This window comes from Heteronotia binoei, chromosome 21, assembly GCF_032191835.1.
Source record: "Heteronotia binoei isolate CCM8104 ecotype False Entrance Well chromosome 21, APGP_CSIRO_Hbin_v1, whole genome shotgun sequence".
Lineage (NCBI taxonomy): Eukaryota > Metazoa > Chordata > Lepidosauria > Squamata > Gekkonidae > Heteronotia > Heteronotia binoei.
Window position 1 is genome coordinate 127,092,971 of NC_083243.1, and position 144,179 is coordinate 127,237,149.

The 144,179-nt window shown below is 43.9% G+C and overlaps 1 protein-coding gene across 1 annotated transcript; it reads left to right on the plus strand.

The window, feature by feature from the left end:
* Positions 1-29,443: 29,443 nt before the first annotated feature.
* Positions 29,444-104,771, plus strand: BBOX1 (gamma-butyrobetaine hydroxylase 1). Its single transcript, XM_060262508.1, is given in 8 exon segments — positions 29,444-29,943; positions 30,244-30,358; positions 68,265-68,402; positions 68,405-68,462; positions 89,065-89,170; positions 101,079-101,275; positions 101,741-101,907; positions 104,222-104,771. Coding segments are annotated over 8 exon segments (1,335 nt in total). The 5' UTR covers positions 29,444-29,550; the 3' UTR covers positions 104,383-104,771.
* The last annotated feature ends 39,408 nt before the right edge of the window (positions 104,772-144,179 follow it).

Consider the following 144,179-nt stretch of genomic DNA (forward strand, 5'->3'; position numbering starts at 1 on the left):
ATGGTAATATTCTCCATAATGAATTGATCCCACAGTTCACTGAACCATAACGACAAGAATGGAGCCTTTTGATTCTTCCACCTGGAAGCTATTGCTGTTGTAGCTGCTATTAACATGTCTATTAGTTCTTTATTTCTCAATGAACTTGAACTCAGTGGCCAGTAACTTAAGAGCAATGTTTCAGAACAAAGAGGAACTTTATTTTATTAGATTTATATCCCATCCTCCCAGCCAAGGCAGGCTCGGGGGAGCTTCACACCGTTATCTTTTCTTATGTGTGACCAGGGCTGTCTTAACACATGGGCCTGATGGGCACTTGCCCGTGGGCTCCACGAGCATAGGGCCCCATACTAATCTGGGTATGATGCGGTACTAATAACCATTTACATTTTTATTCCTGTGAGTAGTTGTCATAGGGGCCCAGTACACTGCTTTCCCCGGGGCCCATAGTGCTGTTAAGATGGCCCTGTGTGTGACAAGATTTTTTCCAAAACTGTTGTATCACTTCACACAACCACCAACAGTGGGCATATGTTCCAGTTTGTTTACAAGTTTTCCAACATTTTGGACTATATTTTGAGAATATATGAGTGGGTGTGAGTGGTGTTAGGTACCATCTCATCATGACTATAAGTGATTGAAGTCTGGTAGCTATTGTTGAAGACATTTGTGGTTTTGATTTCCATATCTGCATTCAGGTGTCCTCCTTTTGCCACTCTGTTTTAGTAACGGAATTTTTTGGTGCAGAATAGGAGTTTGTTTTTAGATTGTTAGACTGCAAAAACTGCCGAATTGGAGTTTGTTTTTATACTGTTATATTGCTTTTAGATTGTATATTGTTTTATTATATGTATCTGATTTTAACCTTGTATTATTGACTATTGTTACCCACTCAGAGCCCATTTGGGATAGGGCGGGCTATAAATTGAAAGTAATAATAAATAATAATATTAATGGTCCCTTTTATATTTGGACCAATTCCTTCAAATATTAGAATAAAGCTTTACATAATGCCTTGTTTGATGGGGGTTTTTTCTTTGCATCATCTAAATTAATAATAATAATAATAATAATAATAATAATAATAATAATAATAATAATAATATTTAATTTGTATCCTGCCCTCCCCGTCAAAGCAGGCTCAGGGTGACTCACATACCATAACATAAAATTCAAACATTACAATAATAAAAGCACACTGGTTACATAACAAAATTACATATTACAATTCACTTATATATATTATTACATCTCATTAAAACCATAAAATTCAATTCCAACAATTAGTTTGGTGCTACAGTCTCCGTGTTATATCCATAGCATGCCCATTCTGACAACTAGAGGCAGTGGGGAAGGAAGATAGCAGGCCAATGTTGAGACCTTTGCTTACTATTTTTCTAGTTTCCACTACACTCACCTTCTTTATCACCAAGATAACAAACAGTAGGGCCAGAAAATGAACTCCCTAGCTATCTGTCCAATACTGTCCAATACTGAGGAGTTGCATTCCTCAGACTGTAAAAAAAAAGTTGTTCAGGACGGCATTTTTAATAAAAATGATACAGCTATAACAGAATGTATTAGGAAAAGGAAGGAAACAGGTCTGTGGACTTTACTACTGTACATGATATGTGCTATCTATCACAGTATGAATTATCTTATTCTCAGTGCACTGTATTTTTACTTATGCAATGCCATTTATGCCTATTTAACATGTCACATTTAATACTTATGCTTTCTTCAGATTTCTGCAGTCTCAGTCCTATTGCACTGCTTATTAGATGTCCTATTGATTGAATTTACACTGTAATCCACTTTCTGTCTCAGTGAGAAAGGCAGACTATAAATAATGTAAATAAAAGTACCTTATCTAAAACTGTGTGAAAAATCAATAAATGTGATGAATCCCATTCCAGTATCTTCTTTTATTCTCAGGATAGCTACAGGAATCACCAGAGGAACAAACTACTTCTGGTCATTCCTCATGATTTTGTTTATACTTCAAGGATCCAATGGCTTTTATTCTCCAAGATGAACCATGAACGTTGATGAGTGGATGGAGATGTGCTGCCCTTCTCCTTTTGCCAACATCCTCTTTCCCTATTTTAACATCTTTTCCACAGTTCCAAAGCATACCCAGTTTGAAAGATGACAGAAGATTGTGACAGGATCCCCTGCCATCCACCTGAGAAGTAGTCTCTTTTGGAAGAGACCACAAAAGAGCAAGAATGACTAAAGCATGTTCATAAATCAGTCATTGAATCTCCCCACACTATAAGCTGAATACATTAGTCAGAAGATGTTTGACTTTAAATATTGATTAGCTGCAACTTTCTGTAGCTAACAACATAGGTGAAGAGTTAGAGGCCTAAATGCATCTTAACTTTCCCAAAAATGTGCCTGTAACTTGCTCAGGTTGTTTTATAGAATACTTAAAGCATCCATAAGCTTTTGTTGAACTATTTGTGTGCTCATATCACCTATCTAAAAAACATATTTTTATTCTGCCTTTCCTCCAAGAAGCTCTGAGCTGCATACATAGTTTTCTCTTCCTCATTTTATCCTCATAACACCTCTATGGCTGCGATCACACACACTAAGTAATGCACTTTCAATCAACTTTCAGTCAACTGGATTTTACTGTGTGAACTGGCAAAATCCATTTAGAAAGTGCATTGAAAGTAGATTAAAAGTGCATTATTCAAGGCAGGGGTGTCAAATATGCAGTCTGGGGGCCAAATCAGGCCCCCGGAGGGCTCCTATCAGGTCCCCAAGCAACTGGCTGTCCTCTGCTTCCTTCTCCTTCTCTCTTGCTTCCTTCTGCATCACAGCTTGCTTTGCAAGGCTTGCTCAATTGCACAGGAGCTGCAGAGCAAAGCCTATATTTTCTCCATTGGCTGAGGCTTCTCCCTTGAGGAAGAGGGGGAGGGGAGGCAGAGCTTGCTTTGGCAGGCTCTCTCAATTGGACAGCAGAGCTACTGAGCCAAGCATCTCTTCCTTCTGTTGGCTGAGGCTTCTCTCACTCCTGGTTCCCTGGAGAAGGAAGGAAAGAGCCAGAGCTTCCTTTGCCCAGTTCCCTGGATCCCATGGGAGAAATACAAAGAAAGAACCTTTAAGACAAATGAGTACTAATATTTTAAGCATGTTTAAAGGTTTTGTTTAAAAAAAAATCTTTGTGTTTGTCTGTGTCCTTTAGAAAGTTTATATCTCTGCAGTGTTACCTAATCTTAAATAAGTACACACATGGCCCGGTCCAACATGGCCAGGCCGAACAAGGTCTCATTTGTGTCAGATTCAGCCCTCATAACAAAATGAGCCTGACACCCCTGGTTTAGAGTGTGTGATAGCAGCCTTGGAGAGAGGGCAGGGTGAAAAGGATTGATCCTAGGTCACCTAGCAAGTTCACCTAGCAAGTTCCACTCTGGGGATGACAGCCCCAGAGTGGAAAGATAATATTTAAGAATAGAATCAATGCTCTGAGACTAGAATGACTGCTCGAAGACCGAAATGACAGGTCCTAGGATTACAGCCAATGCTCTGCAACTGGGATTGCAAACTGTAGAGTGGAATTAAATACTTTTCCTTTCAAGTGAGTGAGAATTTCAGCCTGGGGGGAATGTACTAAAAGGAATGACAGGATTGCCCATTGGAAACAATGAGAGAGGCTTAAAAGTCCTTTGAAAATAATGGGAGACAGGAATGCCAATTGACTTGCATAGGCTGCATTGAAATAAATTACAGCACAAGAAGAGTTGCAAAGAAAATGCAGAATGGAGTTTTCATTAAGGTCTCTGGGCCCAGATAGACTAGCTGGAACTGGAATGACAGTTTCTGGCAGGTAGCAGAAGTGTTCTGGAACGGCAGTGTCAGACCCCAGTGTAGAATGACAGTCCCTAGGGGTAGCAGAAGCGCTCTGGGACTGGAATGACAGGCCCCAGAGTGGAATGACAGTTCCTAGAAGTGCCATGAATGTTCTGGAATTGGAATGACAGGCCCTAGAGTGGAATGACAGTCCTTGGAAGTAGCAGGAGTGTTCTGGGATTAGAATGACAAGCCCCAGAGTGGAATAAAAGTCCCTGGGGTGGCAATAGTGTTCTAGGGCTGGAATAACAGGTCCCAGAGTGGAATGAGAGTCCTTGAAGCAGCAGGAGGATTGGAATGACAGGTCCCAGAGTGGAATGACAGCCTTTGGAAGTAGCAGGAGTGTTCTGGGATTAGAATGATAGGCCCTAGAGTGGAATGACAGCCCTTGGAAGTAGCAGGAGTGTTCTGGGATTAGAATGACAAGCCCCAGAGTGGAATAAAAGTCCCTGGGGTGGCAATAGTGTTCTAGGGCTGGAATAACAGGTCCCAGAGTGGAATGAGAGTCCTTGAAGCAGCAGGAGTGTTCTGGGATTGGAATGACAGGTCCCAGAGTGGAATGACAGCCTTTGGAAGTAGTACAAGCATTCTCAGACTGGAATGAATGGTCTCAGAGTGGAATTATGGTTCCCAGTAATAGAATCTGTGCTCTGGAGTTGGGATGACAGCCCCAGAGTGGAAAGATAATATTTAAGAATAGAATCAATGCTCTGAGACTAGAATGACTGCTCGAAGACCGAAATGACAGGTCCTAGGATTAGAGCCAATGCTCTGCAACTGGGATTGCAAACTGTAGAGTGGAATTAAATACTTTCCCTTTCAAATGATATTTCTAAAGTGTGTAGCTATTGCCAAATCAGCTGCACTTCAATAATTATCCTGCCTGTCAGTTCCTCAGTTTCCTTACAATTTCATGAGGTTGATGTGAGCTGTTGTCATAGGATCATAAAATCATAGAATAAAACTGCTGGATGAGTCCATAGAGGCTGTAAGGTCCAACTCCCTGCTCAATGCAAGTTCAGCTGCTGTCAAAGTTTAAAAAAAAATTAAAATCTGGATTCTGGGACCTCTCATTCCAGTCCTACAACACTCCTGCTACCCCCAGGGCCTGTCATTCCAATCCCAGAACACTTCTGCTACCATAGGGTTGTCAGGTCCAACTCAGGAAATATCTGGGGATTTTGAGGGTAGAGCTGGGAGACATTCCCATTTCAAAGAAATAAATAAAATACAGCAGACTAGTTCCCCTGAATACAGTCTTCATTTCCTCATCTTATTTGCCTTTTTTGTTCTCCGGCAGCTGCACTCCCACTAAATGAAAGTGAACACACACACACTCACAAAGCAGCTAAAATAAATGCATGCCCACATTTTTTAATCTCCCTGGGGCAATGGAATAGATAGCTTTACTCACCAGAGTTCTGGGATGCTGAATGTAACAATCTGCTATGTTTCAATCAACCTGAGGAGAGAGAGGTCTATGGGGTGGAGTTTTCCAGTCCCAGAATACACCTGTTACCCCCAGTCCCAGAACACACCTGCTACCTCAGGGGCTGTCATTCCATCCAGTTCCAGAACACACCTGCTCTCATTCCACTCTGGGGCCTTTCATTCCAGTTCCAGAATACTCCCGCTACCTCCAGAGACTGTCATTCCATTCTGGGGCCTGTCATTCCAGTCCCAGAACACACCAGCTACCCCTAGGGACTGTCATACCATTCTGGGGCCTGTTACTCTGGTTCCATAACATGCCTACTATTCCTAGGGACTGTCATTCCACTCTGGGGCCTGTCATTCCTGTCCCAGAGTACTTCTGCTATCTGCAGAGAGTATCATTCCATGCAAGTCAATTGACATTCCTGTCTCCCCTTACTTCCAATGGGCCTTCAAGCCTCTTCCATTGTTTCCAATGGGCAATCCTGTCATTTCTTTTACTACATCCCAATCCTGGGTCTTTCTATAAATATACTCTAGCCGCCACAAAACTTGAACCAAAAAGGGAGTACAAAAAGGGCTATCATCTAGAAAATGGTGTGGAATTGTTTTATGTGGCCCTAGAAGGTAGGACCAGAACCAATGGGTTGAAATTAAATCAGAAGTTTCCAGCTCAACATTAGGAAGAACTACTTGACCGTTAGAGTGGTTCCTCAGTGGAAAAGGCTTCCTCAGGTGGTGGGCTCTCCTTCCTTGGAGGTTTTTAAACAGAGGCTAGATGGCCATCTGGCAGCAATGAAGATCCTGTGTATTTAGGGGGAGGGATTTGTGAGTTTCCTGCATTGTGCAGGGTGTTGGACTAGATGACCCTTGAGGTCCCTTCCAACTCTATGATTCTACAAGAAATATTGAACTTAATTAAAACTGATGCAAGTATTACACCGAAGTTACAAATATGGAAATGCCAACCTCAATTTAAGCCTTGTTCATGGGTCTGGGTAAAAGTCGGATCTACACGGATCTTCATGAATTCATATGATTTTTACATTGAAATGAAATCAAACCACTGTAATTCTATAGATCCTGTCTTAGACTATAGGTAGGACCACAAAAATCATGCCTCCACGAATTCATGGCGCCTCAGCAATGCAAAAACTGGCTTCCAAAGCACGGATCCTCATGAATTCATATGATTTTTATGGTGAAATGAAATCAAACCACCATCATGTTGTAGATACTCTCTTAGACTATAGGCAGCACCAGAAAAATCATGACTCCACAAATTTGTGGCGCCACACCACTGAAAAAACATGTTTCCAAACCACGGATCCTCATGATTTTTGCTTTGGGCCACGCCAAGATGACCAGCAAATCACATATCATGTCCATGGGCAGATGTTGCACCACAGAAATCGTGGATCCACGGCTTCGTGGCAGCGCCAGGGACCAAAAACTTGCTTTTGGACCATGGATTTTCATGGATCCACGTGATTTTTGCTTCGGATCCCTCCAAGCCCTCCATCCAGTCACATATCATGTCCATGAGCAGAGTGTGCAACACAGAAATCATGGATCCATGGCTTCGTGGCAGCACCAGGCACCAAAAACTAGATTTTGGACCATGGATCCTCATGGATCCACATGATTTCTGCTTCGGATCCCCCCAAGCCCTCAAACCAATCACATATCATGTCCATGAGCAGAGTCTGCACCACAGAAATCGGGGATCCACGTCTTCGTGGCAGCGCCAGGGACCAAAAACTTGATTTTGGCCCACGGATCCTCATGGTTCCATGTGATTTCTGCTTTGGATCCCCCCAAACACTCCATCCAGTCACTTATCATGTCCATAGGCAGTGTTTGCACCACAGAAAATGTGGATCCACAGCTTCGTGGCAGTGCCAGGGACCAAAAACTTGATTTTGGAGCACGGATCCTCATTGATCTGCATGATTTCTTCTTTGGATCCCTCCAAGCCCTCCATCCAGTCACATATCATGTCCATGGGCAGAGTTTGCACCACAGAAATTATGGATCCACGGCTTCGTGGCAGCGCTAGGGCCCAAAAACTTGATTTTGGACCACGGATCCTCATGGATCCACATGATTTCTGCTTTGGATCCCCCAAGCCCTCAAACCAATCACATATGATGTCCATGAGCAGAGTCAGCACCGCAGAAATCGTGGATCCACAGCTTCGTGGCAGCATCAGGGACCAAAATCTTGATTTTGGACCACGGATCCTCATGGATCCACATAATTTCTGTTTCGGATCCCTCAAACCCTCCATCCAGTCACTTATCATGTCCATGGGCAGTGTTTGCACCACAGAAATTGTGGATCCACAGCTTCGTGGCAGCGCCAGGGACCAAAAACTTGCTTTTGGACCACGGATCCTCATGGATCCACGTGATTTTTGCCTTGGATCCCCCCAAGCCTCCCATCCAGTCACATATCATGTCCATGAGCAGAGTCTGCACCACAGAAATCATGGATCTGCGGCTTCGTGGCAGCACCAGGGACCAAAAACTTGATTTTGGACCACGGATCCTCATGGATTCACATGATTTCTGCTTTGGATCCCCCAAGCCCTCAATCCAATCACATATCATGTCTATGAGCAGAATCTGCACCACAGAAATCGTAGATCCACGGCTTCGTGGCAGCGCCAGGGACCAAAAACTTGATTTTGGCCCACGGATCCTCATGGTTCCATGTGATTTCTGCTTCGGATCCCCCCAAACCCTGCATCCAGTCACTTATGATGTCCATAGGCAGTGTTTGCACCACAGAAAATGTGGATCCACAGCTTCGTGGCAGCGCCAGGGACCAAAAACTTGATTTTGGACCACGGATCCTCAATGATCCATGTGATTTCTGCTTTGGATCCCCCAAGCCCTCAAACCAATCACATATCATGTCCATGAGCAGAGTCTGCACCACAGAAATCGTGGATCCACAGCTTCGTGGCAGCACCAGGGACCAAAAACTTGATTTTGGACCATGGATCCTCATGGATCCACGTGATTTTTGCCTTGGATCCCCCCAAGCCCTCCATACAGTCACATGTCATGTCCATGGGCAGAGTTTCTACCACAGAAATTGTGGATCCACGGCTTCGTGGCAGTGCCAGGGACCAAAAACTTGGTTTTGGACTACGGATCCTCATGAATCCTCATGATTTTTACTTTGGGCCACCCCAAGCTCACTATTTAATCACATATCGTGTCCATGGGTAGAGCTTGCACCACAGAAATCAGATACACAGCTTCGTGGAAGCGCCAAAGAGCAAAAACTTGCTTTTGGACCACGGATCCTCATGGTTCCACATGATTTTTGCTTTGGATCCCCTCAAGCCATCCATCCAGTCACATATCATGTCCATGGGCAGAGTTTGCAGCACAGAAATCATGGATTCACAGCTTCGTGGCAGCGCCAGGGACCAAAAACTTAGTATTGGACCACGCATCCTCCAGAATCCTCATGAATTTTGCCTTGGATCCCCCCAACCTCACCATACAATCGCATATCATGTCCATAGGCAGAGCTTCTACCACAAAAATCATGGATCCACGGCTTCGTGGCAGCACCATGGAAGAAGAACTTGGTTTTGCACCAAAGATCCTCATGAGTTTACACCCCGGAAATCATGGATCCTTGGCATCGTGGCAACATCATGGAGCGAAAACATGGCTTTGGAGCACATATCCTCATGGATCCTCATGATATCTGCATTGGCTCATCCCAAGCTCACCATCCAATCTCATCTTGCGTCCATGGAAAGAGCTTGCTCCCCTGATATAATGGATCCATGGTTTCATGGGGGATCCGAAGCAAAAATCACGTGGATCCATGAGGATCCGTGGTCCAAAAGCAAGTTTTTGGTCCCTGGCGCTGCCACGAAGCCGTGGATCCACGATTTCTGTGGTGCAGATTCTGCCCATGGACATGTTATATGATTGGATTGAGGGCTTGGGGGGATCCGAAGCAAAAATCACATGGATCCATGAGGATCCGTGGTCCAAAAGCAAGTTTTTGGTCCCTGGCGCTGCCACGAAACCGTGGATCCATAATTTCTCTGGTGTAAACTGTGCCCATGGACATGATATGTAACTGTATGGTGGGCTTGGGGGGATGTGAAGCAAAAATGCTGTGGATCCATGAGGATCTGTGGTCCAAAAGCAGGTTTTTGGTCCCTGGCGCTGCCACGAAGCTGTGGATCCACGATTTCTGTGGTGCAGACTCTGCTCATGGACATGATAAGTGACTGGATGGAGGGCTTGGGGGATCCAAAGCAGAAATCATGCGGATCCATGAGGATCTGTGGTCCAAAATCTAGTTTTTGGTCCCTGGTGCTGCCACGAAGCCGTAGATCTACAATTTCTGTGGTGCAGACTCTGCTCATGGACATGATATGTGACTGGATGGAGGGCTTGGGGGATCCAAAGCAGAAATCATGCGGATCCATGAGGATCCGTGGTCCAAAATCAAGTTTTTGGTCCCTGGAGCTGCCACGAAGCCGTGGATCTATGATTTCTGTGGTGCAGACTCTGCTCATGGACATGATATGTGATTGGATTGAGGGCTTGGGGGGATCCGAAGCTGAAATCATGTGGATCCATGAGGATCCGTGGTCCAAAATCAAGTTTTTGGTCCCTAGTGCTACCACGAAGCTGAGGATCCACAATTTCTGTCGTGCGGACTCTGCTCATGGACATGATGTGTGACTGGATGGAGGGCTTGGGGGATCCAAAGCAGAAATCATGCGGATCCATGAGGATCCATGGTCCAAAAATCTAGTTTTTGGTCCCTGGTGCTGCCACGAAGCCGTAGATCTACGATTTCTGTGGTGCAGACTCTGCTCATGGACATGATATGTGATTGGATTGAGGGCTTGGGGGGATCCGAAGCAAAAATCATGTGGATCCATGAGGATCCGTGGTCCAAAATCAAGTTTTTGGTCCCTGGCGCTACCACGAAGCTGTGGATCCACGATTTCTGTGGTGCAGACTCTGCTCATGGACATGATATGTGACTGGATGGAGGGCTTGGGGGATCCAAAGCAGAAATCACGCGGATCCATGAGGATCCGTGGTCCAAAAGCAAGTTTTTGGTCCCTGGCGCTGCCACGAAGCCATGGATCCACGATTTCTGTGGTGCAACATCTGCCCATGGACATGATATGTGATTGGCTGGTTATCTTGGGGTGGCCCAAAGCAAAAATCATGAGGATCCATGAGGATCCGTGGTTTGGAAACATGTTTTTTCAGTGCTGTGGCGCCACAAATTCGTGGAGGCATGATTTTTTTTGGTGCTGCCTATAGTCTAAGAGAGGATCTACAACATGATGGTGGTTTGATTTCATTTCACCATAAAAATCATATGAATTCATGAGGATCTGTGCTTTGGAAGCCAGTTTTTGCATTGCTGAGGTGCCACGAATTCGTGGAGGCATGATTTTTGTGGTCCTGCCTATAGTCTAAGACAGGATCTATAGGATTAAAGTGGTTTGATTTCATTTCAATGTAAAAATCATATGAATTCATGAAGATCCGTGTAAATCCGACTTTTACTTTTTTCCCTTGTTCATATATGAAATGGCCTTCTTGATTCTGCCAACATTTAGACATAAACTAAGTCATCTATAGAAAGCTAGCTAGATCCTCATTACGTGTAAAATATTAATATTATGTGGAAAATATGTAATTCCCTTCAGCAGGCAGATATCCTGTACCAACAGTTTAAGAAAATACATTCATACATCCAGATGGCATTAAGGCTACACACTTGGGGTGGCTAAAACTAATTCTGCCCAAGGCCTAAATTAATATCGTGCAAGTATTTTAAAGTTGCCCTCTTTGCGTGTTACTAACAGAACCCACTTTCAAATGACCTGTGAAAGCCAGAGTGGGGCGGGGGGGAGAGGTAAGCTTCTCCTCCCGCCTTTACAAAGTCGCTTCCGCCCACCTTCCCTAACGACGCGCCCGCCTGGTCACTTCTCTTTCGGCCCCCAATGTCTGTGGGCGAGGCCTGCAGTCGACCTTTATCCTAGTCTGCCACTTCTTCCTGAGCCCGCCTGCGCGGTTTCCTAACCCGTGACGGCGGCACCCTTACCAGTTTTATTAAAGCTAAGGCCGGGAAGGTAAGAAGCTGCCCCCCTTCCCCGTTTAGGAATGTCTGTGGTTTCGACACTGCCTGTGGTTCTGAACACAGCTCTCGAGCGGCCAGAAAATCTTCGCTGGCAGCGCGTCCTCTTTTCTTTTCTTTTCCTTGGCAAGGCACGAGGAGGCGGGTCGTGCTCCTCAGGCTGAGCCTTGAAATGAGGTAGGGCGGGGAGAACCCACGGGAATCGTTTCCCTCCACCGCGTCGGTTTCGTGGCCAATGCGTCGTGGGCGGTAGACAACGAGGTAGCCTTTGAAAAAGTTCTTCTGGAAACAAGGTCTCCGAGCGCTTTCTGAATAGGGTTCTTAAAGTGGGAGGCGGGGCTGAAATCGAGGTGCATGGGTCTTGGAGACTGTACAATCCTCCTCCATATATAGGCGTAGCAACAAAAGACATGCTGGACTAGGGGAAAGCCAGTCATAGTGGATTGCGTGTGGCGACCGATATAGTGAAATATAGATGTTTGGTCATTTTCCAGAAAGACCCACATTAAAATCCCTGCAGTAAAATTACACTGTATCGTGCTAATATCTCAGCACATTCCACACTGATATACGTTAACTAATTTAGGTGTGCTTCTGTATTTTTAAAATTGGATTTGGATATCGTGGTTCATCCTGCACCAGACCTTTTTTGTGTTAATCCTATGTTGCCTATCAACAGTTGGGGGTGATCCTCATCCACTCTGCGTAGACTGTTTTGATTCAATACTGTTTTGAATGAGCTTCTGTTTGTACAAGCCATCTCTGGGGTTTCTGACAAACTAGGGCTCTTTGTCACTAAATAAACCATTTTCAAACCACCTTCAGCGTACTTTCCAACTGGATTTTTCTAGTTTACTCAGTAAAATCCAGTTGGAAAGTTCATCCCTGGGGTTTCTGACAAACTAGGACTGTGATCCCACACACTAAATAATGCACTTGCAGTGCACTTTCCAACTGGATTTTGCCAGTTTACACAATGGTAATCATGGCCTTAGAGGACTTTGAGGACTGCTTTTTAAAATGTCACTAGATTCCTCTTTTATTACTTAAATGTTTTGATCAAGTATGTTTTGTCCTGGAATTTGTGATTATTCAAGACAGGAAGCAAAAAAATAATTTTCAGACAATTTTAACACCCATTTTATAAATATATGCATTTGATAACGATAAAATCTTTCCTTCTGCTTTGCAGAATTTCCTTATGCCTTGGTTAAGACAGCTGAGCCTAGTCCAGTTTAAACATACGAGTTTGGATTACAGTATAGGGGAATGACAGCCTGTTTGCAGAAATTACTTTGGGTCAACCCTGAAACATATTAGGGAATAATGAATAAATGATCATTTTTGAGCATATATAAAGTTTTTCTTTCCTTCACTACTGAGTACCTCATTAGAGAATAAAGTTTTCAAGTTAAAGGATATGATTTCCAAGCAGGTTTAAGCGTCTGCTAAGGTTGTCAGCAGACCTGGAGAAAAATGTCCTATTTAACAAGGGCTTAATCATGCAGGGGTGTCAAACTCATTTGTTATGAGGGGCAGATCTGATATAAATGAGACTTTGTTGGGCCAGATCATGTTGGGCCAGGCCATGTGTATACCTATTTAAGATTAGATAGCAGAGATATAAACTTTATAATGGACACAGAAAAATACATTTTTTAAAAAACCTTTAAAACATGCTTAAAACGTTAGCACTGGTTGGTATTGAAGGTGCATTCTTTGTATCTCTCCCATGGGATCCAGGGAACTGAGCGAAGGAAGCTCTGGCTCTTTCCTTCCTTCCTTCCCCAGGAGACAAGGAGGGGGAAGGAAGAGAGGCTTGGTTTAGTAGCTCTGCTGTGTAATTGAGAGAGCCTGGCAAAACAAGCTATTGCTCCTCCCTTCCACCCCAAGGGAGGAGCCTCAGCCAATGGAGAAAATAGTGGCTTTGCTCTGTAGCTCTTGTGCGATTGAGCAAGCCTTGCAAAGAAAGCTGTGATGCAGAAGGAAGCAAGAGAGAGGGAGAAGGAAGCAGATGACAGCCAGTTGATCAGGGGCCTAATAGGAGCCCTCCAGGGGCCTGATTCGGCCCCCTGGCTATATGTTTGACAACCCTGGCTTAATGTGTAGAACTAGGCAGTTGATGCTCTTCATGGCATGGAAGTAAATAACATCTCATTAAACCTCACTTAAAATAACGGCATTTTTTTTCTCCAGGCAGTTAGCTTCTGCACCACTCATACTAAAAATTAAATTCAGAATTATGTATTCCTTCATTGAAGATCCTTATGTAAAAAGGTACCAATGAGACAACCCTGTTGCTGGTTCATCACAGAAACAAATTATGTTGTGACAATGCAAAAGTATGAGTTTGTGCTAGAAGCATCCAACATCATTTGTTAAAGAATATTGACAATCTGCAAAGCAATTAGCTGTAAAGTGGATAGGTGTATACTACTATGAGTCAAACCTTGGAATATCACCTAACAGTTTCCAGTAACCATGGAACTACCTACATTGAAGATGTATTTACTGCAAGTTATATTTTAAGAGGAAGGGACTTGTGCCCTTTGGTTTGAGTGTCTTCTTAGGACAAGAAACTGTATAAGGTAAATTGCTTGCAATCCAAGATTTAGGTACAAAATCATTTTATTTCAGAGTAGAACAAATGCTAGAAGTGTTCGAAGTAAAATTGGTGAGTTGGAATGTTTAGTGTTGGGGGAAAACATAGACACTGGGAATTTCAGAAACTTGGTTGAATGAGGAGAATCAGTGGGACACGGTGATTCCTGGATATAAGTTATATCGGAAGGATAGGGAGGGAAGAGTTGGAGGTGGGGTGGCTCTGTATGTCAGAAAGGGTATACAGTCCAGTAAGACTGAAGTCAGAGAATTAGATTCCCTTCTAGAAATGCTTTGGGTCGAAATAGAGGTCCCAAAAGGAAATTTAACTATGGGAGTTTGTTATCACCCACCAAATTAAAAGATAGATGATGATTATAATATGATGGAAGGATTAAAGATAGTGGCTAAAAGTAAAAACTATGTCATAATAGGTGATTTTAACTACCCGCAGATTGATTGGGTCGATATGTGTTCTGGTCGAGAGAAAGAGATTGAGTTTCTAGACACTCTCAATAACTGTGCTATGGAGCAGATGGTCACAGAACCTACCAGGGGTGGGGCGATTCTGGATTTGGTCCTAAGTAATGCCCAAGACCTGGTGAGAGATGTAAAAGTATTTTCACCGCTTGGGAGCAGTGACCATAACGTTCTTAATTTCACCATTTGTATAAATAGGAAGTTGCCCCAAAAGACCAGCACAACCACGTTTAACTTTAAAAGAGGTAAATTCTCTAAGATGAGGAGGCACATGAAGAGGAAACTGAAAGGAAAGGTAAATGCAGTCAAAAACCTTGTGGAAGCTTGGAGGCTATTTAAAACTACAATCCTAGAAGCTCAGATAAAATATATACCACAAGTTAGGAAAGGCACAAACAGGTATAAGAAAAGGCCTGCATGGTTAACAAACAAAATTATGGAAGCTGTAAAAGGTAAGAAGGATTCCTTTAAGCGGTGGAAAGTTAGTCCAAGTGAGATTGGGACTATGAGGAGCATATTGCAAAAAACATAAAGACCAACAATAAAAATTTCTTCAAATATATTAGAAGCAGGAAACCAGCCAGGGCCCTTGGATGACCAAGGGGTAAAAGGATTACTGAAGGAAGATATGGAAATGGCTGAGAACCTAAATGCATTTTTTGCCTCATTCACTGTGGAAGATGATAAGTGTTTGCCCGCTCCAGAACCGCTAATTTTGGAAGGGGTGTTGAAAGACCTGAGTCAGATTGAGGTGATAAGAGAGGAGGTCCTACAACTGATAGATGAATTAAAAACTAATAAGTCACCAGGTCCGGATGGCATACATTCAAGAGTTCTGAAAGAACTCAAAGGTAAACTTGTGGATTTCCTGACAAAAATATGTAATCTTTCATTGAAATCTGCCTCCGTTCCTGCAAACTGGAAGGTAGCAAATGTCACCCCCATCTTTAAAAAAGGTTCCAGAGAAGATCTGGGAAATTACAGGCCAGTCAGTCTTACTTCAATACTGGGAAAGTTGGTAGAAACCATTATCAAGGACAGAATGAGTAGGCACATTGATGAACACAAGTTATTGAGGAAGACTCAGCATGGGTTCTGTAAGGGAAGATCTTGCCTCACTAACCTGTTACAGTTCTTTGAGGGGGTGGGGCCCCAATAGATGTTGTTTACCTTGACTTCCAGAAAGCTTTTGATAAAGTTCCTCATCAAAGGCTCCTTAGTAAGCTCGAGAGTTATGGAGTAAAAGGACAAGTCCTCTTGTGGATCAAAAACTGGCTAAGCAGAGAGTGAGTATAAATGGGCAATCTTCGCAGTGGAAGATGGTAATAGTGGGGTGCCGAAGGGTTCAGTACTGGGTCCCATTAACTTGTTCATTAATGATTTGGAGTTGAGAGTAATCAGTGAAGTGCCTAAGTTTGGAGATGACACTAAATTGTTCAGGGTGGTAAGAACCAGAGGGGATTGTGAGGCACTCCAAAGGGATCCGTTGAGGCTGGACGAGTGGGCATCAATATGGCAGATGAGGTTCAATGTGGCCAAGTGCAAAGTAATGCACATTGGGGCCAAGAATCCCAGCTACAAATACAAGTTGATGAGGTGTGAACTGGCAGAGACTGACCAAGAGAGAGATCTTGGGGTCATTGTAGATAACTCACTGAAAATGTCAAGACAGTGTGCGATTGCAATAAAAAAGGCCAACGCCATGCTGGGAATTATTAGGAAGGGAATTGAAAACAAATCAGCCAGTATCATAATGCCCCTGTATAAATCGATGGTGCAGTCTCATTTGGAATACTGTGTAAAATTTTGGTCACCGCACCTCAAAAACAATATTATAGCATTGGAGAAAGTCCAGAAAAGGGCAACTGGAATGATTAAAGGTTTAGAACACTTTCCCTATGAAGAAAAGTTAAAAAACTTGGGGCTCTTTAGCTTGGAGAAATGTCGACCGCGGGGTGACATGATAGAGGTTTACAAGATTATGCATGGGATGGAGAAAGTAGAGAAAGAAGTACTTTTCTCTCTTTCTCACAATACAAGAACTCGTGAGCATTCAATGAAATTGCTGAGCAGTAGGGTTAGAATGGATAAAAGGAAGTACTTCTTCACCAAAAGGTGATTAACATGTGGAATTCACTGCCACGGTAGGTGGTGGCGGCTGCAAGCATAGCCAGCTTCAAGAGGGGTTTGGATAAAAATATGGAGCAGAGGTCCATCAGTGGCTATTATCCACATCATATTATTGGAACTGTCTGAGGCAGTGACGCTCTGTTTTCTTGATGCTTGGGGGGGGGGCAAAGTGGAAGGGCTTCTAGCCCCACTTGTGAACCTCCTTTTTTGGCCACTGTGTGACACAGAGTGTTGGACTGGATGGGCCATTGGCCTGATCCAACATGTATTCTTTTATGTTCTCATGTTCTTAACTGTTCAATGACAGGTTAAGAATTACTTTTAACTCTGTAAAATGTATAAACAGTGATTGGGATCACAGGATATGTAGTGCTCTGATCCTAAACAGCTTTAAACTGTTGGCAGTATGCACATTTGCAATCTATTTAAAGGCTATACTTGCCATGAAAAATGCATACAACACTGTCACTTACTTATGCACTCTAGTATGGAAACCAATGGTTCTATCATGGTAGTAAATGTGATTGGGATTGGGGTATGAGTGATCTCTACAGGACTGAATTTATTTTCATGTAAGCTTCCTTTATATACCCATTCTAAATGTGCTTGATTAGAAATACTATTTAAATCAGTAGGGCTTTTCACACAGTTGAGAGACTGCTCATGTATTTGTGATTGTTGCTTGGGAGAATATGAACTAAGTAGAAAGGCATTTGTACTATGTGAGGACATTTTCTTTGCTGACCCCAACAACAGTTGGCTTGTGCCAAAGAAATGTGAGATTCAATTTATTTATGTTCAACTACAGTATTACTAGCCATAAGGTAATTCATACCTATAACAAAACTTACGTTTAGCTGTTCTCTTGTTTATTTGTTTTTTTAAAACCTCCATGGTCAATTGAGTCTGGGCTGCCTCTGCATAACCAAGGCATAGGTGGTATCCCAGATCAGTATGGTTCTGATCTAAGGAGAGTAAGAAATTCTATTGCAGCCTGCGCTTGTCAAACAGAGCCTTGTAGAGGGCTTAGTTGTAAAGAAATGTATAGCTACTGCAGAAGGAATATTTAAAGCATATTCAAAGAGAACATTTAAAATCTCACCTCTTATATTTTGCATTCTCACTCACTTCAGTGGTCATATTTTGGCATCCTTTACCCATAACATTGTGTATTTTGAATTAAAGTTAATGTTTTTTCTGTGCAGGGCTGCCAGCACATGAAATATTTTAGTTGATTAATCACCTGGCTTTTAATTGATTGGGCTTGTATATAGTTGCATATTAGCAAGCTCATTTAGATACCTTGTTAAATATATCAAAGAAGGAAATTGTTTTTCTCAAGTGTGAGACAAACTAATCATACAAGTTACAAACGTATCAGGTTGTCAAAATGAGAAAGTGTTTTTCTTCAGTTTGAGCTTGTGGAATATACTATTAGCAAGCCAAAATGCTTCCAGAAATGACATGTTCAAATCCCATCTGACTTGTGGAAGATCCTCATTTAAAACACAGACTGACACTGATTTGAATTGAGCACTATTTGCTTAAGTAAACTGTAGTTCTGATGACTAGAAGGAATGGAATGGCGGTTCTACCCAAGAATGCTAAGTATCTCCCTGCTTTGGATTCACCAGGAACATCATTTTTTAAGGCTCTTTTTCATCATAATTGGTACTGGGAAAAGCACACTAATGCATGTGTGTAGGCTAATCAAGGGGGGCAACAGATTTGAAAATATTACTAAAACTTTTAACTAATTGCTAATCAAATTAACAAGCTCTTGTCATTCTAGAATACTCTTTTATTTTACAATATGGAATATACTGGAATAAATTGAGTATTATTTGATATTTATTATAACAAGTACTGTAAAGAGTCTAATAGCCATGTATCCATGTTTGACAGTGTGGAAGCCATTATAGCACAGCTCTTTCCAGCATTGCTTAGGTGATACAGGAAGCCCTGAGTTAAATGAGAAGAGCCAAAAAACAGATATGGGAAGGAACCATCATATCAACTTTTTCCACATAACCTTGTTATCTTATGTTACTCAAGTGGTATGGGAACTGTACTTCATAAACAGTAAATTGCCCTTCCCATCAGAGTCACTTGTGCTCTCTGAAATAGTTCCTCTCTGGGTCAATGAACCCTCAGGAACATCATGGAGATTAAAATGGAAGGAGACTACAGTGGAGGGGGCACTCAGCAAAAATAATCATCCCCTACTTCCACAAGTAGAAGTGCCGTCCATGTATAGAATTCAATCCATAGTTTAGAATACTGGCCAACTGATCATTTTTGTAAATGGAATTTAATGTATCTTGGAGAAGGCTACACTGATTTCCTAAACAGTTTTTTAAATGGTTTCTGAAATATTCTTAAAATATTCTTAAAAGAATGCAGCATATTCTTAAAAGAATGCAGAATACTAATTTTGTAAATGGTGAGTCCAGCACCTCTTAGAAAGATCACACTTACAGCTAGCAGTCCTTAGTAGATAAAAAATACTGAAATTTTGTTTAGGAAATGAAAATCTACCAAAAATTTAAATGTTAATCACCATCTCCATACCTTGCTGTTTAATTTGCACATCACACTCACAATGAATATGGCTCAGAATACAGTTGGAATGTTTTTCTAAGTAGGTTAAACTGGCTGTCCAGTAGCTGAAACAATTAACATTTAAAAAGATATAACAAAGAGTGGCCTCACTGACCTCCTGAATGAAAAATCAAAATGATATGGTTCTCTGCAGTTTCCATGCATGTGATACACAACTAGGATCAGAAATGTGGTGCATGTGGAAAAGGGCCCTCAGCCAATTTTCCTAGTCTGAAACTGTTGGTATAAAGTCCATAGTGCACAGCATGATTAGAGCTGGTGCATCTATCCTGACAGCTCTTGACAGGTCAGGCTGATGCAACCTTGGCAGAAAGCAGGTTGGAGCTGGATTGTGCCTGGAAAGCACCTGCTGTGAGTCAGCACATTTCATGGACTGATGTAATTGGCTGACCACATGTATATATGCTGAACAGTGCCAGACGAACTCTCTCTCTTACTTCAATGAGTTACTGGCGAAGCACTTTGATCCTCAGAGCTGTATATTTGTTTCACTGCACCACCTCTGTGAATGCCCTTGTATATAGTTGCATAATACACTATTTAACACAAGGTGCTGGTGTGTGGCTCATATTTTTACTCATGACGACCCGGTGGCTTTTCGCTGCTCTCTGCACTCTGTACATGCTCTACTGACAGAAACAACTCTAAAGGGTAAAATTGGGCCTGCTGGGAAATAGGGTTGTAAACCTCCAGGTGGTGGCTGGAGATCTTCTGGGTTTACAAGTGATCTCCAGTGACAGAGATCAGTGCACCTAGAGAAGATGCCACTTTGGAAGGTGGAATCTGTGGCATACCACATTAAAGTTCCTTCCTTCCCCAAACCCCACCTTTCTCAGGCACCACTCCCCAAATCTCCAGGTATTTCCAACCTGGATCTGGCAACCCTGTGGGGAAAACCACATGCATCTCAGGGAATCTGTGGGTTTCATCAAACAGCACCCTTAGTTTCAGATTGGGAAAATGGCACAGGAAGAAGGCTGAAGCCTCTTCACAGGCATTTTGGTTTTGATCCAAATTGGGTACTGCATGGGTAGTAACTGAAGAGTATTTTCAACTTTGATATGGTTGTATTACTTTTGACATAGAATGTTAACACCAGACACAGCTTATGTACTCTATAATGTGTGACATGAACCTTGCTCTCCAATTCAAAATGCAGTGCTCACCTAAGAAATACTAAAAAAGAACTGACTGCAACTAATACCAAAAAAGGATAAAAATGAAATGCTTAATTTGCAAGGATATACGGACAAGCTAAAAGGAACACACATTCAAAAATGCGTTACTTCTCTTGAAACTCCCTTTTTGCCTCCACCATCCTAATATCAGTAGCTGAGCTCGATTTACCTTTTCCTCTTGAATTCAGATTATATTAAAATGATTTAGCAGTTTCCCATCATAGAAGCACATGAACTCTACACCTAAGGTTATCTCACACATCTAGGGTTGCCTACTCTGGATTGGGCAGTTTCTGGAGGTTTTGGGGTAGAGCCTGAGAAGGGCAGGATATGGGGAGGAGAATGGCTTCAGCAGAGTACAATATAATAGAATCTTCCCCCGTCAGTCATTTTCTCCAGGAGAACTGATCTTGTAGTCTGGGGCTCAGTGGAAGAGTTTTTGCTTGGCATGCAGAAAACCCAAGTTCAATCCTTGGTGTCTTCAATTAAGGATCTGAAGGACCTCTGCATAAGACACTGAAGATCCTTTGCTGCCTGAGTAGACAGATAGCACTGGACCAATGTATAATGGACTATAATGTATAAGGCAGCTTCCTGTATGTGGGATTTCTCCCAGAACTGAATATAATCCACCATGTGGAGATCAGTAGTAATTCCAGCCTCATCTGGAAGCTGGGATCCCAAGAAGCATCTCCAATGGGGAAAGTATCTCTCTCTTCGGACATTATACAATGTACAAGGGGGAAACTCACAAGGACTTGCTGGGGCATCTCATTTTCCTCTCCCTGCTTTGTCCTTTTTCCCATTTTTGAAAGCCCCCATAGCCTCTCCCTTTTCCTGCTTCCTTCTTTCCCTCTAACAGCCGACCTAACTTAATCTTCTACACTGCCTCCAGTTTTCCTTCCTTCCCTCTCCCTGGTAATCTCTCCCAAGGAAAACTATGGCCCAATTGTGTGCTGCCAGCCATGCTGTGCCCATTTTACAGGGAGAACTTGAAACTACTTGGGGGCCCAAATTGAGTTCTGTATCACCTCCCCATACTATTTCCTCTTTCTTGCATACTAGCAACTCCAATACCCTTACCTTTCCCCTGCTTTCTTCTATCCTTTACATCCACCTACCAATCTACCTTTTATCTACCCCCATCTTATGTATTTCTTCCTTTCTCCATAGTGGGGACCCAGTATTGTTTACATCATTTTCCTCTCCTCCATTTTATTCTCATAGCAACCCAGTGAGGTGGGATAGGCTAAGAATGTATAACGGGCCCAAGGTCACCCAATGAGTTTCCACATCAGAATGGGAAGTTGAGGTCCCAGTCAGAAAATCTGCACTACACCCTACTGAATTTTGTTGAGGCGGGGGGTGGGGGCAGGCCTGGGTTGAGTCATGCAATTTGGGTGGTATCCAGTTGCCCAGTAGTTGCTGCCAAGCCTGGCCCTAGTGAGTCCTTCCTCAAAAGCCAATAAAGCCCTGGTTAGGGCCTGTCCCTTCCCCCTGTCTTTTAGTGACAAAAACCAAGCAGAAATAAAAATTAAATGCTGGCTAAACTTGTATTTACCTAGCAACAGCCACTAAGAGCATCCTTTATTAAATTTGTGTGTTTTCCTTTTATTGTTTTGGTTTCATTTTAACTATCCAGTGGATTTTTAAAAAAAGTTTCAGATTTTCCACAAACCTGAGACATTTTTCAGATTTGTGGAAAGATCCATCTTGCAAATTCACCGCTCCATTCTCTGGATGGAAATATCCTCAGATTGGACACACTTTGCTATTAGAATATACAGATAGGAACTACAAGGATTTGCAGGGGGGCATCTCATTTCCCCATCCCCCACTATTCTTTCCCTCCCTTGTGTTATTGAGAGGCGCTGCCTGATATAAATGGAATACCCCAGTGCAAATAAAGAGAGAGGGTCTCCTATTTCTGGTAAACAAAATGGAGTCCGATCAAAGACAGGCCAAGACAACACTCCATCTAAACAGGTGGAGTGGACCCAGTAGAGAGCCTGGTTTGGTTGGCGCCTGCAGTCTGTATCTCAGCACAATCTCATCCATTTTCCACTCCAGCATCCCTGCCCAAACGGGATGCCTAATAGCATGAGAACTGCGGGTAAGTACTACTCTCACTCTGATCTTCTGGAACTTGCCAGTTGTCTCTTCCTCCAGTCTATCACCTCTGCCTTGCTAAATTCAATCAAATGCATAACTTGATTGTTCCTACCTCTAAAGTCTTTGATCCCTTTTCCGAGTGTCAGACAAAACCCAGTAACAAATTATGCAGTCCCTCCAAGCTTATCATCCTAGCAAAATGTGCAAAGTTTCCCAACATAGCGATTCAGGATAGCCATCGATGGAACATCAAAGCCCCTTTGGTAACTACCGACCCCCATCCTCGTACCCCTATAAAGTGTGGGTCAAAAACCCACCTCTGTGTGCACCCTGTAGGGTGCCATTTGCAATCTATACCACCCGTTACTACTGTAATTGGATCTATAGGGCGCGTTACGCTGGTTGTTCGCATTCCTCTCCGTGCATTTTTTTCTTTGAACGGACGTCTACTCTTCTGGATCAGGTGAATATTACCCACTTCAACAAGCCTTGAATATCAATAACCTCTGTTTTTCTTAGACTCTTGTTTGATTGTATAAAGATACGTGTGTATGACTCCTCTTGCTACATTCTTTGAGTTAACACTATAAAGGATACAATTACTTGGTCTATTTCTTGGCTGAAAGCCTGAATTCCGTATTATTGAAAGCAAAGATCTTTGCTTCTAATTGCTCTACCAAGTCTCTTAGCTAATTTCCCCATTAAAATAAGAGACTTAAAAGCACTGCCTGTAGCACCTGGTTGCCCCTGCAGTATCTCCCCTTTTCCTGCTTCCTTCTCTCCTGGCCACCTAACAGCTAATATACATTTGAATGCCCCCCCCCCCTTCAGCTGCTCCTCACAACTTCAACCTAGAAAAACTATGGATCAGTTGTGTGCTGCCAGCTGCTGTGCCTATCCCACTTATATGATAGGAAATCCTCCAGGACTTGTGAGGGTCACATCACTTTCCCCTGTATCCTCCTCCCCACATTATTTCCTTTTGCCCTCCTTCTGGCAGCTCCCATATCCTCATCCATTTCCTTGTGTCATTCTCTCCTTCTCAGCCATTCACTAGACTCCCTTTTATCTGCCTCCCATCCTTAGCTATATGTATTTATTTTTCTTCATTTATGTCCTGCCTTTCTCCAGAGTGGGAACCAAAGCACTTTTCATCATTTTTCACTCCTCCTTTTTATCCTCACAACATCCCTGTGAGATAAGTTAGGCTGAAATTACATGACTGGCCCCACACCACTTAGTGAGCTTCCATAGCAGACTGCTGATTTGAACCTGAATCTCACAGACTCTAACAAGAAGTTCAGACTGCTACATCATGCTGGCTTTTATATGATAGCTGCTGCAGTTGCAGGCCTCAGTAAGTTAATGCAAGTCAGGTAGCAGCAGGTAGACTGGAGGATGCTGGCCCAATGAGTCTTCCAAGTTCCCTCAAAGGCCAAAGCAGCCCTTGAAAAGGCCCTGCCTTTTACTGACGGAAATCAAGTCTAGAATGCCGAGGCTGCCTAACTAGGGCCACTGAGGACTTCTGTTCTTTAAAGCTACAGGTGCTCTTTTTATCATTTTCATCATCATCATATATATTTATTGCTCACAGACCATTTGGTCATAAGCAAATGGCAATAGAATAAATTCATCAGTAATATAGATTTTATGGATTTTACAAAATAAACATTTAGAATCAGCAACGTGCACAACATAAAACATCATTTCCCATTTTCATAAAATCTTCCTCTTGTCTCTTAAATCTGAGCACTCTAAGAAGAAATTTTACAACTGAAACTGTGATCGTTAGATCAAAGCCACCAAGCAAAAGCTGGAGCTTATTTGCCACAGGCAGATCAATATCGGAAATCAGTGGATCATTTTAAATCATTTTTAAAACCTCTCAAGTTTTTTTTATGTTTCATTTTTTTTTCCTCTCCAAACCTGGGACATTTTTCAGGTTTGTAGAAAGCTCTGTCTTGTCTGTTCATGGCTTCAGTCACTGGGTTTAAATATTCTCAGATTTGGCCAGCTTGGCTATTAGAATATACAAGCAGGGACCCACAGGGAACTAGCAGGGAACAGATATCCTGTTTCCCTTGCCTTTAATTGTCTCCCCCACCACTTTTCTGATGGCAATCTCTTTCTTGCGTCCCCAGCCCCTGTCTTTCAGCCCCTTCTCTGTTGCCTGCTTGGCATGCGAGGGGCAGCAACAATTCTCACAGTCTCCCCACCCCCATCTTTGCCAGGATGCAACTACTGCTGTGCTCCTCCCAGCTTCTATCTTTGCCAGGTCAGCAGAGGGTTGAAACGACTCTTGCACTCACCCCACCTGCATCTCTGCCATCTTGGTCCAGAGGGGAAGTGATGATTCCCCTACCCTCAAGTGTTGTGAGCACAGGGGCAGCAACTCTTTCCCCACTCCATCTGAATCGTTGCCAGCTGGGTGGGAGGAGTGATGATTCACATGCATCACCCCTCCTTTCTTCTTCAGTTTTGCCACCTCAGTAGCAGTTTGTGGGTGGGTGAAAACAACTGCTTCTTCTCCTGCCCTCCTCCTTCTTGCATGGCAACCTGTGCTGTAGCAGTGATCCTGGGCCTAGCACAGCTCCTGGACTCTGCTGCTGGCATGGCATGGCCTAGAGCTGCACTCTGAGGCCATTGTGGCTGGACCCAGTCAGGACCAGAGCAGCTCTTGAAGGCCACTGCCACCACAGCTGGGCCAGGAGAGCCTCCTGGATTCCACCGATTCCAGGTCTGGAGCAGTTCCAGGCAGGGCTTTTTTGGCAGAAAAGCCCAACATGCACTCATTTGCATATCAGACCACACCTCCTGATGCCAAGCCAGCCAGAACTGTGTTCCTGTGCATTTCTCTTTTACAAAAAACAAACAACCCCCCCCCTTGCTTCCAGGAGAGAAAAGGCTATTATCTGTACATAAGCAGAGAATGCATGAGCAGACAGCTCCAACTTGGTTTGCAGAAATTCTCTTTGCTGTCAGCGTGGGTCCCATCCATAGGCTACCTACGAGCAGGGCTTTATTTGAGCAGGAACACAGATCCGGCTAGCTTGGTGACAGAGAGTGTGACCTAATATGCAAATTAGTTTCTGCTGGGCTTTTTATGTAAAAAGCCCTGTATGAAACAATGGTGATGTCAGGGGGTGTGGCCTAATATGCAAATGAGTTCCCACTTGGGCTTTTTCTGCAACAAAAGCTCTGCCTATGAGTAATAGTGATTACATTATTGGAGAGCTGACCAACCTGAAGTTTGACAAGTGGTAACCTGAGAAAGGACTTTCTCGATCATGGCACTGAAACTTTAATTGGAAGATTTGTCTGTATTCTTTTATCATTGTCTTCTAGCAGCAGATGAAGAAAAAGTTCTTGAAAACTCACACTCTGAAAATCTAGTTGCTCTACAGCAGTGGTCCCCAACCTTTGTGGTGCCAGGGACCGGCACCAGGGCCAGCCCACCCATCACGGCCTCTGGGCTGGCAGGGTGGGGGCAGCAAATTCGGCCCCGCCCCCCTGTGGCCGTGCAGCCTCCCTGCCCCCCGTGACTGTACAGCCTTCCTGCCCCCCCATGGCTGTGCAGGCTCCCCGCCACCCCCACCCCGCACCCCCCATGGCTGTGCAGCCTCCCTGCCCCGTCTCCTCATGGCACCTCCACCACCACCTTCCATTTCTACCATTTTAAGGCAGAAGAAGGGGTTGTGAAGCACTGCTTTCCCCGACTCCTTAAGGGCTGACCACCCCCCCCCCCCGGTGCCAATCTTGGTGGGAAAAACCTCCGTAGCAGTGGCTGGCAACCCGCTGAAGAAGCGGTGCCGCCCTTGTCTCCACCCCACTTCCTTCCCACACCCAGGAAGGAAGTGAAGAGGAGGCAAGGGCAGGGCCGCTTCTTCAGCAGGTTGCCGACTGCTGCTACGGAGGTTTTTCCCGCCAAGATAGGCACGGGGGGGGGGGTGTCAGCCCTTAAAGAGCCAGGAAAGGCAGCGCTTCACCACCCCTTCTTCTGCCTTAAAATGGTAGAAATGGAGGGTTGTGGAGGAGGCGCTGCGAGGAAGAGACGGGATGGTGAGGCTGCACAGTGCCATGGGGGGGGCAGGCTTCACGGCCCGGTTCCTGACAGGCGCAGGCTAGGGGTTGGGGACCTCTGCTCTACAGGACTAAAATCTAGCTATTCTACTGCAGACCAACATGGCTATCCTCTGAAATATTTAACAGTATTAACTTATGTTTCTTGTTATTATGGAAGAGTTGAGGGCCTGCACATGCAGGACAGCAAATGTGGAAATAATACCCCAGCAGCCATTTCTGATTGGGAAAATAGCTGAAGCCCCGTCTCCCCCATATGCACACTATGGTCCCAATTCAAATTGGGCCCTGCAGGGCTTTGAGAAATAAGTTTCTTGCAGCTGCCGTCAGGTTGTAGGGAATGTGAATCAAATTGGAATAACTGACTCATGGAGAATGTATTGTGGAATTTGCGCAAAACTGACTCTTGGCAGTGTTGGTTGCAGATTGCTTCTCCCGTTGTAGTATTGTGAGATTTCAGTGGTACAGAAGTGTGGGGTGCTTTATCCATGCTCTGTGTCCTCCTGGTTAAAAATTAGATAATGATAAGATAAAGACAGTACAATAATCTAATAATGCAGTATATGAAGGTAGAAGTGGGGTGGGGGGGGAGATAGCTGCATAACATTTTCACAGGCAGTTTAAAATTCCTTTTATTACTCTATTATTGCTTTTATAGAAAGTGTCATTCTGCATTCTTTTCTAAATTCTGCACACATAATTCACTTTTAAATTTCAGACAACACTAGATTACCTGTTATATTTCCACAGCTCATCTTCTGTGATTTTTATATTCAGAATGGGCAAAAAAGGGGTTGATTTTTGGGGTTTCATTAGAACTTCACAGCAGCCTACTGCTTTTTCATATGTGGCCTGAATAACTTTGTTCTTTCCTTAAGTAAATTATGCTACTCCAACATCTTCAAAATAACAAATTGTGAGATTGTAAGAAAACTGTATCTTACTATTTCAGAACATTACAGATACTTTATTAAAACATACAGTTCTTTCAAAGAAATAAAGTTGCTTTTTGCATTTCTTCTTTTTCATTAAGTAATAACTAAGAAACAGGAAGCAAACCTTGACAGGCCAAATTCACACGTCCCGCTTAAAATGCTTTTCAAAGCTCTTCTGTCACTGTTTGAGTGTACATGAGAAACAGGCAGTTTTAACTGCACTTGTGGATTTCTGAATCAATTGATGGCTAGGCAGAAAAACTGAATCCATTCTTCCTGCACTTTACAGTGTGCATGTGATTGGCATTTTAGACTTCTCAGTTATACTTGGTATGAGTCTCTTGGATTTTTGTTTTCATGCTATGACACATTTTGTAAACTTGAAGAATTGCTGTAAAGATATTTGTGTAGTGTTGTGAGGGGTAAGAGCAGGGCTAGTGCTAGGCTTTATGGTGCCCAAGGCAAGCCCCCCCCACCAGCCTCCCCCTTCGCTGACAGCCTGCCCAGCTGCCCTTTCTCCCCCTTCCTTGTTTGTTCCCCCTGCTGCCACTGCAATGGCCTCCTCTTTCGCCTTCTGAGGAGCTGGGGCAAAAGCTGGGAGGGTGGGATCACCCCCTCCCTCCTGGGCAATTTAAATCTTGCAGGAGGGCACCCAGGAGCAGCCACTGCCCTTCCTATGCCATTGAAAGGGCATGCCAAGCAGGTGATTGGTGGGGCTTTTATATTGTGTGGGAGGGCAGCGGCTGCTCCTGGGTGCCCTCCTGCGCAATATAAATTGCCTGGGAAGGAGGGGCGGACCCCACCCTCCCAGCTTTTGCCCCAGCCCCACAGAAAGAGGCGGCTATGGGAGTGCCCAATTTGGCACCCCCTCCCAAGGGCTGCTGCTGTAGGTGACCACCTAAGGTCACCTAATAGGTGTGCTGGCCCTGGTTAAGAGTATCTAAAGAGAAATTTGCAATATGAGGGTATGAATTCTCTAAACAGCAGTTTAACATGAAACAAGAGCTTGAAATTTCAGTATCTAGAGGCCTGTGAGATGGCAGGTCCCTAAAAATCCTGTTCAGTGTTAGGGACTGAATAGGATTCTGGACCAAGACTCCCCGGATACAACATTTTTTCTGGTACTATGTACTGAAAGGGGAAAGGGGTGATAAAGAAAGAGATCAGAGGCTACAGTCTTTCCTCAAATTTCATTGTGTGTCAACATTTTCTCTGACATGCTTTATTTCGCAGCTGCTGTTTAATGCATGCAATTGAAAATCATGGTTCTGTCAGCTGCCTCTAACTGGGGTCCAAGTTGATGTGCCTAGCACTCAACCTTTTTTAAAAAAAGGTTGGTCTAGACCAGGGGTGGCCAAACTGTGGCTCAGGAGCCACATGTGGCTCTTTCACACTTATTGTGAGGCTCTTGAAGCCCCTACCACCCCATCAGCTGGCTTGGAGAAGGCATTTCTCTTTAAATTGTTTCTCCAAGCCAAGCCACCCAGCAGCTTGGAGAATGCATTTAAAGTTAAAGTTGCTTTCTTTCTACTTCCCCCTCCCATCTTCCTTCCTTCCTTCCTTCCTTCCTTCCTTCCTTCCTTCCTTCCTTCCTTCCTTCCTTCCTTCCTTCCTTCCTTCCTTCCTTCCTTCCTTCCTTCCTTCCTTCCTTCCTTCCTTCCTTCCTTCCTTCTTGCAGCTCTCAAACATCTGACATTCACGTCTTGAGGCTCTCCAATATCTGACATTTATTCTATGCGGCTCTTATGTTAAGCAAGTTTGGCCACCCCTGGGACTCTAGACTCTGAAAACAATGTATGTCAGAACTTTTGTGCTAGAGGGAACAAAGGATGGAAAGCAAAGGAACACTGCTTTGAACACTGTCCTTTTCATTTCAACGCCATGCTTTGATCTTACAGAACCAAGCTGAAGAGAACATTTATGGTGCAAAGAACATTTATGTGCCAGAGATTAAAGAAGAGAAGGCAAAGATGTGGACTGCTCTAGCTAAATACTTGCTAAGGACCAAAGTCCATCAAGACTATCTTCATACTCTGCTGCAAGCACAGAAAGGCAAAAGCATTCATCAAAAGCATTTCTCTCTGAGTAGGAGGCCTTGGCAACATTCAGCTGGGACAGCACAGGCAATTCAGACTTTCAGTGCAAGTGCATCCATCCAGAAAGTTGAAGCTCTGGATAAGAACCAGTTTGTATGTGTTCATTGGGAAGACGGGAGTCAGAGCCTCTATCCTTCTGTGTGGCTTCGAGACAATTGCCAATGCCCTGACTGCTTTTTGCACTCTGCTAAGGCACGCAAATTACTGCTTGAAAACTTAGATGTCAATATTGAGGCAAAGGATGTCACTTCGACAGAACAAAAAAAGGTAATTTTCTATTTTATCAGAAAAATAAGATGATGTTTTCACATTATGAAATATGAAATGAAAAATGTACAATAATTTCATTGCGCTCATACTAATACCTAAGCATTCCTATTTCTTGCACAAATTGTCTTCAGATTTAAGAGACTATTAGTTAAAAAAAAGTAAGGCACTTTAGTGACATGAAGACTTTTTTGACTCTCCACCCTCTAAAACCATCAAAGCAAATACCATACCTGCCAGAATTTTTGATAAATAAGTTTACTTGAGGCTGTTTTCAGTGTATGTTTTTAATCAACTAAGGTATACATTATATGGCCAGACAACCACACCAGTGAATTTGAGACTGAATGGTTGAAGAAGAGATGTTTTTCTGAGCAAGCAAGAGCAAAAGTACAAGAAGAACTATTTCCTTCAGGTAAGAATTCATACTATTTCTATTAAAAAAATTATTAAAGCCAAAGTGTTCTTACTAAAACAGCATTTCACTAACAACATTAATAGCAGTATTATTGTTATTATTGATAGGTTATTTATTCATTTCTCACTGAGATTCAAGGCAGAATAAAACATTTTAAAAGCAAAAGAGGAATAAAACTGTATAACACATAAGATGAAATGGAAGGCTACTACCTATTTTTTTAAATTAAACTTCTAGCCTATTCCCTTTGTAAGAATGCCTCCTAAACAACTTGTTTTATATATTCTATGGAATGAAGAAAGTGTGGAAACTTTCCTGCCCTTGTGAAGCAGGCCATTCCACCAAGCCTTGGGTAGACTGGAAGGGGGGAAAATGCCCTGGGAAAATGGCCCAATCCCCCAAAGAATGGAGGGAATGCAGATCCAGGCCTTCAGCCCAACAGGACTTTTCCTGGTAGCTTTAACGACCAGTCTGCTCCTGCCACTACATGCTGTAAAGTATTGAGAGTTCAGTAAAAACTTTGATATCCTTCAATCATGAAACATGAGGGTTGGCAGTTAAATTTAAGTTTATTGTTAAATTTAAAGTTTTTATACTTATTATTGTATATGTATGAGATGTTGTTAGCCGCCCTGAGCCTGCCTAGGCGGGGAGGGCGGGATACAAATAAAATTTTACCTTACCTTTACCTTAATAAAAAATGTCATATACTCAAGCCTCTTGCTTTGCCCCACACCCTACCCAGAGGGATCTGCAGTAGAGTTACCAGGCTGAGCAAAAGGGCTGGGGGTGGGGACATGGGGGCATGTGACTTTGGCAACATCACTGATGCCACTGCGTCACCAACAGGTTTAATGCAGGTTGCGCTAGGAATCATTAAAATAATTCCAGGAATTCCTAGCACTACCCATTGTCACATCTGGGTTGTACCTGAAAGGGATGTACCAGAGCTAGGGTTGCCAGCTTCAGGCTGGGAAACTCCTGGAGATTTGGAGGTAGAGCCTGGGAGGACAGGGACTTCAGTGGGGTACAATGTCATAGAATCCACCCTCTAAACAATCCATTTTCTCCAGGGAAATGATCTCTCTAGTCTGGAGGTAGACTGTAATTCTAAGGGATCTCCAGGAGGCTGGCATCCTAACCAGTGCAGAGGTGGTGGCAATTTTTGCTTTATTTTTTTGACAACAGAGGAGATCAACAAGAGGCCTGGCAGCCCTAATTCACAGCAGCTCAACCTCACCATGGTTGCAAACCCCTCCCCACCCCCGAGTGATAGCTCCTAACCACGGAACCATCCTATACAGTATGCAAACAAGTGGGCTAGCTACCTGGGAAGCCTGCAGCTGAGCTGGCTCCCAACAGCACAATGCAGGCTGAAGGGAAAGAGGCACCTGAGGATGATGATGCTGGCAGCAGTGACTGTCAGAAGCCTGGCAATGGCTGAAGGTATAAAGCTGGCCACTCTAGAGGCAATAGTGGCATGCACATGCCCAAAGACACAGGGGTATCATTGCTGAGGGCGAGGAGATTGCCCTTTGGGTGATAATGTCTAACTAAATGTTTGGGATAATCAGGTTCTAGATAACAAAGATTTACTGTACTTTAATGTGACAGGCCTTTCCTACCTACTGAAGGGACTCACGCAGTCTCCTGTGATTTTGGGGAACCAAGTTTGTATTAAACTATAAACCTTCCCTTCACTTACCAGTGTTCTTAAGGTAATAAGTGTATAGGAATGGGTTCACTGCCATGAGGTAAGTTTTGTGACACGTAAGTAGAACATGAAGATCACTGAGGCAGGATTTTTATATAAACAATGCAGAAGATTTATTTATTTACGGGTTGGTTTCAAAGAATAGATCAGCAGCACAAGCCTCCAAGTGGACAAAGGAGAAACCTGGCTGAGGCACATACAATTAAATTAGTTATTATAGCTTCAAAACATGGTTTGGATTTTCTTTAATACTTTTTTGGACAAACAGACTTTTACTGACTAGTCACTACTAGAGGTGTGCAAAAAATTTTAACCAGTATTTCTCTGTTTAGGTCTATTGGATCCCCCAAAAATTTGGGATTTCTGAAAAATTCCAGATCCTAATAATGATACGGTATTCGGGATTTTTTTGGAAATCCTGGATTTTTTTTGGTCCAATAGACCTGAGAAGAAAATATTAAAGAAGATAGAAGGAGCTCCTATAGCTTTGAGCAATGGATTCACACTGTGGCTGTTGTTACAGAACTATGGTCTTGCAGGCTGGGTTTATGTGAGTAAAAGGCAGGGAAGGGAGAGCAGGGACATTTCCAGACCTATTTTGGCCTTTGTAGGAGGATTTATTGGGGCCAGGCCAACCTAGGATTACCAGCTCTGGATTGGAAAATAGCTGGAAATTGGAAAATATATGTGGTGAAGTCTGAGGGCAAGGTTTGGGGAGGGAAGAAGCTTCAGCTGAATATAATGCAATGGAGTCCAACCTACAAATCAGGCATTTTCTCCAGGGGGACACATCTCTGTCATTTGGTGTTCAGTTGTAATTCTGAGAGATTTCCAGGTCCCACCTGTAGGTTGGCAGCCTTACACCTTTCAGTCTCTTGCACGAGTTGGGTGATACCACCCAACTTGCACGAGTCAACTAGGCCTGGCTGCATCTTATTGTTCAACAGCAGCCACCCTATAAAAGCTAGTGTGGTGTAGAAGTTAGTGCTTCGGAGTACGGTCTGGGAGACCCAGGTTCAAACCCCCATATTGCTGGGACACTCACTGAGTGATTTTGGGCCAGTTACATACTTTCAACCTAATCTACATCATAGGGTTGTTGTAAGAAAAGAAGGAAGAGCGGAGAAGAATGTAAGCTTCTGTGGTTCCCAGTGTGAAGAATGGTGGGGTAGAAATATAAATAAAGAATAAATATAGCTGAAAATGAGAGACAGTTAAAAGTTAGGTTGGTGAATGACTGAGAGGGAGAGAATCAGGAAAGGAAAAAGGAGAGGATTGGGGGGTTACCAGGAGGGAAGGACAAAGGAAAATAGTGTGGGGAGGAGGATCCATGAGACAGTTAGGTTCCTCCCCACAAGTCTTTGAGTGTTCCATACCATGTAAATGGACCTGTCCCCAGTGTCTGGCGCCACAGAACTGGGTCACACTGTTCTAGGTAAAGGTTGCTGATGTGGGGGAAAGCTTAAGACAGGGAGATAAAGGTAGGTTGGTTGCTGGATAGAAAGGAGATAGGATTACCAATTCCAGGTTAGACAATTCCTAGAGATTTGGCAGATAGAGCCTGGGGAGTGGGGGGCAAGGAAAGGAGGGATCATAGATGAACTGGGATTATCAACCTTCCTGCTGGGTTGCGGATCACCCTGAATTTCAGCTGCTCTTCAGATGACAGAGATAATTTCCTTTGGAGAATATTAGCCAAATTGCCTTCAAAAAAGGTATGGGAGATTTAATTAGGTGGGCAAAAATTATATGGGAGCAATAACCTGTGTATACCGGAGTCAGTCTTTCCCAGGAGCCCTTTACATAACGAGGGGATTTTAAACTAAAAATAGAATTTTATTGGAAAACACTCAAGCATACAAGAAAAAACAAATTCTCATCACACATACAGGCCTAAGAAAAATAGGTAGGAAAATAAAATAGATGTTTGCATTAGCAGGATTGTTGCATTGAAGGGTAATACTAGTTCCTGTCCAAAGAGTAGAGAAGAGAGATTCCTCAGGGAAGGGAGGGGGAGCAAGAGACAATCAGCATCACCTTCAATAAGGGACCCAAACTGATCAGGAATGGAGGTGTCTCCAACAGCAAGGTAGGGGGTACCTTCAGAGTCACACCTGAGCAGCCAAAAAGCTGGCCTTAAATAGTCAGCTTCATATCCCGAGGCTGGATCTCCTGATATCCTGCCTAGTGATGGTTCCCAGGGGTTTTGACAGAAGAAACTGATGGGTGATTATAGTCTTCTGAGTGCAAACCATATACTACACAAAGAAAACTAGATTGGTCAGTCTGGAGTGTAATATTCACTATTGTAACACCTCGGGCAGAAATAATGGAAAGACAAAAGAGGGGAGATGGGTGTCAGGATGTGGCTGACAATGATGTTCTATTGTGGAAGAGATTTTCTTTGATGAGCAGCAGGAAGATTCCTTTGTCTTGAGACCAACGTTGCAACAGTCCTTTGCTAACAGCCAGGTATTTGTATCTGCATTTCCTGGGCTTTTTTGTAGCAGGAACTAATTTGCATATTGGGCCACACCCCCTGATGTAGTCAATCCTCCAAGAACTTACAGTGTTCTTAATACAGGGCCTACTGTAAGCTCCAGGAGGATTGACTATATCCGGGGTGTGGCCTAATATGCGAATGAGTTCCTGCTACAAAAAAAACCTTGTGCATTTCCAAAGCTTATGCAAGGCTCTGGAATGTAGTGTATGAGGAAGAAATCTTCTCCACACCTCAGGCACATGGCTTCTCTCAGGGCTGCTTCTGGTCCTGTCTTCTGGAGACAGGAGTGCAGTCGCTGGTCTGAAGGACTGGGCAGCTAATAGACGAAGCACTGTCTGAGGTCCATGTGGGCATAGGCTACCCACAAGATAGCAGGCCTAGGCAAGGAGCATGTTGTGCCTAGTCTGTCTTAATGCTGTATAGTCTATGATGGCCAAGTGCTCATAGCTGACCTGGCATAGGCGCCAGGTTGTTACAGTCCATAATAGTTCAGTGTGGTTGGAGGGGGTCTAGGGCTAACAAGAAAATGGCTGCTTTGGAGGGTGGGCTATACCCTGCTGATGTTGCTACCTTCCCCAAAAACTCACCCTTCCAAGGTTCCACCATCAAATCTCTAGGAATCTCTCAGCCCTGGAACTCGCAACCCTAAGGGAAAACTGATCTCTGTATTTGGGAAATCTCCAGGCCCCACCTAGAGGTCAGCAATCTAGAAGGAAGCAGAGAGAAGGAATAAATGGGCAGTTCCTACAATGATGACAGCCAGTTGCTTGGGGGCCTGATAGGAGCCCTCCAGGGGCCTGATTTGGCCCCCGGGCTGCATGTTTGACATCCCTGTTCTAGGGTTACCAGCCACCAAGGGAGGCCTGCAGATCTCCTGGAATCAAAACAGATCTCCGCTCTATTGTAGGAATTGCCCATTATTCTGCTCCATTGTAGGAATTGCCCATTTATTCCACTCCATTGTAGGAACTGCTCTGGAGGGCTCCTATCAGGCCTCCAAGTAACTGGCTGTCATCTACTTTCTTTTCCCTCTATCTTGCTTCCTTCTGCATCACATTGCATTGCCAAGCTTGCTCAATCGCATAGGAGCTAGAGACTAAAGCAGGGGTGTCAAACTCATTTCTTAGGAGGGCCGGATCTGACACAAATGGGACTTTGTGGGGTCGGGCCATGAGTGTCATAAAATATGCCAGGTAGTGGAGATATAAACTTTATAATGGACACAGACAAACCCAATTAAAGATATTTTTTAAAACGTAAAATACAAACATGCTTAGAACTCTTCCAATGGTTTAAGTTGGAAAGGTGGGGGACTAGTGGAATTTGGCAATGGAATTTTTAAAATAAAACACGAAAAAGCACAAGGCTCTGACTCTGTGGAAGCAATGAAATGACATTGTAAACTTCTCCCCACAAGTCTACTCAGATTGGCAAAGCCTTTCCAGTATAATATCCCCCTTTGGCTATGAGTTCCCACATTAGAGGACTAACTAGGTCCATTCAGGAGAGATAAGCTGGTTGAAAGCATCAACCCTTGTTTGCAAGGACACAACTCCAGGAAGCATGAGTTCCAGCTAGCTATAGGAAAGCTGAAAATGTAACCATCTCCACTCCATTTGAAACCATTGCAGAGTACAGACAAAGCTGCAAGTAAAATGTGGAATGGATCTTACAATCCACCCCACGTTTTCCTTGCAGCAGCCAGCAAAGAAAGGCAGGAAGAACCTGGGACTCAGAATGCAAGCTTCAAAGGGTGCTTCAAAGAGCCTTTGAAGCTCCCAGGCTGACATAGAAAGAGCCTCAGCCTGAAAGCTTCAAAGAGCCTGGGAGCTGTAAGTGCCTGGGAGCTTCAAAGGGTAAGGACAGGAGGGGGAGGAGGGGGGGGGGATGTCCTGGCAGTGGTGTCAAACTCATTTGTTATGAGGGCTGGATCTAACATAAATGAGACCTTGTTGGGCTGGGCATGTGTATTGTAAAACATAATGCCAGGTAGCAGAAATATAAGCTTTATAAAGGACACTTAAAAATAAATCATGTTTAAGCCATTAGCACTTGTTGATCTTAATGGTGCTTTCTTTGCATCTCTCCCAAGGGATCCAGGAAACTGGGCAAAGGAAGTTCTGGCTCTTTCCCTCCTTCCTCAGGGGACCAGGTGGACAAGGAGTCTCAGCCAATAGAAGGGAGGCTTGGCTCAGTAGCTCTGCTGTGCGATTGAGAGAGCCTAGCAAGCAAAGCAAGCTATCCTTTCCCTCTCCTCTCCAAGGGAGGAGCCTCAGCTAACAGAGAAAATAGAGGCTTTAAGGAGAGATGGAAGTAGGAAAAGGGGAGAGGTAATGTGGGCTTTCAGGAAAGAGAAAGAGGAAATGGGGGGAGAAAATGAGATAACCCCCACAAGTCTTTGCAGGTTCCCAATTGTAAATCAGATTTTCAGCGTATAATATGTGCACACACACAGAGCATTATGCTGAAATGAATAATCAAATATTGCACTGTTATTTGGAGGACCATTCTACATTCTAGTTTTGCTGTGTTCTTAATATGAAAGAGTGTGGGGGGGGGGGTGGAATTCATAGGAAATACAGAACAGAAGAACTATTTAGTTCCCTTGACAGAGCTGTTCATGTTCAGAACATTAGTTCTCCCTTGGGAGAGATGAAGAAAACAGTTCATAAATGCTTTAACTGAATAACATAAACTGACTCTGGTAACCTGGGCATAAATAACAGGTTCTTAAACAGAGTTCTGGGAAAGAAAATAATTGCTTCAAGAGAGTGGCTTTGGAGCATTTTCTTCAGATTTTATGTTTAGATGAAAACTTGAATTGTGCAGTTCATATCTGAGATGGAGAGAGCCAAACAGTGCCCTCATCTACAAGCCTCACAGCATTGATCACTGTTTGAGTCCAGCGCCACCTTTAAGATCAACATCTTTGTCTGCTTACTTAAAGATAGAGAATATTGTATCCTGCTGTTCCACTGAAAAAGAAATCTGAAGCTATTTTTCACACTGAGGAGCCTTTCTTTAATAAAAGTGCTCTTCCTCTGGTGAAAGGCTATTTAGGCTGGAGGAGTGCTTCAGACTTTGTTGAGTAGAATGCCAGTATACGAGCCAGAATCTTGCCATGTTTACATTGCACTAATGGTTCCTGAAAACAGTTACATTTCAGTCAAAGTATAAAATGGAAACTTTGGGTGAATTTTTCTGTATTAATTTTTTATGGTTCCTAGATAAATGTTCATCATCTTTGCTGTACCTGGAGTCTTTGTGCCGTCTGCATCAATGTTTAGCTTTCTAAAGAATTTTCACAGTAATGAATACCTTGGTATTTTATAATGTAATTCTAACTATGGTTACATGCAGGCAGTTGCTTTTTACAGAGCCAGAGTTCTGTAGAGGCATCACTGCCTGTGGCATGTATGTTGAGAGTGTGGGATCTTTTTGATGGCGTCTCATCAAATTGGTTTGGGAGGCTGTTGTAACATTTCTCTGTGTTACGCAAACCCAGAACATCTCATTTTCCCTCCTCATTCCACTGGCTTTGCCATTTAGGACAGTTGCCTCACCTTTTTTTTCTTTCTGGTCTTTTAAGTTTGTGTTTCCTTTAGAACTGGACAATCTTTAGGCACATGATGACGTATCTTTTCCTAGACTGTACCACTTTGAAGTGCAGTTGAGGGAATCATCTGTTCGAACATTCCCCATATATAAAAACAGTGTAAGGGAAAAGGAGCATTCTACTTCATTCTAGTATTTGTATTCTTCAGTCAGCATTGGACAGATGGAATCCAGAAGAGCAGGAAACCTTGATATAATCAGTTTATCTAATGAATGACACATTCTTCCTGCAGAATGTGAAAAGTACTATAGCTCATTGATAAGTCCACAAACCATGTAGTTTCCTGGAAAGTTCTCTCTCTCTCTCTCTCTCTCTCTCTCTCTCTCTCTCTCTCTCTCACACACACACACACACACACACACATCTTCTCATAGGGTTTAGATCTGTTTTTCATCAGCAGTTACAAAACTGATTTTGAAAGACATGAATAATCTCTTTTGGACTTCTTCATGTAATCTAAGCTATCCAAGTTTCCTGCAAATTGTTTAAAAAATAAATACATTTTTAAGGAAGTATTTTAGAGCAACCTTGGAAGTGAGATGTAAGCCTGTTGGAGCAGCAATGTCTTTTTAACATATCTTAACAATTTCAACCCTGCTCTGCAGTAGTGAAATGGAAATAATACCAAGCATGGTTACGTAGTAGAAGCAGTGCATCATGCTGAAATGGTAGAATAATGAACAATGTGAGTGGGACCAGGGGTGGAATTCTAGCAGGAGCTCCTTTGCATATTAGGCCACACACCCCTGATGTAGCCAATCTTCCAAGAGCTTACAAAAAAGAACCTTGTAAGCTCTTGGAGGATTGGCTACATCAGGGGTGTGTGGCCTAATGCTTAGTTCTGCTAGTGTTTTCAAGCTCTTAACTTCTTTGATTTTTTTTAATGGGTAGTTCTCTCTCTTATTTAGTAAAAGAACAGTACTTTTACTGAGCAGCGAAAAGACAAGTAAGGCAATGGGGGATGTCAGTGATCATCATTATGGTAACCCTCAGAAAACCATAGCTGAATGTCATATCCATTATTCTAGGATGAATCAAACTCTAGCCAAGAACCCCTTTCCCTTCAGCTTCTGTCATTGATGAAAACATTGGAGGGAGGGCAAGAAGTAATCTGGTATTGTTCCACCACTCTTGAATGCAGCTAAACCAAGAATCACCTCCCCAAGGGATATGTTGTACCGTACTTTATTTGGGATTTGTATTAGATTTTTATTCCTGTGTGCTGTTTTGGGAAATACTGTTGATTGAAAAACAGGCTAAAAATATAAGACAGAGAGAGAGATTATTCACAAATTCTTTGTTGCACTCCTGATGCTAAACTACTAGGCTTACCACGCAAATAGCATTCAAACTCCTGGTAAATGTTGCTGATCCTTCCAGCACTTATCTGGTAGGTGGGTGGAAGCAAGCTGGCAAAACGGGGAGGGGGGAGGTGATCTTCATCGCCATGTGATGACATCACTTCTGGCACGGTCCTGAAGCACTGGCAGGTCACCTGGGAAATGCTCCATCACTCCCAGGTATGCAAGTGATAATGTATTGCCCCAGTGTGATGCCAGTGCTTCCAGTTTTTGCCAGAAGTGACATATCACATGGTGATGGAGATATCCACCTCCCACCCACAGTAAGTACCCACCTCCCCACATGTCACACCTGGCAACTCAGTAAACCACGTTCATTTAACTCTGTATTTAACATTGATGGGATATATTTTTTGAGTAGTCCTAACCTCTGCCACGCAGCCAGGGCTATGGCATGCGTTTGGATGTAGTGGTTCTATAGATATGATTTTAAAACCACATTGAATTTTATATAAGAAAAATTGTAGAAGTAATGTGCATCTATAACTGAAAAACTCACAGGGATGTATAACTGGCTGTTGAAGGAGTTGTCTGAACTTCAGAGGCCAGGTTTCCATCACTGGTCACATTTTTGATTGCAGCACAGTGCTGCTTTTGACTCCTTTGCTTGTCACAATAGTGCCTAGTGTAATATTAATAACAAAAATAGTGTAATATTAGTAACAAAAATAGGATAATTTCATATTTAGGTGACTCAATTTGTTTAATGGTGTTTTCTTGTCATGCAAATCTGAAATTGGCAACACAACACTAGCAGAACTAAGCATTTTCTGTGTGCTTTAAATTTCCAGAAATCTACATGGTTAACAGGCAAAATTCATGCCCATTTTGTTTGGTTAAGAAATACCAAGAAAACAGAAAGATCCATCCAGATCTAATGTAATCATCGGACAGTGCAGTCCTGAGAACACTTTTCTGGGAGTAAGCCCCACTGAATAGACCTCAGTAGGATTCTTAGTAGACAGGATGACACTGTTAGAAAATGTTTTATTATGACAAGATCTGTAGTCCATTAGAACAAACTGTTCTGCTTGTCAGCTAGTTTATTCCTCAATTGAATGGTAAACATATTTATGTGACTTGCCTAGAACTGTGATTTGCTCAGTTATTTGCAATTGTAGGGACATGTCAATCTGATTGAATGTATCTGTTGGTAGTTATTGCTATGTAAATGGCTTTTTATGCTGTAGAAAAGCATATACAGTATTCTAGGTAATTGTGATTTTGGAATCAGTGGTCTTAAAGCCAGGGAGGACAGTAGAATTGTCTGTTAAGGATACAGTCACACTCCCCTGGAAGTAGTTTGCAGGGAAGTGAACCTGGATCCTCAAGTAGAAGCTGGGACTGAAGTGTTTTCTTTGATTAAGAACATAAGAGCCCTGCTGGCTCAGACCAGCGGTCCATCTAGTCCAGCATTCTGTCTCACACAGTGGCCAACCAGGTCCTCTGGAGGGCCAGCAACAGGACATAGAGGCCAAGGCCTTCCCCTGATGTTGCCTCCTGGCACTGGGATTTAGAGACTAACTGCCTCTGAATGTAGAGGCTCCCCTCAGTCATCATGGCTAGTGGACACTGGTAGACCTATCCTTCACTGATACATGAATTCCGTACTTCCCTATAATAAATAGACCTTGCAACTATTAAGGATGGTAGAAATTAATGTAATACATTATACATGAAATTGTCCTTGAAGATAGTTCAGAAAATTCAGTTGACCCACTGTGTAGGAGCCGGATTGATTGGGGTTAGATACACAGGAGCATATAATTTCAATATTACAAGAGCCCACTGAATACCAGTTTGTTACTGGGGTAAATTCAAGTTGGTAGTTATTATCTTTAAAGCCCTTTGTAGTTTGGTACCTTGAGGAGTTTCTGATCTCTTGTGGTTGACACCTCCATCAAAGGCCAAACTGTCTATAATGGCTGATAGCATTTCCATTTGTGGTTCTGCATCTGTGGAGTCTTACAGTCTGAGGCTTGCCAAGGCCAAGAGGTTCCATTTGCCATGTCCCATTTAGGCATATTGTTATAACATTTTAGTCTTATGTGGACATGTAATCTAATGAAAACTTATTTGTACAATGTTTTATTTTTTCCCTGCTAATGGAGAAAAGCTGCTGATTCCATTACTGATTCAATTACAACTTTATTACTGTTGATGGTTTAAATTGTATTTTTTAAAATTGTTGCTTTCCACTTTAAAAATTATCTGAACTGAAAACTGTATTACACGTTTCCAAATAAATACACAAATGACTTTGATGGGAACTTATTTCCACTGGTGTGTTTTAGTATAGCAGACTTGATACCACCCAGTTAGATGTCTCAACTCAGGTACTTAAAAGTCAAGGTTTAGCAAAGTACTTAAACAGAATCTCAGAGCCATAGAATAGTGATGTTGGAAAGAGCCCCAGTGGAACGTCTAGTCCCCTGCTCAACAACTAATTTTGCTCACAGACTCCTTTGTGTGTAAACAGGGGGTCAATATCCCAGATTCTCTACAGTATGCATTTTTTTGCTTCTAGATTTGCAATTGGTGGGATGGGGGGAATTATCCCTCAAGATATCACATATGGCCCAAAGACTACCATTTGTTCATCCCTAGTCTAGACCTGTCTTCTGCACTAAAAAAGGACTTTAAAATGTTGTCACAAGACTGCCTGTTTTGTTTTTGTTTTAATTTCCCAAGTAATGGCAGTCTGGGAACATAATCACCACAAAGTCACTATCTTTTTCTCTCTTCCCCCCAGTCTGTTTCCAGATGGTGATTTTTAATCATGTCAAATGCCACATATGTGCTTTTCTGGAAGGGCAAGGAGAATCATGATAGCTTTATCATCATAATCCAAGCATATGTTTTCTAGGACTGGAAAATTACAGAACAAATTTTTCCCAACATAGCATGCATACTATATGTTTGTGCACATGGGCATGCTATGTCTGCCTCATCAGCAATTCCAAAAGCCATCCTAAAGCTCCTGAAGACAGGGATGCATACTATATGAGTGAGATGGCAGACTTCCATTAACTCAAGGTTTTGGTGGATTGGTAGGTTATAACCACTTTGGATTTTAAATGGAACTTAAAAAAAAACTCGTGGCCCAATGTTCATCAGTTATTCTTAAAACATTAATATATTTCTATAGACAAAAAAAGCTCTGTTATGCTGCACCCGTGGGGTTGCTCGTTAATCAGGTGCTCAGACCTTTGCTCTGCCCTGTCCCCTACCCAGAGGAATTTGCACCAGGGCTTTTCCACATTGAGTTAATGACTGCACTGTCATGGTCAAAATTATTAAATTATTCCACTGTGGTGCAGTGCTTAAAAGTGGTGAAATTTAATCCAGAGAATCAAGTTTAATTCCCCACTGTTCCACCTGAGCCTGCTGGTTGACCTAGGGCAGTCACAGTTCTTTCAGAACTCTCTCAGCCACACCTACCTCATAATGGGACTTTTGTGGGGAGAGGAAAGGAAGGCAATTATAAGCTGGTTTGAGACTCCTTAGGTTAGAGAAAAGCAGGGTATAAAAACCAACTCTTCTTCTTTCCTCTTCCACCCCAACAATGAGTAATTTCTTTTCTTTTTCCATTAAAGGCACTAAAATACTGATATATTACTGGTGTAACAACAGGCTTAAGTGGTTCTCTAAATTCCCAGTTTTCATTTTTTTTAAGTTTCTAGCCCCCTTTCTCACAGAACTAGCACCCTCTATTGAAAATCCCCATTATAGAAGACACATGTGGAAGAATATAGACTGACTTCACAACTGTTGCAGTGCAGACATTCAGAAGAACCATGCCCAAACTCATTCCAATGCTTGTGGATCAATTGCCAAGTAAATCTCCCTTCCCAATTGGGAATGCCATACCAGCAGCCCTCATGGCTGGTGAGAGCCTTCCCTCCGAGCCATCGAGTTGTCGCAGGCAGGCAAGCAAACCAGCTAGAAAGAAAGAAACTAGAAAAACAAAGCGTACAACTCACATTGACAATTGTCACAGAACTTGGGTACTCAGGCAAGTGTGTTGTTGGTCTTTTGTAAGCTTAATTTTATATTGTCAAGGTTTTTTGGACAGTCAAGATGATTTTATCTCCACCAGATTTTTGCCATGAGGAATCAAAAGCATTCCCTGCTTTTTTAAAAATCCTCTTTTAATTATAACTGTAATAGATTGACTCCAGAGAAAACTGAGTAATATGTGCTGGAATAGATTTACTAAAATATTTAGTAATTGTGATTGCATTTCTTTTCAAGGATGACACTTTTTTCATTTTAAGAATATTTTGAAAAAATCAGTAACTCGTCAGGCCACAACTTTTTGAAAATATCAAGTCAAATATAAAGATAATCTCTGTGGATGGTTTATATTAGGATGTGTATTTTGTGTTTCTTGGATTCCCCCTCTAACAGGCTTAAGCCAGAGGATCATACTTGCTAGCTGTGGTTGGAAAGTGCAAACCTTGCAAATGTCGAAGATTATTACTACTTTTGGCAGTCATCTTTTGCTGACTAGATTCTGGTGTATACCTGCCACAAAAACACACGTGAAATAACAAATTTTTAAAAAATCTTGGTTGGCTGTGGCTTAAGGTGAAGGGAGTTTGCTATATCATAGCAAGTTCTGAAAAGCTTCTGATATTCTTTACCAAGGAAAAGTTGTGTTCCCAAGCTGTGTTCAGTAACTGAATTGGAAACATTTTCTTCTGCCACATCATTTCTAGATTTAAGAATGTTCCAAGGACAGAGTCTAGCCATGTAGTTTCAGCTCAGGATTTTTCATTTGCTTGTAAACTATCCTCTGAACATATGAGTAGAGCTGAGTTCTAAGGAACCATTGTACATGAACTGTGTTGTTGGATCTGAGTTTGGGTGGAACTGAGGAAAAATGCTAAGGATTATGGCAGCATCCGGACCTCCCAATAAGACGGAGCCATTAATCATTTCAAAACTTGCACCTTCTGCCTACTGGCTTGGAGTCTGCAATTTGTTGAACATTTCAAGCTCACAATTCTGTAACCACATATGTTAAAACAGTCTCAGCTTGTGGCTAGCCAGTTTGAACTCAAGACTATGATGCCAGTGATTTATCCATATTTTATTGTTTACTTATAACTGAATTTAACTTTTAAAATACAAATGAAACCTTCCTGTTAAATGTGCACGTTTTCAATCTAAGGAAAGACTTTTTAGCTCTAAATACACTACTCAAGGGAAAAACAAACTAACATCACGTCTTTTTGCTCTCCCTCCTCCTCTGCCTGCAATGGGACAAACTCTTGCTACAGCAAGTGGAGAGGAGAAATAGTAAAGAATGGGCATAGCCTTTACCAGTGCACTTAAAGGTAAACGCTAGTTCTCTAGATTCATGACAAACAGTTTTCCTACTTACATCATTCCATTTGCCCATATCTTATTAATTGTTCAACGTACATTGCATTCCAAAGCTGACTGGAAGGAAGATGAATGAAAAGTAAACTAAGTTAAGGCAGGCTGAGAAAGGCAGAATTCAAAGAATTGCAGAGGAGAGAAAATAATCAAAAGACAGGAGAGAGGGGATTGTGCCAATTTCCATTTTTTCATCATCCAATAGAACCTTAGGAAGTCATGCTAAATATGCAGCATCAACTTCCTGTGCCTCTCTGCTGTTAGGACAACTATCTCTTTGATCAGTTTACTTCCTTTAGTGGTGAAAGGCTCAGCATTTCTCAACATGAGCTCTCAGAATTTTAAAAAACAAAGATTAGCAGTCCTAATTGCTCTTAAAACCATCAGATCATCACATCTGAATGCCATCTTTAGTGAAGCTATTTGAGAGTCTGTTTACATGACTTTTCTGGGTATGGTAGCCATTTATGCTGATAGTAACCTAACACACAAATAGAAGAAGTCATGGAAAGAGTGACATGGAAAGAGTCCATGCTTGTTTTAGTCCATGCAATTCTGCATACATAGACAGATTCCTTACTAGCAGTTGCTCCACCCCCAGGTTTATGCTTTCCCCAGCTCAAGCGATCAATTCCCCACCAGTTGCTCTGCAGGTGCAGTTTGATCTGTGGCTTCCTGCTCTTGTTTTTTTATACTTAAAACCAATTTATTATACTGTAATATATTGTAATAGCACATTATCATTTGTTATTAAAATTAATACATATACATTATATTTTCTCCATCCCTCCCCCCTTTTGGTGACCCCCGGCAGTGTATTTTATTTAAATTGTTAAAAAAGGTAATAACTTTATCTATTAAAGAATCTTACCTCATAAAAAAAATCGAGAAGAATAAAAAACCCAAAAAAACCATAGGTTATAATTATAATCCATCTTCATGGTAGTCCTTTAGTCATTAACAAAAAAAAATGAAAAATATATTCCAATAATTTCGCTTTTTTACTATAATCCATTTAAAGTTTCTTTATAAATGAAGCATTGTCAAAAATCGCCAAATATCCTTTAACATTCCATTGTTTTTCAACATACTTTTGGAACTTTCCCCACTTAATTTTAAACTTCTCTAAATCTTGTTATTTTAAGATTCTTGTAAGCTTGTCCATTTCACTCCAATGCATAACTTTTTGTTATAAACAATTTTATTAGTAACATATGGTAGTAGAACTATTTCTACAGCTTATAAAAAAAAGCCTTAAGATGAAAGCATCATTCTACCCCACATCTTACTTTCCTCCCACCCCACCCCCCAATAATTGACCTCCGCCAGTGTTATTTTTTAAAAAACAGATATTAAAGGTACCTTTAAGTATCAAGAAAAAACAAAAATTGATTAAGAAAGAGAAAAAAAGAGAAAAAAAAACCCTTCAAAAGTTATATTCTTGTCTTAAAGGTCTTAATCTTCAAAAATTGTCCAGTGTCCTTTTATTTTCCACTCTTTTTCTACATATCTTCTGAATTTCTTCCACTCCCGATTAAAGAGTTCTAAATCGCAGTCTCTTAATTTTCTTGTTAGCTTATCCATTTCACTCCATGACATAACTTTTAAAGTCCAGTCCCATTTTTCTGGTATTTTTTCTTGCTTCCACAACTGCGCATACAATGTCCTAGCAGCTGAGAGCAAGTACCATATTAAAGTTCTATCTTCTTTTGGAAAATTCTCCATTTGTAATCCCAGCAAAAATGTCTCTGCTTCTTTTTTAAATTCATATCCTAGGATCTTAGATATCTCTTGTTGAATCATCTGCCAAAACATTTTAGCTCTTTCACAAGTCCACCACATATGGTAGAAAGAGCCTTCATGCTTTTTACATTTCCAACACCTAACTGGCATCTTATTGTCCATCTTTGCTAATTTTTTTGGAGTCATGTACCATCTATACATCATCTTAAAACAGTTCTCTTTAATACTATGACATGTTGCGAGTTTCATAGAGTTTTTCCACAGATGTTCCCAAGATTCCATTTTTATTTCTTTATTTACATTAATTGCCCATTTTATCATTTGAGATTTCACTACTTCATCTTCTGTGGTCCATTGTAAAAGTAATTTGTACACTTTTGAAATTAATTTCTCATTATCTCCAAGCAGAACTCTTTCCATTTCTGTTTGCTCTTTCCTTATTCCTTCAGTTTTAATATCATTCTCCATCAAGCTTTTTATTTGTTGCATTTGAAACCAATCATATTTATAATTCAATTCTTCTGCAGTTTTCATTTCTATTTTCCCACTTTGTATTTTTAGTAGTTGGTTGTATGATAGTTGTTTTTCCTTAACTGTTTTGGCCGTTAACTTTATCACTTCAGCCGGCACTATCCACAGAGGTCTTCTCTCATCGCCATATTTCTTGTACTTTATCCACACATTTAGTAAGTTGCTCCTTATATAATGGTGAGAGAAAAGACCGTCCATCTTCTTTTTCCCATAATACAAGTAGGCATGCCAGCCGAATTTTTTCCCATGGCCTTCTAGCACTAGAAGTTTTTTATTTAATAACGTTATCCATTCTTTCAACCATACTAAACAAATTGCTTCATGATACAGTTTCAAATCTGGTAATTGAAACCCACCTCTCTCTTTTGCATCTATCAGGACTTTCATTTTAATTCTAGGTTTCCTCCCGGCCCACACAAATTCCGAGATTTTTCTTCTCCATTTATCAAATTGCTTAGCATCTTTCACAATGGGGATAGTTTGAAACAAATACATAATCCTTGGTAAGATATTCATTTTTACTGCAGCTATTCTGCCCAACAATGACAAATTGAGCTTGTTCCACTTTAGCATATCTTCTTCTTTTTTGCGCCAGAGCTTTTCATAGTTGTTCCTAAACAGATCAATGTTTTTCATTGTTATCTCTACCCCTAGGTATTTTACCTTAGAGGTAACTTCACAACCCGTTAGTCTTTGTAGTTCTTGTTGTCTATTTTTCTGCATATTCTTACATAAAATTTTTGATTTTTCTTTGTTTATGTAAAGTCCCGCCAACTCCCCAAACTCTTGTATTCTCGTTAGCAACAACGGTGTAGCTTGTAGGGGATTTTCATTTATAAACATTATATCATCCGCAAATGCTCTGTATTTATAGGTATACCCTTTTATTTGTAGTCCTTTTAAATCTTTTTCATCTTGGATCTGCATCAGTAAAATTTCAAGAGTCATTATGAACAACAATGGCGAAAGCGGGCAGCCTTGTCTAGTACCTTTACTAATTTTCATTTCGTCTGTAAGATCTGCATTGATGCACAACCTTGCCCTTTGTTCAAAATATATTGCCTTTATCATTCTTATAAAACTTTCTCCAAGCTCCATTTTTTCCATCACTGCAAACATGAAGTCCCAATTTAAATTGTCAAATGCTTTTTCTGCATCCGCAAAGAATAGTGCTACTTCCTTTTCTGGATGTCTTTCATAGTATTCTACAATATTTACAACAGTTCTAATATTGTCTCTTATTTGTCTTTTGGGGAGAAAACCAGCTTGGTCCTCCTTTATAAAATTTATCAGATATTGCTTAAGTCGTTCCGCCAGAATTCTTGTAAATATTTTATAATCATTGTTCAAAAGTGATATTGGTCTATAATTTTTCACATTTGTGACGTCTCTTTCTTCTTTAGGTATCAAAGAAATAACGGCTTCCTTCCATGTATTTGGTACCTTCCCTTTAGCTCTTATTACATTCATCAGCTTCTGTAATTTTGGTATTAATTCATCTTTGAAAATTTTAAAATATTTAGCTGTATAACCGTCTGGCCCGGGAGCTTTATCATTCTTCTTCACATTAATTGCTGCTTCAATTTCTATTTTTTCAATTGGGTCATTCAAAATTTTTCTCATATTTTCAGTTAAAGGCTCAATTTTTATTTTCTGTAAGTATTCATCTATCTTTTTTCTCTTTACTTCAGCACCTTTAAACAGCTTGGCATAGTACTTAAAAAATTCTCTTTTTATTCCCTCTTGAGTAACTATATCTCTTCCATCTATTACAATTCTACTAATTGTTTTGTTTTCTCTCTTTTTTTTCAGCTGCCACGCCAAGTATTTCCCCGTCTTATTTGCTCCTTCAAACGATTTCTGCTGAAGCCTTTTCAAGTTCCATTCCACGTCTTTGTTTAGTAAATGTCTTAGTTGAGTTTGTAATATTGATATTTCCCTTAGAATCTTCTTTTTCCCTGGTCTTTTCCTCAACGCACCTTCTTTTTTCTTTATTTCATTTTGAATGTCCAATAATTGTTTTTCTTTTTCCCTTTTATCTTTGTTGTTCAATGTAATCAACAACCCTCTCATTACTGCTTTATAAGTATCCCAGACCGTCTGGAAGTCAATATCTTCTTTATCATTCATTTGGAAAAATTCCTTAGTCTCTTTTCCTAGGAAAGTCACTGTTTCTTTGTTCTGTAGCAAATCTTCATTCAGTCTCCATCTTCTCAGTCTTTTGGACAATTTTGTAATCCACATTATTGGGTTATGGTCGGCACCGATTTTAGGCAAAATATCTATCTTCTTTGTTATAAGGCCTAGGTCTCTAGTTCCCCACAACATGTCAATTCTAGAAAAGGTCTTATGTCTTGCAGAAAAAAAAGTATAGTCCCGCACTTCAGGATTGAACTTTCTCCATATATCTTCCAAGTTTTCCTGTTTAACTAACTCAAAGAAAGACTTTGGCAATTTCCCTTCTTTCACACTATTTTTTTTCCCTCCGGATCTATCCAATGAGTTCTCAACTGTTCCATTAAAATCTCCCATTAAGAGTATTTGATCGTAGGTCAACTCATCTAGTTGTTGTATAATGTCTTTAAAAAAAACATCTTTTGCACCATTAGGTGCATATAGTCCCAATAACAGCATTTTTTTCCCATTTGATGTTATTTCCACTGCTACAAATCTTCCATCTTTATCTTTAAACATCAGTTTTGGCTCCAAGTCCTGTTTGACATAAATGACTACTCCCCTTTTTTTCTGTTTGGCTAATGAAAAAAATTCCTTCCCCAATTGTTTATTCCATAAAAATTTATAATCCTTTTGTTTGATGTGGAATTCTTGCAGACAAATTATGTTACAATGTTGCTTCTTAATCCAATGAAAAGTTGCCCTTCTTTTTTGTGGTGAATTTAGTCCATTAACATTCCAAGACAGTAATTTGTAATCCATCATGGTGCAAATTCTTTATTTTCTTCAAAAAATCTCCTCAACTCTCTAGCATTTGTAATTGTTACTCTCTTCCCCTGAAGTTCAAAGCTCAAACCCTCAGGGATTAACCATCTGTACCTTGTGCCATTGTCTTTCAGTTTTTCTGTCAACTTTTTGTATGTTCTCCTGTCGTTTATCACTTCTTTGGGTAGCTCCTTCATTATTCTCACTCTGCTACCTCTTATTATCAATGACTGTTCAAAGTTTTTCTTAATGATCCTTCCCATCATTTCCTTTGTCATAAATCTTACAACAACATCTCTTGGTAAGTTGTTTTTTTTGGCGTGTAACGAATTGACTCTATACATATGATCATACATATTCTTAGTCTTGTCAGGGTCTTCTTCTAAGAATTCTGCAATTATGTTTATTATATATCCTCTCAGATCATCATTCTCTTCCTCAGGTACTCCTCTCAAGCGTATCTGATTTTCCATTAATTTACATTCGTGGATCGTCACTTTTTCTTGGACTTTCAGCAAGGTGGTATCATGTACTTTAACTTTCTCCTCCACTTCCTGTACTTTCTTGTCTATTTTCCCAATTTGGCCTTTAAGGTCATCCACTTCTTTTTTAATTACTGTAATAAGTTCTTCCTTCATTTCTTGCATCATTTTATTAACTCCCTTCATAATCCTGGCTTCCATAGCCTCCATTTGGTCCTGCATTTTTTCTAATGAGAGGGCTCTTGTTCGGGGCTGCCTGGGCTCTGACATTTAGGCAAGAAGCAGGGAAATAAAATAAAAATACCAAAAATTTCCGTCTCACAATTTACAAATTTGGCTACCAAGTTCAAAAGGTCTAAATTTTCTCTCTTATTTAGTCTTTGTTCTGTTCTTTTCTGAGCTTCCCAAGCCCAGATATATATTTTTAAAGAGATTTTTCCCCTTTAAAAAATGACGAAATTTTTAGCTTCACCAATTTGAAATTTGACAGTCAGGTTCAATAGAGCAGAGCTTGCCCTTTCCAACAAGCCTATTTTCGCTGGTTTCTGAGCCTCCAAAGCCAAGATATTTATCAAAAAAGCCTTCAAAAATTCCAAGATGGCGGCCGCGATTTTTCCCCTTTAAAAATTTTTTTTCCCCTTTTAAAGTCCTCCCAGGAGCCCACCAGTAATGTAGTCAATAGATCTTGTCCTCTTACCCTCTTTCCCGTCGATTCTGTCAATTTTTAAAGTCCCAGTTCTTTTTAAAACAATATTTTAAATCGGACCTCCCAGCAATGGCTGCCGATGTTTCTCTATGATGTAGAGTAGGCTTTTTTCTTTACTGCTTCCTGTCTGTATCAGCTTCAACTCTCATGGAAATCTCACGATACTTGACGCACTTCCTGTCTTGCTCAGAAGAGTTGAAGAAGTATTCCAGTAATATTCCAGTGCAACGTGGCTATTTACATTCCAGGAAACCGCAAACTGCAAGTAGACACAACTAAATTTCCTTTTCGAATTTTAGCAGTTTTTAACACTGTCTTTTGTATTAAAACAGTCCCAACTTCTCAATTTCTTTCTTCTAATTGCAAGTTTTATATTTTCCCTTTCTTCCCACCTTTAATATATCCCTTTAGTCTGTAAATAACTCCGGAGTGAAAAGAGAGCTTCTGTACCTTTTTTTCTTCACTTATCCAAGTTCCACTGGTCTTCCAAAACTTTAGTTGTTTAGAATTGTCCCAGAAGGTTAGGATCTTGACGGGCTTATGCCAAATCAATGACTCTGAAAGATCTTGCAGACGATAACTATGCAAACTTCTGAGACCCCTCAAAGCCTCAAAGGAACCCCCTTCAGGGTTCCTTTTCAGCCAAGGTAAATCTCTTCCAAAGTTTTAAGTGCATGTCTTGGTCCTTTCTCTCACTGAGAAAGGTAGGCAGTGGGCTTAGATTGCCCTCCACTACCCCGAACAAGATCTTCAGCTTGCTCCCGATGTGAGAGACAACTCAGCCCGCCATTTTCCTCCCCGGAAGCCCCCTCCAATGCATAACTTTTAAAGTCCACTCCCACATTTCTGGTATTTTGTTTTGTTTCCACATCTGCACATATAATGTCCGTGCAGCTGAAAGCATATACCAAATTATCATTCTATCTTGTTTTTAAAAAGTTTCCATTTGTAATCCCAACAGAAAAATGTCTGGTGCCTTCTTAATATTATATCCCAAAATTTTCAAAATCTCTTGCTGAATCATTTGCCAAAATTGTTTTGCCTTTTCACAAGTCCACCACATATGGTAGAAAGATCCTTCTTATTTTTTACATTTCCAACATCTATCCAACACCTGATTATTCATTTTTGCCAATTTCTTAGGTGTCATGTACCACCTATGTAACATTTTAAAGCAATTTTCCTTAATTTTATAACATGTAGATATTTTCATAGAGTTCTTCCATAATTGTTCCCATGACTCCATCTGTATTTCTTTATTGATATTTATTGCCCATTTTATCATTTGTGATTTAACTACTTCATCTTCCGTAGACCATTTCAGTAATAGTTTGTATATCTTTGAAATCAGCTTTTCATTTTCCCCAAACAGCATTCTCTCCAGTTCTGTTTGTTCTTGTCTTATTCCATAGTTCTTAATGCCCTGTTCAAGCAAACTCCTTATTTGTTGCAATTGAAACCAGTTATATTTATACTCTATTTCCTCAGCCGATTTTAATTCCACCTTTCCTCCTTGAATTTTTAAAAGCTGTTTATATGATAACCACTTCTCTTCTTTGATATCTGAAAACAATTTTATTACTTCTGTTGGCACAATCCAAAGCAGTTTCCTCTCATCACCATCTCTTTTATATTTTGACCAAGTATTTAACAAATTTCTTCTTATATAATGATGTGAGAAGAAGCCATCAATCTTATTTTTCCCATAGTACATATAGGCATGCCATCCAAAAACATTTCCATGACCTTCTAATGCTAGTAATTTTCTATTTAGTAATGTCATCCATTCCTTAATCCACACTAGGTATACTGCATCATGGTACAGCTTTAAATTGAGCAGCTAAAATCCACTCCTTTCCTTCGCATCAGTCAAGATTTTCATTTTAATTCTTGTTTTTTTTCCCGGCCCATAGAAATTCTGAAAGTTTCCTTTGCTGTCTATTAAATTGTTTATTGTTTTTCACTATTGGAATTGTTTGAAACAGGAACATAATTCTCGGTAGGACATTCATCTTAATTGCAGAAATTCTGCCCAGCATGGACAAATTCAATTTATTCCATTTTATCAAATCTCCATCGATCTTATGCCAGAATTTCTCATAATTATTTTTGTACAAATCAATATTTTTTGTTGTTATTTCCACAACTAAATATTTTACTTTGGAAGTAACTTCACACTCTGTTAATGTCTGTAGTTCTTCCTGTTTGCTCTTTGACATATTTTTGCACAAAATTTTCGAGTTTTCTTTATTTATGTAAAAGCCTGCCAATTCTCCATATTCTTGTATCTTATGAAGCAACAATGGTGTTACATGAGTGGGATTTTCATTTATAAACATTACATCATCTGCAAATGCTCTTCACTTTCAGTCCCTCTATCTCTTTATTTTCTTGAATTTGCATTAACAAAACTTCTAAAGTCATTATAAATATCAGTGGAGATAGAGGGCAACCTTGTCTTGTTCCTTTACTTATTATCATTTTTTCCATTAAATCTGCATTAATACAGAGCCTTGCTTGTTGTTCAAAATATATCGCCTTTACCATTCTTATAAAATCTTCTCCCAGTCTCATTCTCCATCACTGCAAACATAAAGTCCCAATGCACATTATCAAATGCTTTCTCTGCGTCTGCAAAAAATAATGCTACTTCTTTTTCAGGATGTTTCTCATAATATTCAATAATGTCTAAAACTTTTCTGATATTATCTCTAATTTGTCTCCTGGGAAGAAATCCTGCTGTTCTTTAATAAAACTGTTCAAATGCTGTTTAAGGCATTCTGCCAGAATTCTTGCATATATTTTATAGTCATTGTCAAGTAATGAAATTGGTCTATAGTTTTTTACGTTTGTAGTGTCTCTGACTTCTTTTGGTATCAACAAAATTACTGCTTCTTTCCATGTATTAGGAATTTTCCCATCTGTTCTTATAATGTTCATCAACTTCTGAAGCTTTGGTAATAGCGTCTCTGCGAAAACTTTATACAATTTTGCCGTGAAACCATCTGGACAGGGTGCTTTTCCTAATTTCATTGAGTTAATCGCCTCCTCTATTTCTCCTCTTTCAATTGGTCTATTCAACACCTTCTCCATATTTTCTGTTAAAGAATTTACCTTAATTTTCTGCAGATACACATCAATTTTTTTTCTATCCTCACTTTGACTTTTAAATAGCTTGGCGTAGTATTTATAAAATTCCCTTTTAATTCCTTCATGATCAACAACGTCCTTTCCTCCCGACACAATTTTGCTAATTACTTTGTTCTCCCTTCTTTTTTTCATTTGCCAAGCCAAATATTTTCCAGGTTTATTCGCTCCTTCAAAAGATTTCTGTTGGAGTCTTTTTAAATTCCATTCCACTTCTTTATTCAGCAAATGTCTCAATTGACTTTGTAATATTGTAATCTCTCATCATTTTCTTTTTCCCAGGTTGCTTTTTGAGCTCCCTCCTTTTTTCCAATTTCTGAATGTCCATCATTTGCTTATTTTTGACTCTTTTATCTTTATTATTCAATGTTATTAAAATGCCCCTGATTATCGCTTTATAGGCATCCCACACGATTTGAAATTGAGTGTCCTCATTTTCATTTATTTGGAAGAAGCATTTAGTTTCCTTTTCCAGAGACACCACTATCTCCTGTTTCTGTAGCAAATCCTCATTTATCCACCATCTTGGAGTCTTTTTCCCTGATTTTGCAGACCACACTTGCTCTTGTTTTTTTTTTTTGAGATCTGGAATCTGTGAGGGAAATTGGAGGGAGGTGCAGATCAAAATGCACCCACACAGCAACTGGTGGGGAATTAATCGCTTGAACTGGGGAAAGCAGAACCCCAGGGGAAGAGCAAAAGCTAGTGAGGAATCAGTCAGTCATAGTTAAGTGCTTTCACTCATGTTATTGTTGACTTGCCATCAACAGCTACAACATCAGGAAAGGTCACTTTAAGAAGACCTCAGTAAGAGTTGTATTTTTCACCCAGTCAGGACAGTACTACCAGGCCTCAGATTCATTGGGAGTTCACAGGATCGCAGCTCATGCACCTTTCTGAGAGTTCCACCTCCTTGTCCATTGAATAGTATGTGCAGCTGCATAACAATCCCTGGATAGGCTCCACCACCTATTTTTCTACAAAATGACCGCTGAGTACTACTATGACTGTTATGCCTCCATTTTGTTTGCATCACTCCCTCCCATTTGGGCTAGCTTACAAACAACAACATTTGCATCTCCACAAACACATTTGATAACAGTAGGTACCCAATGAAACTGCTTTTCACTGCATCAGACCATTGGTAAATCACAGTATTGTATACTCAGACTGGCAGCTGCTCTCCAAGTTGCCAGGTGTTACAGGTAAACAAATAGGCAGGCAAAGTTGAGCATTGCCAGAGCTGGAATTCAGGAACAGTAATAGGAACCGGAAGAGAAGCAAGGAGGCAACCAGGGTTCTGGAGTGCTTAAGTCCATTCTTCAGTGGTGCACAAGCTGGTATTGCAGAATTTTGAACCAGCATAGGCTAGATCCCAAATGAGGCATTTTATAGAGGGCTGATAGCCATATTCTTTCTGTTGTCAGAGCAGGATCCCTGAAAATGTCAAGATGCAGAGTGTAGTCTCCTCTTCATGAGCAGGACTGGCTTACAGAATGACCTGGGCTGCCAACTGTATGCTTCTCTACCTTGTCCAGGCTTCTCAGGCCTGCAGTGTTCTTTGCTTCTGGGGTCTTGGAGGAGATTCAGGAGGTGGACAAGTCATCTTAAGGGGTTCCTAATGTATCATTTCCACTAGATCCATAATGAGCCTGCTGTTGTGTAGTGGACATGGAGTTTCCCTCTAGAGCAGGGGTCCCTAACCCCTGGGCCATGGACCACTACCGGTCTGCAGCCTGTTGGCAACCAGGCCACAGCCTCCTCTCCCTGCCCTGCCCACACACTGCTGTGCAACCTTGCCACCCTGCACCCCTTCATGGTGCCTCCAGCACCCTCCGTTTTTATGATTTTAAGGCCAGGGAAGTGGCGAAGCACCGCCTTCTCCGGCTCTTTAAAGGCTGACAACCACCACCCCACTGACTGGCAGCAAAAACCTCCATAGCAGCAGCGGATGACCCTCTGAAGAAGCGGCGCCGCCCTTGTCTCCTCTCCACTTTCTTCCTGGGTGTGAGGGGGGGGGAAGGAGACAAGGGCAGCACCGCTTCTTCAGAAGGTCGCCTGCTGCTGTTACGGAGGTTTTTGCTGCCAATCGGCACGGGGTGGGGGGGGGGTTTGTTGACCTTTAAAGAACCGGGGAAGGCAGTGCTTTGCCCCTTCCCTGGCCTTAAAATGGTAAAAATGGAGGGTGCTGGAGGTGCTGTGGAGGGCAGGGTGAGGCTGAGGGAGAGGCGGTGAGGCTGCGCGGGGATGGGGGACAAGGCTGCGTGGTGGGGGTGGGGCAGCGAAATTGTGTGGTCGCAGGGGGCGGGGCCAAATTTGGTGCCCCCAGCAAGATAATATTTCACAAGGTCCTTATATGTGTAATGACTTGCATGCCTGGAAAACAATCTAGAGGTAAATTACACTAAAACCAAAGTAATGGCCTTTGGCAAAAAGGCAGTCAGATCACACCATTGGTACTTAAATTCTATTCCCATTGAACAAGTTTCATGCTTTAAGTACCTGGGGGTCATGTTTCAAGTGAATGGAAGAAGAACCACCAATATAAACATGATTACCTCAAATGCCAAAAGGAGTGCGGGGGCTATCCAAAAATTCTACTGGGGCAAAGGGGGTAAATGCATAATTGCGACACTTAGATTGTTTAAGGCTAAATCCCTCTGCCAGTTAACATTTGGTGCCCAATCAACATCACTACAAACTACAAAAAACTGGAGAGTGTTCTATCAAAATTTTTAAGAACAGTTCTCCAGGTATCCAAGGGCATTCCGAATGCATTGATTAGAATAGAAACTCGCATGATTACAGTAGAAGCGAAGCTTTGGATTTTGGCCATCCAGTTCTGGTTGAAACTTACGTTTTTCCTAAGGACTTGATCAGTTTAATTCTGCAAGATACCTTGGTCCCATGATGGATTAAGGCCATAGAGGACAGAATTCATTATTACGGCCTTTCCAAACAATATCTCAATTCTCTCACTTATGATAATTCTAGGGAGATAGTGGAACAGAGAACTGCTCTCTGATTTTTCTAAATACTTCTGTGTTGGCTAGGTACCAGATGGCAGTTCCTACTCATTTTTCCACTGGAATTGCCATCCTCGTGTGTGTGTCCTGCCGCTCCAAACGGTGACTCAGGGTGCCAACAAGTTCAAAGAACGTTGCCTGAGACATCCTTAAATTCTCCAGCCAGTCTTCATCAGTCCAGGTGCCCATTACATTGCTGTTCCACCAGTCCTTTCACTGGCACATTAATTGCAGTTGCTGCCCTTCTCCTCCACCTGCTCCTCATAGATAGATGGTCCAGAAGCACTTTGGTCAAAGCAGCAGTGGCACTGACCATCACCTGCACCACCTTCATAAGAAGTCTCAATATTGCTGTGATGGAAACCATGACTATTAGAACAATAGAACTAGTAGAACAATAACCTTCCACACAATCTGCTCACCAACTACAACCCACAGAAATCTGTGGCTTCCCCCCCCTGACATTTATACCTGTTGCAGCTTGGCACAAGTCAATTTCCAGCCAATAGCCTGTGGGCATGGATGGGTGCACATCAGGCTGAGTTAGCAACATCTGTCTCACCAATCCCTGTTGGTCTGTTCTGCCGCCGAAACCTGCTGCCCTATGGGCAACCCCTCTCCACATGGCAACAGGTGGCAACCCCTCTCCAGGTGGTTATCCCGCTTGAACTGTGTATCCAATGGGGCACCTGTTACCAAATGTCAGCGGCTGCAATCTCCGGCATCTCAGTGGAGCCCAGGCATCCCTATGGTGGTGCTGTTGTGAGACATCGCTATAGCGCAATAGCGATCTAAGACTGACGTTCCAAAAAAAAACCCAACAACCCCAGAGATTGCGCACCGGCAGGTGAAAAAGGGCGCAAAAACTGCTCCCAGATTCAATATTGGACATTTCACACAGCGCCCCATAGTGATTTCAACCCGGAAGGAGGGGTTGAAAACTGGAAGAAGCTGCTCTTTGTTAGTAACGACTCAGGCATGGCTCACTACTGGGATAGCCACGGGACTGTGTGAAAAGGTGACAGTATTCCGGTAGCAGCCAGTTACTGAGTCGGATCTGTCTGAAATGCCAGCAAAAACCCATTACTGTTCAGTAATTGACCAGCTGCCATATCGGAATACTTAGGCTGTGTGAAAAAGTTTCTAATAAAGCCCTAATCCAGTGCCAGAAAAATACTATCCTTATTCTAAATGGAAGAAATTCCTGAGCATTAATGAAGGCATTATTGCAATCAGCATACCAAAAACAAAGGGAAGCTGCCAAGATCTGGCAGAAAACTGTCAGCAAGCTTTATAGTGCATCCTAAGCAAAGTTACTAATTTCTAAACCCATTTACATCAGTTAATGGATAGTGGTGTAACTGTGTTTAGGGAACAATCCTAATCTAGTCTCTACCAAAGTAAGTCCCACTTAATATTACAGCATGAGTCTTGAATAGACACGTAAGTTATTCACCCACTCCTAGTTATGAGGGAAGGGTGTGTTTGGCATCTTATATTCTAATAGCAAGGTCAGCCAATCTCTGAATATTTAAACCCCATGATTGAAGCTGTGAATAGGCAAAACAGATTTTTCTACAAACCTAAAAAGGGCCCGAGGTTTGCAGGAAATGCAGAATCTTTATACACACACACACATCTGTCATCTGGAATTCATTTGTAATTCTGGGAAATCTCCAGGTTGGAGGGTGGCAACCTTAGGCCTAGCTGCTTGGAACTGTTTAACTGAAGCCACCCTATGAAAGCCAGTGTGGTGTAGCAGTTAAAGTTTCAGAGTAGGTTCTGGGAGACCTGGGTTTGAATCCTCATCTTCCTGTGGAAGCTCATTGGGTGATTTTGGACCAGTCACATACTTTCAGATAACCAGCCCCACTGATAAAAAGGAGGAAAGAAAACTAATGTAAGCTGCTCTGGTCCCCACAGTGGAATAAAGTGGACTATAAATTAAGTAAATAAAGAATAAATATTGCTGAAGTTGGGAGGCAGATAAAAGGTAGGTTGGTGAATGGCTGAGAAGGAGAAAATGAGGCAGGTAAAGGGGAGAGGAGATACCAGGAAAGAAAAAGGGGAAAAAGTGTGGCATCACCCCTACAGATCCCTAAGGGTACCCTACCATGCAAGTGGGCCTGGTCCAGTGGTTGGCACCACAGAATTGGGCAACAGTTTTCCTATTCAGGGCTGCAGGGTGGGGTGCTTAAGACAGAGCGGCAGATGAGGCTAGGTTGGTTGTTGGATGAGGAGATAGCGTTCCAACTCCAGGTTAGGAAATACCTGGATATTTAGGGGTGAAGTTTGGGGAGATCAGTGTTTGTGGAAGGGAGAGACCTCCAGGAGGTACAATGCCACAGACTCCATCCTCCAAAGCAGCCATTTCCACCAGGGAAACGACAGCTGCCCACCTCCAGGTTAGGTCTGGATATCACCTAGAATTACAACTGCTCTCTGGATGACAGAGGGCAGTTTCCCTAAATAAAATGGCTGCTTTGAAGGGTTGATTCTATGACATTATACCCTGCTGCGGTCACTTCCCTCCCCAAAACTTGCCCTCAAGGCTCCACCTCCAAATTTCCAGGAGTTTCCCAACATGGAACTGACAACCTAAAGAGGAGCAGATCTCTGTAGTTGGGAGAGCCATTGTAATACCAAGGGATCTCCAGGTTGGCAACTCTAGGAGCCCAGTAGAGGAGGGTGGGATATAAATACAATAAATAAATAAATAAGGAAGCAGGAAAATTTGAGAGGCTACGGGAGTTTTCAGTAAATAGCAAATAGTGGGAGAGGGGGAAATGAGATGCCTCCTGCAAGACCTTTTGGGTTCCCACCTGTACATACTTAATATATCTTTAATTGTTTATAACCACAGTCATCCTTTGTGTGGAACTAGTGATATCACAGCTTCTGAGTTAAAATGATATGCAATCTGCAATTGCAAAACAGTGGCTCAGATTCTCAGTTACATAAAAGACAAAGCTGAATAGAGGTTGCATCGACTAATTCATTACATTTGCCAATTAGCTTTGGTTGAGAATAAGCTCCTCTTACATTCTCCCTGATAAGCAATTTTCTGTGTGTTGAATATGTGAATGTGCTACTTGAAGCAAAAATGTGGTTCAGTAAATATTTATTTTCTTTATATTTGTGGTTTGTGTTGGTCAATGGCAGCTATTGTTTTATTTTTGACAAGGGTGTGTGTCACTTCAAGTCCAGAGACACTCATGTATATATATTTTGAATGCCCTCCTGTGCCTTATTGTGGGTTGCTGCTTACTTTCCTAAGTTGAGGAGCAGACCACAGCACCATGTACAAGCTTAGCTCCATGTCTATACAGCTTTAGTGTCTCCAAAACTAGAAATATTACCTCTTGCTGCCAGTTCAGAGACAACCTCAAAGTTCTGTAACTGGAGTACATGAGACAAGTGCCAATCCAGTTATGGAAGTTGGAGATCATGAGCACAAGGAAGGAGAGTTTACCTCCCTTTACCTCTGTAGCCCTTTTCATACAGAAATCAGACCTCATCTCCATCACCTGCTTTATACCAAATGGGACAGACACATGAACAATTTAGCAAACTTCTTTAGCTTTTCATAGTTGTCATAGATCGCTTCCTAAAATGGACAAGGAAAAAAAACCCCTCAAATGAAGTTATCATTTGGGGGGTATACTCGGAGCTATCATCAGCATACTCTGAGATGCAAAAGGTGCTGGAGCATAAAGTTTCTGGGAGAAACCATTGTCCTTGACCCTCACACACACACCTGAACTCTTCCCTGCCACCTATCTGCATGTCCTACTTTGCCCATTCATTTGCAAGCACTTCACCACCCATGCTCCCACTTTGCAGTATTGATGGGGAAGTTCATGCAGGTGGTGACACTCCTGATGACCACAGCAGCAGCACAACAGCAACAAATACCAGCCTTTGCTGTCAGTGAAAGGGCATGAATGTGGTACAAAGAGCTGTGAGTATAGGTGGTGGAAGGCTTGTGAGCAGATAGAGCAGAGAAGTGATTCACAGGCAGTAGGGTATGTGGGGTATGCAAGTGGTTTGTGGAAAGGGAAGCATGAAGGGGGCCTGATTGTGGGTAGATGGGGGACCCTGGGCACTGTCTGCCCAGGGCCCCCCAAAACCTGGAACTGGCACTGGGTATATGGATGGTCTAGCATATAGTGAAATAATTTCTTTGCTTCTTTTGGGCCTGTGACACCTCATCTACTTTGCAATGTCTGTTTTATTGTAGAGAGTTTCAATAAACTCTTTTTATTCTAAAATTTGTGAATTTTCTATAATAATAATAATTTTTAATTTATATCCCGCCCTCCCCACTGAAGCAGGCTCAGGGCGGCTTACATAGCATAAAATACAGATATTATAATGATATAATAATAAAATACCCCAATTACATCATAATTATATTTCTTAATTAAATATACTATTACATTTAAAACCAACAGTTAAAACTAACAATTTAAACCACAGATTAATTTGGTGCTACGATCTTAATATAACACAATTTTTATATGACGACGGTAACATTCCACGTTAAAAAGCCAGCTGGAAGAGGGTGGTCTTGCAGGCCCGGCGGAACTGGATAAGGCTCCGCAAGGCCTGTACCTCTTCTGGTAACTGATTCCACCAGTGGGGAGAAGGCCTTCTCTCTCGTAACTTTCAACTTGGCAGCCAGTGCAGTTCCCGTAGCCTAGGCTGTATATGCTCCCACTTAGAATCTAACGTTATTCGAGAAAGAATGTGTATCATTACATAGGTTTGGAGCCAGTTTGGTGTAGTGGTTAAGTGCACGGACTCTAATCTGGGAGAACCGGGTTTAATTTACTCCTTCACGTGAAGCTCTGGTGTGGCCTTGGGCAAGCCACAGCTCTGGCAGAGCTGCTGCCTCAAGAGCAGGCCTTGAAAGAGCTCTTTTAGCCCCCCCCCCACCTCACAGGGTGTCTATCATGAGGAGAGGCAGGAAAAGGAGATTGTAATCCAATCTCGGGAGGGGGGGGGGTATAAATCCAATCTCCTCCTCCTTCGCCACTGCAGCCTCCTCCTCTCCTGTTCTTCTTCTGTTCTTGCTGGAGCAATTAGGTCCCTAAATGAATTCGTTCTTGCAAATCCTCATGTGGAGAGGAAAATATTCTGAATCAGGGCTAGAATGGTGTACCCTCTGTGTAAAGAATGTAACCTACAGCTAGATTAATATACTTGATATCTCCCTTTGGTTAGTTTTGTAACACAAGACTCAAATTGGCTTTGTAGATTTGGTTTAAAAGATTATATCTGTTTATACAATAGGCAGCATTATATACACATTTTAAAAGAGCAAAGGTCTTTCTTGGTAAGGTTCCCAAGTGTTACTTTTGAAACTTGTCCTCCCTATATGTTAATAATGGACACTTTTTTTTCCTTTTGGCAGATGTTACTACCTTTTGTAAACCATAGGGTGACCATAATGTCTGAAGGCCAGCCAGGGACACTGGTGGGTGGGTGGGTGGGTAGGGGTGCGTGCGCGCAAAGCGCGCCCGCCGCCGGAAACAGGAACTGACGTCACTTCCGGTGACGTCACTTCCGGTGACGTCATGCCACCACCGGAAACAGGAAGTGGCATCACTTCCTGTGACATCATTCCCCCCCGCGTCACCTGCCGGAAACGGGAAGTGACATCACTTCCTGTGACATCATTTTCCCCAAATGACATCATTTCCCCCAAATGCCACTGCCGGAAACAGGAAGTGACTTCACAGCACTTCCTGTGACGTCCCCCAAAATCCCCCAAATATCACCGCCGGAAACAATTTTGTTCTCAAATCCTGTATACACTTCATCAGTATATGGGATAAGGCACTTTCTCAACTGTGCTGCATAATGCAGCCTATTTATTTTGTCCTGTTGGCTCTGTTGGCTCTATCTGCGCCACCTTCATCACTTTCGGGGTGTGGATCCCCCAGTGGGGTGGTCTCCCGACTCCCTCCGCCGACTGTTTCTGATAGCCCTGCGCCCCCTCTTTCATTTGATACGTGTCCCGTGCGGGTGCCACCCTCCCGCCGGGAGATGCCGCAAAATGAGCCCCCTTGAGGCTTATGGCGGCAGGGCTCGGGGGAAGCGAGCTAGACTGCTGTTCTTTTGAGGGGTTATAGAGTGTTTCGAGCCCGTCCCTGTGGCATCGGTCCCATCGTTGTGGGACCCAGGGGGCCGGCGCAGCGGCACGCCGAAGCAGCCTGTCACTAATAACACCGGTCGAGATGCAGGACAGGAACCTGGAAGTGACCGACAGGCTGCTTCAGCGTACCGCTGCGCCGGGCGGAGAAGAAGGGGGGGGAATGCTAGAGGCCCGGGAGGGCGTCGGAAAGGCCCGCGGTGGTTGCTGGAGGGCCTCCAGCGACCACCGCGGGCCTTTCCGACGGCCCCCCGGGCGGAGGAGAACGGGGGGGGAATGCTAGAGGTCCGGGAGGGCGTCGGAAAGGCCCGCGGGGGTCGCTGGAGGGCCTCCAGCGACCCCCGCGGGCCTTTCCGACGCCCTCCCGGGCGGGGAAGGACGGGGGTGGGCGTTCCGAGGCCCGGGAAGCCTCGGGAAGGCCCGCGGGGGTCGCTGGAGGGCCTCCAGCGACCCCCGCGGGCCTTTCCGACGCCCTCCCGGGCGGGGAAGGACGGGGGGTGGGCGTTCCGAGGCCCGGGAAGCCTCGGAAAGGCCCGCGGGGGTCGCTGGAGGGTCTCCAGCGACCCCCGCGGGCCTTTCCGACGCCCTCCCGGGTGGGGAAGGACGGGGGGTGGGGGTTGCGAGGCCCGGGAAGCCTCGGGCGGAGAAGAAGGGGGGGGAATGCTAGAGGCCCGGGAGGGCGTCGGAAAGGCCCGCGGTGGTTGCTGGAGGGCCTCCAGCGACCACCGCGGGCCTTTCCGACGGCCCCCCGGGCGGAGGAGAACGGGGGGGGAATGCTAGAGGTCCGGGAGGGCGTCGGAAAGGCCCGCGGGGGTCGCTGGAGGGCCTCCAGCGACCCCCGCGGGCCTTTCCGACGCCCTCCCGGGCGGGGAAGGACGGGGGTGGGCGTTCCGAGGCCCGGGAAGCCTCGGGAAGGCCCGCGGGGGTCGCTGGAGGGCCTCCAGCGACCCCCGCGGGCCTTTCCGACGCCCTCCCGGGCGGGGAAGGACGGGGGGGTGGGCGTTCCGAGGCCCGGGAAGCCTCGGAAAGGCCCGCGGGGGTCGCTGGAGGGTCTCCAGCGACCCCCGCGGGCCTTTCCGACGCCCTCCCGGGTGGGGAAGGACGGGGGGTGGGCGTTCCGAGGCCCGGGAAGCCTCGGAAAGGCCCGCGGGGGTCGCTGGAGGGCCTCCAGCGACGCCCGCGGGCCTTTCCGACGCCCTCCCGGGCGGGGGAAGGACGGGGGGTGGGCGTTCCGAGGCCCGGGAAGCCTCGGAAAGGCCCGCGGGGGGTCGCTGGAGGCCCTCCAGCGACCCCCGCGGGCCTTTCCGACGCCCTCCCGGGCGGGGAAGGACGGGGGGGGGTGGGGGTTGCGAGGCCCGGGAAGCCTCGGGAAGGCCCGCGGGGGTCGCTGGAGGGCCTCCAGCGACCCCCGCGGGCCTTTCCGACGCCCTCCCGGGCGGGGAAGGACGGGGGGGTGGGCGTTCCGAGGCCCGGGAAGCCTTGGAAAGGCCCGCGGGGGTCGCTGGAGGGCCTCCAGCGACCCCCGCGGGCCTTTCCGACGCCCTCCCGGGCGGGGAAGGACAGAGGGGTGGGGGTTGCGAGGCCCGGGAAGCCTCGGGAAGGCCCGCGGGGGTCGCTGGAGGGCCTCCAGCGACCCCGCGGGCCTTTCCGACGCCCTCCCCGGGCGGGGAAGGACGGGGGGGTGGGGGTTGCGAGGCCCGGGAAGCCTCGGGAAGGCCCGCGGGGGTCGCTGGAGGGTCTCCAGCGACCCCCGCGGGCCTTTCCGACGCCCACCCGGTCGGGGAAGGACGGGGGGTGGGCGTTCCGAGGCCCGGGAAGCCTCGGAAAGGCCCGCGGGGGTCGCTGGAGGGCCTCCAGCGACCCCCGTGGGCCTTTCCGACGCCCTCCCGGGCGGGGAAGGACGGGGGGTGGGCGTTCCGAGGCCCGGGAAGCCTCGGAAAGGCCCGCGGGGGTCGCTGGAGGGCCTCCAGCGACCCCCGTGGGCCTTTCCGACGCCCTCTCGGGCGGGGAAGAACGGGGGGGTGGGGGTTGCGAGGCCCGGGAAGCCTCGGGAAGGCCCGCGGGGGTCACTGGAGGGCCTCCAGCGACGCCCGCGGGCCTTTCCGACGCCCTCCCGGGCGGGGAAGGACAGAGGGGTGGGGGTTGCGAGGCCCGGGAAGCCTCGGGAAGGCCCGCGGGGGTCGCTGGAGGGCCTCCAGCGACCCCCGCGGGCCTTTCCGACGCCCTCCCGGGCGGGGAAGGACGGGGGGGTGGGCGTTCCGAGGCCCGGGAAGCCTCGGAAAGGCCCGCGGGGGTCGCTGGAGGGCCTCCAGCGACCCCCGTGGGCCTTTCCGACGCCCTCCCGGGCGGGGAAGGACGGGGGGGTGGGCGTTCCGAGGCCCGGGAAGCCTCGGAAAGGCCCGCGGGGGTCGCTGGAGGGCCTCCAGCGACCCCCGTGGGCCTTTCCGACGCCCTCCCGGGCGGGGAAGAACGGGGGGGGTGGGGGTTGCGAGGCCCGGGAAGCCTCGGGAAGGCCCGCGGGGGTCACTGGAGGGCCTCCAGCGACGCCCGCGGGCCTTTCCGACGCCCTCCCGGGCGGGGAAGGACGGGGGGTGGGCGTTCCGAGGCCCGGGAAGCCTCGGAAAGGCCCGCGGGGGTCGCTGGAGGGCCTCCAGCGACCCCCGCGGGCCTTTCCGACGCCCTCCCGGGCGGGGAAGGACGGGGGGTGGGGGTTGCGAGGCCCGGGAAGCCTCGGGAAGGCCCGCGGGGGTCGCTGGAGGGCCTCCAGCGACCCCCGCGGGCCTTTCCGACGCCCTCCCGGGCGGGGAAGGACGGGGGGTGGGCGTTCCGAGGCCCGGGAAGCCTCGGAAAGGCCCGCGGGGGTCGCTGGAGGGCCTCCAGCGACCCCCGCGGGCCTTTCCGACGCCCTCCCGGGCGGGGAAGGACGGGGGGTGGGGGTTGCGAGGCCCGGGAAGCCTCGGGAAGGCCCGCGGGGGTCGCTGGAGGGCCTCCAGCGACCCCCGCGGGCCTTTCCGACGCCCTCCCGGCGGGGAAGGACGGGGGGTGGGGGTTGCGAAGCCCGGGAAGCCTCGGGAAGGCCCGCGGGGGTCGCTGGAGGGCCTCCAGCGACCCCCGCGGGCCTTTCCGACGCCCTCCCGGGCGGGGAAGGACGGGGGGTGGGCGTTTCAAGGCCCGGGAAGCCTCGGAATGGCCCGCGGGGGTCGCTGGAGGCCCTCCAGCGACCCCCGCGGGCCTTCCCGAGGCTTCCCGGGCCTCGCAACCCCCACCCCCCGTCCTCCCTCCCTCACTCGCCGCCTTCCCCGCCCGGGGCGCGCGGCCCCCGGCTCTCTGGCTGGCTAAACCGGGACCTCTTAATGGTCCCGGTATACCCAGCCCGGGAGCCGGGAATTGGGGGCCAGAACCGGGAAAGTCCCGGGAGACCGGGACGGTCTGGCCACCCTAACCACCAGAAAGAGAGCAGATGCATTATTTCATGAGATAATGGCAGAATGCTACCACAGCAGTACAAGATAATTTTCTTTTGGAATTCAATTGTTCAGCTTTGTATATGTTCTGGTGTTAAACTGTTGAAGCTTCATGGTGCAGTTGGAAAATAGTGTAGCAACTATCCTTTCTTAAGCTTTATGATCACATGATGTGTTTGTTTTGTGGACGATAGGAGCTGATGCCATGGTATTTCTTCATATGGTATTTTGGTAAATCCTTTGATTCTTTGGAAGTTTCCTAAATTAGATCAGAAATGGTGGACAAGATTCAGTGAAAGTCAACTTTTCCACTGCACTACCACTCTTATACTATAATGTGAACACGCAGAGCAGTATTGGGTGTGTTCTGATCTGTGTTCTCAGTTCCATACAAGTCAACAACAGATCCAAACAGATCCAACCAGTACCCTACACAAACTATGGCTTGAATCCAAACCAGCATTTTTGCAGGCACAAGGATTTTCACTTGTGAAGCATGATTTTCCAACCTACTCCTCCCTACAGCAGCCCAAAATGCCCTCATCAGTCTTGTTTTTGGGGGTCCCATGTCACTCAGGAACAGAACTTCAGGAGCATTTCATTCTGCTGCAGGAGGAAGTTATGATCTGCAGGTGTTAATTGTTTCATCTGTTGAACCACTAGTCTAGATACTCGTCTTAATCCAAGCCTATGTGTCTACCCAAGAATTGCTTGTTATATGCTGAGTTGGTATGAAGAACAAATTGATATGGAAAGCATTCCCTAAAAGTGAGAAACCATTATATAAAATAGATCATAATAAGGAGGAAGGGGAATGAAATGTTTTAAGAGCTTGAGGGCCTGCAGATGGTGAGGGGAATCCATTCTCTGTAAACTTTTTAGGCTGAGGTCTGTATTACATTATACCTTAGACATGGACTATAAAATGTATAAAATACATTATGTTCATTAGGAGAAGGTGGACACTGCTAGCATAATCTCTTGATGAAATCAATTTTCCAGTTTCTTATATCAAGTATATTTTGTTCAAGAAGTCCATGGATTAATTGTGGTTCTTAATTTTAAAACGAATAAAACCTTGGTTTTATGCACATTTTATATGTTTTATTTGTTATTTAATTTTTGCAGAACGTCAGTACTGGGGTTCTGATCTACAGCTCCCAACTATGACCTTTGAAGAGGTTTTATACTGTGATGAAAGTGCATACAAGTGGTTGGTCACCCTTAAAAAGGTGGGAATTGTGCTGCTTAGAGGAGCTGCTATTAACAGGGAGAACTGCTTAAACTTGGACAACGGATTGGTTTCCTTCGCCTCACATTTTATGGGTAAGTTTCCGCTTTTTAGTACTCTTTCCCTTTGCAGCTATGTCATCTGTTTTGCTGGTTGCCATTTTAGGATGTAACAGCTTTGTTGGGAGGAAGGCTATTTATTAACATTGATACAAAATTTTCTTCATATTATTATGAGACCTCTGTTGGTAGGAGATATGACAATGGATGTACATTGGGATATATCTGGTCCAAACATATATCCAAGGCTTTTTTGTAGCAGGAACTCCTTTGCATATTAGGCCACACACCCCTGATGTAGCCAATCCTCTAAGAGCTTACAGGGCTCTTAGTGCAAGGCTTACTGTAAGTGAAGAGGGACTAGGCTGGGAATGGGATGGAACTAAATGGGAGAAGAATATGTAAGGATAAGCAGCTCAATGGAGGTGTGCTTAATGAGGCATGCCTAGACATGCTTGGCTGATAGAGTGCATTGCAGGCCTACCATGGCTTACTATATAACCTTACTATGCTATATTGTAACAGAGGCTTCAGTTTGGGGGTCAGCGGGCGGTAAAGGAAGCTGGACGCAGCAAAAGGCCTAAGTGTGCAAAATAGTACTAATGCAAATGGCTTAAGAGACCGAAGGTTAACAGAAGCGGAACAGCTTGCGGTTGAGCAAAAGGGGGTTTTCGCTTGGAGTTGCACGCCAAAAGGGAACTAAGTAAAAGGCAAGCAGCTTCGAAACTCTTCGGTATGATATGCAGTAATATTGTGTGTAAGCTGCTTTTAATGCAAATGTGTAATGCTATATAAAGTCTGTGCGCCCGAATGTTCTTTGCTCAGACGCCCGTCTTTGGTCTGAGACCACACGTGTGTATCAAATAAATCCTAGCTGTTTTTCCTGATCTTGCCTCAAGCCTCCTTTGTTACGGACACCTGCCTTGATAGATAGAGCGGGCTCTTCCTGCTACATAAGCTCCAGGAGGATTGGCTACATGGGGGTGTGTGTGTTCAGCTGTGATGGACCGTCAAGGGTTAATGCCTAACAGAATCTGAAAACTTGAGTGGCAGGCTGTTCAAATGGAATTCTGTGGAGAAGTCAGTTAAGCACTGACTGTGGACTGGGAAGGAGGCAAAAAGAGTGAGAGGATCAGAGAAAATCCCCATTCAAGCTGAAAAGGGATACTGATTCTAGTTAAGAGGAGTAATCCCTGCTCAGTGAAAAGGGAGATAGCTCTTAAAAGAGGAGTGACCCTTCGTCTGTGCGTAGAGAAGGATTTGGGGAATTTGGTTGTATGTTCCTGTCTTCTAGATTTTAAGAGTCAGTGAAACTCAGAAACCTATGCTTGAGGGTTTAAGTTCCTTAAACTTTTAGGACCTTTTGAATAGCAGGAACACTAAATTGTTGGCAACAAATTATCTGAAGTTAGTGTGATTACAAAGTCACCTCAGATCACATCATACATCATACCCCTTATTCTACCTGACCTTTTCTCCTCTGTAGATAAAATATTTTGTTTATTTTGAACTTTCAAAAGTCTCTTGTGTGCTGTTTCAGAAGCTGAATATAAGAAGGTGATTGTGTCTCTTCCCTCAGTTCCCTGAACTGGGTCAGCATCAAGATAGATAGATAGATAGATAGATAGATAGATAGATAGATAGATAGATAGATAGATAGATAGATAGATAGATAGATAGATAGAGAGAGAGATAGAGAGAGAGAGAGAGAGAGAGAGAGGAGGAGAGAGAGAGAGAGAGAGAGAGAGAGAGAGAGAGAGAGAGAGGAGAGAGAGAGAGAGAGAGAGAGAGAGGACTAGGTGGGACAGCCACAGGCAAACAAATAAGACATAGGGGCTGCTCAGCAAAAATGAAGAAGAAAGGGGAAATCCCTCACACATGGGAGAGGGCGAGATCACTGTGTCACGATAATCCATTAATATCTAAAGCCAGCTTTGTCTCTTCCGCCCTAACTGGCCAGCTTGGTATCAGTTTACCATGTTGGTTTCACTTGGAGTCTGTCCTTTTAAATTGGTCTTGTTTGTCTTGCAACATTGTATTCTTTGCATGAATTAGATTATGTCAAGCTTGTGGTAGATTCCTCTACTTTGCATTGGCACAGATCCTCTCTCTGATTTCACATTTGTTAGGCTTTCAACAGTATTCCTATTTGACTTTGCTTGGACAATTCTCTGGCTTGCTTTTGGGTTGGATTCTCTGATTGCATATTTATTGCCATAGAGTTGCCATATTGTCCTGTGTTCTTCCAGGATTCACCCTGATTTTGCATTAATTCTTTGAGCTTGTTGGTTCTGTCTGCTTTGAAAGGCTTTTGGCCGGAGCTGTTTTGATTGCTCTTGTGTCTCTGGCTATTCTTGCTTTGGAAAAAGCTCTGAATTTTCCTCCCATTGCAAGCAATGGAGGATGTCTGGGGATACCTTGTTCAAGGGCTCATAGGTTCAGTTCACATGAAATTTGGGGGGGGGGGGTATTTAAAGGACAGATATTGTGGGGAGCCATTTCACTTCTTGCTTTCTTCTCCCAGTCATTTCACCCCATGTGTTCCCACTGCCACCAGCTTCCAGCCATTTAAACAAACAGAATAAGTGTATGATCATGGGAATACCAAACTAGTCTAGATTATATATAAGTGATTAAATATTAATATTTTCACAGTAACTATTTGGTAATGTGAAAGTTCCCTGTAGCACAAATGGTGAGTAATGGCAAGTAATAAGTACCTTTAAGGACATGCTCTAGCACTAAATATTTAAATCAAGTTTAAGGCCTGTCCAACTGTGATAGTTCAAAATAAATTGATGAAGAGCAGAAGGCAGGATTTTAAACTCTTGCTTTCCACTCTTTGCAAACTGCATCAAATTTCATGAAAGTTCGTGGCAGTTCTTCAGTTCATGACATTGCTTCGTGAACCATGAACCAGCCAAAAATTTGTGACAAACTTTAGTTTGTGAGCTGTAAGTGCCTATCCCTAGTCAGGCCAATGTTCCATAAATCCCTGTTCTGTCTACAGACTGGCGAGTGGCGATGATCTTTTACATCTGTTCTACCAAGATCCTTTTAGCTACATATTCCAAAGGGGGTAGACTTGGAATAGTTACATGCAAACTTTGTTTTTTCCAAACGTGACATGTCAAATAACTCTTCTTATATTCTACGTATTTCCTCTGTAATCAATCCCATGTGTTGAAGCCTTGAAGTTGAGCACTTGGACAGTGAGAGCTTTTCCCAAACATCAAGTATGAACATGATTTTGTAATACTCTATGGGAGTCTGTGAGGCAAGGCACCCCTGGCTCTCCCCTTCAAGGGTTAATATGGATGGTAATGTGTTTGTTCCATCCTGTAGGTGTTACTAATTGATCTCTCGACCTGTGTAACCCTTATCATCTTCAAGGTCAAAACTGGAGAAGTGGTAATCCACTTCTCAAGAGAACCTGCAGCCCACAGAATGGGAGGGAGGAGGCCAGGAGTGATGATGAGGTAATTTTCTAGATCAGGGTGGGCAAACTGCAGTTCACAAGCTGCATGAGGGCTCTTGGAACCTTCTCCTGTGACTTGCCAGCTTGCCCCCCCCCCAACATCCCCCTCCGCTTTGGAAGTGGAGGTGTATTTTCTTCCTCTTTTTTTGTCATTGAGTTGGGTGGGTGGGCAGGCAGGGAGGCCCTGCCCACTGGCCTCTAACACTCTGCCTCTTCCCTTCCTCTTTCTGAGTTGGTGGCACAGAGAGAGGCCCCACTTGCCCGCACAGCTTCTTTCCAGCCCAAACTCACTATGGTGGTGGTGCAGCAACTGCCTTTTGTGGTGATCCTGGGGGCAAATCTAGGATGCCATTGAGAGAGAGCTGGCAGAGAGCAAAGCAACACCCAGCCTGCAGTGCTCCACAAGGTAAATGTAGCTTCACTCTCTCTTTTTTTTAACACCAAGTGGGTTGGCTCTGGTGGGGCTCACTTGGCTGTCCACGGCAGCAGTGCACCAATGCCAGTGGAGGGCTGAGCCAGGCTGCCAAGTTGTAGGGACAGAGGGAGTTGAAACAAGTAACTAAGGTAAGGGCATGTGGCATGCCAGCAGGTGGGGAAAGAAAGGATTTGTGGCTCCTTGGGAAAGATGCCCAGGCCTGGCTGAACTGGAAAAGGACTATGAGCATAGTCCTTTTCCAGGCTGGCATTTGTTGAGGCCATTGAATTGCCCACCAGAGTCCAGTCCAAGAGAGGACGGCACTCCCTGCAGGTTGTCAGTTTCAGGCTGGGAAATAAAATGAAGATCTGAAGACAAAGCCTGAGGGCAGAGCTGGCAGAAAGGTGGAAGAGCTCAGCATGGATGCTCACCATACAGTCTACCCTCCAAAGCTGCATTTTCTCAAAGGGAAATTGATCTCAGTAGATCAGTTCCCCGGGAGATCAGGTGTAATTCCAGAAGATCAGTTGATCAATTGTAATTCCAGGAGATCTTCAGGCCTCACTTAGAGGTTAGCAGTGCTAGTTTTTTTCTCAGGCTCTGGGCTGGGGAAAGCCCACCCTTCGAATGACTAAGGCTGCCATTTGGCATGCACAGCTTGGCAAGAAAGGTGTCTTTGGGGACACCTGCTAGTTCCCTTCAAAGACAGGAACTCTTCATGCCTTTGCCCCTGGGGTTGGAGCCACTGTTTTACTTGTGCCATGGAAGCTGTGCTGGAGCCCCACTGAATCAGAAAGAAAAGGCCTGTGCAGATCTGGACAGTTTCATGGTACTTTGCATTCAGTAAGAATTTAGCAGGAAAAAGGGCCGTATTTCTGGAAGCATGTCCAGTGGCTTGGGCAGGCCTGGTCTGTGTAGATACCATAGGATGGGTGTGATCTGGAAGCCTGGGGTGCATGTGGGTGTGTGGCTACCCCTGATAAAGCAGGAACTTATTTTCAGCTTCATGCAGCAGTGCAGAAATCCCATTACGGGTAATTGCTGCAGGTCAAGAGTCTGACACACTGAGTTATATACCATCAGGCCATTCTGCAGGTTTGTTCTCTTGGCTGCTGCAAAAATTTCATGGGCTTTGGTCTAATTGTAAGATTTGTTTTGATGCGAACAATATTTTAGGTTTTAGGATAGAGCAGTGGTTCCCAACATGTGGGGTTTGGACCTTTGGGGAGCCTGCAGAGTGATCACAAAGAAGCTGCAAATCCATAAGTGCACTAAACATTGACATTTTGATCTTTTTTGTCATTGTGTATTTTCTCAGTCAGTTGATATGAATAGTACAATTACTATCAGGTGCTGCTGGTGGTGGAAAGTACCATCAAGTCACAGCTAACCTATGGCAACCCCACAGGGTTTTCAAGGCAAGAGATGTTCAGAGGTGGTTTACCGTTGCCTGCCTCTGCTTAGCAACCCTCTGATTGTGCTCCAGTTGTGGAACGTCTTCCCCAGGCTGATGAGCAAGGCACTATGTTAAATCTCATTTAGGGGCCAAGCCTGTGTATTTTCCTTGGTTTTTATGGATTGCTCTTTTGTGCTTAGCTATTTCATGGAGGTTTTACTAATATTTTGAGAGGATATTTTTCTGTTTCTGGATTATTTTCTTTGGTGTAGTATGGCTTATTGGTGCTTCATTTATTGTGCTATCCATTTTAACTGGGTTTTTATTGAGTTGCAGCGTGGACTCTTAGTTGAAAAAATTAACTAGAAAGTTCTTAAACAAATGCTTTGTATATACATCACAATTAAGAGGTTAAGAATGCTCCAGATGGGACTAATGTTTCTGCCTCCTCTTTGGAGATATACAGTCCAGAAGACTGAGGCATAGACAGGGTGTAATTTTTATTACCAGAATTCTAGAAGGAATAAGAGGGGAAATGCTGAAAAGGGTTTCAAAAATAGCCCGCCCTTCATAAAATGATCAGACCACAATGTTTGATAAAATGCTATAACTTTCCTTCTCTGCCTCTGCTTCTAGGTAGCTCCTAGCAAGGATGTAACATCATTTTGTGATGTCACTTCCAGGCCAAAGGTCAGGTGATATCACTTCCTAAGCTCCACCCCTTCCAGCGATGTCCCATCCTGCACCAAATCCCCCTTCCTGTGATGTAACTTTCAGGCAAATTCCCCCAAACCTGGCTCTTCTTCCAGAGTCACCTTGCAGCTCTCAAGCATCTGACAATTAGTCTATCTGACTCTTACATGAAACAAGTTTGGCCACCTCTTTTCTAGAGGGTTCCAGCAAGACTGTGTGCTGATTGGGTGTCATCATCATCTGATGTTGCTTGGCCAAAAAGCTATAACTGAGCTAAGAATCTAAGAAAGTAAGCTAGCTTGGATTCTGATGGAATGACCTGGACTATGATATTGCAATCGATAGCAATGTAAAAAATGGATCCGCTGTGGCCTTTGACTCTTGGTCTTAAGGTTTCTGCCACCTAACACAGGTCTTGGGAAATGAGTTAGATAATTAAGCTAGCATTGTACAACTTCAGAGCATTGTATTGCCTGTAGAATAATTCTTTTGGGGTTTTTTGACAGAAATTAAATAAAATATAATTTTAATAAAACAAATAAATAACCTTCAGATATTTGTACTTTACCTACTAAGTATAAAGATTTTTTGTTCTTTTGTTAGAATACTCAGTTGTCTTGTTAACATTATCTCTTGATGTTAATAGATGGATTTTTTGTTTTTTTTAATTAATGATGTAAAATTATATGTAAACGTTAATAAAAAAATTAAGTTAAAAAAAACTTACTTAAAAACACCATGTAGGTTCATTGGTGAAAGAACCAGCAGCATGGGGTTTTCCTGCAAACCCCCACTGCAGCAGCTCTTTTTATTAAAAAGATCTACTGCATGCCATGAAACTTCACATATGTTCATGCCTTTTTATATCAACACCAAAGCCTGCAACACAGAATTTGGTAGAAATCAGCAGATGGTCAAAACACAAACTAGTACTAACTTTCACATTGGCTAGCAGCTCTTCTCACTCCAGCCACAGGTACTCCTGATTAGAGCCACAGTATCCTATGTGCTTTCACAAGAAGACATAATGAGTCGTCCCCCCCCCCCCCATGCAATATACTATTTCCTTAAACTTGTCACTTCCTGACAAGTAGGAAGTGGACATTTTAAATTCATTTGATAGCCATATGCCTATATAATTCAAACAAATCACAAGATGCACATTTTCTCCTTCATATAAACAGAGAGAGCCTGCACATTTACACTACTAATTTAAGTTAGTTTGAAACTAATCACAAGCAGATTTAAATACCATGGCTTCCCAAAGAATCACAGGAACTGTAGTCTCATAAAGGTGGGTGAGAATTCTGTGTCAGAATTTCTTTGTAATTTCAGTGAATGATACGTCATTATTTTTAAGCTATCATAGTGGACAGGCTCAAAACTTTTGTTTAGTGCAGAGAAGGGAATTATGCAAATGGAGTAATTATGGGAGAATCTTGAGAGTTCCTTCGACTGGAAGAAGATCAAATCAATCAGTCCTAAGGGAGATCAACCCTGGAAGATCAAATGCTGAAGCTCAAATACTTTGGCCACCAAATGAGAAGGGAGCACTTACTGGAGAAGATCCTGATGCTGGGAAAGACAGAAGGCAAATGAAGAAGGGGACGGCAAAAGATGAGATGGCTGGACAGCATTACTTATGTATTCAACACAAATTTGAGCAGACTTCGGTGGATGGTGGAAGACAGGAGGGCCTGGGGTGACTGTCCATGGGGTCGCAAAGAGTCTGACTCAACTGTGCGACTGAACAACAACAACAAGAGATGGTTTCCATAAAAATTCTTCTCCAGCACCACAGCTCAAAAGCATCTATTCTTCTGTGCTCAGCCTTCCTTATGGTCAAACTCTTACAGCCATACATTACTACTGGGAATGCCATAGGTTTGACTATACAGACTTCTGTTGGCAGGGCGATGTCTCTACTTTTTATTATACTGCATAGGTTCGCCATAGTTGTCCTCCCAAGGAGCAAACTTCTTTTAATTTTATAGCTACAGTCACCATCTGCAGTGATCTTGGATCCTAGAAATGTGAAGTCTGTCACTACTTCCATGTCTTTCCCTTCTATTTGCCAAGGTGTGATGGGGCCGGATGCCATGATCTTAGTTTTTTTGACGTTGAGTTTCAAGCCTACTTTTGTGCTCTTCTCTTTCAACCTCAACAAGAGGTTCTTTAGGTCTTCCTCTCTTTCTGCCATTAGAATGGTGTCATCTGCATATCTGAGGTTGTTGATGTTTTTCCCGGCAATCTTAATTCCAGTTTGTGCTTCATCCAGGCCAGCATTCCGCATGAAGTATTCTGCATATAAATTAAATAAGCAGGGTGACAGTATACATCCTTGTCAAACTCTTTGTCCTATTCTAAACCAATCAGTTGTTCCATATCCCTTCTGACAGTTGCTTCTTGACCCTTATACAGGTTTCTCATGAGACATGTGAGGTGGGCAGATACTCCCATTTCTTTAAGGACTTGCCACAGTTTGTTGTGATCCACACAATCAAAGGCTTTAGCATAGTCAATGAAGCAGAAATAGACATTTTTCTGATACTCCCGTACTTTCTCCATAATCCAGCAAATGTTGGCAATTGAACTCTAGTTCCTCTACCTCTCCAAAACCCATCTTGAACTCCTGATAGTTCCCGATCTATATATTGCTGGAGCCTAGCTTGTAGGATCTTTAAGACATGACCTTGCTGGCTTGTGAAAAGAGTGCAATGGTGCGATAGTGTGAACATTCCTTGTCATTACCCTTCTTTGGGATTGGAATATAAATTGACCTTTTCCAATCCTGTGGACACTGTTGTGTTTTCCAAATTTGATGACAGAATGTGTGCATCATTTTAACAGCATCATCTTTTAGGACTTTGAATAGCTCAACTGGGATACCGTCATTTCCACTCGCTTTGTTGTTGGTAATGCTTTCTAAGGCCCGACCTCACACTCCAGAATGTCTGGCTCAAGGTCAGTGATTTCACTGTCATGGTTGTCAAGAACATTGAGATCCTTCTTGAATAATTCTTCTGTATATTCTTGCCACCTCTTCCTAATCTCTTCTGCTTCTGTTACGTCCCTACTGTTTTTGCCCTTTATCATGGCCATCTTTGCACAAAACGTTCCCTTGATTTCTCCAATTTTCTTGAAGAGATCTCTTGTCCTTCCCATTCTGTTATTTTCCTCTATTACTTTGCATTGTTCCTTCAGGAACGCCTCCTTATCTCTCCTTGCTATTCTCTGGAAATCTGCATTCAGTTGGGTGAATCTTTCCTTTTCACCTTTGCCTTTGTCTTTCCTTCTTTCCTCAGCTATTTGTAAAGCCTCATCAGACAGCCACTTTGCTTTCTTGCATTTCTTTTTCTTTGGGATGGTGCTGATTTGCTGCCTTCTGTACAATGTCACAAACCTCCGTCCATAGTTCTTCAGGCACTCTGTCTATCAACTCTAGTTCCTTAAACCTATTCTTCACCTCCACTGTATATTCATAAGGGATGTGATCAAGGTCAAACCTGAATGGCCTAATGGCTACCCCAGTTTTCTTCAGTTTAAGCCTGAATTTTGCAATGAGTTGCTCATGATCTGAGCTGCAGTCACCTCCAGGTCTTGTTTTTGCTGACTGTAAGGAGCTTCTCCATCTTCGACTGCAGAGTATATAATCAATCTGATTTCTGTGTTGCCCATCAGGTGATGTCCATGTGTAGAGTCGCCTTTAGGTTGTTGGAAGAGGGTGTTTGCTATGACCAGCTTGTTCTCTTGACAAAACTCTATTAGCCTTTTCCCAGCTTCATTTTGTTCTCCAAGGCCAAACTTTCCAGTTGTTCTGGTTACCTTTTGACTTCCTACTTTGGCATTCCAGTCCCTTATGATGAGGAGGACATCATTTTTTGGTGTTAGTTCTAGAAGGTGTTGTAGATCTTCATAGGACTGGTCCACTTCAGCCTCTTTTGTGGCAGCGGTTGGGGGATAGACTTGGATTACTGATAGTGAATGGTTTGCCTTGGATATGGACCAAAATCATTCAGTCATTTTTGAGATTGTATCCCATTACTGCCTTCCTCACTCTATTGTTAACTATAAAGGCCACACCATTTCTTTTACGGGACTCTTGCCCACAGTAATAGACGTAGTGATCCTCTGAGTTAAATTCACTCATTCCTGTCCATTTTAGTTCACTGATTTCCAAGCTGTCGATGTTCAGTCTTGCCATCTCTTGTTGGACTTTCTTGATGTTAATATATGGATTTTTTGTACTTTCTTTCACCATCAGACACATCCACATTATCCAGTAGTATACGTTTTCCATTACAGTGGAACAATTAATATCTGGGAAGCAGCAAGCAAGCGAGTTATTCTTTGTTATGTATATGTACATGGTGAGAAATTCTGCTGAAGAGATCTAACATAGGCAAACCACTGTGTTTTGATATTATGCAACCAACCAAGTGCCAGTCATGTATGTCCATGGCTGTGGCAGCGGGTCTCCCTGGCTTCTCCCTAAGGCTGGGCTGCTGAAGGGCAAAGAGAAGGGTCCAAGCATGGGGCAGAGCATGTGGGGGTGGGGAGGGAGGGGGGCCATGAGAAAAAAACATCAGCCACATGCTGTTGGGTAGTTTTACTGCCTATGTCTGTAAGATTTTTACTGTGCTACTCCTGTTTTTGTAATGTTTGTGTTTATTATATTATTTTAACTGTTGTTTTACTGTTGTAAGTCACCTTGAGCCCTCTTGTGGGATAGGGCGGGATATAAATTCAAAAATTAAATTAAAGTTAAATTAAATTGCAGGCACTCAGGAAAGCTCCCACATTTTTAACTTTCCACAGATTGTATAAAACAGAACCGTTCAGGGTGGCATTATAAATAAAGGAGACAGGGTTGTAGTTATTGTCTGTGAAAAAATAGGCTGTTTTCATTGCATTGCTTATTGTACATATTATATTGGTTTTGTTGCATTGCTCTTCAGGTTTGTAATCTTTATTGTATGTAATAGTGTTCTTACAGTACTATAAAAATAAAACTAAAAAAATGTTTAGTGTTAGAGCATGTTCTTTTTTTGGTATAAACAATTTTTATTAGTAACATATGGTAGTAGAACTATATCTACAACTTATAAAAAGCTTAAGATAAAAAAAACATCATTCTACCCCACATCTTACTTTCCTCCCACCCCTCCCCCCATTACTTGACCCCCGCCAGTGTTTTTTTTTGAAAAAAACCGATATTAAAGGTACCTTTAACTATCAAGAAAAAACAAAAATTGATAAAGAAAAAGATCCCCCCTTCAAAAGTTATATTCTTATCTTAAAAATCTTAATCATCAAAAATTGTCCAATGTCCTTTTATTTTCCACTCTTTTTCTACATATCTTCTGAATTTCTTCCACTCCCGATTAAAAAGTTCTAAATCGCAGTCTCTTAGTTTTCTTGTTAATTTGTCCATTTCACTCCATGACATAACTTTTATAGTCCATTCCCATTTTTCTGGTATTCTTTCTTGCTTCCACAACTGCGCATACAATGTCCTAGCAGCTGAGAGCAAGTACCATATTAAAGTTCTATCTTCTTTTGGAAATTTTTCCATTTGTAATCCCAGCAGAAAAGTCTCTGCTTCTTTGTTGAATTCATATCCCAGGATCTTAGATATCTCTTGTTGAATCATCTGCCAAAACATTTTAGCTCTTTCACAAGTCCACCACATATGGTAGAAAGAACCTTCATGCTTTTTACATTTCCAGCACCTATCTGGCATCTTATTGTTCATCTTTGCTAATTTTTTTGGAGTCATATACCATCTATACATCATCTTAAAACAGTTCTCTTTAATACTATGACATGTTGCGAGTTTCATAAAGTTTTTCCACAGATATTCCCAAGATTCCATCTTTATTTCTTTATTTACATTAATTGCCCATTTTATCATTTGAGATTTCACTACTTCATCTTCTGTGGTCCATTGTAAAAGTAATTTGTACACTTTTGAAATTAATTTCTCATTATCTCCAAGCAGAACTCTTTCCATTTCTGTTTGCTCTTTCCTTATTCCTTCAGCTTTGATATCATTCTCCATCAAGCTTTTTATTTGTTGCATTTGAAACCAATCATATTTATAATTCAATTCTTCTGCAGTTTTCAGTTCTATTTTCCCACTTTGTATTTTTAGTAGTTGGTTGTATGATAGTTGTTTTTCCTTAACTGTTTTGGCCGTTAACTTTATCACTTCAGCCGGCACTATCCACAAAGGCCTTCTCTCATCGCCATATTTCTTGTACTTTATCCACACATTAGCAAGCTGCTCCTTATATAATGGTGAGAGAAAAGACCGTCCATCTTCTTTTTTCCATAAGACAAGTATGCATGCCAGCCGAATTTTTTTCCATGGCCTTCTAACACTAGAAGTTTTTTATTTAATAGCGTTATCCATTCTTTCAACCATACTAAACAAATTGCTTCATGATACAGTTTCAAATCTGGTAATTGGAATCCACCTCTCTCTTTTGCATCTATCAGGACTTTCATTTTGATTCTAGGTTTCCTCCCGGCCCATACAAATTCTGAAATTTTTCTTCTCCATTTATCAAATTGCTTAGCATCTTTCACAATGGGGATGGTTTGAAACAGATACATAATCCTTGGTAAAATATTCATTTTTACTGCCGCTATTCTGCCCAACAATGACAAATTGAGCTTGTTCCACTTTAGCATATCTTCTTCTATTTTACGCCATAGCTTTTCATAATTGTTCCTGAACAGATCAATGTTTTTCATTGTTATCTCTACCCCTAGGTATTTTACCTTAGAGGTAACTTCACAACCCGTTAGTCTTTGTAGTTCTTGTTGTCTATTTTTCTGCATATTCTTACATAAAATTTTTGATTTTTCTTTGTTTATGTAAAGTCCCGCCAACTCCCCAAACTCTTGTATTCTCGTTAGCAACAACGGTGTAGCTTGTAAGGGATTTTCATTTATAAACATTATATCATCCGCAAATGCTCTGTATTTATAGGTATACCCTTTTATTTGTAGTCCTTCTAAATTTTTTTCATCTTGGATCTGCATCAGTAAAATTTCAAGAGTCATTATGAACAACAATGGTGAAAGCGGGCAGCCTTGTCTAGTACCTTTACTAATTTTCATTTCGTCTGTAAGATCTGCATTGATGCACAACCTTGCCTTTTGTTCAAAATATATTGCCTTTATCATTCTTATAAAACTTTCTCCAAGCTTTGTTAGAGCATGTTCTTAAAGGTGCTCATTCCTTGCCATTTGTGCCATAGAGGAATTCCACATTAGAAAATGGTTGGTGTGAAAATATTAACTTTTGATCACTTGTAAATAATCTAGACTAGGTTGGTATTCTCATGATGATGCACTTATTGTAAAAAACCAATTTGTTCTGGGAAAGTGGCTTAATAATTACCTCTTCTTCCCAGTTAATGATGTCATATGACCCAGTAGGCTTACCCTGTTGTCTGGCAGCCTTGGCCTATGCAGTCTGAGATACTCCACTTGCCAAGCTACTAATGCTTGTGTGATCTCCCATAGCCTTTTCTTCCTGAGAAGTATGTAAACATGAGATTTCAGGCAACATAGATGACTCCCTTCTGCCAAGTCTTGCATAAATCCCATGGTTGCCCTGTCTTGTTGCAAAATAAAAGCTTGGACAACCATTGTGAAAATATACACTGGAATTCTGATGACTGATTATGTTATGTAATTCGGACACTGAAGGAAGGGCTGAGGAAAATGTGATAGTAAAATGTTACCATCTGTAATTGCACCATTTCTGTCACTTTAACCTAGCCTGAAAAGCTATGAAAAGGACATTCAGGGGCTCCCAAAGACAACCTTTAATGTTTTCTCTTCTTTTGACACAAATAACAATTCCAGCAAAACATCCCCTTTTTTAAAGCACTGCAGTCCAAAAGTTGACAATCTGGAAAACAAGTGTGTCTTCTTCTTTGTTTGAATCAATTTGAAATAAATAGAAGGAAAAAATATATTCAGAATCATGGCATGGAAAAGCCAAATTCCTTTCACATTAGAACACAGAAGCAGCAATGATTTACTTGCCTCTGATAATGTGGGGTTTTTTTGTACAAGACCACATGTGAGTTGTGTTGACACATGCAGCACTTACTGAACACAGAATGGTAAAGATGGGGAAAATATGTCTATCCAAATGGTTCATTCTGGGGCTGAGAATGAATAAAGAAAATCCTTCTCTATCATTAGTCAGTTGCTTGCTAATTAAGAGAGCTGGAGGGGATACTTCAGCCAAGTAATAAGTGCATGATAGAAGGAAAACAAAAAATAAATCATCACGCTAAGCTGAAATTGATTGGTCATTGGAAGCAACAAAAATTAAAATTTGGGAACCACCTCATGAGGCTATAGAACATATGAAGCTGCCTTATACTGAATCAGACACTTGGTCCATCAAAGTCAGTATTGTCTTCTCAGACTGGCAGCGGCTCTCCAGGGTCTCAAACTGAGGTTTTTCACACCTATTTGCCTGGACCCTTTTTTTAGAAAAACTTCTTTGTTTGGAATCAATTTGAAATAAATAGAAGGAAAAAATATATTCAGAATCATGGCCTGGAAAAGCCAAATTCCTTTCACTATAGAAAGGAAACTTAGAAAACGCTATAGAAAAACTTCGTAGAAAGACTCCTCATGCATGGAAAATTAGTCCTTGATAATGGATGTGCTTGTTCATGTCATTTCTACTGTGAATTTGCATTATAAATTATGTTAGCAATCGTAGAAAGGAGAATATCAACACCACAAAACTTCCAGCCTTGACCATGTAGTCCTACTTAAAAGGGATAAATTTACATAAGTTTTTTTTTAAAAAATTGCCTACATGAATATGATTCAGGTGGATCTCAGCTTAGAATGAAATTTTGCAAATCTACCTGCTGCAAATTCATTAAAACCAAGACTTTGACATCTGAACATGTGATGGAATTAGGGACTTTGTATAAATATTGAGGCTGCTGGATGATTACTGTTTTATTTAGGCTAGTAGCCCAGAATGGTTAACTAATGTGTCCTCTGTGGGGGCTTGTAGTTAGGAGATGGATTCCTGATAGATGGGACATGAGAATTTCTCTGTATTCAAACAATATCTTGATTGTTCCTTCATAGAAAAGGTACTAGCCCCACTTTGGAAACCTTTCCATTCTGCAACTTGTACTCAAGAGCCCAACACATACTGCATAGTCCATGCTGGTACCGTGGCAACACTTCAGCCATATTTATTTATTTATTTATTTTATTTCCCGCCCTCCCCACTGGAGCAGGCTCAAGACAGCTAACAGCAATAAAATAAAAATAATCAGCTTAAAAATTGCATAACATCAATACGACAATTTAAAATTCAATCATTAAAGCAATCTGGTGCTGATATCATATGTAGTTGTTTCCCATCCAATGGCTTCAGTGTTCTTACATTTTCTCCCACAATAACGGTAATTCTAGATCAGTTAAAGGCTAACCAGAAGAGTGTGGTTTTACAGGCTTTGCAGAACTGAGCGAGGTCATGCAAGGCCCTCATGTCCTCCGGTAGCTGGTTCCACCAGTAGGGGGCTGCTACCAAGAAGACCCTATCTCTGGTAGATTTTAATCTTTCCTCCCTCGGCCCAGGGATCACTAGTAAGTTTTGGGATCTGGATCTAAGTACTCTCTGGGGGTGTGGGGAGAGATGGTCCCAAAGGTAAGCAGGTCCTTGGCCATATAGGGCTTTAAAGGTAATGACCAGCACCTTGTAGCGAATCCGGTATACTACTGGCAGCCAGTGCAGTTCCCGCAGCTGCGGCTGTATGTGCTCCCACCTAAGAAGCCCCAAGAGCAGCCTAGCTGCCGCGTTCTACACTAGCTGGAGTTTCTGGGTTTGAGACGAGGGCATTATAGTAGTTCAGCCTCGAGGTGACCATTGCATGGATCACAGTTGCCAGGTCATTGCGCTCAAGGAAGGGGGCCAGCTGTCTCACCCACCTAAGATGAAAAAATGTGGATTTGGCAGTGGCTGCTATCTGGGCCTCCATTGTCAAGGCAGGCTCCAGCAGCACCCCCAAGCTTCTAACCTTGTGCACCATTGTCATTGGCTCACCATCAAAAGCTGGTAAGGGGATTTCCCTGCCCAGACCACCACGACTCAGGCAAAGGACCTCTTTCTTTTTCGGATTCAGCTTCAGTCGACTCAACCTAAGCCATCCTGCCATAGCTTGCAGCACCAGGTCCAGATTTTTTGGGACACAGCCAGACCGGCCATCCATCAGTAGATAGAGCTGGGTGTCATTAGTGTACTGATGGCAACCCAGCCCATACCTCCAGGCTGTTTGGGCAAGGGGGTGCATATAAATGTTAAACAACATCGGGGAGAGCACTGCCCCCGGTGGCACACCACAATTAAATGCATGTCTCCAGGACGACTCTCCCCCAATTGCCACCCTTTGTCCCCAACCCTCCAGGAAGGAGGAAAGCCATTGCAACACCAACCCCTGAATCCCTGCGTCGGCGAGGCGTCGGGACAGCAACCGATGGTCGACCATATCAAATGCAGCCGACAGGTCCAACAACATCAGCACCACTAAAACATCTCAATCCAGATGCTACTGGAGGTCATCCACCAGGGCGACCAGTACTGTCTCTGTCTCATGACCTGGGTGGAAGCCAGACTGGTGGGAATCTAGGATGGAAGCATCCTCCAGAAAACTCTGTAACTGTAGCGCCACTACCCTCTCAATAATTTTACCCAAGAAGGGTAAGTTCGAGACGGGCCGATAGTGCACCAATTTGGCCAAGTCCAATGTAGGTTGTGGCACCTCTGTTGGCTGAAAAGCAATGAAACAGGAAATTATCAAATATAAGTGTTCTAAATGTGTTAAATTCAACAGTGTGGCCATTTTGGGTGCATCTTCAACATTAATGTTTTATGATGTCTGCTCTCATTGTGTTTCCCTGTTTTTCAACAGTTTTCTGTCTCTCTTAATTAACTTTGTCTTGCCATTGCACTAAAGGTTTGTGTTATCTTATTAAGATTTCTACCATTCTTGGAATAACTGACAATTTTTATGGAACTATTGTACTGAAAGGTGTGTGTATGTATGTGTATACATACCATCTCAGTGTGAAGCATACCTCTAAACTTCTTAATTTGTCCTGATTACTCCATTTTTCTTTTCTTTTTGCTTTTCTTCCTTCCCCACTACTATCAAAGAAAACTTACTTATAAAGGATTGTGCCCTGCATCCCAAAATAAGCACTTCAAGGAGCCAGCAGAAGTAATTACTACAGCATTGCCTTTAGCAACATAAGCAATTCTCTCTTCACTTGGAATGTAACTAGCCAAATCAAGTGACAAACTTTTCCTGGTCCATATTGCTTCAGGCTTTGACTGTTATGCATAGTGGAGATGATTGCATATTTGAGTTCTCCCCCTTCAAAAAAATGCTAGGTATTTGGAAGAGGTTTATGTATGTAGGGGAGAATGGTTCAGTCTAGTTTTCCCCCAACATGGTAGTTTTCTACATGGCGAATATGCAAACATGTAGGTACAGAACAATGTAAAAAAATTATAATGTGATATTCTGGAATGTATAATGTGAACCTTGGACTTTCCATCACATGTGCTTTGAAAGTTCTATTGTCTTGCAAATTGTGCCAGGGCCCTACTCTGATTGAGACAGTATGGGAGGGTCTTAAGTATATATATACACACAAACATACACACCCCTAGGCTGTTCTCAGATATTGAGAGGACTTGAGGAAAATGTGCCATACTATTGGCTTTGAAGTGCTTCTTACATGATAATGAGTGAACAAGTTAACCCTTTGTTTAGTGAAGCTTTTTACAGAATCGTAGGGTAAATTGTTTGCTGACTAGAGGAACTGGGAATCTAAGGAATGGGATTAATTTGGAAACCCTGTTTTTGCCAGTAGGCTTCAGAATATTGTGCATATGTATTTAATTAAGTTGGTCTTTGTAGAGCTGTCAGAAAATCAGCAGTAATGTCAGTAGCTGTTCAGGAAGGTGGGAAACCAGCTCAGTAGCTGTTTGAGGAGAGAGAAAGAGTTCCCCTTTGTTCCCTTTCCAAACTAAATAGCAGATCAACACAGCTACATCAAACGGACCTAGCATCTCCAATCCTGCCTACCGCATAAGTGCACAATTACATTGGGGGAGGGGATGCCCGAGGGGATGCAGTCCTGAGAAATATGCCTCTAATATCTGGGGACTTTGGGGGTGGAGCCAGGAGAAACTGGGGATGGAGCCAGGAGCAAGGGTTGAATTCCAAAGGGAGTTCTGGCCATCACATTTAAAGGGACCACACCTTTAAAATGCCTTTCCTCCACTGAAAATAATGAAGGATAGGGGCATCGTCTTTGGGGGCTCATAGAATTGGACCCCTGGTCCAATCTTTTTGAAACTAGGAGGGTCTTTTGAGGAGAGGCATCAGATGCAAATGTAGTGTCTCTACCTCAAAAAACAGCCCCCCCCCAAGCCCCAGATATCGACAGATCAATTCTCCATTATACCCTCTGGGAATCAGTCACCATAGGGAGACATTTCCCTCCCCCCCCCCTGCTTTCTGATGACCCTGAAGCAGGGGGAGGGCCTCCAAACCAGGGGATCCCCTGCCTCCACCTGGGGATTGGCAACCCTATACTGGGTTCTCTGCTCTACTTTCTTTCAGAAATCTTTGCTTTAATCACCGACCATTCTTTAATCAGTTTACCTACCATACCCATACAAAACTTTTAATGGCATAATAGTTTCAAATGAGAATACACCAAATATAAAAAATTTAAACATTAGAGAGAAAAGAAACAGAGATTAAAATGCATTCATACATAGATTTAAATTTAAGACTATCAGCCAAAATTTTTGTTACAGCCTCGCTAACCTCCCACTCAGTATCATTCTGTAAATAATGACAGGATGGCAGAATAGACAGATCTGGGGAGAATGGGGCATTTTGCCACAAAAAACATTGAGACCTAAAAATGCTGGGGAGCAGATATGAGGGTCTGTTGGGCATAATTTCGTTTCCTCCAACTCCAACAATCTCAGTTTAATACATCTGAGGATATTTTGAGCCAGAATTTAAACACTTTGTCTCCACCAAAGACTGCTCTCTGCTCTGAAGTGGGTCAGTAATCTCCATGATGATGTAATCTCCATGATGATGTCACACCAGATGAGGGCTGTGAAAATGTGATTGAGGTTTTCATATTTCAGTAATGAGCTCATTGAGTACATATGATACTAACCATCATTTGAGTTTCCTCTAAACAATTAAATGGTGTTGTAAATAAAATTTACTTATCATTCCAAAATTTTCAAAAACCTATATGTAGTTTTGGTGTTATGTTGCCTAAATTAAAACTTTGTATGCATAATATGTATACTATAACATTCTGAAAAGTGATTCATGCATAACAGAGGTATTTTATGAAAGAATTTTTATATCTGCTTTTCCAGTGGAGTAGGATAGTGAACATTTGGTTTGTACAGTTTTACCAGCTGATTGTCCATGTCTTTCCTTTCAAATCACTTTTGTGACTATTTTATGATTATTTATAGTTTATACATTGAGAAGTACTTCTAAAACAAATGTCTGACTTATGTATATATTATGCTTTTGTTGTTGATTCGGTTCCATTACATAAAAATTAAATGAACTGGAGCCTGTGGTTTTCAGCCTTGGCCTTTGCTTTGTGTTTTGCCACTGAAAGCATATTTGGACTACATTATAGTATGTCATCATCTGCATGCCCTTATATTTCAACCATTTTACAGTCTGTAATTTGTTGCTGTTGTCAACAGTATTCTCTTGTTTATGTTAATATATTTATCTTGAAAATATGAAAGGATACAAGGAGCAGAAGCTTTCTTTGTGTAAGAGACACATAAAAAGTATCAGCATCTTCCATTGAAGCATTTGTTCTGTTCTGAAATACAGTTTTGTGGAGGGACCTTTAGACTTGCCCCAGACTTTCAATGAAGAAGAAATCTAGTCCAAACCAACAAGGAAAATCAAATCTAGCCTTTATAACAATGCTTATGTCTGTTCTGTTTAGCAACCTGGGGCTTAATCCAACCTCTGCCATGGGCACCAGAGCTATGTACCTTCCCAGAGCTCAATGAATCCCCTTACCAGCCAGTCTTCAGATGGAAACAAGTAATGCAGAGCATAGGCTGCTGCGCACCACATAATAGAGATCCTGCTATTTTCCCCCTCCCCAGGGCCCTGCACAAAGACTACCAATGCTGGAGCATTTTAGATACATTGGTTTATGCTTTTTGCACTATTAGCCTCCCTGGTCACACAAAATAAAACTTTTTAAGAGAGAAAAAAACTGAGGAGAGTGTACTGGTAGCATTTCATATGCCTCTTGTCTCCTTCAATTCTTTGAGATTAATCATTGCTGGAAGTGTGAATCCAAGGACCATATCAAAGGCCTGCAATTGAATTTTGTTGTTGTTGTTGTTCACGTGTTTCTAAAAGTAATTTGAAAACTGTGCTGGCTCTGGTTACTCATGTGGATACAGATTTTATGCTCAACTTTATTAAGAACTCTTGTATCTAGGGTTTTATAGAAAGGCTGTTATAATTTCCCCTCTCTTTTCTCCCCCTCTCTCTTGCATATTACAAAGTCCTACTTGGCAAGTACAAGACAAAATGGATGCTAACAATGTGGCTTACACAACTGAAAAGCTAAGTTTTCACACCGATTATCCTGTTCTACAACATCCACCTGGGGTAAGAGAGGGCCAAGCAAAGGTGAAAAGGGCTGCACTGAAGGAGGGCCAATGTTGCTATAATAATCTGAAATAAGGACCTGTGTAGAGTACATTCTCAGTGAGACATGGACATAGATGGAAACCATCCATGAGCCATCTAGTCTCACTTCTGAAGCATAATGTGTTGTATTATTATTGATTTAAATGTCAGCCTTTCCTATCTTGCAAGTGCAGACTGGATTCGTTTGCTGAAAGGAACTCTTGGCTATTTCTGCTGTGCTGCAACTACAAGCCTCAAAGACCAGTAGAGGCTAAAGTTTTTTTCCATATGTCTTCCTCTCATTGTTACCTCAGTCTTTTGCATTCAGCTTCAGTTAGCTTACTTAAATTGACACATACACAGGAACTGCCAAACTACCAGTGGGATTTATATTTTAAAAATTACAAGATTCAGCTCAGTATTATTAGTGTACTGAGGTTACCTCACTCTGAATCTTCATGTGATCTCTGTCAGCTGCCTTATATATGCATTGAACTGGAGTAGAAACAAGACTGAACATTGTAGCACTGCACGGTGAAGATTCTAAAGATACACAGGACTGCCCTGCTAGAATAGAAAATGAAATCTTAAGTGGGGTTTCTTACATAGTTACCCACACAACTACATCACCAACAGCACGCAGTCTAAGGTCTTCATCTCATGACTTGTCATGCAGTTAAATAGCACAAGCACATCTTCTGGAGGTGCCTAGAGAAATTCTAAGTTATGCCCGATGTAGGCATTCTGAATTAGCCAAGCACTAAATCAAATCCAGCTTAGCCATGTGAATGTGCAATAAGTGTAAGAAAGTCCATGCCCACATAGCAGAGCATCAGTTCATTGTGATGCTGAATGTTTCAGTGGAAACCATGATTCACTTCTGTACAGTGCTTTAATAACCTACTGAACTTATAACATTCTGACACCATGACAAAATTCCTGCCATCCAAGTCTGCCTTTGCGAAGACAGCAGATTAATGTTGAAGTTCGCATGCTGTAGGAAATATTTGCTCAAGGCCCTCAGACAATTATTAATGAATTGAGCAGGCTAGCATCATGTGCCTCTGAACAGGTGCCAGGTCATTCATACTAATGTGTTGTTTTGAAAATTCATTTACAAGCTGTAGAAATGAATATGGCATAGAAATGGGAAGAGTATTCCTCAAATGGAAACAAATGCAAGTTAGCTCATTATCTCATTTGTGCCAAAAATCACACAGCCCCATATGATGTTACTCACAGTCTTTTCAATTTGGAAATGCTTGTACAAAATAAAAATTGCTTTAAAACAGTTTTAAAACCATCTGCCATCTAAATGTTCTTACTATATGCTTGTGTACATTGGTTATGTGACATTTTGAAATTGAGACATTATATAAAGAGTAGCAAAAAAACCCCAAACCCCTGCTCCAATAAAAGTTTCACATTCTTCATGTCCCAAAACTACAGGAAGTAAAAGGCAGTCTTTTACAGTCAGTTGCCTTATTTACCCAAATTTTATAGTATCTGTTGGCTTACTTAATAAATCTATCAGGTGAGCATGAGAGAAGCAGGCAGCCAAGAGAGTATCCCCCAAATCCGCCCCAACAGCATTCCCTCCTCAAAAACAAGCAGCATTTAAAAAAGAGTAAAGCTTTCTAAGTACTAAGGAATGTTCTGCAGAGATACAGCAAAAACAAACCAAGCCCTTCATCCTCCCCCCATTCCATGGAAAGCTGTGTTCAGCGGCAGCAAGAAGAGCTCGTGACAGCTGCTGGGATAGGTGAGGGCCTAGGACTCTGCCATGGGAATATGCAGCAGTTTCTAGGGCTATCAGGAACTATGGGAAATGTAGTTCCCATGGCTTCCAGCATCGTTAGATGCTTTTTTGGCATGCACTATATGTACCCAAAAAGAAAGACAACCATAATGTAAAAAGATTCCTCCATCCCATCCCCAAACATGTTATACTATGTTTATGTAAATGTAGGTTAGCCCTCTTTTTTATGATACTTCTGGAAACAAACTTCTAGTCTGCTTTTTGAATAAATACATTAGAGTATTCAGAAAATATGGCTCCCGTGCTGGTGTGCCCACTTGCAGCAGTTTGTAAGGGTGCTAACCATGGGAACTCATTATTCCCTGAAGCCCAAACCACTTTTGAAACAGCATCTGGTCTAAAAGAAGCATACAGGCCTCTGAAGGCAGGTCTATTGTGCCCACTCATCTTTAGTAACTTAGAGAAGCTAAAGGTACAACAGAGGCCTGTGATGATGAAGAAGAGAAGAGGAGGCTTCCGGTTTTGGCGATGCGCATTTAGAAGCGGCTTGGACCGGCGCGTCCAGAGCCGCTTCTAAATCGGACCGTTTGAGGGGTCGCCCACGAAGGACAACTCAACTCTGAGGCCTAGGAAGAGTCCCAGAAGGCAGGGTGCTTGAGCGGTAGAACGGGGGTGTCAGCAGAGGCAGCTGCCCCCGATCTCGCTTGCTCCTAGCCTTATCGCTCCGATCGCCATTTTTAAATGGCAAGAGGGTCGACCACCGGCTTCTCGTCTTCTTCTTGCACTCTACACTCTGGACTTTAAAATCTCTGCAATACCAAGACAAGCTGCATCGATCTTGCTATCACTGTAAGTGTTCCTTCTTCATATTATTGATGTGAATGGCAGTATCTCTGACAAGCAGGGAAATGGAGAACCAGGACTGAAGCAGACTTTAAGTGGAGGCAAAAGACTGAGGAGGGGGGACTCTCTCTCCTTTTTCAAGGTTTGTAAAAGTTTCTGCCTATCCTGGTAACATTTACAACACCTGCATGAGGAGGACCACACCAATCTTTAGTTATACAAGAGACTTCATGGTTGAATTTAACTGACTTGCTTTAAACCCCCTTTAGGGGGAAAAAAAAGTTTTGGATTTTGGGAAAGTTGCTTGCTTGCAAGTTTATATGGATGTGAAGGACAGCTGGCTTAAAAGTACTTTGAAGCTTAAATTGAAGTGCTCTGAATGAATTTATAAGAGCCCCAACTGTCTTTCAAATGCTGGTGGGCATTTTTTTACTGACTTATGACATAGCAGGATTTTTGATAGGAAGAAGAACGTTTCTGCACGTTTCCAAAGAGGATTTTCACTTATTCTTGTTGGATGTTATGAATATAATCCTTTAACCTTGTTTTCATTTTTTTCTTTTCCTTCCTTTTATCTGTGGCTGGAATATTTTTGACGTGTTTTAAACATTTTTGGCTCTGGATTCTTTTTTAATTCACCCTTCTTTTTTTGCATTACCAAATATGGATACTTTTTCTTATTTTCTGTTATTTTTTGCTTTGGGAGTGCCTGGTTTCCTTTTTTTCAGTCTTCTCAGCAAAAATCAGGATTTTTGTATGAGAAAAGAATCAAATATCTAGGTGTCCTTATTTCAAATAAGTGTAGCAATTTAAAAACAGACAATTATGATAAACTACTTAAAGAAATTAAAAAAGACTAGGAAAAATGGCATGACTTGAATCTATCCTTAATGGGAAGAATAGCCTTAACAAAAAGTCTATTATTCTTGTTTCAAACTATTCCAGTATTTTTAAATAGTGGATTTTTTCAAGAACTGAACAAGATTGTCTCCAAATATGTTTGGCAAGGCAAAAAACCTAGAATCAAACTAAAGACATTGCAAGATTCCAAATTAAGAGCAGGTATGGGCCTTTCAGACTGGCAATTGTATTACAAATCTTCTGTGCTTTTGTAGGTAAGAGACTGGATATTATTGAATGATAAGAGACAACTGTTGTTAGAGGGACATGATCTCACTATGGGGTGGCATGCGTATCTATGGTATCAAAGACTTGAAGGCCATTCCTATTTTCAGAATCATTGGTTTTGAAAATCCTTGTACCACACGTGGTCATGGTTAAAAATCAGAATTTATCAAAAAATTCCAAGATGGGTCTCTCCAGTAGAAGCATTTACTCATCCAAATCTTCTAAAACCAAATCAGAATTATAGATATGATGACCTGTTGGGAAAAGGCAATCAGTTGAAAACCAGAGAAGAGTTGGAAAATATGGACATCAAAATGAACTGGTGGTTGAGAATGCAAGTTGAATCTAGGTATGCCAAAGACAAGATGACAGGTTTCAATACAGAACAATATTCATTTGATAAAATATTTTTGGGTCCACAGGAAAAGCTAATCTCCAAATTATATGCATATTTACTTCAGATGAAGACACAAGACAAAGTTGTAAAAGACTGTTTGGTTCAATGGGTGAAAAAATTTGGTCACAATATTACATTAGAAGAATGGGAGAGACTGTGGAAGTTCAATGTTAAATTAACTAGGTCAGTAATTTTTAAAGAAAATTTGTATAAGGTGTTTTATAGACGGTACTTGACTCCACAGAAATTGTGTAAGATTTATACTAATATGTCTAACAAATGTTGGAAATGCACTAAACAGGTTGGTTCTTTTTATCATATGTGGTGGACATGTGAGACGGTGAAGGGTTATTGGAAAATGATGCACAAAATACTACAGAAGATTATTAAGACACAGAATCAATTCAAACCAGAACTATTGTTATTGAATATATTTCCTGAGGACTATGAGACACTTGTTGGCACAAGAAATGAGACACTTGTTGGCACATTTCAACACAGCAGCCAGGATTCTCTTGGCACAGAGATGGAAATCTCAGGGAATTCCCACGAAAATGGACTTTGTGGGAAAAATTCTGGAAACAGAAGAGCTCGACTTTCTATCCCAGCTATTGGCTGGGATATCTAAGGAAGAAGCAAGAAAATACTGGATGAAATTCTATGCCTGGTTAGACTCTCAAGACTCTTAAGATTCTCTGGTGTGAACTTATTTCTCCCTTTTTTCTTATATTTTATATTACAAAATTGCCTTTACTGGAATTGTCAAAAACAATAGATAACTTAACCAAAAGATTTATAATATAAAATTTTAAAATGTTGATGATGTTTAGTTTAAAGATAATAATAGGGGACAGTTTATGTAAAGAAAGTATTGCAGATGTAGGCTTGTATTCTTTGAAAGTATCTTTATGCAGAATAAGATTAAAATTGTGCTCTCTATTCCCTACTCCTATTTTTTCTGAAACTAATAAAACTTTTTAAAACGGAAGAAGAGAAGAGATTGGATTTATACCCTGCCCTTCACTACCCAAAGGAATCTCAAAGCGGCCTACAATCTCCTTTCCCTTCCCCTCCACACAACAGACACCCTGTGTGAGGTAGGCAGAGCTGAGAAAGCTCTAACAGAAACTACTCTTGAGAGGAATAGCTCTGTGAGAACTTGTGATTGACTCAAGGTCACATCAGCAGGTGCATGTGGAGCAGTAGGGAATCAAACACAGTTCTGCCAGGTAAAAATCAGTCCACTTAACCACTATGCCAAACTGGCTCTTCTGATGCCGCATGTGGCATCTGCTCCATGTTTGAAGAAAATAGGCAAGGCTATTTCTTGGTTGGGGCTTGTGGTTGGCAGGTTGTTCCCTCATTGAAACAGCTGCCACTGAAGAGTCTGGAGGACAGCAAAGCTACAAGCCTCCCTGAGCCGCAGGCCTTGTACCAGGAAGGAAAGTAAAGGCCCTTCCTCTCCAGCAATCCCCAACCCTTCTCATAAGAACATAAGAGAAGCCATGTTGGATCAGACCAGTGGCCCATCCAGTCCAACACTCTGTATCACACAGTGGCCAAAATATATCTATATATAGACACACACACACACACACACACACACACTGTGGCTAATAGCCACTGATGGACCTCTGCTCCATATTTTTATCCAAACCCCTCTTGAATCTGACTGTGCTTGTAGCTGCTACCACCTCCTGTGGCAGTGAATTCCACATGTTAATTACCCTTTGGTTGAAGAAGTACTTCCTTTTATCCGTTTTACCCTGACTGCTCAGCAATTTCATTGAATGCCCACGAGTTCTTGTATTGTGAGAAACGGAGAAAAGAACTTCTTTCTCTACTTTCTCCATTCCATGCATAATCTTGTAAACCTCTAAGAGCCCCAAGCATTTTAACCTTCATAGGAAAGTGTTCCAACCCTTTAATCATTCTAGTTGCCCTTTTCTGGACTTTTTCCAATGCTATAATATCCTTTTTGAGGTGCGGTAACCAGAATTGCACACAGTACTCCAAATGAGACCGCACCGATTTATACAGGGGCATTATGATACTGGCTGATTTGTTTACAATTCCCTTCCTAATAATTCCCAGCATGGCGTTGTCCTTTTTTATTACAATCGCACACTGTCTTAACATTTTCAGTGAGTTATCTACCATGACCCCAAGATCTCTCTCTTGGTCAGTCTCTGCCAGTTCACAACCCATCGACTTGTATTTGTAGCTGGGATTCTTGGCCCCAATGTGCATTACTTTGCACTGGGCGACATTGAACCTCATCTGCCATATTGATGCCCACTCACCCAGCCTCAACAGATCCCTTTGGAGTGCCTCACAATCCTCTCTGGTTCTCACCACCCTGAACAATTTAGTGTCATCTGCAAACTTGGCCACTTCACTGCTTACTCTGAACTCCAGATCATTAATGAACAAGTTAAAGAGCATGGGACCCAGTACTGAGCCCTGTGGCACCCCACTGCTTCCACTGTGAAGACTGCCCATTTATACTCACTCTCTGCTTCCTATTAATTAGGCAGTTTTTTGATCCACAAGAGGACCTTTCATTTTACTCCATAACTCTTGAGCTTACTAAGGAGCCTTTGATGAGGAACTTTATCAAAAGCTTTCTGGAAGTCGAGGTAAACAACATCTATTGGGTCCCCTTTGTCCACATGCTTGTTCACCCCCTCAAAGAAATGTAACAGGTTAGTGAGGCAAGATCTTCCCTTACAGAACCCATGCTGAGTCTTCCTCAATAACTTGTGCTCATCAGTGTTACAAAACCCATGCTGAGTCTTCCACAATAACATGTGTTCATCAATGTGCCTACTCATTCTGTCCTTGATAATGTTTTCTACCAACTTTCCCGGTATTGAAGTCAGACTGACTGGCCTGTAATTTCCCGGATCTCCTCTGGAACCCTTTTTAAAGATGGGGGTGACATTTGCTACCTTCCAGTCCTCAGGAACAGAGGCAAATTTCAATGAAAGATTACATATTTTTGTCAGGAGATTCACAAGTTCAACTTTGAGTTCTTTCAGAACTCTTGGATGTATGCCATCCAGACCTGGTGACTTATTAGTTTTTAATCCGTCAATCAGTTGTAGGACCTCCTCTCTTGTCACCTCAATCTGACTCAGGTCTTTCAACACTTCCAAAATTAGTGGTTCTGGAGAGGGCAAACGCTTCTCATCTTCCCAGTGTAGATGGAGGCAAAAAATGCATTCAGTTTCTCAGCCATTTCCCTATTCTCCTTCAGTAATCCTTTTACCCCTTGGTCATCCAAGAGCCCCACTGCCTCCCTGTCTGGTTTCCTGCTTCTAATATATTTGAAAAAAAAATTATTGTTGGTCTTTATGTTTTTTGCAATATGCTCCTCATGGTCCCTTTTTCCCTGCCTGATCACAGTCTTCATTTGATTTGCCACAGCCTGTGTTCCCTTTTATTAATCTCACTTGGACTAACTTTCCACCGCTTAAAGGAGTCCTTCTTACCTTTTACAGCTTCCATTACTTTGTTAGCCATGCAGACCTTCTCTTATACCTGTTTGTGCCTTTCCTAACTTGTGGTATATATTTTATCTGAGCTTCTAGGATTGTAGTTTTAAATAGCCTCCAAGCTTCCCCAAGGGTTTTGACTGTATTTACCTTTCCTTTCAGTTTCCTCTTCACATGCCCTCATCTCAGACAATTTACCCCTTTTAAAGTTAAGTGTGGTTGTGCTGGTCTTTTGGGGCAACTCCCTATTTATACAAATGGTGAAATCAATAACGTTATGGTCACTGCTCCCAAGCGGTGCAATCACTTTTACATCTCTCACCAAGTATTGGACATTACTTAGGACCAAATCCAGGATCGCCCCACCCCTGGTAGGTTCTGTGACCATCTGCTCCATAGCACAGTCATTGAGAGCATCAAGAAACTCAATCTCTTTCTCTCAACCAGAACACATATTGACCCAATCAATCTGCGGGTAGTTAAAATCACCTATTATGACACAGTTTTTACGTTTAGCCACTATCTTTGATCCTTCCATCATATTATAATCGTCCTCTATCTTTTGATTTTGTGGGCGATAACAAACTCCCATAGTTAAATTTCTTTTTGGGCCCTCTATTTCGATCCAAAGCATTTCTAGAAGGGAATCTAATTCTTTGACCTCAGTCTTACTGGACTATATACCCTCTCTGACATACAGAGCCACCCCACCTCCAACCCTTCTCTCCCTATCCTTCCGATATAACCTATATCCAGGAATCACCATGTCCCACTGATTCTCCTCATTCCACCAAGTTTCTGAAATTCCCACAATGTCTATGTTTTCCCCTAATACTAAACATTCCAACTCACCAATTTTACTTCGAACACTTCTAGCATTTGTATACAAACATCTATAATTTCCCAGACAAGTTACGCCTGCAACCTTCCTCCTGCTGCGAGACTTTGGCAGGCAGCCCATACTGTTTGTCACCATCTCAGTGGACAACTCTGATCCATTACCCGGTAGAAAAGTAATAGCTAACCCTTCATCTCTTTGAGATGAGTCCTCCCGAAACAGAGACATTTCATCTCCTGTCGGCTTTCCCCCAAGATTTAGTTCAAAAACTGCTCTGCCACCTTTTTGATTTTATGCGCCAGCAGCTTTGTTCCATCTGGGGACAAGTGGAGACCGTCTCTTTTGTACAGCTCCGGCTTGTTCCAGAAAGTATCCCAATGCCTAACAAACTTAAACCCTTCTTTCCTACACCATTGTCTCATCCACACATTGAGACTTCTAATTTGTGACTGTCTCTCCAGCCCTTCACGTGGAACAGGTAGCACTTCTGAGAAGGCTACCTTGGAGGTCCTGGCCTTAAGTCTCCTGCCTAGCAGCCCAAATTTTTCCTCCAGGACTTCACGACTGCATTTCCCCACATCATGGGGCCAACATGCACCACGACCACTGGCTCCTCCCTAGCACTGTCAGCCTATCTACAACACACGTAATGTCCGCTACCTTTGCACCAAGGAGGTAAGTCACCATACGGTCAGTACGCAGTTTTGCCACCCAGCTGTCTACATGCCTTTCTCACAATACATCCCTTTCTCACAATACAAGAACTCGTGGGCATTCGATGAAATTGCTGAGCAGACAGGTTAAAACGGATAAAAGGAAGTACTTCTTCACCCAAAGGGTGATTAACGTGGAATTCACTGCCACAGGAGGTGGTGGCGGCCACAAGCATGGCCACCTTCAAGAGGGGGTTAGATAAAAATATGGAGCAGAGGTCCATCAGTGGTTATTAGCCACAGTGTGTGTGTGTGTGTATATTTGGCTGCTGTGTGACACAGAATGTTGGACTGGATGGGCCATTGGCCTGATCTAACATGGCTTCTCTTATGTTCTTATGCCTAAGGATCGAATCACCAACTACCAAGATCCCCCCCCTCCCTGCCCAGGGACGGTTCCTTGGCACAAAAGGATACCCACTCACCAACTGAAGAAGAGGTCCCTACTGAGGGCACATTCCCCTTATCCTCAGCCCAGTGCCATTCCCTCTCGACCCTCATGCTCCCTGGCAGTAACAGGGCTGCCACGTTCAGAGTGGGGCTCATCTAATACGTCCCCAAGAGTCTTCCCCGAGTGCCTAACTGACTGTCTCTGCTTCTCCATGTCAGTCACCTCGGCCTCAAGGGTACGAACTCATTCCCTGAGGACCAGGAGCTCCTTGCATCGAGCACACCCAAGACTTCTGTCCTGTGGGCAGATAGTCATACATGTGACACTCAATGCAAAACACTGGAAAGCCCCCACCCCCCTGCTGGCATTCTACCTTCGATAGCTTTTTTCAAAAATATATAGTCCCCTTTTAAATCCTGTTTGTTTATGTGGCTCTCCTTCTGGAGGGTCTACTTACCTTATTGGGAACACAAGGAATCTGGGTTCCTGATTCTTACAGAGCCCCCAGGCTAAGAGCCACAGGCCAAGAGTGCTTTAGCTCTCTGGCAAGGCACAGCTTAATAATGCCACACTCCACACTCTCTGTGCTCTGATCCCAAGCCCCAGGTGGCTGCTGCAAAGAAAGGAAGCTGGATTGGGGGGAAAAGAGAAAATACAACCACCCCATGGGAAGTTGTTTTACTCCCTGTCCAAGCAACTCTTCTCTGGGAGCCTTGGCAATCTCTGTTTCTCTCTTGTTGAGAGCAGGAAGCAAGGGAAGCATTTCTCCTTACGCCAGACACATGGGCTGCCTACATATCAGCAGAGGTGGGGAGAGACAATCCTGCATCTCTGAAAAGGTTATAGTCATAGTTATATAATATTACTAACTAGGAGTAAGGTCCATTGTGAAGAAAAATACAATGGGTTCTAAACGGAGGCTCTTGGCGAGTGGCCGCCACCCTTGCTGTCTTCCTACCCACCCAAGTGAAGGCACTGACCTCCCCCCCCCCACCTCAAGGGGAGCTGATCTCTGCCATCTAGAGAGCAGTTGTCACGTGGCTCTTCTGGTTGATGGTAATTGTGAATGCAGCTCTCCATAAGCCACAGAGTGAGTATGACATGTCCAGTTTGGAAGAGCCTGGCTGATTGTAACTGCATCTTGGAGGAAGATCTGTAAAATCTGGTGTCTGAACCCATTGTCAGGCCCCACCCCCACTGCTGTTTGTCTCTCCCTCACATTCATAGTCCACAGGCAAACAAGACACTGATTTCAGCTGCCAGGATTGTTGCCTGATGACCAGTGTCCAGTGACTATTACACCACAATTCCTATAGCATAGCAACTTGTTACAGATTCATAGATGTCTCTGGTTGGCAAGATTTCGTAGTGACTCATCACTATAGAAATAAGAATCTTCCATCCTGCAACATACCTATGAAGCTTGAGAACCCCAGTTCTATCAGAGAGGAAGGAGAGAATAAACAGAGTTTGAAAAGGTGAGATGAAGAAGCAAAGGTTTCATTTAGTGAAAATAGAAATAAATTCAAAAGTCCAGACCAAAGCCTGCAATATATTTATTCTGTTGTAGTCTTATCAACAATAGTAGTACTGCCTTTGATTAAAGTGATATGTGGATTGTAAACTGGCACTCTCTAATGCCACCCAGTTTCTGGAAGCCAGTCCCATTGAATTCAAAGGAAGTGACTTCAGTGTATGAATGCCTGATTTTTTTGTTTAATTAGCATACTTGCAACCACTGTCTCTTTACAGCTATCGTTTTTCCCTGGATTAGCTGCTAAAGCCAGATCAGGCACTAGGACTGCCAACTCTGTGTTGGGGAATTTCCTGAGATTTGGGGTTGGAATTGATCTCTGTAGTCTGGAGATACAGAAAATTTTCAGGCCTCCCCCTCCCCCGAGGATGGCAACTCTATCAAGCACTCCTGTCATGGTTATCAGTCAGCCCACCTGTTTATTGCATTTACTGTTGATTCTCATCTGCCTGGAAGTACTTGAGAGAGAGAGAGAGAGAGGAAAGCAGTGTATTTGCATGCATGCATAATATGGATCATTTGGGCCTAACTCACAGCATTTTTATTTAAGTATCCTGTCTGTGGGGTACTGGAATAATACCGGTGTAACAGAGGAATACAGTGGTGCTAAATGTAATATCTTTTCATAGCAGCTTGTAGTTTATGCCATCCTAATGCAATTTACAAAAAGTAAAAGTAGAGTAAACATAAAAGTAGAATAAATCAGAATTTGAATGAAATACAACAGTTATGAATTATAATGCATTTAGGATAGCTCTTCTTGTAATTTAGCACTGATTTGTTACAGATTCAATTCCTGCACTGTATAAAACAAACACCCACTGGAGGAGAGAGTGAAGTTGTAGATGGCTTTCATGTAGCAAACAAGTTTAAGGAGCAGAATCCTCAGGCGTTCCAAATCTTGACCTCCACCCTTGTTGATTTCACAGACACTGGAGCAGATTACTGTGATTTCTCCCTACAGGCCAAGCAAAGAATTCTAGAGTAAGTAACAGGGCAAGAGTTGATTATCCCCTATTGCCTATAACAGTATGTGCCTTGCAGTTATTTTACTCTGAATTACAGGGCAACACATCAATAATCTTGTTTAAATAGCAAAAATCCAAAGGTCAATCACCGCCACCTTGTGGAATTAATTTTCGAAGTGACGTTCTGGGTGCTGTTCTGATCTCCTTGGAGGCAGAATGGCATAAAAATGTAATGGATATTTTTAAACATTAATATGGCATTTCATTTACTATTTTGTAATCTACTGTGGGGCACATGTGAGCTCTTTTGTGTCAAATTATGTCTACTTTATAATAGCATAACTCTTTGCACTATACTCCATTAAAATGAATAAATTATTTTTCTCTTCTTTCTTTTTTGTGAAAATTATAGTGTTCTTACACCCAAACTGCTCAGAATTGAATGACAAGATAACATGTTTTGTTCTTTATTCCTCAACAGCATAGATGACAAGGGTCAGGTGGTTCGTATCAACTTTAATAACGCAACCAGAGACACAATATTGGACATTCCTGCTGAAAAAGTAAAGCCATTTTATGCTGCTCTCAAGGATTTTGTTAATTTGCTAAATAGTGCAGAGAATAAGTACACCTACAAGATGAAACCAGGTAAGTAAAATAACTTTACGTCTTGCACCACATACAGATGCGTCTGAAATATCCCTCCTGGTATAACTGGGAGTATACTTGCCCTTTCCTTTTTTTGTTCTTCTTAGCACAAATGGGTATCAGCAGCAGGGGAACACACATGGCATAACCAAGGCAGAAATGCTGGGATACCTCAGATGAGAAACAGACATGTGAGAGTGTCTAAGGCTTTGTGTATCCTGTGTCCATCTCAATATGGATGAACCTTGACTGCTATGACCACCCATCTCAAGTCAGCAATGCAAAATGAAGTCAGATGACAAGGAATCTTGTATTTATTTTTATTTATTTATAATTTAGATTTATGGATTGCTCAGTCCCTGAGGACTCAGGGCTCTGACCAATAAACAACAATAAAAAATACACATCATAATGAAATATGTTAAGAATAAATTGTCAAATGACACTAATACACCAGATTTCAGGCTATATCATCACCATGTGGGAGAGGTGGGAAGAAGCCAGGAGGAGGGAGCACCAGCCAAGATGGTGCCCATTCCTCTCCTCAACCAAAAGCTTGGTGAAACATCTCTGCCTTCCAGGCCCTGCAGCATTGTATCATTTGGCAGAGAGTTCCCCCACATGGGAGGCAGGGCTGAGAAAGCCCTGGCTCGGGTCAAAGACAGCCAGATGTCTTTTGGGCCAGGGACCACCAATAAGTTCTCAGCAGAGGGACATATCAGAGGAGGAGGTTCTGGATACATAGGTCCCAGACTGCTCAAGCCCTTAAAAGTCAATATCAAAACCTTGAACCTGGTCCAGTACTGCACTGGGAGTCAGTGTAACTAACACAGCACAAGTTGGATGTGTACTGTCCATGATGTTCCCATCAGGACTCACGCTACCACATTCTAAATCAGTTGGAGTTTCCAGATCAGTCTCAAAGGTAGGCCAGTGTAGAGTCAGTTACAGTAATCCAATCAGGAGGTGACTGTTGCATGGATTACTGTGGCTAGGTTGATACGAGACAATCACTGTGCTTGACACGGGTGGGAAAACAGCTTGGCAGCATTCATGAGCTGGACCTCCATAGAGAAGGAGGTATCCAAGACCACATCCAAACTCCTGATGGTTTGTGCCACTGTCAGCAGCACACCATTAAGAGTGGGCATTTGACACTCCAGCCCTGAATCTGCCCTCCCCCCCAGCCACAGAACCTCCATCTTAGTTGGATTCAGTCTCAAGTGGCTCTTTTTTTTTAGCCATTTCACCACAACCTCTAGACCCTCAGCCAAGATATGTGGGGCAGTATCTTGGCAGCCACCTGTTAATAGATGTTATCAGCATACTGGTGACACTCCAGCCTGAAACTCTGCACCAGCTGGACAAGGGGTGCATATAGATGTTAAACAACATGCTGGGATACCTCAGATGAGAAACAGACATGGGAGAGTGTCTAAGGCTTTGTGTATCCTGTGCCTATCTCAATATGGATGAACCTTGACTGCTATGACCACCCACCTTGAGGGGCCCTACATGTTAAGGGACACCTTGTCAACACCCTGTCCCATAGTACCATCCTCTGTTCCCAACCAAGAAGAAATGAGGTAGGTCATTTCAAGGCTACCATGTGAACTCCTACATCAGTGTGGCAGTGGGGCAGAAGATTGTGGTCAAACATGTTGAACGCTGCTGTGAAATCAATCAACAGCAGTACTGACCCACCTCAATCCAGCTGTCTGTGGAGATCATCTGTAAGGACAATAATCATAATCTCTGTCCCATTGGACAGAGGGGTACAGGGGACATCAAGATGTCTCCCTCTGTCTTTGTCTTCTGCCAGCGAGCAAAGGCTTTTTTTGTTTCATTTGGCATTTTCCTATAAACTCTTACTGATCCACCTCCCTGATTATGTGTGTTTGTTGTTTGTATGTATTTATGTTCTTATTGTATTCTTAAATATTTTATATACATTTTAAATGCTATTTTAATGCCTTGATGTTTTCTGGCTTGGAATCTCTATTTGTCATTTAACATCACAAGAATACAGTATACCCATTAATGCTTTTTTCTAAGTTTTACTATTTGTAAAATTTGATGGCAACTCTAAGGCCTTGCTATCATTTTTTTTACCTCATAAAGATATGATGATGTCCTGATTCAACTTGGATTTCATAACTTGTATCAGGTCATGATTAATCTTCATCTCATCATACATCACGCCATACCCAGTGTTTCACTAAGAAATTAACCTTCAACTAACTGAGAATATGTCTGAGCTCACCCAGTCGTATGGTATTCCTCACTAGTTGCATTCTCTTAATGCTTTTTAAAGGTGAAATAGTGGTATTTGACAACTGGCGTTTACTGCATGGTCGACAGAGTTATGAAGCAGGAACAGAAATCTCTCGTCACCTTGAAGGAGCCTATGCAGACTGGGAGGTGGTAATGTCAAGACTACGAATCCTACAGAAGAACGTTCTGAAGAGCATGTAACCTCTGAAGGCTGGACTACTAGGGAATTGTGCCCCAGCACAACTGGACAGAGTAGTCCAGAGTGTTTCTGGAGGATAATGGTCTCATGTGTTTCCACACTACCAGCATGAACGTCCCAGTTGACATAGCTCTAACTACTCTACTAGAAACCTGGTTGATCTCTGGTACAGGATTAACTGGGCCTCTGTGGTTGACATGAATATTGACATCAGTGTTCATAATTATGTGATTTGGAAAATGAATTTGGCCAGCTTGTATGGTTCAGATATGTTATGAGTCAACATGGAATATAGAATGAGTTTCTGCACATTTATGTTTCGTGTTTAGCATACCACAGCCCCAAAAGCCAGTTTCTTATCAAGCATAAAACTTATTGAATATTAAGCCATTATTCTCTATAAAATGTGTCTATCACTATGAACTATGTGAGCTACAAACCTAGCTGATTTGTAGGCAGGGCTGGCCCGTGGGTTCATGGTGCCCTCGTCAGATGCCCTCCTGCTGCCCCCCCACCAGTGCCGCCCAAAGGTGCCCCCCACCATCGCCTTGCACCCCCAATGCAGCTCTGCAACATAGTGCCGAGCTCCATCACAACCCCCCCTGCCGTGGCAAGGCAGAGGCAGCACCCCCTTTCCATCCCTTCTCCCCCCCCCTGGGGCATTCACAGCCCAATGCAAGTGAAACTTATCTGGCTGAAATGAAGGCTTGGCTCCCCCCTCCTTTCTGGAACCAGTAGTAGTGGGCGGCAGAGGCAGGCAAACTAGGTGCTTGCCTGGGGCACTGGGAGGAGGTGGGGAGCTCAATTTGGCGCCCTACCCTCCCATCGCCCTAAGCAACTGCCTAGTTTGTCTAGTGGGCAAGCCGGCCCTGTTTGTAGGTGCATGCTTAGAAGATTTTTTTAATGACAGCACTGTACTTGTAATGAATTACCATGGATTTCTGTAAAATAGTAGGAGCTACATACCCATCTACTTTGAAATTTACATGCACAGAAATTCTCACCAATTTCTGTGAACCGCTTGATCAGGGTTGCCTGTGTGGTGAGTTGCTTCTCAGAGTCACTTCTCTCAGTCATCACTTGCAAAAGTTCTGGGGTACTGTTCCTCATCTAGATCTATAATTCCTTTGTTCTTTGGGGTGTTGGGAATAGGGGTTCAGTTTCCATCTGGCTCTCTGCCATGGCTGGTGCTGGGCAATATAATTGACTTGGGGGAGTACATCAGCATGTATGCGCCAACATTATGAGCTAGGGAAGCATTATTGGAAAATAGACAAATATTCTCTGAAAACATAGTGAGAGAACTCTTCAGATATCCTCATTTGTCAACACAGTTAACAACTATACACCTTCTTCACTGATTAAAGCTCAGGCAGCTCTCAGGTTTCCTGGAGAATTGAGGGCAATGAAACAGCAGGAGAAAACAGCTAGAAATAGATGTGTTGAATGATTTGCAACAAGTTAGAACAGTCACCACAAAGTGCCTTCTCAAAGTCATCTGATAATGGAGGTGACGGTAGCAAAGCAACAGTGTGAGTATCTTCTTCGTGGTCTCTGTGCATCACACTTGTGGGATACTGCGCCTGCGCGGGTCCCCGATCGGTATCTGTAAGAAAGCCCGGGAATTTTCCGCGGTCGGTGCCACTGGGCATGCGCAGGCGTCCCATTGCGCACGCCCAACGGCGCCATCGCGGTAATCCCGCCAGTTCCTTTCTGACCGCTGCGCGAAGAAGCTGCGTTTTCCTCGTGTTCCCGGTCGGTGAGCTTCGGGTTTTCCCCTTTTTTCCCCTAGCCTCTGTAAATATTAGCCTGTTTGTTGTTTTCCTTAGAGTAGTAGTTAGTTCTTAGTTAGTTAGTTAGTTAAGAGGTTAAGAGGTTAAGAGGTTAGTTAAGAGGTTAGTTAAGAGGTTAGTTAAGAGGTTTTTTAAGAGGTGCCAGGCCTGCAGGAAGAAGATCGCCCCTCCCGACGGCCATTCCCTGTGTCTTCTCTGCTTGGGTGAAGCGCACCGTGTGGAGGCCTGCCCACACTGCCTCCGCTTCTCCAAACAAACCAGGAAGAACAGGGCGGCAAGGCTCTCGGCTGCACTAACTGCCTCGGCACTTCGTCCTCCAAAACCAACGGCGGGCCCTTCGGCGTCGGTACCGAAAATGGCGACCGCCCAACCCCCGATGGGCCCATCGGCCGATGCGCCCTTAGTCGACGCGGAAGCTCCGAGGGAGCAGCAGCCCGCGAAACGGGCCCTCGAGCTATCGGTCGAGAGGCCCGCGAAGAAGCGACGGGAGGAAGCGGGGCGCGAATCCTCCAAGAAGGCGAAGAGTAAGGAGAAGCGAAAGCGACCACGCTCCACTCCGCCTTCTCCCGATGTGTCAGCGCCGGTCGCCACCGAGCCGCCGAGAAGGGTCCCTCCCTCTCCGCAGCCCCCCGACTCCAGGGGTCGGCGCGCGTCGGCCGCACAGCCCTCCAACGCCAAGGGCTAGCGTCCATCGGCCACGCAGCCCTCTGACTCCAAGGGCTAGCGCTCATCGGCATCGCAGCTCGCCGATCCCAGCGCTCATCGGCCGCAGCCTCCAGCATCGGAAGTGGAGATCGACCTAACCCTTCAATCCAAATCGGTGGCATCTCGTCGGCGGAGCATCGACTCGGCATCGGACGTTGAGGCGTTGCCATCGGCCGACGCGGCGACGCCTGCAGCGCCCAAGCACGTGAGATGAAGGGAGCCGTCGGTCGAGTCGCGCCGCTTCCCACCGATACCCCCCTGGGAGCAGCATAGATGGCAGTCGACATATCCCTGCTGCCCGCAGTACCACTGGTACCAGCCACCGGAACACCAGGAATGGGAGCATCGGTCCGAAATGTCCTCGTTCTCCAGGACATCGCACCGACCCAGGCAACCATCGGCATCGGTCTCGATCCCACCGGAGCGACGCGTCACACTGACAGAGCCCCCACACCGACCACCGACGCCGATCCAGTCGCCGCGGAGGGAGCCAACACCACCCCTGTCGGGGCACTCGGACCACGGAGAGTCCTCGCCATCGGGGTCGGAGAGCGACGGGGAGAGAACCTGGGAACCCTCACCGGATCCCAACACAGCGGAGGACCTTCCAGTCTCGCCTTCTGAAGACCTGCGGTCCTATGCAGAGATGGTTAAAAGAATGGCAACCACCATCTCCCTACCCATCTCACAGCCCAAGCCAGTTGTGGACGATAGCGTTTTTGATATCGTCCAGCGAGACACCTCCGCAGCCGTAGCCCTGCCTATGACCAGGGTCATGTTACAGGCACTCAAGGACCCATGGAAGAAGCCATCCTCGGCACCGGTGTCCTCGAGGAAGCTGGACCATATGTACAAGGTCCAGGAGACGGGGGCTGAGTTTTTATTCACGCACCCAAAACCAAACTCAGCCATCGTCTCGTCTTCCTCGAGGTCGCACAGGGTGCATTCTGCCCCCCCCCCCTGATAAGGAGGGGAAGAAGTTGGATTCCATGGGCAGGAAGATCTACTCGGCGGGGTCCCTGGGCGCCAAGGTATCGAACTATATGGCCTGTATGGCGAGATACCAGTACGCCATGTGGGAACAGCTGTCCCCCCTCCTGTCCTCCCTACCCGAGGACAAGAAAATGATTGCCAAGAGGCTGCAACAAGAAGGCCAGAAGGTAGCAAAGCAGCAATTAACAGCAGCAAAACACCTGGTGGACGTGTTTGCCTCGACCATCATGTCTGCCGTCTCCATCCGCAGACACTCCTGGCTGAGGTCTACCGCCCTGCAGCAGGACACCAGGGTGCTCATCGAGGACTTACCCTTTGAAGGGGACGGGCTCTTTAGTTCCACCACAGATAACGCCCTGCAGGAACTTGACAAAAACCAAAAGATCTTCAGGAGCCTGGGGGTGCAGGCACCCTCCAGACAACCCAGAGTCAGGCAGTGGAGCAGGTCCTGGACTAGGAAACCCCCCCACAAGCCGTCCTCAGACCAACAGTGGCGCCCACGTCCCTTGCAGCCCGACAAGCAGGCCTACTCCGGTAACAACAGAGGTCGCTACAGCACCCAGCCTTCAGGCAAACCTAAGGGTGCCCGCCCCTCCAAGCAGGGACTTTGACTTTTCTGTCCCACGCATCGTCGCTATAGCAGCGCCCGCCTCACGGCCTCACTGGATCTCTATATTTTAGTCTCTTCGGGGTATTTTTACTTGTTTAGTTGATGGGACCACAGCAGCTTTGTTTATTCTTCCCACAAGGTATATAGGCTCACGAGAACTTTAACTTAAACCACAGATTTATTGTAACAAAAAGCCTTAAACTGGGGATATGGGAGATATTTACACAGGCTTACACGTTTGTTCTGTTGTTTCAAGCTTACAGTCACTTTTACTTTCTTGGATCTTTCACAGTTACACAGTTCACCGTTCCCTTTAACTCACTCTCCACCTCTAGCCAAGGTCTGGCCTCTTGGGATTGATGTGTCTAGTCTCACCCCTCGACTGAAGTCTCTCCTCTCAGCCCTTCTTGGTGTCTCAGACCCACATCCACTCCCTCAACCTCCTCACTAGATCTTTAGAGTAGTTTCCTGGTGTCTGTGACCATTCCGGTCTTAACTGACTCACACACACACAGCCCTCTTGGCTGGTTTTGTCCAGCTGGCAGTCTTTGGAAGACTTCCCCGTCTCCATCTCCAGCTTCTTCACAGGATCAGCTGTCCTCTCAGCCTCTACCAGGCCCGAACTGACCCCCTCAGTCTCTGTCAGGTCCCCACTGACAGACTTCTCTGACAGGCCTCCACTCTGTCAGACATCAACGGCCTGAACTCCTGCCTCAGCAGTTTCTCTTACTAAACTACTTTTCCCTCCCTGAGAGCTCTGAGCACTTTGCCCCCACCCTCAGGTCACCTGACGCAGCCCTGTGCGTCTTCAGTTTATGGTTAACCCATTGCTTTCCGTCACAGTCGCCCCCACCCACTGCACGATCCGCCTCCGCCCTTTCCTGCCTGCCTAGGAGCGGGTCTCCTCAGACAGGTGGGGCCTTTCCATCATCAAAGAGGGCTACAAAATAGACTTTGCTCAGATTCCAAACCAGTCCGTAGTGATTACCACCCCTCCCTCCCCACCTCTGCTGGCGGAGGTGGCCACCCTCCTACAGAAACAAGCCATAGAGAAAGTACCAGCAGGGGACAGAACTGGTGGGTTCTATTCCCGCTACTTCCTGGTTCCCAAGAGGGATGGAGGGCTGAGACCCATCATGGACCTTCGGAATCTGAACAAATTCATCCTGTACCAAAAGTTCAGGATGTCCACACTGCAATCTATCCTGCCCCTCATCAACCAAGGGGACTGGATGGCCACCCTAGATCTCAAGGATGCCTACTTCCACATCAGCATCCACCCAGAGTTCAGAAGGTTTCTAAGGTTTGCAGTAGGCCCACAGCACTTCCAGTTCACGGCCCTACCATTTGGACTCTCCACAGCACCCAGGGTGTTTACAAAAATGATGAGCGTAGTGGCTGCCCACCTCCGGCTGCAGGGGGTGATAGTCTTCCCATATATAGACGACTGGCTCCTGGTAGCCAGTTCAAGGGAAAGTCTGTCTTCCCACATCACAACCACACTACGCCTTCTCCATGCCCTGGGCCTGCAGGTCAACCTAGAGAAATCAAAACTCACTCCATCAAAGACAGTGCAGTTCATAGGGGCAATACTGGACACAAACCTGCATCGAGCGTTTCTGCCCGCCCAGGGGGCAGAGGACATCACTAACACAGTGCAGTTGCTCCAGAGACAAGGGTGGGGCACAGTAAAACAGCTTCAGCGGATGCTGGGGCTGATGGCGGCGACGACAAGCGTGCTTCTCTTCGCGAAACTGAGGATGAGAGACCTGCAGCTATGGTTTCTCCGTCAGTTTCGCCCAACCAAAGACTCACCTCGAAAGAGGTTCACTATCCCTCCTACGACGCTCCAATCCCTCCAGTGGTGGGAGTCGAGGGACAATATCTGCCAAGGAGCGCCCTTCCACCTCCCGGCCCCCACAGTGACCATCACCACGGACGCTTCCCAGTGGGGTTGGGGCGCCCACATGGACGGACTGTGCGTGGGGGGCCAGTGGCCTCCCAAGCTGGCCTTGCACCACATAAACTACCTGGAACTGCTGGCAGTCCACTTTGCCCTTCGTTCTTTCTGCCCAAAGCTGGCGGGAAAGACGGTGGCACTGCTCACAGACAACAACACCGCCCTGGCGTACATCAACAGACAGGGTGGAACGGTGTCCCGTCGCCTCTGTGCACTGGCGATGGACTTGTGGACGAAATGCATCCAGCACGACGTCTTCGTAAAGGCCGCACATCTCCCAGGGGTCCTCAACATACAGGCGGACTCCCTGAGCAGAGGGGGGGGCCTCACCACACGAGTGGGAACTCCAGTGGCGCTTCCTGCAACCAGTTTTCCAGCTTTGGGGATACCCGCAGCTGGATGCCTCTGCCACAGCAGACAACAAGAAGTGTCCCATGTTCTGCTCCAGAGGGGGTGCCGACCCAGCATCCCTGGGGGACGGGCTTCTCATCCCCTGGGAGGGCCGTTTCCTCTACCTGTTCCTGCCCCTCCCCCTATTGACGAGAGTAATCAACAAGATAGCAACGGAGAGGCCACGTTGCATCCTCGTGACCCCCTGGTGGCCTCGCCAGAACTGGTTCTCCTCCCTACTACACCTGTCGGGGGGAAACTTTTACCACTTCCCAGCAGAACCAGACCTCCTGTCATCTCAGGGGGGGCTGGTGGTACACCACAACGTGCCACACCTGAAACTAACGGCGTGGCTCATAGACCCTTAGAGTTCTCGGGCAGGGTCCAGGAGGTCCTACTAAATAGCAGGAAACCCTCCACCAGGGCATCCTACGATAGAAAGTGGAGGAAGTTCTCGAACTTTATGGCTGACCGGCCAGGCGCACCAAGGGAGGCAGGCCTGCCGGCAATCTTTGACTTTTTGCTGTCCCTAGTCGACGCAGGCCTGGTCTTCTCTTCCATTAAGGTCTACCTGGCAGCCATATCTGCCTTTCACGAGCCTGTGGGCGGATACTCAGTTTTCGCCCACCCCCAGTCCAAAAAGTTTATGAGGGGGCTATTTAGACTGCATCCACCATCTAAGCCTCTCACTCAGTTGTGGGACTTGACACTGGTCCTAGACATGCTAACCAGGCGTCCCTTCGAGCCAATGGCCACATGCTCCCTGCAGCTCCTGTCCTGGAAGACTGCCTTTTTGGTGGCCATCACCTCTGCCCGTCGTGTAGGGGAGCTCACGGCGATGCGTTGTGACTACCCTTGCCTAGCCTTTAGAGAATCCGGTGTCTCCCTGGCCCCGGATATCAACTTCCCCCCTAAGGTGCCCTCCCAATTCCATCTCAATCTAGAGGTTTGGCTACCCACCTTTTTCCCTAACCCCTCCTCGGACGAGGAGCGGAGATTGCACTCCTTAGACGTCAGGCGTGCCTTACTTTTTTACCTAAAGCGCTCTAAAGCCTTTCGCAGGGACCAGCAGCTATTCGTCTCGTACACTGCGCCCAGACTGGGCTCCAGGATCTCTTCACAGAGGTTCTCGAAGTGGCTGACGGAGACCATCAAGATCTGCTACCTCCTAGCAAAGAGGCCGTTGCCGGGACCTGTTCGTGGGCACTCCACAAGAGCAATGGCGACATCGGTGGCGTTCCTGAAGGGCGTGCCCTTGGCGGATGTCTGCAAAGCTGCTACCTGGTCTTCCCCGCATGCTTTCATGAAGCACTACGCGCTGGACATGCATGCTCAACAGAGGACTCGGTTGGGGACTGCGGTTCTACAATCTGTTATCTCCGATTGACCGTCTTCCCACCTCCAGGTATGCCTTGCTTGCTAATCTCCCACAAGTGTGATGCACAGAGACCACGAAGAAGATAGACAGGTTGCTTACCTATAACTGTAGATCTTCGAGTGGTCATCTGTGCATTCACACTACCCGCCCTCCTTCCCCACTGCTGACGGTCTCCCTTCAATAGGAGCTTTCAGCGGTCATGAAGGAACTGGCGGGATTACCGCGATGGCGCCGTTGGGCGTGCGCAATGGGACGCCTGCACATGCCCAGTGGCGCCGACCACGAAAAATTCCCGGGCTTTCTTACAGATACCGATAGGGGACCCGCGCAGGCGCAGTATCCCACAAGTGTGAATGCACAGATGACCACTCGAAGATCTACAGTTACAGGTAAGCAACCTGTCTTTATGGGTGTAGGAGTACCTCATTAGTGGAATGCCTTTGCTTGTGAAATCTGCTGGGTCACATCACTATTGAACCTGTAGAAGTAGAGCAAAGCCATTTGGTTTCAGTGGGCCTTTCTGGTCTTCCGCTCTGATGACGGTTTTTATGCTTCTTCGATGCTTTTGAGTTTTATTTTATCCTTAGGAAGATTTTTGATATTTAACTTGAATTATTTTACATATTGGGATTTAATGTTTGTGGGCATGTTGTGGAAGGAATAGCAGGCTGAAGATTATTATGTTGACAACAGCAACAATATTGCAACCTCTGTTTAGGTTTTTAAAATAGCCATGATTGGGTCTTTGCACTGCTATGCTACATTTGCAGCAACACGTCTTCTAATCAAGAAACAAAGAAGTTTGAAGCCCATTCAGATATGACTTTTTAAAAATGAAATGTAAATAAATACAACACATGGTTTACTCTGTGCTACAGCCAGGGATGACTCAGACAAGAGTGAACATATCTTACATGTTTTAAATGGCAGCACTTGTACTTCTGAAATAGGCCTGGAACCTGCCATAAAACAATAGATTGTAGTGGTGGCATAGAATTGCAATGTAAAGCCAAGTAAAGCATTCTCTGTAATAAAGTTGGAAGCGCTTGCACATTTATGTGATGTCTTGACGGTTATGTAATATTTCATTATAAATTATATTCCCATTTATTTCAGTTTCAGAGATGTGGTATCACACTCAGCAGTTCCTCAAAATATTATGGAATTACAGAGTTAGATTTGTTTCAATCATAAGCCAGACCATATTTATTTACTTCAGTTTTACCCCACTTTTTCTCCCCATTGGAGATCTAAAGTGGCTTACGCCCTTCTCTCCTTCTCTGTTTATCCTCTTGACATCTCTGACAATGTGCAGTTAGCCCAATGTCACCCATGCTAGAATGAAGATTCAGACCTGGGTCTCCCAGATCCTAGACCTACACGCTAACCATGACACCATACTAGCTCTCAAACCTTGTACAAGGAATACCACCAGCTGCATAGCAATAAAAGCTGCACCTAAATTGAAAATACACTTTTTGAATTATAAACAAATAATTTTAAAATATGGAGATCATCTCAAAATAAAAAGTGGTCATTGCAGTTAGGGAATTTGCATTGGAAGCACATTATTTGTAAGTCTTGCAGTGACTAGCTGTTGTTATGGCTTTCTTAGAAGTCATAACAAGCAACGGTGTTCTTCAGCTGTACACTTGAATCTCTTCAGGGAGTTAAGAGTATAATTCCAAGATGGATTCCACTGATTTGTTTACATGGAGCAAAAAGTCACTGATGCAGGCACAGTGTTTCCATTTCAGTTGCAACAATTTTAGAACTCCTAAGCAGTCACCTTTTTTTTTTTTTTTTTACATATCCCAGTATTTTCTATGTATCATAGGTATTTTATTATCTGGAGATATGGTGTGAGTCACTGGAAACAATAAACTCATGCTTGTCAAAATTATAAAGAAAAGCCCAAATACATTTTAACTTGCATTTATAAGGTACACATAACTTCTCTTCCAAATTCTTAGGAAGTTTCCATTGTCATAGTCAGTCCAAAATCATTTCAGCATATGATATTTGGTCCAGATTCATTCAAATAAATGGGATTTTAATTCCAAGTGATCAGTTCCAAGCATCTAGACATGCAGCTGCTATGATCCTAAGAAAGCTTATTTGGAATGAGTTTTACTTAAAGTAGTAGGACCTACCTCTTACTCTAAGGACAGCACATGAAGTTACTTTATACCAAATCAGCCCACCTAACTCAGCACTGACCACTCTGTTTTGGCAGTAGATGCCCAGGGTTGCAGGTCCTTCTCAAAACCTCTTGAGATTTTTAAACTAGAATGCCAGTAATTGAACATGGGACCTTCTGTATGCAAAGCACACAAATGCTCTGCTTAGGACTTTTTTTTTTAACAGAAAAGGCCCAGCAGGAATTAATTAGCATATTAGGCCACACCCCCTGATGTCACTGGAGCTGCGGTCATTTTTTAAAACTTGAGTGGAGTTTTTATTTCAAGATGACAGATTGGAAAAGCAAGAAGGAACAAGTGGTCAAGCTGAATGTTTTCCATTCAACATAACACTGCCACTGCCTTAACAGAGAACATTATAAATAAAGGTTACAGAGGAAAGCAGGTGGAAACAAAACAATACATGTCAAATAGAGGATGCTGCTGCTCACCTTCTCCAGCAAGAGGTAAACCTGTTTGAAGAAATGAAAACTAAACTGATGCAGGTGAGCTGTACTAAACCTTTGAAATATCTTGGCACAAAATACTCAGTATATGTTACAAGCCTACTCTGATTGGACAAAACTGAGTCAGTAGTACTGTTATAAACCCATTTTATAAAGACTGCTTGCAAGAGACAAGAAGGGCCAGCAACTTGGTAAGACTGACTGCTGTGCTTGGGTATGCATGTGCGACTTGCATCCAACCCATCACATTCCATTTTTTAGAAAACCCTGGAAAATCTAGCAGTTTTATATAAGAACATGCTCTAGCCCAGCGAAGCTACACACTCCAGAATCTGAAATACAGTCACAACTCCTCTTACCATGTGGGAGAACATTGACACAAATAATTTAAGGACAGCAGAAATTAAGTCTTTTCTAATCTAAAGTTTAGGAGTTGACAAACAGACCTGCCACTCAAATCTGTCTTACCGATTCCATTTGTTGGCTTGATAGTATCCAGGTATTATGTAGCTGTTCTCTTTGCACCATGAATCAATCAGCATGAGGGAAACCTCGAACGTGGGCAGCAGGTTAAGGGTGCCATGGAGAGTGGGACACAGTTGACAAAGAGGGTGCCGTGGTGCTGCTGCTGCTTCTCAGACATCAGTTGTTGCTGCTGCTTCTCAGCCACCAGGAGCCTGTTGACGGTGCAGTGCGAGTACTTGGCACCACGGAGCACCATCTTGCTCAGCTTCATGGTCAGCCCTCTCTGGGGCTCAGACTGCACCAGCCAGCCACCCTCCACCACAACCACTTCCAGCTCATACATCATTTTATTTGTATCCCGCCCTCCCCGCCGAAGCAGGCTCAGGGTGGCTAACAGCATTAAATCAATACATTAAATACAATGATTTCAAACAATAACTAATTTAACAATTTAATTAAAATTCTAAAATTAATAAAATAAAATAGGATTGACATCCTGGTGCTATTAAGACAGATGGTAAATTTTCCTTAGCAGTCTCTTCTTTAATCGATGTAGGCCATCCTAAAAAGGATGGTCTTGCAGGCCCTGCGGAACTGTTCAAAGTCCCGCAGGGCCTGCATTCCTTCCGGAAGCTGGTTCCATAGGTGTGGAGCCACTACAGAGAAAGCCCGGGTACGGGTACTCTATAGTTTTACCTCTTTCGGCCCGGGGATAGTCAGCAGGTTCTTCCCTGCTGACCTCAGTGCTCCTGGGGTTCATATGGGGAAAGACGGTCCCTCAGCTGGGCAGGTCCTCGGCCATATAGGGCTTTAAAGGTGATAACCAGCACTTTGTAACGAATCCGGTATGTAACTGGCAGCCAGTGCAGTCCTCGTAGCCCCGGCTGTATGTGCTCCCACTTTGGGAGCCCCAATAGCAGTCTAGCAGCCGCGTTCTGCACCAGCTGCAGCTTCTGGGTTCGGCACAGAGGCAGCCCCATGTAGAAGGCATTACAGTAATCTAGTCTCGAGGTGACCGTTGCGTGGATCACTGTTGCTAGGTCACGACGCTCTAGGAAGGGGGCCAACTGCTTTGCCCGCCTTAAATGGAAAAAGGCTGACTTAGCAGTGGCTGTTATCTGAGCCTCCATTGATAATGAAGGCTCCAGTAGAACTCCCAGGCTCCTGACCCGGCATGCTACTTTCAGCGGCGCCCCGTCAAAAACCGGGAGAGGTATTTCCCTCCGCAGAGCGCCCCGACCCAGACAAAGGACCTCTGTCTTCGCTGGATTCAGTTTCAGCCCACTCAGCCTCAACCAGGTTGCCATGGCCTGCAGTGCCAGGTCTAAATTCCCTGGGACGCAGCCAGGCCAGCCGTCCATTAGCAGATAGAGCTGGGTGTCATCCGCATACTGGTGACACCTAAGCCCATGCCTCCGGGCAATCTGGGCAAGGGGGTGCATATAGATATTAAATAGCATCGGTGAGAGAACCGCTCCCTGAGGCACCCCACAGTGCAGTGTGCGCCTCTGGGACAGCTCACCCCCGATTGCCACCCTTTGTCCCCAATCCTCAAGGAAGGAGGAGAGCCATTGTAAAGCCAACCCCCTAACCCCAACATCGGCTCAGGCTAGCTGTCCCACAAGGGTGGCAGTGGCCATTGCACACGGAGACAGAAGTGTTGTGAAAGCGTTGTGCACCTGTTTGACGGCCTGTAAATACACTGTCATCCTTGGATGCTGCCTGGATGGCTCACCTGCAGTGAGGATGGGGCTGGGCCAGAAATTACAATTCAGGAGGCTCTTATGATGGTGAAGGAGTCATTTGCATCAGAGGAAGGCCATGTGCCAGAAGAAGGCACTATGAACAGCAGGATATAACTCATTGTGTTAGTTATATTGGAACTGATTCCAATCTTCCTTGCACCACTATTAGAAATACAATATATTAACTTAGAAATACAATATCATTAGTTATTTTTACCCCATCAGGGCTACACTCTTAGAATGCAAAAAAAGATTAAGACCATTATCTTCTGTTTGAAATTGTAATCTAAATCTTTAAAACAAAGGCTGCAGACCAAAGTGAACAGCCATAACCAGTCAAAATGAACATGGAAATTGGGTGCTGCGGTCTATCAAGTGCTTTTACTCCGCATCCTCCATTCACAAAGGTTCACTGAAATGAATGAATGGATTCCTTTGGTGAATCATTCCTCACTTTAGTGAAAGCACCTCTGTCTGGTCCAGTTAGACCTGTGAAACTGTCTTTTTGGACCAGTGAGACATCTGTAATTTTCTGGACTGTGTTTAGATAGACATCCTAATTTTTTCCTTCTCAGATAAAGTAATGCTTGCATATTAAAATGGATTGGGGAATACTGGCTCATCCCTCTAAAACAATAAATGGTGCCTTTTTCTGCAGAATTTTGGCATCACTTTGGACTTTGCTATACTACAGAATGAGCTGATATGATACATCACAAACACTGGCTTTTAATTACTATTTGACAATGTTTCCTTTGTTTTCCATCTAGAAAGTCTATTTTTAAATTAAATGAAAAGCCCAATGGTATTGCCCATTTAACTGCAAGGTCAGCTGTTCTATCATGTTTTCTATGTTGTGACAGTTCTTTGTTAAAGCAAATCCTTAGATTTCATTCAGCCATTTCATTTTGGGAAACATTTTTTGCTTTTAGCTCCACAGTTTTCTTTGTCCATGTGTTTATCCCTTAATAACATGTTGTTTGGAACCAATTAGCCCATTGGATTCTTGCCTAATCACAAAAACCCATTGCATAGCATAGCGATGTCTTGCACAGATGCAGAAACAAAGATAACAGTGGGGGAAGAGTTTTTCAGAGGCCATGATCAAAAGGTTTTAGTGAAATTTATGTATACACTCCATTGAGATAAGATTTGTATTTGTTCTAAAAAAAAAAAACCCCATTAGGCTACATGAAGGGAAGTTCTGGCTGTACAAAGCTGTACAAAGATTGCTTTTGGCAATCATCCAATGGTGTTCTTTCCAAGTGGGGCTTGGTAATAGCAGTGCACCAGGGTTGTTTTTGCAAGTACTACATTACTGTGTGGAACAGATAATAACAAATCTGAACTAATGTGTTTTCCACAGGACATAGTTGATCAGTCTATTTGTTCCAGGACCCCAAGGAATTATCTTAGTTCTGGATTAATCTAGTCCTCTGTCTTGCTTCCTACAAATACTACTTGATGTGACAGTCATTTGAAAGTTGGAAGGCTACAGCTGTTGTGAAAGATATGGATGCCAGAACGTTGCAGAAATAATTTGACATGAAGGCTTTAGTTCTTGATTGCAGAACTTAAATTTGTTCCCTGAACCATCTCAGGATCTTGTAGTCTCTTTACACTACCTCAGCAATAGAGTCAGTCCACAGAAGAGGAGATGCTGGTAGCCTTGATGATTTTAGAAAAAAAAAGGAAGAAGAAGAAGATCACTGCCCAAAAAGCTGCCATCTGCAAAAGAAATTACCAAATCAAGTGCCGAATTATTAGTCAGGAAATAATATTACTACAACCATAATCAGAGAAAAATGTAAGTTCAGCCTGAGCAGCTTTCCCAATTCTGCCATTCATAATAAAAAGAGGCTAAATCAAGAAGAAGAAAAAAACATAAGCCTGCCAGCATAATACTTTATTATCTTGGGCTAGGGTGGCCATAATATCTTCAGGCCAGCCAGGGACACCTTGAGGGGGGGATGAATGTGTGTGTGCGCGCGCGAAGCGCGTGCCTGCCGGAAACAGGAAGTGACGTCATGCCACTGCCGGAAACAGGAAGTGACATCACTTCCCGTGACATCGTTTTCCCTGCACCACCTGCCGGAAGCAGGAAGTGACATCACTTCCTGTGACATCATTTCCCCCAAATGCCACTGCCGGAAACAGGAAGTAAAATGAGTACCCAGCTTGCTGGGGGGAAAGTGTAGATGACCGGGGAAGGCAATGACAAACCACCACCTAAAAAGGACTGCCGTGAAAACGTGAAAGCAGCGTCACCCCAGGGTCAAAAACGACTGGTGCTTGCACAGGGGACCTTTCCTTTCCATTGGTAATAACGGCTAGGAGCACCTTCATTGGAGGCTCATAGAATAAGACCCCCTGGTCCAATCTTTTTGAAACTTGAAGGGTGTTTTGAGGAGAGACACCAGATGGTATGCTGAAAATGTGGTGCCTCTATCTCAAAAAACAGCCCCCCAGAGCCCCAGACACCCGACAATTCTCCATTATACCCTATATCAATTCTCCATTACACCCTATGGGAATCAGTCTCCATAGGGAATCATGGAGAGCCCAGCAGACATTTCCCTCTTCCCCTCTGCTTTCTGATGACCCTGAAGTGGGGAGAGGGCCTCCAAACTGGGGGATCCCTTGCCCCCAACCTGGGGATTGGCAACCCTATCCCTCAGGCTGCTTTCACGGCCAGTGGCTGGCCAATCTCGACTCTCGTCCGGCTTTCCTCCCTGCCGCGCTCCCCCCACAGGCACTCCTCCGATCCTGAGGAAAGAGCAAAAGCAGCCCTCCCTCCCAGCAGAGAGACATGCTTTGCAATCCATTAAGAGAATACTGGCACATTCAGAGTTTCTGTAGTAATTCATTCTGCCCGCATTCTATTACATCCTATGAATGCAACAACTCCTAGTCATTGATCCCAGTACTAATATTATTGGTCATTTCAGGAACGTTATTTGTGGGCAGTGTAAAACTTTTACTCACTTTATCTTCCACCCTCAAATAACTATTACAAAAACAACCTAGATTCTCCTTTCCTAAAACTAAGAAGTATTTCCTGATGCCACCCTGCCACCCCAGATCTGAGGACTCTCACATGCCTCTATTAAAAGATGCTCAGAAGTACTTTCCACAACTTCCAATGGCAAACAGAAAAGGATTTCACACACACACACACAAAAGATTGCCTTTAAAACACTATAACTCTTTCTTGGGTTTTGCTGTAAGTTCTATGGAACTAGACCCTCTTTTTTGTAAGCTCTTGGAGGATTGGCTACATCAGGGGGTGAGGCCTAATATGCAAAGGAGCTCCGACTAGAATTCCACCTCTGAATAATACCCATCTTGATAGACCAAAGGTCAGTATAAGACAGCTAGAAAGCAGTATAAGCAGCTAGAAAGCGTCTTTGGCTTGGCATGCAGAAGGTCCCAGGTTCAACCCTGGCATCTCTAGTTAAAAGGATCATGTCATGTGAAGACCTCCACTTGAAACCCTGGAGAGCCAATGCTAGCTTGAGCAGACAATACCCATCTCGCTAGACAAAAGGTCAGTCTACAGCAGACTGGAAGAGTCTGTGGCTCAGTGGCAGAGCACCTGCTTAGCATCAAAGAATCACAGAGTTGGAAGGGACCTCCAGGGATCAGAAAGAAAGAAAGAAAGAAAGAAAGAAAGAAAGAAAGAAAGAAAGAAAGAAAGAAAGAAAGAAAGAAAGAAAGAAAGAAAGAAAGAAAGAAAGAAAGAAAGAAGAGAGAGAAGGAGGGGGAAAAAAGACAACAGGGGGTTGGTCTTTTCCACAACAAGCCTCTTGTCGGAGACAGATATTATTTCTCTTTTAAAAAAAAATATACACCACCACCACCATAACAACATCCAGAGAGCCAACAAGCAACCTTTACACCAAGCAGCCTAAGCACCCTGTGATAGACAATTTTACACGGCAAAGTGGGAGAGGAAACCCCAATTTTAAAAAGCAAGCTGGCCTAAGGATAGGGTTGCCAAGTCCAATTCAAGAAATATCTGGGGACTTTGGGGGTGGAGCCAGGAGACTTTGGGGGTGAAGCCAGGAGACATTGGGGCGCAGCCAGGAACAAGGGTGTGACAAGCATAATTGAACTCCAAGAGAGTTCTGGCCATCACATTTAAAGCGACAGCACACCTTTTTAAAATGTCTTCCTTTCATAGGAAATGAAGATGTTTCCCTCTCTCCGCCCCCACCCTTTCTGGCTAGTCGGCTCTGAAGAGGGGATTGGCCTCCCTACTCACGAGTTGCTGCCAAGGGAGGTGCAAAAGCACATGGTCCTGGGGCTTTCCTCCTCTCCGTTCCTGGCTAGTTGGCTCTGAAGGGGGGGATTGGCCTGTCTACTCACGAGTTGCTGCTACAGGAGGTGCAAAAGCACATGGCCCTGGGGCTTCCCTCCTCCCCGTTCCTGGCTAGTTGGCTCTGAAGGGGGGATTGGCCTGTCTACTCACGAGTTGCTGCTACAGGAGGTGCAAAAGCACATGGTCCTGGAGCTTCCCTCCTCTCCGTTCCTGGCTAGTTGCCTCTGAAGGGGGGATTGGCCTGTCTACTCACGAGTTGCTGCTACAGGAGGTGCAAAAGCACATGGCCCTGGGGCTTCCCTCCTCCCCCAAACACCCCAGTTTTCCCTCCCCTCCCCATCGTACCTTCTTCTCTCTCCGCTCTTCCATCTCTAGTTAACTGCAGTCGGGCGGGAAGCCTGGAGGCGGAGCCTCCAGGGCAGGCAGCAGGGCCCAATCTGGTGAGAGCCCTGGTGCCTGGCATGCCCCCCTCGCCTTCCAGGTGCCCCTGTGATTGGCTGGGGGAGGCAGGCTGCCTTGTAATTGGCTTCATCATTAAAAAAATAATGGAGAAAAAATGACGGACAGGGGCACTGGCCAATCCGGGACTCTGAATGAGTCCCGAGCTTGGCCAATCGGGACACGGGATTCAGGAGGCGGGGGCGGGACTTTCCCGGGAGGGCGGGACGTTCTGGCCACCCTATCTTGGGCTCACAAAGGCCAAAAAAATCAAGTCTGACAGCCTGGAATTGTTACATCAGTAACAATTCAGAGAGGCAAAGAGAGAGAAATCTCTTCAGTCTATGGTTTGAGTCTGTCTGGGGCAGTCTGCAGTTTGAGACAGAGCTGGAATTGGAAATAGAGCTCTTGTCTGTGTGAGAGCCAGTGTGAGAGAAGGAGTTTTTACAGATGCTCTTTTGGGAACGGCTTGCAGTTTGTGGCATAGAGTGTCACAAGGCAGAGCTAGTTCAAAGGCTCTGGTGAGGAGTTCTGAACCCAAGACTAATGGGCAGACTCCAGTTGAAAGAAAGATCATAAATGCTGTGAGAGAAATAAAAGGTTCCAGCGTTAGCTTGGAATCCCAGAACAAAGATGGAGATCCCAGCAGAGAAAAGGGACTTGGCACAAGGGATTGAGGTGTCAACATGAAGGGCCCTCAAAGGTGTCAAAGTCCAGGGTTATAGCTCTTCCTGAGAAGAGGATAATTAGTCTGCCAGGGAGAAAGGGTCTGAGGTGGGAGGTCTGACACAGGCTCAGTCAGTCCCTCAGAGTGAGATAGCATGAGTATATAAAAAACAAAACCTATACCAATAAGCTTTATATTAAGGAGTGTTGTCCAGCTAGGGTTGCCAAGTCCCATGCGTCCTCCGGCAGGGGACTTTCGTGTGTGTGCAAAGCGTGCACACAATGTGATGATGTCACTTCCAACGCAATGACCCCTTGCCAAACCCAGAAGTGACATCATCGTGCCAGAGATGCCACACAGCGGCTGCTCTAGGTGTTTCTGGGAAAACTCTATGGTTTTCCCAGACACTCTAGCCATTTGGGAGGGGGGAACTCTATGGTACCTATTGTATGGTACCAGAAATGCCTAGAGCGGCCACCATGCAGCATTGCTGGTGTGATGACATCACTTCCTGATTATGTCATCATGCTGGCGACGTAGGGGGAGGTTCCCCTTGCCAGCCCAATGTGGGCCAGCGGATAGGGAACCTCCTGGGTGGGGGAATCCCCACCCAGACCAGGGGCTTGGCAGCCCTATGTCTAGCGGAGGGAAACACTGATTATTTTAATGAAATATCAACTTGCCTACAAAAGGTGTTCGTGTGTTTAGTTTGTTTTTCTGCCTGCCCACAGAGTTTAATATTAAAAACCTCTGTTCCTATTTCCTCCCTTCCCAGCCTACCTGAGGTACTGGGCAAAGTGTGACAGGATTTAAAGAGACCCCCATTGCTATCTGGCCGTGGCTCCTCTCAGTCAGCCTCTCTATTGGCAGCTGTAACCCAGATGTCATCTGGTGGATCAATATATATGTTTAAATCACCTCCAATGTAGTCTAGCCCTGGAGTAAGCTCAGATTAAACTAATCATGTGTTTATGAAACAACTGCCACTTGTTTTCCATTTGGTCCTTCATTAGGGATGGGGAAAGATGAACTGAGGTGAATGAAAATAATTGCCCTTTGATACACGCCAAAATGGTTAGCAAGAGGGAGGGACTCAGCTATTACTACCCTAACCAAAATTTCCAAGGAAACAGAACAGACAGCCAAGGCCTCCTTTAAGATGACCACCCTTAATTGAGCCAACTGCCAGTCACGAAAAGTAATACATCCTGGGATATTAAAATCACCCAACTCCCAGATATCCTATAGTAATAAAACATTACATGAGTCAAATTATGTCAGGAATTTAAGATTTACTACACCAGCCTGCCAGATTTCAAGACATTGATCTCTGAGTCAATTATGTATTTCAGTGATCTCTGGCTCACAAAGGACCACTACATTACTAGTTGCTGGTTTGATGTATACCTTTGGAGAGAAAGGGACTGGCAGATTAGTTGATTTAACTGCAGATACTGCCTGGAGACTGAGAAAATCTTCTAAAAATAGCAAACCAGTTGGAGAGATGAATAAAATTTCTACCTTTAAGTTCTCCTTAATGCCAGCAGAATCATACTGCTGTGAGTTCTGATCTCTTTGCCCCTTGGAAGAATCATAGAATCATAGAGTTGGAATGGACCTTCAGGGTCATCTAGCCCACACCCCTGCACAATGCAGGCAGTTCATAAATACCTCTCCCCACACATACATCCCCAGTGACCCCTGCTCCATGCCCAGATAATGGCAAAAACCTCCAGGCTCCCTTGCCAAACTGACCTGGAGAAAAATTGCTGACTGATCCCAAAGTGACCCCTTGATGATGGTATCCTCTGTGTAGCCGGTCCCTATATCAGCAGTTAAAGCCCATACCTTTTCTGTTGTGGTCCTCACCTTGTGGAACTGTTTGCCACAGGAGCATACAAGACCATGCTGTCTTACATAGAATTTTTGCTCATGTTGGTTTTTCTTCACAGTACTTTCTGGAGGCCTCAGTAGTATGGCATTTCTGGAGGCCACAGTCCAGGGTATGGGTATTGCTACCAAAAGTGCTTGGCGTGTGCCTCAGAAGTGTCCTCTATCAGTCTCCAATCAAAACATATATAAATAATTACCAGTTTGCAATTTAGTATGATAACAAGGGTCAGCAATAGAAGCACAGAATTATGCTAGCTATGGCAAGGTTGTAAAATCAATTGAATACAGCCCAAAGTGAAGCTTTGCTTTGTCCTGTGTCTGATGACTGTTGAACACGGGATATCACAAACCTGTGAACAGAGCAACCACTACATTAAATGGATGTCACTAATCAGCCAGCACTACGTACTTTGCCTATGCATAAATCTTCAGTAGATGTCAAGACAAATGTGAGAGGGTGCATTTATATTTAATGAAGGTGACCTGATGTAAGAAGGGTTACCTAAGTGACACAAAAGAATGTAATGTTTATAAACGAAGGGAACATTTCTACGGTGCTTCTTCAGGCTGACAATTGAGCACTGTAGTGCTAAAGGAAAAGGGCAAAACTATCCACAATATGGATCTCTGAAGTGAGGAGACATTCTCTACTTCTAGAACTGGAATTAGATATGCAGGACAATTGGTGTGCACTCCCTTGGGTAGGCACTGACAAGAACTAGAAAGGAAAGGGTCACAGAACCAACCCAAGATATTTTACATCTTCATGTTTGGACATAAAGTTTTTCGCATATTAGAAGCCAGCATTCCAGCTGAATAAGATGAGCTGCACATGTGTGAGGATTCTGAGAGCTTGTGGGTCATAGGAGAATGGGAAGAGGAAAGTGTAACCACCAATACCACTCATGCTTATCTTCTCAACACAAGGGCTGAATATGGGAACAGCCTAACTCTGAATTTCACCCATATCTCAGTGCCCTGACTAGAACTGACAAAGCTAGCAAAAGGGTGTGTGTGTGTGTGGGGGGGGGTCATGATCAAAGATTAACCTTTGCTTGACCTCAAAATAGCTTTGCTGAACAGTACCTGAACGTGTGAAGTAGTAACAATTCCACATAGTTAAACAGGACAGGTTTTATTCAGGTATGGAACAAAGACAAGGAAAATGAGGAGTCTACATTGGAGCATTATCCTACAAGAAAAGGCAATTATGGAAGTCTCACTCAAAGAAAATTAGACAAATGACTGGATAAAACAGATCTATCTTCTATTTCCCTAAGCTCTACTGAATACCTATGATACTGAGGCCTTTTTCCCATGGCCTTCCTTATTATCCAAGGGGCAGCTTGTAATTAACCATGAGTTGCTCTGTAGAAGATTATCAGTTATCACACAAACCAAATGGGTAGGGTTCACCACTTCATCACATTATCTCCGTAGTCAGTTTTTATTCTGCTGTTTCCCCAAGAAGGGGCAAAGTGGCATATATGGTTCTCTCCTGTGCTGGCTATCAAGTTACCTTCAATAAAATGATTCCAAGTAAGCAATACAAAGATTGCAGCTCAAGTTTCTCAGTGCAATTCCTCTTCAAAAGTACTACCATGGCAAGCATGTTGAATAGCCTACATATGCCTTGATTTAGCCACCAACTGGTCAGTCGGAAGGGAATCTTAAATTTTATTTTAAGAGTTTCTAATCTATCCCTGTTGGTGTAATGAATCTATCTGCACCCAGTCTGACAGCTATGTTTTGACAGCTGGTGATCTAGCAGCCATGCTAGGTCACAATGACCTTATCAGCAGGCCGGTTTGAGCCGGCAGAAGCCAAGAGAAGAAACCTGCTGAGTCAGCATGACAGTGCACAGCCAGGATTGGCTAGTAGGACTATAAGAAGACTGTGTGTGGACCACACAGGTCTCTCTTTGAGAGTTGGTGTGTAGGCGGAGCATTTTGTCTGTTAGAGTAAGATAGTGAGCACTTATTGTATATATCTGTAAATACACTATTTTGGCACTAGTTGCAGGTGTCTGGCTGATTTCTAGTGAGCACTAGTGAGCACTTATTGTATATATCTGTAAATACACTATTTTGGCACTAGTTGCAGGTGTCTGGCTGATTTCTTTCCTGGAGCCCTGAGTTGGGCAGGTCACCAGGCTCACTCTGCTAACTCCCGCACCGACAGGGTTATGGGCCCAGGACGCTTCCGCTGCGCGGAGGAGCACCGTGAGAGTTGAGCTGACCGAGAGTTTGGAAAGAGCCGGAGGCGAGGAACACCGGTTGAAAGACAAAGCAGCACCAGCTATCTCGTTTTGAGAGCCAGAGGGACGACGGCAGCCAGCTGTGTGGAGGAGTCGGCATCATGGCTCAGCAGCAGCTCGCAGTGGCCGTTGAGAAGCTCAACTCAGCCAACTACGCGGTGTGGAGCCTGAGAATGCAACACTACTTCAAGCGTGAAGGGCAATGGCTGTTTGTGAGTAATCCCCCTGCAGCGTTATCTCCTGCCGAGACTGTGTTAGCCGATAAGGCACTGGCAAACATCATGCTGGCTATAGGAGATGACCAGCTAGTATATGTGCGAGGGAAGGACACTCCCAAGGCTGCCTGGGACGCGCTCAGTGGGGTTCATGTTAGTACCACTGCTGGCTCCCTTATGGCCTTGACTAGGAAAATGTTTCGCACTGTTATGCCAGCTGGAGGGTGTGTGAAAGACCACATCAAGAAGCTAACGGACTGTTTCGTTGAGCTTGAGGCCAGAGGCAAGACTGTGGCTCCAGATGACAGAGTTTACATTTTACTGTCATCGTTGCCGCCTGAGTTTACTCCCCTGATAACTTCCCTGGAGACAGTGGACGTAGCGACCCTGACAATGGAGTACGTCTGTGCCCACCTGCTTGATTTCCAAGAGAGGATTGCGGCAGTGAGCTGTCCGGGGGTGTCGGCCCAGGAGCGTGCGGCTATCGGCTCGTCCGGGAAGACAGCCAACAGAGAGCCAGCTTTTGCTGCTGGCAGACGTCCAAAGGCTGAGGAAGAGGAGCCGACTGCAATGGCAGTCCGACGCTGCTATGGCTGTGGGTCGTCACAACACCTGCTTCGAGCTTGCCCAAAGAGGGGGAAGAAGCGGCGTGGATGGAGGCAGCGAGAGCGGAGGACCACCAGCCCGTGTGAGGAAGGAGCCCGGCTGGTCACGTCTGCAGTAGAGAGCACAGAGTCTGCTTGGATTTTAGACTCTGGTGCTACGAGCCATCTCTGCTGCAAGAAGGAGCTGTTGAACAATGTTGACATTCCTGAACACAGGCATGTTAGATTAGCTAACGGGACCGTTGCCAATGCTACTTGCTCAGGCAATGTGAAGTTTCCTGTGTTAAATTGCACTTTGCAAAATGTGTTATGTGTACCCACACTACAGTCAAACCTGCTAAGTGTTAGCACGCTAATTGACCAGGGATACCAGGTGAGGTTTGAAAGCACCTGCTGTAAAATCCTGGAAGGTGGGGGAAAGGTGCTTGTAACTGGAAAAAGAGAAGGCAAAATATATGTGGTCCAGAATGAATGTGCCCAGGTGGCACAGGTGTCAAATGAGCCTGTGCACAATAAGTGTATACATTTACTTCACCGGAGACTGGGGCACTGCGGGTTTAGAGCGTTGAAAAAAAACCCTGGAGTTGGTGCCAAGTCTAAAAGTGAAACCTTGTAAATGTTACTTGGATTGTCAGGTCTGCAAGAAGACCAAAAGCAGGGCATGTGCTGTGTCTAAGGAAAGCACAAGAGAAAGCAAGCGTGCCCTAGAGCTAGTTCACTTAGACGTGATTGGCCCATTGCCAAAAAGTCTGTCGGGGAGGAGGTACTGCTTAGTGGCCACAGACGACCATACGAGGTACTCTTGGGTCTTTGCTATGGTGCATAAATCTGAAGTGTACAAGGTGTTCACAAAATGGGTCAAAGCAGTTGAGAGGCAATTAGGTGTAAACCTCCAGGCTATTCAGACCGACAGAGGGGGGGAATTCCTATCAAATGAATTGAAATGTTGGCTGGAGAACAAGGGCATTGCCCACCGTTTAGTGAACCCAGCCACGCCCCAGGAAAATGGGAAAGAAAATGGGCTAGCAGAGCGCACAGGAGCTGTGTTGCAAACGATAATGTACAGCATGCTTGAGGATGCAAGGTTGCCAATTTGTTATTGGGCAGAAGCCATGTATTGTGCTGTGTTTATACATAATCGTGTTTGGTGTGAACCTGTAAATAATTTGCCCTATAGGTTGCTGTATAACAGGTATCCAGATCTGAAATTTTTGAGAGTCTTTGGGACACAGGCTCGGGTTGGCATCCCCTCCGAGAGCAGCAGGGAGGGGGATGTCCGGGCAGAGAGCCTGACTTTTCTGGGCTACAAGCCAGAGGCCAGGTGTTATCGCTTCTGCGATAAGAGAAAGAAAATAATCCTCAGTCAAACTGCCCAGTTTAACGAGCAGTCCAGCTGGCCTCACTTACACTCTGATAAGAGAGAATTTGTACTCCTGCCAATTACTGATAATGATGCTGGAGTCCTGCCCAGGGAAATTAAGCAGGAACAACAATCTCCCGACCGGGGGCTGGCAAGCAGAGGCTCAGAGAAACGTGAGCTCCAAGGTGATTCAGAGCCTCAGATGGAGAGTGAGGAGGTGGAGTGTGAAGGTCAGGAGGTGCAACCTCAAATCACAGGGGCAGAACAACCAGCCCAGGAGGTGGGAACAGATCAGCCTGAAGAAGATAAGGCCGGTCCTAGCACAGAGCCACGGGTGTCTGCTAGAACCACAAAAGGCAAGCCTCCTGCCAGGTATAAGGTGCCCTATGTCACTCTGACAGTTAAACCAGACCCACCTGGGTTTGAAGAAATGCTAAAGGAAAAGGCCAAGAAGTGGAAGGCCTGGGTGGCGGAGTGCGAGGCAAAGAATAGGGAGGCTGAAGCCAAACGCCAGAAGGAACTGGCTGACCAGGACAGTGATGATATTTTCTATCACCCAGATGAGTTCCTGGACTGGTAATGATGAATATGTAAATATGAAAATGTATGTCACTATCTGCATGTGAACATGAAAACTGTGTACAGTGGTTGGGTGTACTGGGTTCAATAGATTAGGAGGTGTGTTGGTGTAATGAATCTATCTGCACCCAGTCTGACAGCTATGTTTTGACAGCTGGTGATCTAGCAGCCATGCTAGGTCACAATGACCTTATCAGCAGGCCGGTTTGAGCCGGCAGAAGCCAAGAGAAGAAACCTGCTGAGTCAGCATGACAGTGCACAGCCAGGATTGGCTAGTAGGACTATAAGAAGACTGTGTGTGGACCACACAGGTCTCTCTTTGAGAGTTGGTGTGTAGGCGGAGCATTTTGTCTGTTAGAGTAAGATATTGGACTGCACTAGTGAGCACTTATTGTATATATCTGTAAATACACTATTTTGGCACTAGTTGCAGGTGTCTGGCTGATTTCTTTCCTGGAGCCCTGAGTTGGGCAGGTCACCAGGCTCACTCTGCTAACTCCCGCACCAACAATCCCTTGCTGAGTGAGTGCTAAATGCAGATGGTACAGCAGGGTTTCCATCTAGTGGCTTAATAGAGTAATTGTGCAATCTACAAACCAGTTCCTCGGTGGACTGAAAAACATTTTGTTCCACTATTACTGCAAAGTTCCACAACTGAAAATGGGGACATATTGCTATTTCCCCTAAACTCATATCAGGGAGCCCTTCCCCTGCCCCAAATGCACATGCTATGTCACATGCTATGGCCTTTCTCTGTATAGTGTATTAATTTTACTCTGCAGTAGCCAATCCTCCAAATATGTAGAAACCAAAAGGGCACTTGTGTTCTCCTATTTAAAGGGTGTTTTTTTTAAATGTCCCACAGCATGTCATCAAAAACTTATTTTATTTATATATTCAGTTTATGAATTGTCTATTCCCAACTAGCACAAGGCTCTGGGTGATTTACAACTAATAAAAACAGTTAAAAACAGAAACCAAGAAACAGCTACATTATTCAGATGGTGTCAGATATTTACAACCCTACTCTGGACTGGCCCATAGACTTGCAGTAGGTGAGGAGTGGGCCAAAGCAAAGATGGAGGAAGAAGTAAAGAGGAGGGTGCCAGCTATGATGGAACCATTGTTGTCCTCAACCAAAGGCCTGGCAGAACATATCTGTCTTACAGGCGCTGCAAAATTGCATCAAGTCCTGTAGGGCCCTGGTGGTATTTGGCAGAGTTCCACCAGATCTAGACTTGCCAGTTCCCAGTGGAGGATCCCCCAGTTTTGCAGACTCCTCCCTGCTGCCAGCTAGCTGGCTGGCAGGGGGAAGCCCTGCTGAAACAGTTATCTTCAGACTTTTTTATTTACAGTCACAGATAAATTAAAATACAGGAAAACAGCTACCATGTGCCTTTAAACCTCCGCAGGCTTATAAGAAGCTTGCAAATAACTGCTTGTGTTTTGGAAGGTTCATGTGCCTTTAAATCTCAGCAGGACAAAGCTGCTGGGGGATGGGGTGAGTGTGGGGGAGAGGAAGCCAGCATAGTCCCCCTGGGTTTTTTGGCATTTGTTTCAGAAGTCATTTGTATGGATAGTAAAGCGTTAACCAGAACCTGATTATGAGTGTGGCTAGTAAAAAGGTAACCAGAACCTAGACTGCTCTGTTCAGTAGTTTCATTTTCATGTGTTAGTCTGAAGAACTTCGTTGAAATACAGCAGGCTGTTACCTCCAGCAACTTCTGTGAGTAAATTGCCCCAGTGAGATCAAGGCCGGATCTGGGGGGGCAGAGGGGGGTGCTTGCCCCAGGCGCCAATGGAGGGGTTGCCAAATTGGGTATGAAGTCCATTGCATTCTATGAGACCATAAGATAGAATGGCCCATAAGGGGGCGCCATTTTTTAGTTTTGCTCCCCTCCTCAAAAAACATGTAGATCTGAGTGAGATCACAAAAGTGTGGGCTTGCTAACTGAGTTTATTTTGGCTGCTTTGTGAGTGAGTGTGTGTTCACTTTCATTTAGTGGAAGTGCAGCTGCTTGGGGAATACTTTGAAGGGAGAAAAGAGGAAGAAATGAAGACTGTATTCAAGGGAATTGCACTGTTGTATTTTCATTTATTTATTTATTTTAGGGAATAGGAAAGTCTCCCAGCTCCACCCCCAAAATCCCCAGATATTTCCTGAGTTGGACCTGGCAACCCTAACCAGGTTGGAGCCAGGGCCAAAAAAGCCCTGGCTCTAGCTGAGGACAGCCAGATATTTTAAGGCCAGGGACCACCAGTAGATTGTTCCCAGCATATTGTTCTCAATCCAAACTGCACTTATTTATTATAATGTGAAATGGAAGGCTATGCTATGCATGGTGATTTGCTTTTGTTTTTGCCATCAAGTCACAGCTAGCAAGTCAATTCTATGTTTTTCAAAGCAAGAGACATCTCAGAGGTGGATTGCCATTGCTTGCCTCCATGTCACAACCCTGGTATTCCTTGGTGGTCTCCCATCCAAATTCTAGCCTTGGCCAACCCTGCTTAGTTTCCAAGAACTAATAATATTGGGCTAGTCTGGGCTATCCAGATTAGGGTCACATCGCACTTTGCTGTCCATGTATATTCAAGTTTATTAGGGATAAAATACAGGCTCCCCCAAACTGCAAGTTTCTGAGTGCACCCCTCTTCTTGCCTCCATGCTTTATTCTACTAGCAGTTGTCAAAATCAAGAACTCTCCAGATGACTTGAAGAAGTGTCCTGACATGAGAGAGGCACATCAGCTGTGGCAAAAATACATGGATGTGGGAGCAGCTGGGGAAGGCAGAATGTATGACAGAGAGGGAGCTAGGGTGGCCAGACCGTCCCGGTCACCCGGAAAAGTCCCGGTTCTGGCCCCCAATTCCCGCCTCTCGGGCTGGCTATACCGGGACCATTAGAAGTCCCGGTTTAGCCAGCGGGGAGCCAGCAGGGAGCCGGCGGGCCACGCGCGCGGGCGGGGAAGGTGGCGAGTGAGGGAGCCAGCATCCCTGCGCGTATGCACGGTGGTGTGGCGGGCTCTGCGCATGCGCGTGGCCCGCAACAACGCTGTGCGCACAGCGCAGGGACGCTGGCTCCCTCACTCGCCGCATTCCCTGCCCACGCGCGGGGCCCGGCAGCGGTGGCGGAGGCCGGGGAGGTGGCGGAGAAGCCGGTGGTGGTCCCTGGAGGGCCTCCAGAGACCAGCGGAGGCCGCGGAGAGGCCGGCGCTGGTCCCTGGAGGCCCTCCAGAGACCAGCAGAGGCGGCGGAGAGGCCGGCGCTGGTCCCTGGAGGGCCTCCAGAGACCAGCGGAGGCGGCGGGGAGGCTGGCGCTGGTCCCTGGAGGGCCTCCAGAGACCAGCGGAGGCGGCGGGGAGGCCGGCGCTGGTCCCTGGAGGGCCTCCAGAGACCAGCGGAGGCGGCGGGGAGGCCGGCGCTGGTCCCTGGAGGGCCTCCAGAGACCAGCGGAGGCGGCGGGGAGGCCGGCGCTGGTCCCTGGAGGGCCTCCAGAGACCAGCGGAGGCCGCGGTGAGGCCGGCGCTGGTCCCTGGAGGCCCGCGGGGGGAGGCGGCGGCTGGAGCGGGAGCCAGCCCTGCCAGCAGCACCAGCCGCCGCTGCGCCTCCTGGCCAGCCTGCCTGCCCAGAGGGGAGGCCACCACCCGCCCTGGAAGAAGGTAAGCAGGGCAGGCAGGGAGGGAGGGGGCCGAAAGCGGGGGGGGGGCGGCTGGCAGGAGAGGGCGGCCTTCCTTCCGTCCTTCCCTCCCTCCCTCCTCCCTTCCTTCCCTCCCTCCCTCCTTCCTTCCTCCCTCCTTCCTTCCTTTCTTCCTTTCTCCCTCCCTTCCCTCCCTCCCTCCTTCCTTTCTTACTTTCTTCCTTCCTTCCCTCCTTCCCTCCCTCCCTCCTCCCTTCCTTCCCTCCCTCCTTCCTCCCTCCCTCCCTCCCTCCTTCCTTCCTTCCTTCCTTCCTTCCTCCCTCCCTCCTTCCTCCCTCCCTCCCTCCCTCCTTCCTCCCTCCCTCCCTCCCCCTCCCTCCCTCCCTCCTTCCTTTCTTCCTTCCCTCCTTCCCTCCCTCCCTCCTCCCTTCCTTCCCTCCCTCCCTCCTTCCTCCCTCCCTCCCTCCTTCCTTCCTTCCTTCTTCCTTCCATTCTTCCTTCCCTCCCTCCCTCCCTCCTCCCTTCCTTCCCTCCCTCCCTCCTCCCTTCCCTTCCCTCCCTCCTCCCTCCCTCCCTCCTTCCCTCCTTCCTTCCTTCCTTCCTTCCTTCCTTCCTCCCTTGGAGGCCCTCCAGAGACCAGCGGAGGCGGCGGGGAGGCCGGCGCTGGTCCCTGGAGAGCCTCCAGAGACCAGCGGAGGCCGCGGTGAGGCCGGCGCTGGTCCCTGGAGGCCCGCGGGGGGAGGCGGCGGCTGGAGCGGGAGCAGCCCCGCCAGCAGCACCAGCCGCCGCTGCGCCTCCTGGCCAGCCCGCCTGCCCGGAGGGGAGGCCACCACCCGCCCTGGAAGAAGGTAAGCAGGGCAGGCAGGGAGGGAGGGGGCCGAAAGCGGGGGGGGCGGCTGGCAGGAGGGGGCGGCCTTCCTTCCTTCCCTCCCTCCCTCCTCCCTTCCTTCCCTCCCTCCCTCCTTCCTTCCTCCCTCCTTCCTTCCTTTCTCCCTCCTTCCTTCCTTCCCTCCCTCCCTCCTTCCTTTCTTACTTTCTTCCTTCATTCCCTCCTTCCCTCCCTCCCTCCTCCCTTCCTTCCCTCCCTCCTTCCTTCCTCCCTCCTTCCTTCCTTCCTTTCTTCCTCCCTCCCTCCCTCCTTCCCTCCCTCCCTCCTTCCTCCCTCCCTCCCTCCCCCCTCCCTCCCACCTTCCTTCCTTTCTTCCTTTCCTCCTTCCCTCCCTCCTCCCTTCCTTCCCTCCCTCCCTCCTTCCTCCCTCCCTCCCTCCTTCCTTCTTCCTTCCATTCTTCCTTCCTTCCCTCCCTCCCTCCTCCCTCCCTTCCCTCCCTCCCTCCTCCCTTCCCTTCCCTTCCCTCCCTCCCTCCCTCCTTCCTCCCTCCCTCCCTCCCTCCTTCCCTCCTTCCTTCCTTCCTTCCTTCCTTCCTTCCTTCCTTCCTTCCTTCCTTCCTTCCTTCCTTCCTTCCTTCCGTGGCTCTCAAATATCCGATGTTCATGTCTTGCGGCTCTCAAACATCTGACCTTTATTCTGTGTTACTCTTTTGTTAAGCAACTATGGCCACCACTGGAGTAGACAATACTGACTTTGGTGGACCCAAGCACTGATTCAGTGTAAGGGAGCTTTGTGTTTGTGTCTTCTGGTGCAATTTTGTTCTCAGATCCTGTATTTACTTCATCAGTATATGTGATAAGGCACTTTCTCAACTGGGCTGCATAATGCAGCCTATTTATTTTGTCCTGTTTGCTCTGTTGGCTCTATCTGCGCCACCTTCATCACTTTCGGGGTGTGGATCCCCCAGTGGGGTGGTCTCCCGACTCCCTCCGCCAGCTGTTTCTGATAGCCCTGCGCCCCCTCTTTCATTTGATATGTGTCCCGTGCGGGTGCCACCCTCCCGCCGGGAGATGCCGCAAAATGAGCCCCCTTGAGGCTTATGGCGGCAGGGCTCGGGGGAAGCGAGCTAGACTGCTGTTCTTTTGAGGGGTTATAGAGTGTTTCGAGCCCGTCCCTGTGGCATCGGTCCCATCATTGTGGGGCCCAGGGGGCCAGCGCAGCGGCATGCTGAAGCAGCCTGTCGGTCACTTCCGGGTTCCTGTCCTGCATCTCGACCTGTGTTATTAGTGACAGGCTGCTTCGGCGTGTAATGAACACCATACACTATAATACAGAACGGGAAAAAATCCCAAAACGTTTCCCTCTCAAGAAAAAACTTTTCAATATCACATGAAAGGTACTTGTCACCCAAACCTAAAATTAACCCAATCTTTAACCAGAACCTAACTATGACTCAAACCCTAACCCTAAACCTATGGGCCCATTCACTCTCATGAATGTCATAGGCTATAATGGAGAATGGAAAAACATCCAAAATTTTTCCCCATCAAGAGTATACCCTTTAGTGTGATATGAAAAATTCATTTTACCCAACCCTTAACCAAACCCCAATTTTAACCCGAACATAAGTGTGTCCTGAACTATAACCCTAACCCTAATCCTATGGGCCCATTCATTCTAATGAATCTCATAGGCTATAATGGAGAATGGAAAAACATGCAAAATCTTTCGCCATCAAGAGTATACCCTTCAGTGTGATATGAAAAATTCATTCTACCCAACCCTTAACCCTATGAGCCCATTCACTGTAATGAACACCATACACTATAATACAGAATGGGAAAAAATCCCAAAACGTCTCCCTCTCAAGAAAAAACGTTTCAATATCACATGAAAGGTACTTGTCACCCAAACCTAAAACTAACCCAATCTTTAACCAGAACCTAACTATGACTCAAACCCTAACCCTAAACCTATGGGCCCATACACTCTAATGAATGTCATAGGCTATAATGGAGAATGGAAAAACATCCAAAATTTTTCCCCATCAAGAGTATACCCTTCAGTGTGATATGAAAAATTCTGTCCTGAACTCTAACCCTAACCCTAACCCTTACCATATGGGCCCATTCATTCTAATGAATCTCATAGGCTATAATGGAGAATGGAAAAACATCCAAAATTTTTCCCCATCAAGAGTGTACCATTCAGTGTGATATTAAAAATACATCTTACCCAACCCCAATATTCACCCAAACATAAGTGTGTCCTGAACTCTAACCCTAACCCTTACCATATGGGCCCATTCATTCTAATGAATCTCATAGGCTATAATGGATAATGGAAAAACATCCAGAATTTTTCTCCATCAATAGTGTACCATTCTGTGTGATATTAAAAATACATCTTACCCAACCCTAAACCAGACCCCAATTTTAAACCGAAGATATGTGTGTCCTGAATTCTAACCCTAACCCTAACCCTTACCATATGGGCCCATTCATTCTAATGAATCTCATAGGCTATAATGGAGAATGGAAAAACATACAAAAGATTTTCCCATCAAGAGTATACCGTTGAGTGTAATGTTAAAAATACATCTTACCCAACCCTAAACCCAACCCCAATATTCACCCAAACATAAGTGTGTCCTGAACTCTAACCCTAACCCTAACCCTTACCATATGGGCCCATTCATTCTAATGAATCTCATAGGCTATAATGGAGAATGGAAAAACATCCAAAATTTTTCTCCATCAATAGTGTACCATTCAGTGTCATATTAAAAATACATCTTACCCAACCCTAAACCAGACCCCAATTTTAAAACGAACATATGTGTGTCCTGAACTCTAACCCTAACCCTAACCCTTACCATATGGGCCCATTCATTCTAATGAATCTCATAGGCTATAATGGACAATGGAAAAACATCCAAAATTTTTCCCCATCAAGACTGTACCATTCAGTGTGATATTAAAAATAAATCTTACACAACCCTAAACCAGACCCCAATTTTAAACCGAACATATGTGTGTGCTGAACTCTAACCCTAACCCTAACCCTTGCCATATGGGTCCATTCATTCTAATGAATCTCATAGGCTATATTGGAGAATGGAAAAACATACAAAAAAATTTCCCATCAAGAGTATACCGTGGAGTGTAATGTTAAAAATACATCTTACGCAACCCTAAACACAACCCCAATATTCACCCAAACATAAGTGTGTCCTGAACTCTAACCCTAACCCCTATAATATGGGCCCATTCATTCTAATGAATCTCATAGGCTATAATGGAGAATGGAAAAACATCCAAAATTTTTCTCCATCAATAGTGTACCATTCAGTGTCATATTAAAAATACATCTTACCCAACCCTAAACCAGACCCCAATTTTAAAACAAACATATGTGTGTCCTGAACTCTAACCCTAACCCTAACCCTTACCATATGGGCCCATTCATTCTAATGAATCTCATAGGCTATAATGGAGAATGGAAAAACATACAAAAAATTTTCCCATCAAGAGTATACCGTTGAGTGTAATGTTAAAAATACATCTTACCCAAACCTAAACCTAACCCCAATATTCACCCAAACATAAGTGTGTCCTGAACTCTAACCCTAACCCTAACCCTTACCATATGGGCCCATTCATTCTAATGAATCTCATAGGCTATAATGGAGAATGGAAAAACATCCAAAAATTTTCTCCATCAATAGTGTACCATTCAGTGTCATATTAAAAATACATCTTACCCAACCCTAAACCAGACTCCAATTTTAAAATGAACATATGTGTGTCCTGAACTCTAACCCTAACCCTTACCATATGGGCCCATTCATTCTAATGAATCTCATAGGCTATAATGGATAATGGAAAAACATCCAAAATTTTTCTCCATCAATAGTGTACCATTCTGTGTGATATTAAAAATACATCTTACCCAACCCTAAACAAGACCCCAATTTTAAACCGAACATATGTGTGTGCTGAACTCTAACCCTAACCCTAACCCTTACCATATGGGCACATTCATTCTAATGAATCTCATAGGCTATAATGGAGAATGGAAAAACATGCAAACATTTTTCCCATCAAGAGTATACCGTTGAGTGTAATGTTAAGAATACATCTTACCCAACCCTAAACACAACCCCAATATTCACCCAAACATAAGTGTGTCCTGAACTCTAACTCTAACCCTAACCCTAACCCTTACCATATGGGCCCATTCATTCTAATGAATCTTATTGGCTATAATGGAGAATGGAAAAACATCCAAAAATTTTCTCCATCAATAGTGTACCATGCAGTGTGATATTAAAAATACATCTTACCCAACCCTAAACCAGACCCCAATTTTAAAACGAACATATGTGTGTCCTGAACTCTAACCCTAACCCTAACCCTTACCATATGGGCCCATTCATTCTAATGAATCTCATAGGCTATAATGGAGAATGGAAAAACATCCAAAATTTTTCCCCATCAAGAGTGTACCATTCAGTGTGATATTAAAAATACATCTTACCCAACCCCAATATTCACCCAAACATAAGTGTGTCCTGAACTCTAACCCTAACCCTAACCCTTACCATATGGGCCCATTCATTCTAATGAATCTCATAGGCTATAATGGATAATGGAAAAACATCCAGAATTTTTCTCCATCAATAGTGTACCATTCTGTGTGATATTAAAAATTCATCTTACCCAACCCTAAACCAGACCCCAATTTTAAACCGAAGATATGTGTGTCCTGAACTCTACCCTTAACCCTAACCCTTACCATATTGGCCCATTCATTCTAATGAATCTCATAGGCTATATAGGAGAATGGAAAAACATACAAAAAATCCTCCCATCAAGAGTATACCGTTGAGTGTAATGTTAAAAATACATCTTACCCAACCCTAAACCCAACCCCAATATTCACCCAAACATAAGTGTGTCCTGAACTCTAACCCTAACCCTAACCCTTACCATATGGGCCCATTCATTCTAATGAATCTCATAGGCTATAATGGAGAATGGAAAAACATCCAAAATTTTTCTCCATCAATAGTGTACCATTAAGTGTGATATTAAAAATAAATCTTACACAACCCTAAACCAGACCCCAATTTTAAAACGAACATATGTGTGTCCTGAACTCTAACCCTAACCCTAACCCTTACCATATGGGCCCATTCATTGTAATGAATCTCATAGGCTATAATGGATAATGGAAAAACATCCAAAATTTTTCTCCATCAATAGTGTACCATTCTGTGTGATATTAAAAATACATCTTACCCAACCCTAAACCAGACCCCAATTTTAAACCGAACATATGTGTGTGCTGAACTCTAACCCTAACCCTAACCCTTGCCATATGGGTCCATTCATTCTAATGAATCTCATAGGCTATATTGGAGAATGGAAAAACAAAAAAATTTCCCATCAAGAGTATACCGTGGAGTGTAATGTTAAAAATACATCTTACGCAACCCTAAACACAACCCCAATATTCACCCAAACATAAGTGTGTCCTGAACTCTAACCCTAACCCCTATAATATGGGCCCACTCATTCTAATGAATCTCATAGGCTATAATGGAGAATGGAAAAACATCCAAAATTTTTCTCCATCAATAGTGTACCATTCAGTGTCATATTAAAAATACATCTTACCCAACCCTAAACCAGACCCCAATTTTAAAACAAACATATGTGTGTCCTGAACTCTAACCCTAACCCTAACCCTTACCATATGGGCCCATTCATTCTAATGAATCTCATAGGCTATAATGGAGAATGGAAAAACATACAAAAAATTTTCCCATCAAGAGTATACCGTTGAGTGTAATGTTAAAAATACATCTTACCCAAACCTAAACCTAACCCCAATATTCACCCAAACATAAGTGTGTCCTGAACTCTAACCCTAACCCTAACCCTTACCATATGGGCCCATCCATTCTAATGAATCTCATAGGCTATAATGGAGAATGGAAAAACATCCAAAATTTTTCTCCATCAATAGTGTACCATTCAGTGTCATATTAAAAATACATCTTACCCAACCCTAAACCAGACCCCAATTTTAAACCGAACATATGTGTGTGCTGAACTCTAACCCTAACCCTAACCCTTACCATATGGGCCCATTAATTCTAATGAATCTCATAGGCTATAATGGAGAATGGAAAAACATACAAAAAATTTTCCCATCAAGAGTATACCGTTGAGTGTAACGTTAAAAATACATCTTACCCAACCCTAAACCCAACCCCAATATTCACCCAAACATAAGTGTGTCCTGAACTCTAACCCTAACCCTAACCCTTACCATATGGGCCCATTCATTCTAATGTATCTCATAGGCTATAATGGAGAATGGAAAAACATCCAAAATTTTTCTCCATCAATAGTGTACAATTCAGTGTGATATTAAAAATAAACCTTACACAACCCTAAACCAGACCCCAATTTTAAAACGAACATATGTGTGTCCTGAACTCTAACCCTAACCCTAACCCTTACCATATGGGCCCATTCATTGTAATGAATCTCATAGGCTATAATGGATAATGGAAAAACATCCAAAATTTTTCTCCATCAATAGTGTACCATTCTGTGTGATATTAAAAATACATCTTACCCAACCCTAAACCAGACCCCAATTTTAAACCGAACATATGTGTGTGCTGAACTCTAACCCTAACCCTAACCCTTACCATATGGGTCCATTCATTCTAATGAATCTCATAGGCTATATTGGAGAATGGAAAAACATACAAAAAAATTTCCCATCAAGAGTATACCGTTGAGTGTAATGTTAAAAATACATCTTACGCAACCCTAAACACAACCCCAATATTCACCCAAACATAACTGTGTCCTGAACTCTAACCCTAACCCTAACCCCTACCATATGGGCCCATTCATTCTAATGAATCTCATAGGCTATAATGGAGAATGGAAAAACATCCAAAATTTTTCTCCATCAATAGTGTACCATTCAGTGTCATATTAAAAATACATCTTACCCATCCCTAAACCAGACCCCAATTTTAAAACGAACATATGTGTGTCCTGAACTCTAACCCTAACCCTATCCCTTACCATATGGGCCCATTCATTCTAATGAATCTCATATGCTAAAATGGAGAATGGAAAAACATGCAAAAATTTTTCCCATCAAGAGTATACCGTTGAGTGTAATGTTAAAAATACATCTTACCCAACCCTAAACCCAACCCCAATATTCACCCAAACATAAGTGTGTCCTGAACTCTAACCCTAACCCTAACCCTTACCATATGGGCCCATTCATTCTAATGAATCTCATAGGCTATAATGGAGAATGGAAAAACATCCAAAATTTTTCTCCATCAATAGTGTACCATTCAGTGTCATATTAAAAATACATCTTACCCAACCCTAAACCAGACCCCAATTTTAAAACGAACATATGTGTGTCCTGAACTCTAACCCTAACCCTAACCCTTACCATATGGGCCCATTCATTCTAATGAATCTCATAGGCTATAATGGACAATGGAAAAACATCCAAAATTTTTCCCCATCAAGACTGTACCATTCAGTGTGATATTAAAAATAAATCTTACACAACCCTAAACCAGACCCCAATTTTAAACCGAACATATGTGTGTGCTGAACTCTAACCCTAACCCTAACCCTTGCCATATGGGTCCATTCATTCTAATGAATCTCATAGGCTATATTGGAGAATGGAAAAACATACAAAAAAATTTCCCATCAAGAGTATACCGTGGAGTGTAATGTTAAAAATACATCTTACGCAACCCTAAACACAACCCCAATATTCACCCAAACATAAGTGTGTCCTGAACTCTAACCCTAACCCCTATAATATGGGCCCATTCATTCTAATGAATCTCATAGGCTATAATGGAGAATGGAAAAACATCCAAAATTTTTCTCCATCAATAGTGTACCATTCAGTGTCATATTAAAAATACATCTTACCCAACCCTAAACCAGACCCCAATTTTAAAACAAACATATGTGTGTCCTGAACTCTAACCCTAACCCTAACCCTTACCATATGGGCCCATTCATTCTAATGAATCTCATAGGCTATAATGGAGAATGGAAAAACATACAAAAAATTTTCCCATCAAGAGTATACCGTTGAGTGTAATGTTAAAAATACATCTTACCCAAACCTAAACCTAACCCCAATATTCACCCAAACATAAGTGTGTCCTGAACTCTAACCCTAACCCTAACCCTTACCATATGGGCCCATTCATTCTAATGAATCTCATAGGCTATAATGGAGAATGGAAAAACATCCAAAAATTTTCTCCATCAATAGTGTACCATTCAGTGTCATATTAAAAATACATCTTACCCAACCCTAAACCAGACTCCAATTTTAAAATGAACATATGTGTGTCCTGAACTCTAACCCTAACCCTTACCATATGGGCCCATTCATTCTAATGAATCTCATAGGCTATAATGGATAATGGAAAAACATCCAAAATTTTTCTCCATCAATAGTGTACCATTCTGTGTGATATTAAAAATACATCTTACCCAACCCTAAACAAGACCCCAATTTTAAACCGAACATATGTGTGTGCTGAACTCTAACCCTAACCCTAACCCTTACCATATGGGCACATTCATTCTAATGAATCTCATAGGCTATAATGGAGAATGGAAAAACATGCAAACATTTTTCCCATCAAGAGTATACCGTTGAGTGTAATGTTAAGAATACATCTTACCCAACCCTAAACACAACCCCAATATTCACCCAAACATAAGTGTGTCCTGAACTCTAACTCTAACCCTAACCCTAACCCTTACCATATGGGCCCATTCATTCTAATGAATCTTATTGGCTATAATGGAGAATGGAAAAACATCCAAAAATTTTCTCCATCAATAGTGTACCATGCAGTGTGATATTAAAAATACATCTTACCCAACCCTAAACCAGACCCCAATTTTAAAACGAACATATGTGTGTCCTGAACTCTAACCCTAACCCTAACCCTTACCATATGGGCCCATTCATTCTAATGAATCTCATAGGCTATAATGGAGAATGGAAAAACATCCAAAATTTTTCCCCATCAAGAGTGTACCATTCAGTGTGATATTAAAAATACATCTTACCCAACCCCAATATTCACCCAAACATAAGTGTGTCCTGAACTCTAACCCTAACCCTAACCCTTACCATATGGGCCCATTCATTCTAATGAATCTCATAGGCTATAATGGATAATGGAAAAACATCCAGAATTTTTCTCCATCAATAGTGTACCATTCTGTGTGATATTAAAAATTCATCTTACCCAACCCTAAACCAGACCCCAATTTTAAACCGAAGATATGTGTGTCCTGAACTCTACCCTTAACCCTAACCCTTACCATATTGGCCCATTCATTCTAATGAATCTCATAGGCTATATAGGAGAATGGAAAAACATACAAAAAATCCTCCCATCAAGAGTATACCGTTGAGTGTAATGTTAAAAATACATCTTACCCAACCCTAAACCCAACCCCAATATTCACCCAAACATAAGTGTGTCCTGAACTCTAACCCTAACCCTAACCCTTACCATATGGGCCCATTCATTCTAATGAATCTCATAGGCTATAATGGAGAATGGAAAAACATCCAAAATTTTTCTCCATCAATAGTGTACCATTAAGTGTGATATTAAAAATAAATCTTACACAACCCTAAACCAGACCCCAATTTTAAAACGAACATATGTGTGTCCTGAACTCTAACCCTAACCCTAACCCTTACCATATGGGCCCATTCATTGTAATGAATCTCATAGGCTATAATGGATAATGGAAAAACATCCAAAATTTTTCTCCATCAATAGTGTACCATTCTGTGTGATATTAAAAATACATCTTACCCAACCCTAAACCAGACCCCAATTTTAAACCGAACATATGTGTGTGCTGAACTCTAACCCTAACCCTAACCCTTGCCATATGGGTCCATTCATTCTAATGAATCTCATAGGCTATATTGGAGAATGGAAAAACATACAAAAAAATTTCCCATCAAGAGTATACCGTGGAGTGTAATGTTAAAAATACATCTTACGCAACCCTAAACACAACCCCAATATTCACCCAAACATAAGTGTGTCCTGAACTCTAACCCTAACCCCTATAATATGGGCCCACTCATTCTAATGTATCTCATAGGCTATAATGGAGAATGGAAAAACATCCAAAATTTTTCTCCATCAATAGTGTACAATTCAGTGTGATATTAAAAATAAACCTT